The following is a 144179-nucleotide window of genomic DNA, read 5'->3' as shown; positions in this document are numbered from 1 at the left end:
TCCACTAATCCCTCCTAGATCCACAAATCCTTCATATGGTTACAACCAATATGAGACACACATTCTTCTATCCATGATTTTTCTCCATGAGATATGTTTGACCCCTATGCCAAATCTCCTTCAAATCTTCAAGAGAATTCGAATTTGAGTCTTGGAGGCCACATAAGAGTGTCTTGGAACCTTCCAAATCACCTACACATGTCACCAAACTCATTCCACCTTTAAGTATAAGCAAATACATGTTATTTTTCTAAATTTTAATCATAAATTCACTTTAAATACATAAAATAAATAACTTTGGAAAATGAAAGCAAGAACCCATATGGTAATGGAAATATAGGGCTATGTAATGATAATGTGATGAAATGAGGTGAAAAAATGATGATAAAGGTGAAAATGGAGTGAAAGTGTATGTTAATTTGGTGGCCCAACATTACAATATCACCCAACACTACACCAACACTTGGGGGATCAAGAAAACAAATTGGGAAGCATAAACATAGGTAACAATGGATTGAGAAGCAGATGTTGTAACAACATGTCAATGTTAAATATGCTAAAAGTTATGTAGTAGTTGATGCTGTAACACCCATTATTGTTGAAAATGTTGTAAAAGTTGATTGTATAACAACTGCTACTATTGAAACTACTGAAACAATGACCATTACAGTGGATGTTGTAACCACAGATGGTGTAACAACGGATGTTGTATCAACAGATGATGTAACAATTGAGTGGGTAGAAAGATATTTCATATTGCTTTTCAAAGCTTGAAAGTGAGCATTTAAAGATACGTTTATTCCACCCAACACTACACCAACACTTGGCATGTTGTAACATTTTCTCGAAACATTGAAAATTTCAAAAAAAAAAAAAAATATTGCACTTTGTAGTAGTTTGAAAACAAATGTATAATGGCGCAATATATTATTTTGTTTTATTTTAATAAGTAAAATGTCAAATCACCACACACTCACTATCGTACAGTTTTTATTGGTAGTGATTGATGCTTTGGTGATCGACGACTTTTGTTCCATTGTGTAGCCCCCTCGCTTGCTCGACATTTAACCAGAGGGGGGCGTAAAAAATTATTTTTTGAAAATAAATTTTGCAGTGTGGTAGTGACATATGAATTGCACAACCCCCCTCACTCTTTATCACTTACTGCCTACTCCTCGTGTAAAAAACAATTCCAAATTTTTGGTGATAAATATCTCCCACCACCATTTTATTGATCGTTATCCATTAAATTCTCAATACCATTTGCCATTTAATTCTAAACATGCACATTATCCAAATGTTCATTCCATTATGTTTTCACTCTCATTCATAATTTAATCGCTCCCGACATCTTTTGTCCCCTCTCACCTTTCCTTAAATTGCTAGACATAGAGAACCAAAGTGCATGATTATAGTAAGCCCTCAACAACAACTCAAAAATACAACCATGCATTTTACATTTAATTATGCTCCTTGCTACAAGTTGATAGTTCAAAATGAGTTCAACTAAAGGAAAAGAGTCTCAAGTTCAATCTAAAACCCTCCCAAAAATTGATGAATTGCCCTTAGTTGATAGGGAAAGCATAATAAAAGATACAAAATCAGGGTTTAACCTACATGAATTGCAAAATTTGGATTTCCAAAGGTTTCAAGATAATAGCGACAAGTTTTCTCTATGGGAGTATTTTTTACCCCAATTTATATTTCCTCAAACTCACCCTTTTCTAGAATTGGTACTATGGTTTGCAGACAAGTACTTACCCAATGAGAAAACCATAATTTCTCAAAATGGTGAAATCTTGTTTTCTATAACGTCTAAGCCCGTTTTAAAGGCCCTATGCATATCTTTTCACATCTCTTTTCACCCATTCTTTAGTGAAATTCTCTTGGAAATATATCAAAAGTTAACTTTTGAAAAAAGAGCAGCTATTTTTGAATTACTCATGCATGACAATACTAGTATTCCCATTCATAGTCCGCCTTACCCTTCATTAATGTTTCCATAAATTTCACGACAAATCATATCCATTTTATGTTATATTTTAGGGTATCAGAGTGATGAGAAAGTGGATGAAGTAGTTCTAGTTTTTCTATCAACTTTTTGTCCAGATGAGAAACCACAAATCTTATTCAATTTTAGCCAATTTTTATCTGAGGCCATTCATGACCAGTTTCTTAAGTTTGGAGTTGAAAAAGATTTAAAATATCAGTCAGTCCTAGTGTATTTATTTTTGTATTATTAGTAATACATGTTCCCAATACAATTGTAAAAGCATGATCATTAAGGGAATCACTGGTCTGTGATTCATTGGACTTCCTTGGTCCAAAGGAATTTTGAGGAATTTTCCTTCACTGGTTTTGTGAACAAATTTATTCACATATGCTATAATCTATCCTCCTTGAATTTCACCTAAAATCAAAAGGATTATGCATCTTAGTGAACACACAAGGGTTGGTGATTGGTATTTGTACCAACATTTTACATAAATTAGATTGTATGGGTGTGAACATCAAAACTCTCAGTTGCCAATTTTTTTTCCTATGTGTATTTTTGCACTTGAATTCATTAGACATGTCTCATCATAGATCAAGTGCATTTTTTTACCTAGAAGAAAACAAACCTTTTTTAAACTGAAGGCACAGGTAAGGCCATTTATAGTGAATTAGAGGTCAACAAACAAAGAGGTGGAACAACTATTGGTACAAATGAAGTTTAAATTGGGGGTTACTTTGCCATATCACTCCATTGGGAAAATTTCATCCATTAGAGTTCAACAAAAATACCCACCTTATTTTCATGTGTCTAAGCCTGAGATAGAGAAGCTTGCTAATAAGGACACCTAGGAGGAAAACACTTTACAGGAAGTGACAGAAGAACAACCTATGGAGGACTTAGTAGGACATAAAATTTTGGTTACACCTCAAATAAAAGAAAAATAATTTAAGAGGACAACTCATAGCTTATCAGAGTAAAAAATGGAACAATTCAAATTGTATAAGAGAAAGAAGATAAACAATATGGAGGGAGAGGTATCAGAAACCATCTCATCCAACATTTCTTCACCAACTACTATGGTTGTTTTAGGCGAGCATGTTTTCAGAATGTAAGAATTAGATCCTGGGACAAAATAATATTCTCCTCCTTCTTCTTCTAACCAAAACATATTTTCTTAGTTTTTGGAAATCAAGAAAAATAATGAGGCTTTAAAGGCAATAACTTACACCAAGTTCTGGAAGAAAACTTATTCCACTAAAAATATGTTGCTTTCATTTTTTGATATTGAAAAAGGTGACTTTAAGTTAGCATTTCTTGAACCTAAAGTTTTTTCTCTTAAATCTACTGGAGATTATAAGACTTTTATTTTATATTTCAATACTAAATGGATCCATCCTAGAGATCAAATTGATCTATATAGACAAACTGGTGAGATGATCTATTCCTCTCTCACTAGTTTTGCTTCAAAAGTATCAAAATTGAAAAATTCTTTGAATAATACTCATGTAGAACTTAAGATGGAAAAGACTTATTCTCTGGCAAAGGGTGTTAGGATCAAATCACTGGAAGACCTTGTAATTAAATTAAGATTGGATCCCCAAAATGTGGATGCATCTCAAGAGATTGTTAAGAATAAAAATGAAGATATTCAAGCACTTAGAATACAGTTGAAGCTACCCACAACAGAGCATCCCCAAACACAAGAAATTGGGGAATCGGAAAAGGAGAAGGAAATTCTATTATCCTTTATAATTGAAAAGAACCTGTAGATTCAAAAAATGCTAGAAAATATGGAAGAGTTGTTAAAAGAGAAGGCCCAAACTAAGAGTGTAGTAATTCCGCAACATAAATAGGTTCCATAGAATATATTACTACAGATGGCTATCTCAGGAATTATCTTCTCTTAACCTAAAGGATTTTGAGATTGGTAGATTAAGAGAAAAATTAGATAGAGATAAGATGAAAAAATATAAATCGGACAATGCCTTAGTCAAGGAACTAAAGGAAAATGCAAATTTACAAAAGTAATTAGAATAGTATTTGATAAGTTCTAATAGTATTCAATGTTTATCACATGCCAAAGAACAAATATGGATAGAAATTATGTCATTTGTGTCTGATATTTGACAGTCTATGGAGATTATTGTAGAATAGGAGGAGTTGATTGAAAGGGACAAAGAAGCTATTAATGACATCAAAATACAATTGGGAAATAAACCTGGACAAGCAAGTCAGATAATAAAAGCTATAAACACAAGGTCCAAAGAAGAAATTGAAGAACTAGGAATTTAAGAAAAAAGAAAATAAGATATTCATACTAGAAAATTTCTCATGAAGAAAACCCTAGTGCTAAACATAACAAAAGTGTGAAAATATTCAAGTGCAAATCAATACATTCTATATATATATATATATATATATATATATATATATATACATCTTTTTTTTTTTGCAAGAGAGAGGTCTTCCATCTTTTAAAAATTCATCTGGCCAGATGGTAATAGAAAAGCAACATGAAAGATTATTGAACAAAGAGGTATGGGACAGGACAAAGTTTGATGGAATCAAGGGAGAGACTAGTGATCATAATCTACTTCAAATGTTAATTGATGACCTTTTCATCTGCTACGAAATCAAGTTGTTGTTCATAGTAAAACCTTCTTTTGATAAGTATATTGATGTAGATGAATCATAAAAATAGATTATTAATCTCAGTTACCCGGCATATGAAGAATGGGAGCAGTTGGTCAAAGTTGTTCAATAAATTCAGCTTATCAATGTAGCATAATAGCAACAGATCACAACTATGGAGCATTTCGAGCAACAAGAATAGTTTCAAATACATTGAACCTAAATGTAGAAATCAAGAGTAATTGCATACATTTTTGGAGCAATTTTCTTTTTTTAGTTAAAAGTTGTTTAAACATTATCCAAAGCTTTGTGTAAAGAATAATTTGAATGTAAATCTTTTACAAGATGGGGTATTTTTTAAGCACTTTATATATACCTTATTTTTTAATAATAAAGGGTTGATATGTTAAGCAAGTTTTGGTAATATTGTTGTAATACTTTCAACTTGGATATAATCAAAGGCTATTGGTTTTCGTTCATGACAACAATTGTGCATTTGTGGGTTCTTCTTGTAATTTCATAGTCTTCCTTTTGCATATATTTCAGAATAATATAGGACATTGGGAAGGGCTAGATAGAGTATCGGTCTCCCTAATGTACCTCTGCAAAGTTATGTTCACAACTGAGTTAGAAATTGAATAGTTTTTTTAATTTACTTCCCAGAAATCTTTATATTGTTGCTTCTATGCTATACTTGGATATATTTGTGTTGACTATAGAGATTCATCTATACATCCATACTATTATTATATGATTAAATGTTCAGGTATAATTTTTAGCCTTATAAATTCCTCTCAATTCCTCTTTCAAGAAATTGATAAAAATCATATGTTCTTATAATGAAACATTGTCTAGTCTTAAGGGAAAAAGAATCATAGGCATAAATAAATTCTTATATCTTTGGGGTCCTCCACTCCATACAAATCCCTCACATTAATGCTTTGGCATAGTCCTTTAGCCGAGGACTATCTATAAAGATACAACATGGGGGATCAAAAAAAAATGGGAAGCACAAACATAGGTAACAACGGATTGAGAATCATATGTTGTAACAACAGATGTTGTAACAATAGATGACATAATAACATGTCAATGTTAAATTTGCTGAAAATTTTGTAACACTCATTACTATTGAAAATGCTGAAATTGTTGTAAAAGATGATGCTATAACAACTGCTACTATTGAACCTACTGAAACAATGACCATTACAACTGATGTTGTGACAATTGTGGGGGTAGAAATCCATTTAATATTGCTTGTCAAACCTTGAAAGTGGGCAACCAAAGAGGTGCTTCTACCACCCAACACTACTCTAACAGTTGGGGAATCAAGAAAACAAATTGAGAAGCCAAACATAGGTAACAACGGATTAAGAAGCATATGTTGTAACAATGGATGTTGTAAACCATATACTATAACGACAGATGCCATAACAACATGTTAATGTTAAATATGTGGAAAATGTTGTAACATCTAATGCTGTAACACCCATTATTATTGAAAATGTTGTAAAAACTAAAGCTATAACAACTGCTACTATTGAAACAGTTACCATTACAATAGATGTTGTGACAATAAATGTTGTCACAACAGATTTTGTAACAATGGAGGGGGTCGAAATCCATTTCATCTTTCTTGTCAAAGCTTGAAAGTGGGCAACCAAAGAGGTGTTTCTTCCACCCAACACTACACCAACACTTAGGTGATCGAGAAAAAAAATTGAGAAGCACAAACATAGGTAACAATGGATTGAGAAGCAGATGGTGTAACAATAGATGTTCTAAAGATAGATGCCATAATATATGCTATAACAATGGATGTTGTAACAACAAGCCATTTCATCTTGCTTGTAAAATCTTAAAAGTGGACAACCAAAGAGGTGTTTCTTAGTAACTTTGCATTTGTGTTATTCTTCTCCAAATACCTATGTAATGAAGTTGTTGGTTTCTTTCATTAACATATTTATCAATGATGTGTGAATAGTTAAGATACATGTGACTTTTATCTAATAAACCTTAATGAAGCACTTCATAGTCTCTACATCTTATTTTATTTCATTTCATGCTCTTTGCTTTATATCTAATGCATAGGATTTTGTTTATCCCTATGCTTTAAACCTCAAATTTATTTATGTTATTCTATCCATACTACAACATTAATTTTAAAGGTTATAATCACAAATAAGTGTGCCATTTGATTTTATTCAATACTTTCTCCAAAAACTAGCTCACATTAAATATAATGCTCTATCATCACCTGCCCCACTTATCTGAATGTTTTAGGATTAATAAGGGTCAGATAGAGCTGGAATAATGAGCAAACTTATGTTGTAGTCTAGAATGCAGGAATAACTTTGTTTTGAAAAATCACCAAGTTTTGTGGTAACCATACTCCCCATATGACTAGAAGGGGAAGTGTCCTATAGAGTTTTAGGTCCTTTCTTTCAAACCAGGCCTTCAAAGTTCAAACAGGATCCAACGCAGGACTATTACATCACAAACTCTGCATCTTCCTCTATTGCAATACACATGCACTAAGAACACTCCATTACAATTATGTAGATTGAATAATTATTATAGTGTAGAAAAAGATATTCTCTTCCCTCTATACATAGTAGGTGAGGGAGGAAATCATTGGTAAAGTGGACTAATTACACAAGAAATTTAATTTGATGCATAAGATAAGGTCTCGAAGTGAAGTGCTCTCTCTCTAAGGTATACACATCAAGAGACCAATCCTCAAGTGTTTCAGTCTCTAAGCATGGGTTGCAAGTGTTAAATGCTACTCATCACAAGGCTTCTTGCTTTCCAAGACAATCATCCCATACTCCTCAACACATGTATCTTCGGTCCATAACCAATCCCATGTAATGTGCTCTCAATCCAACCATCTATAATCAATCCCATGTACTCTAGTTTGTTGTCTATGGGTTATGTATTACATGGTCTTGCATTTCTCCTTTGGCCTAGGGTTTTTGGTTAAAGACTTGATAAATCCATGATTGGGTATTGATTTCTAAGGACTTGATCATAGTGAAAGGTTTGTGATTTATAATGGTGACATGACTAATGGGAGCACAAAAGAACTCAAGCTACAAAAAAAATAAAAAAGTAAATAGAGGAAATGAAAATTGACATATTAACATAACAACATTCAACTAAGTTATTGAAAGTCAACTTATGATACCTTATTCTCCATTGAGATAACAAAATTAGACCACTTTTTGTTTTGTATAATATCAAATTCCAATTGTGATGGATAATGGCCATATTGTTGCTCCTGTCAAAACATGGCATATGGACTAGTTAAAGTAATTAATATCCAATCATTTATTTTTTTGTACAAAAAAAACATAATTTCATATATTAAATATACTTACAAATTTTCATATTAAGGCATCTAAACTTGTTTTGCCACTGTGATGTGTGGCACGATATTTGGCAAGCCTAGCCTTCGAGGCCTTGTCCTAAAACATACACTAATTCAATTTAATTATGCACCAGTAAAATATAAAAATCATTTAATGAATTTGAAATAATGTTATGACCAAATTTAAATACCTGTGTGATCTCCTCGCCAGACTTCCTCCGTGCATCTCCTCTATCATATGCTTTCATGAGCTCTTTCCATACTTTCACGCTTATATAAATTGGCCTTCTTTTGGTCCTTAGCTTGGGAGGAATTTGTTTTATCTTTTTCATTTAGTTGCAACAAAATCTCTTGCAGTTTTGAGTCATTTGTTTTTTTACTTGATTTACTGACCAACCTGTCCCAAATTCAATCTGTGTGTCATGGATGACTTCATTTTGAAGGTGCATGGGTCTCTTCAACAATAAAATATGTATATTATCTTTGAAGCACTGAAAGCATGATTGTTTCAACCTATGATTGAACACTTTTCCAACATTTGTCATTCTGATATTCCCAAAGAAAACATCATATTCTATCTCGGTTTCATATGTACCAATGCAAGATGCATAACATGTATAGGTGGTGGAAGAAATCTGTGTCCCAGGAGTGGTTGGAACATTGGATGTCTTTGTTCCCTATTCCACATTCTTAGAGGTTAGTGTGATTGATTTTTTCCTAGATCTTTTGCTCGATCTAGGAGTTGATGGGGAATCAATTGATTCCCTTTGACATGGTTTCCTTGGTTGGACTGTTTCAATGCCTTTCATAGACCATTCTTCAGTGAATTTGGAAAGCATGGACAAGTCCATACCTTCCAGTTTTTTCACTACTTCTACCCCCAATATAGAAGCCATTTCCTATTTCATATTCTCACTCTCATGTTCCTATATATGTACGATAATTTTTCTAAGTTTAAATTTAGAAATAAAAAATAAACTCTAATTTCTTCTTTTATAATTTTGAAATTAAAAACTAAAAAATGCAATTCAAAAAGAAATTGAAACATGTACAAATATATAAATTGAGTACGATACCTCATTTTGGCAAGAATCATATCCCTTTTCTCATTTCCCTATGCTTCTTGACATTTTTTGGTGTCCTAGGGAAATTGTTTTTCCTCCAGACTGTGGAAAATCCATTCTCTTTGCTCCTGTGTTTTTCTCCCTTCCCTATAACTATTTTAAACAATATTAGTGCAAAATGGATGTATAGGGGTTTGATTTTCATCTTTGGTAGGGGGTAAATGAGATGCACAATTTGATTTCGTGACTACTAGAGGCTGAATCACACCCACAAATCAATTTTTTTTTATATTGAAATCCACAATAGGGGAGGAGAGGTTCGTCAATTTCTCTTCCCACCATAAAAGAAAGATCCAATCGATTAGTTATTTGCTTTCATAGCCTCAATTCATTGCTCCAACTCTGGTCTTCTCCAATTCCACGCAAAACTTCAAATCTCCCTCAATTTGCAATTGGTGAGTATGCGAATGGAAATATGATCAATGTATTAATTTTTTTTTGGTTAAATAGCCAGGATAAACAATAAGTTTATCCATTTCATGCATGAATTATAGATTGATGAGTTTTTTTTTTTTGTTTTTGTTTTTTGTTTTTGGTTTTGTTTTGTTTTGTTTTTTTGAATAGTCAGTGCTAAATTGGGTGCCATTAACATCGAATTTAGCGTCGATTATTGGCTTAAAAATGTATTCAGTTTGGGGTGCCAAATTGGGCACTAATTGCTCCTAATTTAGTGACTATAATATTTCATTTTTATCTCTGTCTAATTTGTATACATTATCATCTTTGAACTTTGCAATGTTGATGTGGGAGGATTCCATGTCATTGTCATTTTTTATGAGGTTTGAATACCAATATTGGATGTGAAATGTGTATAGGCACATGGGATAAGTTGAAATGTTGGTTGATGTAAAGCCCTATAAATGGTGTTTTATGTCATATATTCTTAGCACACTAATGAATTTGGTGTGATTTCAAACCTTCTAATTTTATTTTAATAGCCAATGACTCATAATGTAATAATCTGCTAGTTACAGTCACATATACAAGTTTTCACCTTTAAAGGTTGTTTCACTTAGTGATTATGTATACATGTGACACAAACATTTTCAATCCCACCACTCACTCTTTACTCCTTTATGGGGTGGATGGTGGCATTGAAAATATATCTCATCCACAAGTTAATTTATACTAATTATTATGTTATATATTGAGTTCATTTAGAAGGCTTAAAAATCAAAATTTGAAAATAGTATATTCTCTAACATATAGGGTCAAAGGATTTTTTTGAAATATACAAAAATACAAATATTTGGCAGTTTAAAATTATGGATGAAGGGTTTGAATTAAGTTAAATGAAAATATGAAAAAAAGAAAAAATTCGTGCATTGGTTTTCATAATCATCATCTAAGATTTATAAGAGTTGTGTCATGTAACCATATTCAGAGTGGAAATTAACAAAAAGGGTATATATTGAAAATAGGGGCATTTTAGTTAGAAAGCTTAAATCAATTGTGTGTTTAGCCAAATGGCTGGAGAAACAATGAAGTGCATAGATGTTATGTGACTAATGTCATTTTTGTGTATTATAGGATCTAGAGGAGGCCATGGATGAAGGACGTGGATGATGTAGACCTACTAGATCAACGAGAGGAAAGTGGGTGACCATAGAATCAGATACATAACTTGCAGATACAATAAAAGTATGAAGACAAAGCAGCCTCAACCAAAGTTGGATGGTGTTTATGAATTCATAAATGCTACAACATAGACGTGATAACTTTATATAAAATATCTTTTTTTTTTCAAATCCAAAACATGATATTGATATGTCAAATATATGAGTAAAGTGAGGTTTTGTATTGGATAGCATATTGGTTGAAATGATATAATTGGTGTACTAAACATCATTGACTATGTTATGGATTATAGGGGCAAGACGAGGCCATGGAAACAGGTCATGTCATATCAAATAAGGACACAACGAATGCCACAAGGCATTAGGTAATCAAATTTTGACTTAATGTATGAAGCATTTTGTGATACATCCATCCTTTTTCATAGTATTATTAGAATTTATAGTGTATTATCCAATATTGAAATAAATTAATGCATGTGGTTGATATTTCATATGGATATTAGAGAAAGTGCACAACCTAAGCATTCAACTAGCAAAAGAAAAAAAACATATGTACATGGGCGTGGACCTAAAACTGTTAAATCATGAAGAACACAATGGGTGGAAGAGGATGTAGAAATAAGTTGAATGAAGATGGACAGGTAACCAATAACAAGGAAAGATTGGTATGAAAAGGATATGCACAAGTTGAAAGCATATATTTTGAAGAAACATTTGCACCTATTGCGAGAATGGAAGCAATCACGATGTTCTTGGATTATGCTTGCTCAAGAAGGATCAAGGTGTATTATATGGATGAAAAACAATCTTTTCTAAATGGAGAGTTAGAAGAAGAAGACTACATAGAACAATCATACGGGTTTCCACTAACACAAAAGGAAGATTATGTCTACAAATTAAAGAAATATCTATATGGTCTCAAACAAGCACCTAGCGCCTGGTATGCAAGACTGGACAAATATTTACAACAACAAGGATTCAAAAAGGGAAGTGTAGATATAAATATATATAAAGGTTGATCAAAACAACCTGACTATCATTGAAGTATATGTGGATGACATCATCTTTCAAAGCAACGATGACAGGTTGAGTTATAAGTTTTCCAAAGATATGTAGAGTGAGTTTGAGATGTTTTTACTTAGAGAGTTGACCTTCTTTTTGGCACTCCAAATATTTTAGGAAGATGAAGGCATATTCATTTCCCAAACCAAGTACATCAAGGAATGTTGAGAAGGTTCCAAATGGAAGATTGTAAACCTGTAAGCACTCCCATGGTGACCAATTGCAAGTTAAGAAAGGACGATGAATCTAAAGAAAAATATCAAGACTCTACAAATCGATGATTGGCAGCCTACTATATATGACAACTTCAAGCCCATTGTGATGCAGGCATTTGGATAGGTTGCAAGATTTCGAGCAGCACCAAAAGAATCCCATGTTTTCACAGTAAAAATATTCTTTAGATATCTCAAAGGAACAACAAAGTTGGGTTATGGTATCCAAGAGGGAAAAAATTAACAATGAAAACCTATACAGATGTAGATTGGATAAGAAGTGTTGATGATAGAAAGAGCACAAGTGGAGCAACCTTCTACTTAGGTGATTGTCTAGTATCATGGTTGAGCAAGAAGCAATCTTGAGTATCGTTGTCTACAACAGAAGTACAACACATTGTTGTTGTAGCACGTTGCATTCAAGTCCTCTGGATCAAGCAAAATTTGCAAGATATAAAAGTGAAGTACGATGAGCCCATTTTGATATTTTGTGATAACAATAGCACCATAAGTCTCTGCAAGAATCCTGTGATGCTCTTCAAGACCAAGAATATTCATATCAAATACGAATTTCTTTGGGAACAAGTCACAAAAAAGAATATCAAGGTAGAGTACATTGGGACAAAGGAATAAATAATTGTCCTCTTCACCAAACCTCTTCCATGAGAAAGGTTTGAGTATCTTCAATAAGAAATTGGAGTACTTCTGCGTTCACATTGATATACATACTAATAAGCAAAAAAGAAAGGGGAAGAAAGGAAAATAGTAGGAAGACAGAGGGAGATACTTTGTCAGGGGGAGTCACCTTTGCCATTGATAGGAGAGACATATTAGAAGCATGAAGATAGGTTGAGTAGTAATCAAAGGTGAGTATAAGTGTTGCTATCAATGCCAAAGGGGGAGATTGTTGAAAATTGGTTGTCATTGATGTCAACTCCAGAAGAAGCCGCACTTTCCCTACTCCTATTATGGCAAATGAACGTGAAAATGCATACTATACCACCATCATTTGATAGTAATAATCATGCCATTTCCATCGATAGGTGGCACACCACGTAGCTTCTCATGGCTAAAGAGATATGCCACTTTGAAGAAACTAGACGCTATTGTCTCAGTCAAATCCCCACCGATTTCACTGATTTCCTTTGAAAATATTTTGTTTAAAAAGTGGTTATAACAAGCTTCCATTTGAAGGGACCTGTTAGTTGCTAAGTTGTTAAGTCTTAACCCATTCTCAACCAAATTAATTGAAGTTGACTCCATCAAACTTATCTTCTTTAATGGGATAAGTCGGCCTCATAAAATTCAATTTATAATTTATATTTTTTTAAAGATGAAGTCAGACCTAAATATGAGGGGTGTTTGTTAGGTCAGCCTCCCTTGCAAATGTAAACATAGGGCACATGTGATCCCTTGAGGATCATCATTCTTAACAAAGAAAACAATGTGAATATTGCTTTGAAATTTTTAAGGTTGTGGACATTATTGAAGATCTGAAGTAGGGCCAAGGAAATTGTTGTTTCTTGGTTTTTAACTTTGTCTTTTACTTCTGCAGTGACTAGCTTGGCTAGATTGATTTGCTGAGGGTTATCAAGGTCATGTTTTGAGATAATCTACTCCTGCTTAGGTCATAGTATGAGGGCAATTTTTGGCCACACTTAAGGGCAGAGGTAAATCTCGTTTAGGCCGCAATCAAGGGTTGAGGTAAAGCATGCTTTGACCGCAATCAAAGGGACGAGGTAAGGCATGTTTTAGGCCGCAATCAAAGGGTCGAGGTAAGGCCTCTTTTAGATTGTAGTTAAGGGGTATACTAAGGCCTATTTAGGTCGTAGCTAAAGGGGATATTAAGGCATGTTTGGGCCACAATATAAGGTCAAAAATCCAAGGGAAGATTTGAGGATTGAACTTGGCAAGATAGTATGCAAGGAGGCACATACACAATGACAACAAGACCATTTTTATCTTCTATTGTAGCATGACTAGACCCCTTCAAGAATTGATATGAAGATCTAAGGTATGAGCTAGAGCCTTTCTTTTGTTAAATTGTTTGGGCTATACATCATTAAGGATCAATATACATTAAAATGATTAGATACATATTTTGACAAGTTTTTGTACAAAGTGTTAATAATTTAAAAGTTAGATCTATGACAGCATTCAATTAGATCAAACATATCAAAATTTAAGGGTAAACTTGAAGTTGAAAGTGATTAAGTTGTGAACCCTAGATCTGAGAAAGTATTAACAGAGATAGAAGTGAAGTGACATTGACAGTGATGGAATGTTATTGTAAGTGGGTCACTATCCCTTGTACAGGAGCCCACATTTTTTTTTCTATATTCTATCTTTAGGGTGACAAGGTGGTGCTATGGTAGCAAATTGATGCCAACAGGGTGTTGGTGCATCCTTCCAGTTGGTGCTAGTAAAGGCAAGGTGTTTTTCCATCCTTTAAGCGAGTTGGTTCTTCCTGATAAACAATAATTCTTCTCTAATTAAGTACCAGGGAGTTGGTGCTTCCTGATAAACAATAATGCTTCTCTAATTAAGTACTAGGGAGTTGGTGCTTCCCTTTTGTTGGTGCTAATAAATTATTGTACTCATCAAATATATTAAAGACATTTCGTGGTCCCCCCCCTATTGGGTTTCCGCATAAAGTTTCTTATGCATTGTTCATGTGATGGATGTTGATGCTTTGTTTATGTGATTTGATTTGGTGCTAATGATATTTAATGCTATGTAAGTGCAAAACTAATTAAATGAAGTGAGATACTAATTCACCTCGTCTCATTATTTCCAACATTTCCAATTTAGCACTTACCATCCTACTTAATCTCTCTTCACCAATAAAATGATACAAAAATAAACTTTTAATATATGACAAAAAAAAGTTTGCTTAATATTTTACGTGTACAAATAGGTAAATATTTATAATCAAAACATTGCTAAAGCAAAGTCAAATCAACTTAAAAAGGGCAAAGGCTAATAAATATGAAAGTAATTAATTCATATGGTTGTCACCATTATCCTTAACAAGTCAATAACTGTCACCATTATCAATTGATACCACATATCCAAACTCTAGATCAATGAGGATCCGTGGGACCTCACCCCACCACACAAGATCTCAACAACAAATCCGTCTTAGATCCGTTCCTGGGAGATGAACCAGGTCCTCTAGACCTCAACAGTGCACGAACTCCCCTAAGCAACGATTTGTGGACAGTTCATACTTTCTATCGACTCTTCATTGGGCCAACAAACTTTGTTGAGTTTCTTCAGTGTTATTCAATCTCGAATGTTAGGAGAGATGGGTTTGATCATTAGGCCCATTAGCTCCTGGATCTTCTTCGCTAGGACATTTCATGCATTGTATATTTTATGTTCATGTATTGTATCCTTTATACTTCATGCATTGTATCTTTTATAGGAGACCGTTTGGTTCTCCCACATTGTATGGGCATCATTGTACTCAAGAGTCCCTTTGACCTACTTTGTAGTCAATAATTAGACATAAATATAATTATCTTATCTTATCTACAAATTCCATCATTTTTCACTTAAAACTCTTCACCAAATCAAATAAGACTTCTACGGTGAAGACTTTGACCGTGAAACTTTTTTCAAAAAACTTTAACCTATTTTTAAAAGATCTATTTGTTAATATTTGAAAAGAAATCATAAATCAAGCGTAAGGCTTTTATTGAGAAAAAACTAAACTCATAAAAGCCTAACCTTAATGGTATATTTTTTTTTTTGAATTTCATACCAATATATATCCAATTCAAAATTATTAATTTAATTATTAGGTCAAATAATATATTGTTCTTTTCGTTGTTTCAAATCTTTTTTGAATTTCAATACCTTGAAAAATTCGTACGAGTTCAGAAATCAAATTTTTAATTTCCACAAATTCCTACCAAAAATGCAACAGAAAATGGCACTCTGAACGCCATCAATGAATTGAAGCATGAAGCTGAATTGTGTTCCCTTATGGCTGCCTTGGCTAATGAGAATGACACGGGTTATAATTGACGGGAGCGATTTGCGAGGTTGGCATGGCCAGAACTCCGGCAGTAGCAAGCTTTAACCAGACTATCCCATGGCCATTTCGTTACAGAACCGATACCTCTGAATGGGTATTGACTTTGAAACCACAGCACAACACTAATAATGGGAATCGATTGAAAGAAACAAAGGAGGTTATAGGCATTATGGAGCAGAAAGGGATTCCTCTTTCTCGCAGTAGTTTTCTTACCGATAATAAAGACGTGGATATTGCGGAGGGGAAACAATTCCATGCAATACTCATTAAAATTGGCCTGAAAATGGGCGTTTATTACGCTACCAAACTTCTTGTTACCTATGCCAAGTACGGCAGGATGGAGGATGCACGCCAAGTGTTTGACAAAATGTGTGAGAGAAATGTGGTCTCATGGACTGCCATGATTGCAGGGTATGCACATAACAATCTTCGCCACGAGGCCCTCGACGTGTTTAAGCGAATGCAATATCACCTTGAGCCGAATCGCTTCACCTTCTCCAGCGTTCTCATTGCCTGCACGAATGAGGAAGAGGTCAAGCAAATCCATGGCCGTGTAATTATTGGCGGATTGGAGTCCGACCTTGTGTTGGGGAATGGATTGATGGGCATGTATGTTAAGTGCAGATGCATGGCGGATGCACGGAGAGTGTTTGACAAAATGTCTCAGAGGAATGTTGTTTCATGGACCACCATTGTTGCAGGGTACGCTAAATGTGGGCTCCTGGAGGAAGCGCACCTAATGTTTGATGAAACACCACAACGAAATGTCGTCTCGTGGAATGCCCTGATTGCGGGATATGCACAGCATGGTCATGGGGATCAGGCTCTGGTACTTTATTGGCAACTGCGGCAATCCGGCATGGCGCTCAGCTGCTCCACATTTGCCACCATTCTCAGTGTATGTTCCGGTATAGCAGCACTAGAACAGGGTAAGCTAGTACATGCCCACATGGTTAAATGCTGTTTATATGAGGAGGATGTGGTTTTAGGCAGCAGCCTTGTTGACATGTATGGTAAATGCGGGAGCGTAGACGATGCACAACGAATGTTTGATAAAATGCCGGAAAGGAATGTCGTTTCATGGACTGCGATGATCGATGGATTTGGCAAGCACGGCCAGGCAAAGGAGGCTCTGCAACTTTTTCAACAAATGGAAGAGGTAGGCATCCGACCAAATCATGTCACCTTCTTGAGTGTTCTCTGTGCATGTAGTCATGCAGGGTTAGTGGAAGAAGGCTTGCACTTGTTTGATTGCATGTATCAGCATTATCATATCACTCCAGGATTAGAGCACTATGCTTCTGTGGTTGATCTTCTGGGTCGGGCAGGGCGCTTGGAGGAGGCACATGCCATCATCAATAAACTGCCTGCAGAAGTAGAACCAGGCGCAGAGGTGTGGGGAGCCTTGCTCGGTGCTTGTAGAGTACACAACAACATTAAACTAGGAAATCTTGCTGCCCAACATCTGTGTCGGTTAAATCCCCAAAACGACGGAACATATGTCGCACTTTCTGGCGTGTATTCTGCAGCTGGCATGTGGGATAATGCAGCAAAGATAATAAAAATGATGAAAGAAAAAGGACTAAAAATACAGCCAGGATGCAGCTGGATTGAGATCAGGAAACAAGTGCATTTTTTCCGTGTTGGGGATAGATCTCATCCCCAAACAGAGCAGATTTATGTAACTTTGGAGAATTTAACTCGACAAATGAAACAATTTGGTTATGTGCCTGAATTAGACTTAGTGTTCCATGATATGGAAAAGGAACAAAAGGAGCATATTCTATCACTTCACAGTGAAAAGCTGGCCATTGCGTTTGGGCTTATTAGCACACCCCCTGGGGCACTCTTAAGAATTATCAAAAACCTTCGCGTGTGCATAGATTGTCATAATGCTATCAAGATTATCTCTAAGATTGTTGATCGAGAAATTATTGTGAGAGATGCCAACCGCTTCCATCATTTCAAAAATGGACTTTGTTCTTGTGGAGATTATTGGTAAAGGAGGAGACAAATGATTATTGGTGAAAGAGGAGACGAATGAGATGCCAAAAATCAGTGATAGTCCTACAGAGTCTAGGCATAACACTCCAGCGATACCTTACATTCACTAGCCAAGGGATAAAAGAGCATTTAATGTCCCTGTATCTAACAAAACATAGGACCCGAAACCACTCCCACGGGTAGTACATATGCATGAATGTTCTATGCATGCTTCCCGTTACGATGCTGTAGCATGGAATGTTTTAAAATTTGAACTCAGCCACCTCCCGTCCCATTTTAAAAGCTAAATCTCTCTCTTCTCAAAAGTCAATTCATCAAATTCAAAATTTAGCTGGCTGCACAATGTAGTTGGAAATCTCATATTCGATACCTGATAAAAAGCTCGTGATAATTTGAGAGATTTGAGGCCCTTGCTCCGGCGTGCACAGCTTGGGGATTCTTTTGGGCAATGCACTTTAGTGCAAGGAAAAGGGGATTCTTTTGGGCAATGCACTTTAGCGCAAGGAAAGTGATACTGATTGACGTTCTGGAAAACAGTTAATCAATCATGGTATTCGGGAATCTTTGATTATAAATGTATCTGATCAGTTCGTCTCCCTCTCCTGCGAGGAGGAAATGAAGTATGAATCCAAGGATGTGCTGAAACTTGTGAGATATGAGATATGGTACACCAGTTAATTTTAAATACGGATTTAATATGAGCAGACACTATCTAAATGTTTTATATGATTATTTTTTTTTAATTATTTATTTTAGCTGATATGAATAAAATTTCAAATTTGATGATGGATGGACAGGGTTACACATCATACTAGGCTGTATACACATCATACTAAGGCTGTAAAATAAGCCTCTCAGCCCAAAAATTCTAACTAATGCTGAAGTGGACTAGTTTCTACTTTTATTAATTTATTTATTGCAATTGCTTAGGACTTTTAAATCATTTTCTCTTATTTTGACTTTACCAGGCTGGATAATACCCCAAACCACATATATTTATTAGATTAATTTTTCCATTTCCTAGTTACGTACTGTTGTTAATCGTATGGTTGTAGGGAGGTCACATCCAAGATTGATTGAAGTAATATTTGCAAGCTTGGGACTGCTGCCAAATTATATAGAAATCATCTTCAATTGACTGTGTTAGACTTGTTTCCAGAATGTCTAGAACCAGGCCTTTCAATAGGCATACCACTCTATTCTGAGCAGGCGGTTTTACTATATTATTCCAAAATGATCTAGGAGGCCTGCAAGTCCACTAAATGACTTTCGGTAATTCTGCCAAATTACAGGGACATCATTTTCAAAAGTTTGGTAGACTTGTTTCCAGAATGTCCAAAACTAGGCCTTGTAAAAATTCCAAGCAGCAGGTGACTAATGTCTATGATCTCAATTAAACAACTAAAGTGCTTAATTTAATCAATGCTGAAATTAAATTCAAACGATAGCATCAATTTGTACGTGACTAATGTCTATGATCTCAATTAAACAACTAAAGTGCTTGCTTAATTTAATTAATGCTGAAATTAAATTCAAACGATAGCATCAATTACACAATAACTGAAAATTAAATAGCAGAACCATAAAATCAATTTTACACATATCTTGCTAATTACTCCCTCAAACTTAACTTCTCATTCTTTTGACAAAACTTGCAAGAAAACGTCCACAACCTACCAAAAAAACAACACTTCATGGTTACCGAAATCACCCTAAACTAAGCTTGTATACCCTGGTTGAGAGGTACAACCTACTGAGGAAACCAGAAAACAATAGAAAACTGTTCTACAGGCCGTTGGATAGCCTAAACTACCTGTCCATATGGAACTCTCTGCAAATGTAAGACGTCTGTACAATTGTATGGGTTTTTCTATATGACCACACAGACTTCTGTACAACTGTATGGAACTATTCCATATGCTTGTACGGAGTTGTACAACACCTGTATGGAATTGTTGCATAATAGAGATTTCTCACGATTGGTACAACTTGGTAAATTTTTGTTCATGATATTTCTCCATCAGGTGTTATAAGAGCAAGAACAATAGATATTCCCAATGGGAAGATCAACAATGTCTTCTATGTTGCCACTCATAACTAATTAATTTTATTTCTATTTTTCAAATCACTCATTTAGGAGATGATTTAAAACTATTAAATTTTTGCCTCCGATATTGTAAATAGAAATCTAAAGAATCCATATATTGTAACAGTTTCAAGACATGTTGATGGTTCTTCAAGCCTATACAAATTTGACATCTTTGAATCCCCCTTGCCTACCATCATATTCAATGATCACACTTGTGAAAAGTTTCATCATTTGACCGACCTCTACGTGTAGCAACTCTCAAAGCACCGAATGGTGCATGGCTTGCCTTTTATGTTGTGAAATGATAATGACTGTCATGGTTGTGCTTTGGGTAAGTATCACAAAGATCCATTTTCATCTAGTCAGTGATGGCTATAGTTTTAAAAACCAGAACAGGTGATCGGACCAATCCACCTAATAAACCGGGTTTCAAATTGGAACCAGTGAAACCGGCACTGGTTAGATCTCAATGAATCGGTTTTAAAAAAACATATGAAATAATTAATTTTTATTGAAAAAAACTATTTTTAAGATTTAAAACCATGATTCCAAACCAATAGACACAAAATATGCAAAGTTTGCTGATATGTATGGCACCAAGTGCAATACATATAAGCAACAAAATATATAATTAATGAGGTTCTAAATGACAGCTAGAGTTCAAAAACAAAGGCAAACTATGGGGCCACTAACCTATTACAAATCTACATATATGATATTAGTGATCAACATTATCACTTGAAACTTCTCATCATGATCAAACTCAGTTGGTTGAGTCTTGACTCCCAAACTTTGCAACTGCTTGAGTCACAAACTTCTCTATTGGTTTAGTGACTTGAGTCTCAAACTTTTGAAGATATTCTGCCCTAATATGCCCTATTATTTCATTTGGTGCTCCACGTGGCTTTACATGGCCTCCTATCCTAGCCAAGTGTTGCTTGAACCTGTTAATACCCCATCCTGCAATAGATTTTTGGCAATATTTGCAGATCATTTTGCCAACAATCATATCACAATAAGCCCAAGTAGTATCATTGGCTTTTGGAGGCATGATGACTACTACTTAGCTCAAACTCTCTGTTGTTTCACTACTCTAGCGAAAACTCAACACTCTCCAAGCTCCCAATCAAACTCACAAAAAATCCAAATGAGATGTGTGAGACAAATGAGAGGGGTAAGCTCCTTTTAAGGCTTGGAGAGGGTGTTTTTGGAGGGAAACAACCCTTATTTTCCCTCCAAAATACCCTAGAGCCTTCCTAAACCACATTGTGTGGGTCCGCCACAGGCTTAACAATGAATCGATCGGTTTAGGATGAAATCAACTGGTTTGACCATAAACCAGCCGGTTCCATCATAAACCAGCCGGTTCCATCCTAAACCAGCCAGTTTGACCATAAACTGGTCGGTTCCGTCCTAAACCGACCGATTAGGACCAATTTTTGTGAATTTCGGGCAAAGTGGAGGCATACCCCTGTATTTTGTACCGGGACCCAGTCGGCTAATGAACTGACCGATTTGACTGGTTTCCATGTGGGTCACCTCATTTATGGTAGCATATATTTTTCCTAGATTCCTCTTGTCGAGAGGTGTAGGATTGATCTAAAGATCATCCGATTTCGACAGGTATTTATGGAGATATGAATTTATTTATATTTACTTGACAAATTGTCAAGGTCGGCCAACAATGAAATTTGTGGCACACATGCCCAGTGAATCATATAAATATAAGAGAGGTGGATTCATTTTCTCATCATCTCATCTCACTCATTCTTCCCTAAGCTTTGGGTTATACAAGGAGCAACTCACACGTGGGAAGGAGGACACATTAGGGCAAGGAGGACGCTGAAAGGAGGATGCAAGAACTGCTGAAGGTCTCTTTGACCTGTGTTGACCAAGCATTGACTCATCAAGGGTGCGGTTTTTGTGTGGCTGCCTCTCCTAGGCAGGCCGCAGATTTTGGTACAAAAATTGAGACAATCCGTCCATAGGTTTGACCAGTGTTGACTGCGTTAGTTTTGGGTAGCAGGTTGACTTCAGTCAACAACAGTTTGACTGTGTTTTTGGGGCGATTCAAGGGTTGTTTCTTCAGGCTGTTCAAGGGCTAGTTGACCGGAAATTGACCAAGCATATTGGAGGTCAATTTCAAATCGTTTGACTAAGTTTGACTTTGCTGATCTAGGGTTTGTTGCTGCTAATATAAAATTACAAAATTATGATTTTGTACTATTTCTCTCTGCTTAACTATTGAAGATAAAAGAAGATTTGATCAAAGGGTTTCCCCGCATTAGGGTTTGCCCCTGGCTAGCCGCCACATCTTGTGTCTCGTCTTGGCTTGTTTTTTTGTTGATCGTTTAATGTTCTATCTGCACTTTACTTAATGTATATGTGATTGCTAATCTGTGGCTAATAAGAAGAAAAGAAGTAAACTTCTCTAAGCATAGAACATACCATTATTTTACATGGTATCAGAGGTGAGGTGAAGACAAAGCCCAAGCAAGAGCAAGAGCAATCACCAAAGATAAGGCTGGCAAGGCTATCCTAAAAAAAAAAAAAAAAAAAACTTCATGGGGTCCTCAACACTCTTCCCCGCCAAAGACAAGCTCCATGAGAAGTATGATTATCACGGATGGAAGATGTCTCTTGATTTGACTTTAGAGGATCAAGAAGTGTTGGACCATGTGAGAGGCAATGCTGTTGAACCTCCATCAAATGCATTCGCTGCTGCCAAAAGCAAGTGGTCCAAGGGAGAAGTCAAAGCAAGGAAGATCATTCGAGACTTTATCGACAAGCACCTAGTGGCCTATGTTTCCGAGCTGACAACCTCCAAGGAAATCTATGATAGTTTGGTGAGTTTACTTAAAGTTAATGATGCAAATCAAGTTCTGTTCCTTAGAAACAAGCTGAAGGAAATTAAGAAGGGCAAAGATGAGAGTATGCAAGCATATTTCTTAAGGATCACCGAGATCAAGAATGATCTTCAATCTATTGGGGAAGTAGTTCCTGACATGGAAATGACTATCACAACTCTTGGAGGACTGCCACTTGAATGGTATATATTCAAGACTACTTTCTCAACAATAATGTCATCCCAGGATTTGATGAATTGATTGCTAGATGTATTCAAGAAGAAACAAGGATGGAAGAGCAAGAAATGCTTGCACTTAAAGGCCATCCCTCTGCCTTTTCTTCTTATGCTAAAAGAAGAAACAATTCTGGTGCTAAATCCAAAGGAAAGGTTGGACCAAAGGGTGGAAGAAAAGGTCGATGTTACAATTGCAACAAAATGGGCCACTACGTGAGGGAGTGCCCTAATAAAAGGGACTCACACCATGACGATGACCAAAATCACTCTCAGGGCAATCAAAGGAAAGGCAGGGCCAATGGTAGAGGTAAAAGAAATGTTGGAAATCAAAGAAGAGGACAACCCTTCAAGAAGGCAAGAAACTCCATGTATGAATCTAATGTTTTTTTTTTTAACAATAACGGTTATGGGACGATTGTATTCATCTTGGCCTGAATGCCGAAAATCTTGTTACATAGGGGAACTCATTGCCCTGGAGCCACACTCTGAAGTGATTGAGTGTGCAGCTGGGGCATGCAGAATTCCTGAGTACCATTGGGTCCATATATTCCAAATCAGTGATTTCCCCCCCCTTGAAGATGCAAACGAATTTATTTAACAACCAGCAATAAAACATGACGATGGACTGGCTATGGAATGGGTTCCCATGTTTCTTTTCCGTCTTTCATCTTGATTCCAGCAGGGAGGAGGACAACTTTGTTGGCTTCTCTGTCCGCCTCTTTATTGTGATTTCTCAACACATGGTAGTATCTTAGGTTCTGGAAATGGCTTTCCAAGCCTATGATTCTGGTTATCAATCTTGCTAGATTAAGGTCCGAAGCTGAGGATTTGGTAGCCATTGCGCTGATGATGATCTGAGAGTCTCCTATGACGATTGCTTCTTTTATGTTTAGATCCTTGAGGGTCTGGAGACCTTGAAGGAGGGCTAAGGCCTCCGCTTGAACGCTGGAGGCATGTCCTAGACCCCAGGCATAGGAGTGAATTTTTTCTCCTATCTGATTTAGAACGACTCCTCCTGCCCCAGCTTTGCCCGGATTACCCTTTGCTGCCCCGTCAAAAAAGAGGGCATGCCTTACATGCATTTTGATCCAGCCTTGCATTTCTTCTTCAGTTTTCCTTATCTGCCAGTCTTTAATGTTTGGGGTGGAGTTGGCGGCTGGCTGGAATCGAAGGCCTAGAGTCGATCCCCAATCGATGTCATGCTGACTCAGATTTGAGTCATCTTTGATATCTGCCAAGCACTCCTTAATTTGACATTTAATTTTATTTTCTAAGATCCTGTGGCTATGATCAGTGTTCCTGAAAATTCTTCTGTTTCTTTCAAGCCATATCTGCCAGCTTAAGATCTTAGGGAGTATCGCCCACGCTGTTCTGATTACCTGATTTTTAGAAGCTGGGCCAGGGTAAATGAACGCCCAGGTTGCAAAGAGTTCCGCCATAGTGCCTGGAAGCTTGAAATTCGGCCTTGATATGAGGGAAGTCCAAATCTGCTTGGTAAAACTGCAATCCAGGAATAGATGAATAACTGTCTCAACATTATCTCTGCACAGCGCGCAGATGGAAGGGCCATAATAACCTTTTTTCTGGAGGGTATCGTAGGTAAGGATTTTGGCATGACAAAGTTGCCAGGCGAAGAAATCCACCTTCGGCAGTGATGGGATACGCCATACGCCTCTCCATGGAGCCGGATTGGGAGGAACGTATGGGCGTTCGATCAGCTTATTGTAACCCTGCACGACTGTGTATCCTTTTACACTTGTGCCCCAACCTTTCTGATCTTTGTGCCTCGTATGAGTGGGCGCCAAACCGTGCAGACAGTCCATGAGCGTGGCGCAGTCTTTTAGCAGGTGATCCGGCACGTTTAACTGCTTCCAACCTGCCCAGGAGCCATCGTTCCACTGCGAAATGTCATACAGCGTGCGCAGGCGTTCACTGTCCATCCAGCTGTGCAGTTCGATGAGGGAGACTCTGCTGTCTATCGGCTCCTGGTTCATGATTCGATCACTCCATATTCGGACCTTTTTACCGTTGCCTGGGATCCAATATGAATGCTCTGTTATTAACTGTGCGGCCTTAGCATGGAGTTTCAGAAATGTTGAATTGGGCCTGTGGATGACATTTGCAAGACACCTGGTGCGGGGGCCCCTGAAGTATTTCTTCCAGAGGGCGACTTGGGCCCAGCCCGGATTGGGGGAAGTGATTTTCCAGAGGTTCTTTGCTGCCAGTGCCACGTTCTGATGGCAGAGGTTCTTGATCTTTAAGCCCCCCTCCCACAGCGGCTTGGATATGGTTTCCCAGCTAATGAGAGGGATTTTTTTCTCATTGTTCTTTCCTCCCTTCCAGAAAAACCTCCGGATGTGCTCTTCCATTTTTTTAATGATGTTTGCTGGAGCAAGGAGGCCAGCAAATTGAAAAAGGGGGAGACTTTGCAGCACTGATTTGATCAATACAGATTTACCAGCAATATTTAGCCAAGAGTAACCCCAGGCTTGAGTTTTTGTTTTGAATTTATCCAGCAGAGGTAGCCAATCTTTACTTGTGAGTTTCTTGTGATGTACAGGCAGTCCCAAGTACTTAAATGAAGACCAGGTGGAGGAGGCTGCGTAACCCAGGCATCTTGAGATATCAGCAAGCACTCTTGGGGTAATGTTCCAGCTGTATATGTGGCATTTGCTCTTGTTGACAGCGCTGCCTGTGGCTTTGCTAAATTCATCCAGAACCACTTTGAATTTTGAAGCAGAGGAAATTGTGGCAGGTCCCAGCAACAGTGTGTCATCCGCAAACAAAGCATGATTTATGTTCTTTGCCCCTCTTGCGATGCACAATCCTATAATGTCCTGATCTTGCATTCTTTTGTTTAACAGGAAGCTGAGGACGGATGCTTGAATGACAAAAAGCAGAGGGGAGAGAGGGCACCCCTGCCTAAGACCTCTCGATGCTTTGAAGAAATCAGTGGCTCTTCCATTCACTAAAGGGGCGATCCACGGCTCCGAGATGCATGCCCGGATCCATTTAATGAACTTTTCTCCAAACCCAAATTTGCTCATAACATTCAACAGAAAACTATGATTTACTCTATCAAATGCATTGGCTAAATCAAGTTTAATGGCCATACCTTGCTCTTTTCGAAGAAGACTGGAGTGAATAGCCTCTTGGACGAGAAAGTAGTTATCCACGATCTGCCTTCCTTGGATGAAGCCTCCTTGATTCTCACGAATTATTTTGGGGAGGATTGGCTTCAATCTGTTAGCAATTATTCTGGTGATTATTTTGTATCCGGTGTTGCATAGGGAGATCGGGCAAAATCTGTTGAAGGTGTTGGCCCCTTTTTCCTTGGGGATGAGGGCTAAGAAGGCAGAATTTGTGCTACCTCCTATTTTCTGGGTATTCTGAGATTTTTGAATCATTCTGAGCAAGTCCTTTTCTATGATCGGCCAACATACTTGGAGAAATCTAGCTGAGAAGCCAGCCGGTCCCGGGGCCTTATCCGGATCCATGTCAAAGAGGGCTTTTTCCACTTCCTCTTTGGTGATTTTAGCCTCAAGCTTTTCCTTTGTTTGCTGATATATCACTGAGGGTACCACATCTAGCAGATTTGTATTTTGGTTCTAATCCTTGTCCTCACTATACAAACTTTGGAAGTGTGAAAAGGCAGATTTCTTTATGTGCTCAAAATCTTTATATATGTCATTCTCTTCTTTGATCTCTGAGATAATGTTGAAACATTTCCTCACCTGGGTCTGTTTGTGAAAAAAGGCAGTGTTCCTATCCCCAGCTTTGAGCCAGAGATTGCGGGATTTCAGCCTCCAGTATTCTTCTTCAGCAAGGCAAGCCTTGTGGTATCGCTGCTGCAGTTGAGATTCCTGATCCATCGCTTCCTTAGTGATTGCGTCCTTCCCCATGCTCTTTTGATGGGAGTCGAGCAAGGTTTTTAAAGATTTTCTTTCAGTGGCCGGATTGCACAGGGTCTTGGCCCATCCTTTAAGAGCTCCTTTTACCCTCCTGAGCTTTTCTTCCCATACATAGAAAGGCGAGCCTTTGACCGACTGGTTCCAACTATCTTTGACAATTTGCATAAAGCCTGGCTCCTTAATCCAAATCGGGCTAAAGCGAAACGGGATAGGGCCCAAATCCCGATGAGCTAAAAGCTCAAGCTTAATTGGCTTATGGTCTAAAGTGCTATTAGGCAGGATGTGCATTCTTGGTTCTAGTCCTAGCAGCAAGAAGGAACTTTGAATGAAAAATCTATCTAGCCTGGTAGCTATATGGCCAGGGCTTAATCTTTTGTTAGACCAAGAGTACTTACCGGAAGAGGGCTTGATATCCAGCATGTCCCAGTCCTGCAAGATGTCCTCCACCCATTCCCTAGCTGGATCTCGCACTATGCTGCCTCCCCTTTTTTCGGAGGAGTGAAGGGTGAGATTGAGGTCTCCGGCTATTATTATATTCTCCATGTTTGCCAGCTCTGCTTGCTGCCTTATGGAATCCCAACAGTTCTTTTTTTCCCCAATATTAATTGGAGAGTAAACATTGAATAGACAGAAGGTTTCCTTGGTGGCTAGATTCTGCATTTTCAGCAGTAACCAATGGGTGTTTCTAGCCTCAAATTGAACTGCAAATTTACTCATATTCCAGACAGTGCCAACTCCTCCCGAGGCCCCCCGGGCAGAGATGGCTCTTGCTTCACTTTTATACCAAATTTTCTTGCTTGACTGGAGGAAGACAGTGTCTTCCAGCTTTGTCTCCTGGACAAGAAGTATGTCTGGGCCTTCGGTTCTGATTAGGCTTCTGATAGCTTCTTCCTTAGCTTTGCTCCCCATACCTCTACAGTTCCAGGAGATGATCTTCATTATTTGTGTTTCTGGTGGGCTCCCTTGGAGCCTTGGGTTTGATTTTTCATCATCTTTGACTTTGGCGCCAACAGTTTTTCCAAGGTTGGTTGGCTGCCCTGTAGTTTTTCTTTGTAGGTCTCCTGCTCCCTTTTTTCTCTGTCCGTTTTCCGTCCTCTTGTAGATCTTCTTACTGAGGATTGGGATTCTCCTATTTCTCCTTCCTCTTCTGACTCTTCAGATTCATGCTCTTCTTCCGCCGCTTCTGGATTCTTTTCGTTGGGATCTACAGCTCCTTTAGAGGAGGTTGAGGGGGTACCTTTTTCTGGTGAGGCTGATTTGTGGACCTCGGTCTCCTGAACCATTTCTGTCTCTTTTTCGAGCTCGATCTCCTGGGTGCCCTCTGTTTGCGAACTCAGAGGGTCAAATTTATTTGCATGCACAGTCTTAATCGGTATCTGATGGGCAGTAGGTTGATGAGTCGCTTTGCCGGTAGGGCCTCCCGATTTCTGGTTTTTAGATTGAACTTTGGTTCTCTTGACCTGGTTCCATCCTTCCTCCCTCCCTTGCACCGTTTCTTTGTTGGTCGGGCAGTCTCTGGCGAAATGTCCATAGACATGACATTTCCGGCATTTGAAAGGTAGTTGTTCATAATCTAGTTTCTGGAGATGCGTCCAGCTTCCGACCTTTAGTGTGATGGCCTCTGGTAATCCCACTTCCAGGTCAACCTCAACGCAGATCCTGGCACAGTCATATTGATCCTTGTTGTTAGCTCGGTCTATGAATTTCCCCAGGGCGTTTCCGATGTGACTCAGTGAATCCCAATTCCAACAGTGAACCGGGAGGTTTGGGAGCCTGACCCATATCGGGACTGCTTTTGGTACATCAACTGTCGGATCAAAGTCTGGGGTCCAGTTGTTTAGGTATAAACCCTGAGGACCCATGAAGTAGGGTCCGTTTTGGAAGATCAGTTCCTTATCTTCCTTTGATGTAAATTCGAAGAGGAAAAATCCTCTCCCCAGAAAGTATGAGGTGACATTTTCTTTGATTAGCGGCGCCCAGTTCTTATTGACCCAGCTCTCAGTGGACTTTGGAGATGGCCATAGCCCTGTAAACTGGCCGATGAGGGCCCGTTCAGCTAACGACAGTGCAACTTGGATCGGGGTTTCTGGAGGAAGGGAAATCTCCGGGATTTCATCTAGTTTTTTGACGAACTTCGCTGCATCGGATGTTCTCTTCTTTGGCAGGCCAGCCAGGAGCTGGGAGAAGGCCTCAGCAGGCGATCTCGGTGGAGGAGGCGGGGGAGGCGGAGGAGATCCCAACCCCTCCATTGAATCAACCCCAGGGTCTGAAAGATCAGCACCCGGCAGGGTCCATATGGCGGCCTGTTCTCTGCATGCAAGACACAGGATCAGGAGGCTGAGGATCAGGGCCGATCCGCTGAAGCTGGTCTCGCAGGTCGAAGTCGCAGTCCCTCAGGTGCAAACGATCCTCCAGATGCTAGAATTCTAAGGAGATGATGAGTCGAGGGTTCAAAGATCGCCTATTCTCTGCATGCAGGATCAGTCCAGAGCCGATCCGCTGGAGCAAGCTCGAGCAGGTTTACAGGGCGCTCAGGCGCAGCTGCAGACCCTCAGGCGCAGGGCAATCTCTTCTTCACTTATTCCGAAATGCATGAATCTAATGTTGTTAACAATAAGCAAGATGAATATTATCTACCAGTGGTCCTCTCTACTACTGCTCCCCCAGACTCGCTGGGAAATTGGCTTATTGATAGTGGTGCCTCAAGGCACTTCACTGGCTACAAAGAAGCTCTCTCCAATCTGATAGAAAAGGAGACCAACTTGGAAATTGTTTTTGGGGGCAACGCAAAATATCCCGTGAAAGGCGTAGGGAATGTCACTCTTCAATTGAATCAGGGTAATACAATTCATTTGCAAGAAGTCCAAATATGTACCTAATCTCAAAAAGAACCTGGTGTCCATTTTAGCAATGGAGGACAAAGGCTACAAGTTAACCTTCATTGATGGCAAGGTACATGTATGGAAAAAGAATTTTAAGGAAGCTTTCACTATTGGGTTTCGAGTCGATTCATTATATCAGGTTGGAGGAAGTCTGCTGGGTGTCATATCTTGTGACACATCACTTCAGTCCGAACTATGGCATCGGAGGTTTTCTCACCTTCATTATAAAGCTCTACCCAATGCAAGACAAATGGTGGCAGGGATGCCCAAGTTCCAAGTAGAGGAAGATGCTGTATGTCTTGGATGTGCCAAAGGGAAGCTCAAAAGGGGACCATTCCCCTCAAGCCAAAGCAAGACCTCCGATATATTGCAGTTGGTTCACTCAGACATATCTGGTATGATGCCTCTGAATTCTTTGGGAGGATATTTATATTACCTCACTTTTACAGATGATTATTCTCGCAAGACCTGGATATACTTCTTGAAAAAGAAGGATGAAGTGTTCACTTGGTTTCGTCACTTCAAAGACTTGATCGAGAATCAAACAGAAAAGAAGATCAAGATCTTAAGGACTGATAATGGGATTGAGTATGAATCCAATGAGTTCCATGAATTTTGCAAAGAGGCTGGCATTAAGAGGGAGACTTCAACACCATATACTCCTGAGCAGAATGGTGTGGTGGAAAGGAAGAATCGTACGATTGTGGAAGCTGTCCGTGTTATGCTCCATGATCAGACTTACGAAGTTTCTATGGGCCAAAGCTGTGAATACCGCCGTATATGTGCAAAACCGATGCCCTCATCAAGCATTAGGTTCAAAGACTCCCAAAGAGATGTTCACTAGTAAAAAACCTGACGTATCTCATTTTAGAATTTTTGGAAGCCTGATATATTTTCATGTGCCGAAGGAGAAGAGAAATAAATTGGGTGCATCTGGAAAGAAAGGAATCTTCGTGGGCTATAGTGAAACTCTAAGGGCTATAGAATATATGTGGCTGGTCAAAGGGAAATCGAGATTAGCCATGATGTCACCTTTGACGAAGATATGGCTCTTAGCAAAGTTGACAATCTTCCTACTCAAAGGGGATCTAAAGAAGCTTACACCAGGGAACCAAAGGAAAAGGAAGATGAGACGATGCCCGATGTGGAAGAACCTATGGATCCTATTGACCCCCCTCCGCAAGAGCCTTCCTCTTCTAGGAAAGGGTCTTCATGGCTTAGGTGGACACTTGATGATGTTGAAGGGCACGTTGCACCCAGGGGAACTTTCTAGGAAAGTAAGAAGCTGACCAGGTATCAAGGATACTTGACCATCATGAGCACGGTCATCCAAAATGAGCCTTCGTCATTCGCAGAAGCTGTCTAGCATCAAGTGTGGAAGGATGCTATGACTGAGGAATATGAATCCATCATGAAAAACGATGTCTGGGATGTGGTCCCCAGACCCCAGGACAAAGAAGTTGTCATTTCGAAATGGCTTTACAAGATAAAGCATGCAGGTGATGGAAGTGCAGAAAATTATAAGGCTCGTTTTGTCGCTCGTGGCTTCTCTCAGAAGGAAGGTATAGACTGTGACAAGATATTTGCACTTGTTGTTCGATATACCACCATCCGCTCGATCATAGCCATTGCTGCTTCGCAAGGATGGAACTTACATCAGATGGATGTCAAGACCACGTTCTTGCATGGTTTGATCAAAGAGGAGGTCTATGTGGAGCAACCCGAAGGATTTGAAATTCATGATTGAGAATCTCATGTGTGTAGGTTGAAGAAGGCCCTCTATGGGCTAAAGCAAGCACCCCGAGCGTGGTATGAGAGGATCGATAGCTACTTGATGAAGCTGGGATTCACTAGGAGTGAAGTCGACCCTAACCTTTACTTTAAGGTTGAAGATGACAATCCTCTCATACTAGTGTTGTACGTTGACGACCTCTTTCTAACAAGTGCAGACCCTTTCATTCACAAATGTAAGAGGGAGTTGGCTTCTGAATTTGAGATGAAGGACCTAGGATTGATGCACTATTTCCTAGGACTAGAAGTCTGGCAGAAGCCAGGGGAGATTTTCCTATCTCAAGGAAAATATGTGGTGAAGATATTGGAGAGATTCGGTATGGTGGATTGCAAGCCCGTGACTACCCCGATGGAGCTTGACTTAAAGAAGTTAAGCAGTAGTGCTGCCGGACTCGTTTTACGAAATGCTACTGAGTATTGTCAACTCATCAGAGCATTGATGTTCTTAGTGAACTCTCGCCCAAATATATGTTTTGTAGTCAACACGTTGAGTCAACATATGGTTGAGCCTCACCACTCACATTGGATTGGTGCCAAAAATCTGTTGAAATATCTTCGTGGCGCAATCACTCATGGGTGGAGATACATTGCTGGAGATGTGAGACTACATGGATATACCGATGTTGATGGGTAGTTAGTGTGGTGGACTGAAAGAGTACTTCTGGGTGCTGTTTCTCTTTGGGATCTGCTTCAATATCTTGGATGAGCAGGAAGTAGAAGTTGGTGGCTTTGAGCACCGCTGAGGCAGAGTACATTGCTACTAGTATGGCCTCTTATGAGGCGGTCTGGTTGCGAAAGCTCTTCAGTGAGTTGTTTGGATTTACATTGGATACCACCGTGATCTTGTGTGACAACCAGAGCGGGATTCGTTTATCAGAGAATCCCATATTTTATGATCTCTCCAAGCATATCGATATCAGGTACCACTATATTCGGGATATGGTGCAGTAGGGAGCAATAAGGCTCTAACATATCGATACAGATGAATAGGTCACCGAAATTTTGACAAAGCCCTTGGGAAAGGTCAAATTATTGACTTTTTGAGAACGACTTGGTGTCGTTCAGAGACCTTCGTATGAGGGTCGAGTATGATGTATTGAGCTCTGGGAGCTCTAGGGGGGCGCAGGGTACTTTTTGGAGCGACATGCGACCACAGGGCGACTCACCATCCCCTAGTGGTGCACTATGTACAGGGTGAGAGGTTCAACCTTCCCCTATGACACCCCGTGGTGACTGTGGAACATGATGATTAGTTCCCCTGTGGGTTAGGATGATTAGTTTTCCGTGGCAATTGTGGAACAGGATGATTAGTTCTCCTGTGGGCCAGGGTGATTAGTTCTCCTATGGTGACTGTTGGATAGGATGATTCGTTCTCTTGTGGACATGATGATTAGTTCCCCTGTCGAGGCATCCCACCCATGCAGTTTGGGACTCATGGGAAGTACCCCTCATTTGATCAATGAGTAGGGAAATGGGGTTAGGGACCATTAGTAGTACTATCGATGGACTCATGGGAAGTACCTCTCATCTAATCAATGAGTAGGGAAATGGGGTTAGGGACCATTAGTAGTACTATTGATAGACGCATCATTGTATTTACCGTACTCCCTATGCTAGAATGACCTCCATTGATCTGGGATCAATGATACTGATCTGGGATCAGTGAGAGTGGTATGACACACTCTGAGACTGACTTCGGGTCAGTGGAGGATGGTATGATACATCCTCGATCATTTCTTCTTCTTCATAGTTCGAGCAGAGCAGAGCAGGGCCAAGCAGTGCAGGGTAGTGCATTTGATGGCTGGGATAGTAGCGATGGTTAGACGGATTGTAGATGGAGTTCTCCCTAGTTGAGAGGGAGTGTTAAAATTGGCAACTAGGGCCAAACTCCATGTGGGTCACCTCATTTATGGCAACTGATATTTTTCCTAGATTCCTCTTGTCGAGAGGTGTAGGATTGATCTAAAGATCATCTGATTCCAACAAGTATTTATGGAGATATGAATTTATTTGTATTTACTTGACAAATTGTCAAGGTTGGCCAGCAGTGAAATGTGTGGCACACATGCCCAATGAATCATATAAATACAAGAGAGGTTGATTCTTTTTCTCATCATCTCATCTCACTCATTCTTCCCTCTCTCTCCTTAGCTTTGGGTTATACAAGGAGCAGCTCACACGTGGGAAGGAGGACGCATTAGGGCAAGGAGGACGTAGAAGCTGCTGAAGGTCTCTTTGACCTGCGTTGACCAAGCATTGACTCATCAAGGTTGTGGTTTTGGTGTCGCAGATTTTGGCACAAAAATCGAGGCAATCCGTCCACATGTTTGACCAGCGTTGATTGCCCTAGTTTTGGGCAGCAGGTTGACTTCAGTGAACATTAGTTTGATTGTGTTTTTGGGGTTGTTCAAGGGATGTTTCTTCAGGTTGTTCGAGCGCTAGTTGACCGGAAATTGACCAAGCATATTGGAGGTCAATTTCAACTCGTTTGACCAAGTTTGACTTTGTTGATCTAGTGTTTGCTGCTACTGATATAAAACTACATAATTATGATTTTGTACTATTTCTCTCTACTGAACTATTGAAGATAAAAGAAGATTTGATCAAAGGGTTTCCCCGCATTGGGGTTTGTCCCCGGCTAGCCGCCACATCATGTGTCTCTTGTCTTGGCTTGTTTTCTGTTGATCGTTTAATGTTCTATCTGCACTTTACTTAATGTATATGTGATTACTAATCCGTGGCTAATAAGAAGAAAAGAAGTAAACTGCTCTAAGCATATAAAATACTATAATTTAACAATCGGTGTAGGATGAAATCAACCGGTTTGACCATAAACCAACCGGTTTCGCCCTAAACTAGTCGGTTCTGTCCTAAATCGGCCAGTTTGACCATAAACCGGCCGATTCCATCCTAAACCGGCTGATTGGGACCAATTTTTGTGAATTTCGGGCAAAGAGGAGGCATACACCCGTATTTTGTACCGAGACTTAGTCGGCTAATGAACCGACCGGTTTGACCGGTTTCCAGTTCAAGCCAACCGACTTTTGAAACACTGCTCATAGTAAGCACAATCACTACTTGAATGTGTTTACAATGACATAAGTGGGACATTTCCCACTCGTGTTGGAAAATGCAAAGTGGCAACTTATTAATTCAATTTTCCTTAACATTAATACTTGCTTGTGAACATTATTATTCTTCTTGTGTTTCTTTATTAGATTTTCTTCATCAAACAAATATCAAGAGCAAAATAAAGACAGTGGACACAAAAAATAGGCTCCAAACCAGGGTAAAACCCCTCTAAGGGGAAAACCCAGAAAATTATTCTCTTCTTATAGAATTTGCTTCAATTGAGACGCAAGACCCAAACTCTTGACCAAGTCTTTCTCCAAGTACCAAGTCATCCCTCCAACAACTCTTTCCTTGATTCTGCATCAACTAGCTTCAACCTACAACTTTGATCTCTTGCAATTATACGTGAATTCCTACAATTGTACCTGAATTCTTGTAATTGTGAATTATTGCAATTGTACACGAATTTATGTAATCACGAATTCCTACAATTGTACCCGAATTCTTGTAATCGTGAATTCCTGCAATCACACATGAATTCCTATAATTGTAAATTCTTGCAATCGCACCCGAATTCCTGTAATCATGAATTCCTTATTGAGATTGAGTGCTAAATGAGGTTGAACTACTTCTTTATATAGCCTTCTCATGGGATCAAATTCCCTCCTTTAGGGCGACTTGTAACTGTTAGGGCTGACTTGTACTTTTGAAGTTTTCAGGACTTTATAAACTAAAAATAATTATTTTTAAAATTACATTTTGCCTGGAAGGATCTTCTAATCATGATGTTGATTCCTTTGACTCAAGACAATAAATCCTATGACCTAACAAACCCTAGAAGCCCGAAGAACATGCTTTTACCTAGAAAACCATCAATAAGGATGTAATATCCCTAACTCGGAATATTCCCCAAACCCTAGCAAAAACTCCAACCAAATACGTGCAAATGATATAATGACCCAGGAGTGACAAAATAATAGTGGAACAGCATATAATAATGTAAACTGGAAATAAAAGCAGATACACAAGAAATGCAGCGAGAAATGCTAAGCCATTTTATTATACTGAGCAATAAGATGAGTATAAGAGGTGGTCAGACAGATGGCACCTCGACTTGCACCAGGCAAGTGAAGAAACACTCTCAAAATAACAAGGAATGGCCTCTCTGTGTGGATGCTGCTGGAGAACTGTCGTGCTGCTGCTGCTGCTAGAAAACAAATAATGATTTGGGGCTGCTCCCCTCCTCGTAAAATGCCGAAACTTTGGAATCGGGCTCTACTCAAAAAATCCAGAAAAACCTAGAAAGCCCTCCTGGAATAGCCGACCCCCGAAAATCACCCCCTTGGGGTTCTGCGTAGCTCCTCAATGCTCTGCGCTGCCACTGAGAAGACCCCTCTAGACTCTGCCTGAAACTCTGCCAAAAATCCTCCAATAGGTAAGGGCTGGTCCCCTGCTCAATCACCCAGCGTAAATCCTCCTGTAGAAACCCCAGTCCAACACTACTACCAAAAAGAACTGCGTCCCTCTCCCAGTGCTGCACAGTCCTCCAAAACGTTGCTGAAACTACTGCTGGAATGCCGATAAAACTACTACTCAAATGCCAAAGGAAATACCTTGCTCGATCAGACACTCGAAGTCCCTCGGGGCTAAGGGTGAGATCTTCGAATGGAGACACTCAATGCACTAAACATCGCTGCAGACTAGCTAAACAACGAGCGTGCTTAGAAGTCGAAACGACCAGCTCAAAATGCACATAACTCAATGATCCAAAATGAGGGGGCTCCTCTCTATTTTATAGCCTCTGCCTCTCACAATCCCTAGGCTCACCTCCTCTTGTGTGATTCCCTTCTTGCAATGTGTTCCTTCCCTCTTGCACAGTCCCTTCATGTGTCTGTGTGGGCCCCATTCCTGCGTCCTCTTTTGGACCCCTTGGCTCCCCTTTAAGTCACAACGTTGTGCTACTAGGAAGTGACTTTTTTTTTAATTCTAAAAGTGAGTTATGTTCCCCGTCCTCACTTTTTTATTTACAAATAACTATAGAAGGCAAAAATTGGACAAAATCGAATATTCCAATTAGCCATGGCTAATTAGGAATATTACAGTCTCCCCCGACAAAATGTTGCTTGTCCTCAAGCAACTGAAGTGATGGATGCTGCAAGATCTTCTCATTCTCCCAAGTGGCATCCTCATCTGGCAAATTCTTCCACCTCACCAAGAATTCCCGGACCGTCCTGCTCCGTCGTTGCTTTTCCCTGGTATCAATGATAGCCTTCAGCTGCAATACCAAATGCCCCTCGTCATCCATGTGTGGTAGCTCATCTGTCACTGTCACCTGCTGCCCCAATGCCTTTTGCAGGTATGATACATGAAAGACGTTATGAATCTTGTTGCCTTGGGGCAACTCCAACTCATATGCAACCTGTCCAACCCTGCGTATACGACCCATAAAAGCGGTGCTTGAGCTTCTCAGCCCCCTTTTGCTTTAGCGACGACTGTTGGTATGGCTGTAATTGTAGGTAGACCATGTCCCCTACCTCTAACTATCTCTCCACTCGACCCTTGTCGGCATACATCTTCTGTTGGTTCTGTGCTGTAGCCATGTTATCCTTGAGAGCTCGGAGGATATCCTGATTCTCTTGGATCCAAATCTTGGCTCTGGGAGCTTTGCTATCACCAAACATCACGTCAGCAAAAGATAAAGGATGATACATAAGGCATAGGATGGTGACATACCAATGGACATGTGATGTGAAGTATTGTAGCAGTACTCCCCTAGATGCAGCCACCTCAACCATGCTCGCTGCTGCCCACTAACATAGTTACGCAAGTAGCCCTCTAGCCACTTGTTAACTATCTCGGTCTGCCCATCTGTTTGTGGGTGATAACTGGTACTCGGTTCAACTCCATCCCCATCAATCGGAAAAACTCCTGCCAAATCCTGCCCATGAAACGGCTGTCCCTATCACTGACGATGGTCTTAGGAAGACCATGTAGCCTGAAGATCTCTCTAAAGAACAACTTGGCCACCTGTGCTGCTGTATAGTGTGCAGATATGGCAAAAAAGTGTGCGTACTTCTTCAGTGGGTCAACGACGACAAAGATGCAATCCTTGCCCTGTACCATGGGAAACCCTGTGATGAAGTCCATCGAAAAACTCTCCCATTTCCCCTCCGGAATGGGAAAAGGCTGCAATAATCCCGTGGGATGGCTCATCTCTCCCTTGTTCCTCTGGAAAACATCGCACTCCCGGATGTGCTGGAGTACGTCCTCCTTGAGGCCCTTCCATGAGAACCTCTCTGTAATGGCCCTGTAGGTTTTGGTAAACCCTTGATGTCCTGCCAATGGTGAATCATGCGATGCTTGGAGTATCTTATTCTCGAGCTGAGACCCCTCAGTGAAGAAGATCCGGTCCCTGTAATAGATGATCCCATCGACCACCTTGTACCTGTCATTTGCCACCTGCCCATCTAGAACCTCACATGCAAACCTGTCCTTGGAGTACTCTACTAAGAGTCGAGCCCTCTAGTCTGTATCCAAGCTCATAAGAGACAACGTGGCTGGTTTACGTGAAAGGGCATTTGCTACCACGTTGTTCTTACCCTTGACATACTCAATGTCAAAGTCATATGCTTGGATCTTACTGATCCACTTCTGCTGCCTCTCCTGTAGCTGCTTCTGCTCCAAAAAGAACTTGAGGCTGTTGTGATCAGTCCTCACCCTGAACTTGTTACCCACCAAATACTGCCGGTACTTAGCCAATGCATGCATGATGGCCAGCATCTCCTTGTCGTATATAGAGTACAACCTCTCGTGCGGAAGGAGCTTCCGGCTCTCAAAGGCTATAGGGTGACATCCCTGCATCAATACTGCATCGATCCCCTCTCCCGACGCATCACACTCCAAAACAAATGGCTACGTAAAGTCTGGCAACGCAAGCACTGGGCAGCTACTCATAACCTCCTTGAGCCTGTCAAAGGCTCACTGTGCCGTGTCTAACCAACTGAATGCCCCCTTCCTCGTCAAATCTGTCAGGGGTGCTGCAAGCTGTGAGAAACCTTTGACGAACTTCCGGTAGTAAGTACAAATGCCAATGAATCCTCGAAGTTCCGTCACATTTCTCGGCTCCGGCCATTCTCTAATGGCCCTGATCTTCTCCTCGTGGACTCTCACTCTGTCCACCCCTATGATGTGTCCCAGATACAACATCTCCGTCAACCCAAACTCGCACTTGGAGAGTTTGGCATAGAACTGCTGCTCCTGTAAGATATGCAATACCGTCTCAATGTGCTAGAGATGCTCCTCCCAAGTCCTGTTGTAAATGAGAATGTCATCAAAGAATACCAACACAAACTTCCTCAAGTGACTACGGAAGATGTGATTCATGCAGGACTGAAATGTAGCGGGGGTGTTGGTTAGCCCAAAAGGCATCACCAAGAACTCAAAGTGCCCATAGTGACACCTGAAGGCGGTCTTGGGAATGTCCTGCTCCCTCACGTGAATTTGATGGTACCCAGATCTTAAATCAATCTTTGAGAAGACTCATTCTCCCCTCAACTCGTCCATCAACTCATCGATCCTGGGTATGGGGTACCTGTTCTTCAGGGTCTTCTTGTTCAGGGCCTTGTAGTCAATGCACATCCTCAATGTGCCATCCTTCTTCTTCACCAACACCACAGAAGAAGCAAAAGGACTCGTGCTCGGCCGAATTTGCCCAAGAGCCAGCAACTCTTGGATAGCCCGCTCAATCTCATCCCGATAGGCCTTGGGGTGCCTATAGGGGGTAGTGATCACTGCCTATATGCCCTACTCAAGCTCGATGGTGTGCTCAAACCCCCGATCCGGTGGCTGTCCTGGTGGAATCTCCCAAAACACTATGGCATACCGATCAAGAATGGACTGTATCTCTGGATGTATCGTCTGCCTTATAGTCCCTGCCTCTGATGCACGCAGCTCTACTGCCCATTCTATGTCTCCCTTCCAGATGACTACCTCCATCCGATGAGCCGATACAGTCTGAGGCGGGTATGTGTGTTGCCCCCGTATCTTCTCATGCCTCCCTGTCTTCTCATCATCCCACTCCATCTCTAGGGTCTTCCAATCCGTCGTGACCTTCCCTAGAGTAATAAGCCACTGAACACCCAGTATCATGTTGGTGTCCGGGATATCGACCACGAAGAAGTGGTCAGTCAATGTGTAGGTGCCCATCGTCACTGAAAGCTCTGGAACATAACAAGCACACGTCATGCTCTGATCTCCTGGGACCAAGACTAAAAACCCATCGAAGCTCTCGGTCTAAATACCTCTCCGCTCAACCATCTGTGCATCGATGAAGTTGTGGGTCGCCCCACTATCAACCAAAACCGATACATGCTGGCCACGTATTGTCCCTCGTACGTGTAGCGTCAGATACTTAGGAACTCCTCGCAATGCTGGAAGGGCCCATCCAGTGGGTGCAAAAGATGCACCACCTGCGGCTGGCGGTGGAGGTGGAAAAGGTCCCTATATGGCATGGCTATCTCCTGCCTCCACATCCTCCTCGTCATCCTCTTCTCCATTGCTCTCGGAGAAGACCTCAATAAAATGTGCTTTGCTAACAGCACATCTATGTCCTGGTGCCCATGGCTCCTGGCATGTGAAGCACAACCGCTTCTTCTTCAGCTCCCTCTTGACATCGTCCTCAATCTATACTCGTCCTGGATTCCCCTTCGGAGGTGGAATCCTCACGTCCTTCCCCTTAGACTGAAAAGGTTATCTTTGGGGGTAAGGTTTTCGGGTCCTGGGTAAGACATCCTATAAGTCCCGGGTCCTGCTGATAGCGTCCTGGAGTGTAGCTGGTCTAGTGGATCAGACTAGACCTCGAAGTGGCTCTGCTAACCCCTCAACATACATATAGACCCTCCGTGCCGTGGAGAGGTCTGGTACCATCACGGAGACCCTCAAGAAATCTGCAATGTAGGTCTCTGGGCTCCCTCTCTATTTGAGCCTCGTCAGCTCAACAAAATGCTGCTCTGGATCCCTCCGATCAAACCGCTCCATCAATATCCTGGTAAATTCTGCATATGTTGTCACTATAGAGTACCGAGTGTAACCATCCCGTGAAACCACCAATCTTGGGCCTCGCCATCCAAATGCAATGTTGCCACCTTGATGGCCTCTGCCTCTGACATCTGGTTGAGCTGGAAATAAATGTCCAGCTTCTCCACCCAAGACTTCGACGAACTGTTTGATGAACCATCAAACGTAGGCAAGTGGAATCTACTCGCTGCACGGTGAGTGTCACCATCATAGTAATATCGGTTCCCTCTGTGATGATCGCGGGGCCTACTATCCCGCTGGAGTTGAACAAAGTCTCTGAATGAAAGGGCATCCCTGAACTCCTGCCCATATGCCTGGTACTCTGTAAAATAATCGCTCATATGGCCGGGCTCTGCCTCCTGCTGGGCTCCGACCCCCGTATCTGCTCCTAAGAATGTGGGCATGGTAGAGCATGTAGGGGCATGCGAGGCCACCTGTTGCACAGTATCACGCTGCTCCGGAAAATGATGGGATGCACCTGATCCCTCACCAATATGAAAAACTCATGGGCTCTCACGCTGTCTGGCCTCTACTGCCGTGAATCTCTGCCCCATCACCTCAATCTGCCTCGACAGATCTTGCACTGATTTGAGGAGCATATCTGAAAATCTCTTCCCGTCCTCATCTGCCATCCGCTCTATGTCCACTACAGGCTCTCTCTGTTCTGCATCTACCATAGGTTCCTCCTGTTCTATGTCTGCCACAGGAACACAATGTCCCTCTCCGTAGATATTCTCCAACCTACGTCCAGTGTCTATGTATCTCCTACCTTTGTAACAAATGTAGGGTTTTTCCCCCGGTGTCATAGATTGCTAACTCCACAAGCTGAGCCAGGTCTATGCTCTGATACCACTGTAATATCCCTAACCCGGAATATTCCCCAAACCCCAGCAAAAACTCCAACCAAATATGTGCAAATGATATAATGACCCAGGAGTGACAAAATAACAGTGGAACATCATATAATAATGTAAACCAGAAATAAAAGCAGATACACAAGAAATGTAGCGAGAAATGCTAAGCCATTTTATTATACTGAGCAATAAGATGAGTACAAGAGGTGATTAGACAGGTGGCACCTCGACTTGCACCAGGCAAGTGAAGAAACACTCTCAGAATAACAAGGAATGGCCTCTCTGCGTGGATGCTATTGGAGAACTGTCGTGCTGCTGCTGCTGCTAGAAAACAAATAATGATTTGGGGCTGCTCCCCTCCTTGGAAAATGCTGAAACTCTGGAATCGGGCTCTACTCCAAAAACCCAAAAAAACCTAGAAATCTCTCCTGGAATAGCCGACCCCCGAAAATCACCCCCTTGGGGTTCTGCGCAGCTCCTCAATGCTCTGCGCTGCCACTGAAGAAGACCCCTCTAAACTCTGCCTGAAACTTTGCCAAAACTCCTTCAATAGGTAAGGGCTGGTCCCTTGCTCAATCACCCAGCATAAATCCTCCTGCAGAAACCCCAGTCCAACACTACTACCAGAAAGAACTGCGTCCCTCTCCCAGTGCTGCGCAGTCCTCCAAAACGCTGCTGAAGCTACTGCTAGAATGCCGATAAAACTACTACTGAAATGACAAAGGAAATACCTTGCTTGAGCAGGCACTCGAAGTCCCTTGAGGCTAAGGGCGAGATCTCCGAATGGAGACACTTAATGCACTAAACAGTTTTGTAGACTAGCTAAACAGCCAGCGTGCTCAGAAGTTGAAACGACCAGCTTAAAATGCACATAACTCAATGATCCAAAATGAGGGGGTTCCTCTTTATTTTATAGCCTCTACCTCTCACAATCCCTAGGCTCACCTCCTCCTGCGTGATTCCTTTCTTGCCACGTGTTCCTTCCCTCCTGCACAGTCCCTCTATGTGTCTGCGTGGGCCCCATTCCTGCATCCCCTTTTTGCCCCCTTGGCTCCCCTTTAAGTCACAACATTGTGCTACTAGGAAGTGACTTTTTTATTTATTCTAAAAGTGAGTTATGTCCCCCGTCCTCACTTTTTTATTTACAAATAACTATAGAAGGCAAAAATTGGACAAAATCGAATATTCCAATTAGCCATGGCTAATTAGGAATATTACAAAGGAGCACGAAACCCATGGTTTAATAATAATAACTTTTTCTTTTCTTCTCTTGTTTGTTACATAGGATACATATTGAAATGAGTACAACAATATGAAGACTGAAACTAGTTACATCTTCAATACTTTGTGTTCGAGTGTATGATACATTCTCACTTTCATTGATGATCATTCTCTACACACATCGGTTTACTTCATAAAACTCAAGTGAAATTTTTATTCTCTTTTTTTGCTTTTCAAATCCTAAGAATTCATAGTGATAATGACAAAGTGTATGTTAAAAAAACACCTCATTGAATTTTACTTTAAAAATGGCATTCAAATGTAATATCCCCTATCTATGGAAATCATACATAGTGGATATATTTAAGAGTAAAAAGTTGTATCAAATCGCTTTTGGGTGATGTTGCACCATTGACCAATGAGAAACATGCAAATTAACTAAATAATAATGATAAAACATGAAGTCTTATTGGCATGTCAATCATTAAAGTAATAAAATGGCATATTGAGCCCCTTAACATACCATAAGAAGTATGATTGAAGTTTTAATAGTTCTTTAGAAAAAATAATTGATTCATTCTCACTAGCTATAAATTCAACTCATCAGTCTAGATCCAAAAACATTTCCTCAAATTGAAGATTACATGAAATTCAAGTTAATATTTGAACTTAGTGATTGTGGAATCACTAAACTAGATGATATGGGAATCATGGCTATTCTTTCTAAGCTCAAAGTTCATTTTGATATTTTTTGTCTCTACATTTTTCCATTAGAGATGCATTAGGTGCAATTAAGTTACAAAATGTCTATTTTCAAGATTTGTTTTGTGCAATTAACACACAAGCAAGACACTATTTTGTATATGGATGCACTTTATACAAGTTCCAAGGAGAAAGGGCTTAAAACCCTTCAAGGGCTTTAAAGGAGCTAAACAATCCATTACCTCCAAGTCATGTACACTTACACCTCCAAAGCCTCAAAAGAGAATCGAGTTAAAGGATAAGCCACTTAGGTCTTGTTCATTTGGTTATCTTCATACACATTGTTGGAAGAAGATGAAAGCATTGGATGTAGCCTTTAAGAAGCACAGCATTCCATTAGATTCTCCCTCCTCAATCTACTACTAAACATCATGTTCTTTTTACAATGGCATGCCTGTTTAATCATGAGTGGATTTTGGGCTCAAGACTGTTAAAATTAGCAAATAGGGCCAATTTCCATGTGGGTCATCTTATTTATGGAAGCTGATATTTTTCTTGGATCCCTCTCATCGACAGGTGTAGGATTGATCTAAAGGTCATCTGATTCCGATAAGTATTTATGAAGATATGAATTTATTTTGATTAAGGATAAATTGACAAGTTGACCAACAACTTATGTAGGCTTAGAAGCACAACAATCATGTCTATTCAACCTCTACATTTTTAGTATAAATAGAAGAGGACTTGAAGTCATTTGTCACACTTACTCTTCATGTGATCTCCTCCTCTCCACGTCTTTGGGTTTTTGGTGAAGGAGAGACACATAGAGTATATGTTGGCCTATGCAAGAATGATGCCCTAGATCTAAACGCAGAAGCCCTAGACGCTGTCATGGAGAAGTCTATACACAACAAGAAGAAGGCTTATTGTTCGGTCTACAATTGATGCAAAGGAGACTGTGTTTGGGGGAAAAGAAAAGGAGACAAAGGTAGCCGTAGAGAAGTCCATCCATAAATCTGTCCATAACCGTAGGAAGGATTGTCTCAAGGTTAGGGCATCACTTTGTCTGTCCTCAATATAAAAGAAAATGCCTGGTCTTGGTCCGGTTAAAAGGCCAATTCATGCGAAGAAGGTTGACCATTGAAACGAGGGTTTAGGAGGGCTAGAAGAGCACTAAACCCCTCTCACGTATGAAGTTGCAGATCTGGATTAGGGCTGAATTACAGTCCTAAGATATCTTGATGATAAAGGTTGGTTCTAGGCCTAAAGAACTCAGTGATTGGATAGCTCCCAACACAACGAGGAAGAGGAAGACCTTGAAGAGCAAAATGGTCATTCACAAATGGAAGAAAAGTATCATGTTCAGGTTTGCAACTAAAAATTCTGAGCAGTCCATTCCAGAAAGCAGATCTCATTGTCTCAACATAGTGTTGAGGAGATACACTAAGCAAGTGGATAATCTTGAGTAAGGGAAGCTTGAAGGACTACGAAGAAGGTCAGAAAGGACAGCATATAAATTCGGATTGCTATAGGTGACAACATGACAATAGACTTTAATTTACGTCTGCTAGAAGGTGGAACTATAGCTTAGCTGCTTTGCTAGGCTGCAAGCCATAGCAAGCAGCTAAGGCTGATATACCTATTGCTGCATGATGTAACAACAAGTGATAGGTGCAACTAATGATGAAATGCAGCATAGCAAGCATTGAGTGCAGATTAGCAATGAGTACAACACTGGGTGCAAATCCGTGATATAGAACAGCTCAATGATTGGAGCAGCTCAGTGACAGGAGTAGCAATATGAAGTGCATAGCATGGTCATGATTAGTGCAGCATGGTGCAGTATGTAGAGGTGCAACAAGTGGAAAAGATGCAACACTATGATAGGTGAAGGAGTCACCTTGGAGAATCAGTTGAAGCAACATGTCTTCAACTGATCTCATATAGATATAGAAAGTCAAAGTGTTGACTTTTGTTGTAAATGTACTATCTCTCTCTCTTTCTCTGCTGAACTATTGAAGAACATAAAAGAAGAATTGATCAAGGGTTTCCCCACATTGGGGTTTGTCCCTGGCTGGCGCCACATCTTGTGTCCTCTTGTCTTGGCTTGTCTTCTGCAATATATGTTTATGTTCTATCTGCAGTGTACTTTAATGCTGATGTGATTTCTAACTATGAAAATTAAAATAAATTGCTCTAAGCATAGAACATACCTAAAATTAACATGGTATCAGAGCTGAGGTGAAGACAATGCCCAAGAAAGAGTGAAAGAGCAATCACTGAAGACAGTTGGGAAAGGACAAAAGGATCAGCGGATTCCCCATCCCTCCTCAAATTCATTAGGTTGAAGTCGAAGCAGAGAATATTATCAGAATGGCGTAGCGGAATATAGCCTACCTAAATATCACTTCATTTGAAGATTGGATCTCAGGGTGGAAGGAAAGGTAGATAACTAGTTCGACCATTATGCGAAGGAGTGTCCGAATGGCAGGGACACATCACTTAATGATGATAACAATCATTCCAGGGACATCTTCAATGATCAAAGGAATGACAGGTAATGCAAGTCATGAAGGAAATGGCCAACTCTTCATAGAAAGCAAGGAACCCCAGGTATGAAGAATCAAATGTTGTTTCTGATAAGATAAAGATGCGTTATCTTGTATTGGCCCTCTCCTGCAGATTCTTTGGGAATATGGCTTATTGATTGTACTGCTTCAAGGCACTTCATCGGATAGACGGGTGCACTCTCTAATTTGGCAGAGATGGAAACAATCGTGGGATTATACTTGGAGTCGATGCCACCTATCCTGAAAAGGGTGTAGGGAATGTTACCCCTCAATTGAATGAAGGTAACTCGATTCATTTATAGAATCTCTTTTATGTACCTGATCACAAGAAGAACTTGGTGTCCATTTCAGCAATGGAAGTCAAAGGTTTCAGGGTGTCACTCATCGATGGAAAGGTACATGTTTGGAAATAGAATTTTCAAAGATGTTTTTGAGTTTAGGGTTGTATCAAGTTGCAGGAAGTCCATTGGGGACCATGTCCATTGACACATAGCACTGAAGGTCTGTGAATTAGATGGTGGCAGGGATGTCTGAATTCAAAAAGAGCATAAAAGTACATGTCTGAGATGTACCGAAGGAAAATCTTACAAGGGGACCATTCCCTTCATGTAGCAGGTCCACAGGTTTAGAACAACCCAAGGGGTTTGAGATTGATGATCAGGAATCTCATGTATGCAGGTGGAAGAAAGCCCTCTATGGCTTGAAGCAAAACTCCCCTGGCATAGTATGAGAGGATTGATAACTGTCAGATGAAGCTAAGATTCAATAGGAGTGAAACCAATCCAAACCATTACCCGAAGGTTGTGGATGATAGACCTCTCATACCAACACCTTATGAGGACGACCTGTTTTTGATAGGTGCAAATCCTCTCATTTACAGAAGTAAGAGGGAGTTGGATTCTGGATGTAGAATGATAAACTGCAAGCTTGTGACTACCTCAAGGATCTTAAATTTTAGAAGTCATATGGTAGTGATGTCGGACCAGATTTGGGAAATGCCTCTGAGTTTCATAAACTCATTCGCGTTGATGTTCTTGGTGAACTTTCGTCCGAACATATGTTTTTCAGTTAGCATGGTGAACTCATATTTGGTTGAGCCTCATTGGATTGGTGCCAAGAATCTTCTGAGATATCTTCAGAGCACAATCTCTCATGGATTGAGATACACTGCCAGAAATATGAAATTACATGATTAATTCGAATGCTGACTGGGCAGGTAGTGTGGAGGATCACTAGAGCACTTCTCAGTGCTGGTCTTCTTTGGATTCTGCTTCAATATCATGGATGGGTAAGAAGCAGAAGTCAGTTTCTATAAGCACCACCAAGACCGAATACATAGCTACGAGTATGATCTTGTGTGAAGTTGCATGGTTGCAGAAGCTCTTAAATGAGCTGCTTGTACACATGATGAATACCACTGTGATTCTTTGTGACGACCGAAGGTGGGATTTGATTATTGAGGAATCCTGTATTCGATGATTGCTCCAACAAGATAGACATCAGATACTACCTTATCGGGGATATGGTAAGTCTATAAGCGAGGAAGCTCCATCGCTGTGAGATGATGTACAGGTCGCTACACTTTCTCAAAGCCCCGAGGAAAGATCAAATCTATGATTTTCTTGAACGAATAGGAGTCGTCGAGAGACCCTTGTAAAAGGGTCCTGCATGTTGCATACATTGAGCTTTGGGAGCTCTGGGGGGGCTTGGTGTACTCATTGGAGCAACATACGACCACAGGGTGACTCACCCTCCCCTGGTGGTGCGCTATGAACACAATGATTAGTTCTCTTGTGGGCTAGGATGATTCGTTCTCCGTGGCAACTGTGGAACACGATGATTCATTCTCTGTGGCGACTGTGGAACATGATGATTCGTTCCCTTGTGGGCCAAGATGATTCGTTCTTCGTGGAAATTGTGGACATGATGATTAGTTCTCTGTGTCATCCAATGTACAGGATGATTCGTTCTCCCGTGGACAAGATGATTCATTCTCCTATCTAGGAATCCTACCCATGCAGTCTGGAACTCATGGGAAGTACCTCTTATCTGATCAATGAGTAGGGAAATGAGGATAGGGACCATATTAGTACCGATCTCCCTATGCTAGGATGACCTTCATTGATCTGGGATCAATGATACTGGTCTGGGACCAGTGAGAGTAGTACACCCTCTGAAACTGACTTCAGGTCAGTAGAGGACTGGTCTAGGATTAGTGAAAGTGGTACACAGTCTAGACTGACCTCGGGTTAGTGGAGGATGGCATGAGACATTCTCGATTTATTCTTCTTCTTCATGGTTAAGCAGAGCAGAGCTGAACAGATTTAAGCAAAGCAGAGCTAAGAAAAGCAGAGTTGAGCAGAGTTGAGCATCGCTGAGCAAAACAGAGCAGAGCAGTGCAGGGCACTAATGGTAGAGATAGTACAGTGGGACATATGGATCAGTGGATGGAGTTCTCCCTAGTTGAGAGGGAGTGTTAAAATTGGCAACTAGGGCCAAAATCCATGTGGGTCATCTTATTTATGGCAACTGATATTTTTCTTGGATCCCTCTCATCAAGAGGTGTAGGATTGATCTAGATATCATTCGATTCTGATAAGTATTTATGAAGATATGAATTTATTTTGATTATGGACAAATTGACAAGTCAACCAGCAACTTATGTAGGCTCAAAAGCCCAACAGTCATGTCTATTCAACCTCTATGTTTTTAATATAAATAGAAGAGGACTTGAAGTCATTTGTCACACTTACTCTTCATGTGATCTCCTCCTCTCCACGTCTTTGGGTTTTTGGTAAAGGAGAGACACATAGAGTATATGCTGGCCTATGTAAGAATGATGCCCTAGATCTAAATGCAGAAGCCCTAGAAGCTATCATGGAGAAGTCTATACGTAGCAAGAAGAAGGCTCATCATTCGGTCTACAATTGATGCAAAGGAGACTGTGCTTGGGGGCAAAGAAAAGGAGACAAAGGTAGCCGCAGAGAAGTCTATCCATAGCCACAAAAGTCTGTCCATAACCGCAGGAAGGATTGTCTCACATGCAAGGTTAGGGCATCACTTTGTCTGTCCTCAATATCAAAGAAAATGCCTGGTCTTGAGTCCGGTTGAAAGGCAGATTCATGCGAAGAAGGTTGACCATTGAAACGAGGGTTTAGGAGGGCTAGAAGAGCCCTAAACCCCTCTCACGTATGAAGGTGCAGATCTGGATTAGGGCTGAATTACAGTCCTAAGATCTCTTGATGATAAAGGTTGGTTCTAGGCCTAAAGAACTCAGTCATTGGATAGCTCCCAGCACAACGAGGAAGAGGAAGACCTTGAAGAGAAAAATGGTCATTCACACATGGAAGAAAAGTATCATCTTCAGGTTTGCAACTAAGAATTTTGAGCAGTCCATTCCAGGAAGCAGATCTCATTGTCTCAAGACAGCGTTGAGGAGATACACTAGGCAAGTGGATAATCTTGAGCAAGGGAAGCTTGAAGGACTACGAAGAAGGTCAGAAAGGACAGTGTATAAATTCAGATTGCTGTAGGTGACAACATGACAATAGAGTTTAATTTAGGTCTGCTAGAAGGTGGAACTATAGCCTAGCTGCTTTGCTAGGCTGCAAGCCATAGCAAGCAGCTAAGGCTGATATACTTATTGCTGCATGATGTAACAACAAGTGATAGGTGCAACTAATGATGAAATGCAACATAACAGGCATTGAGTGCAGATCAGCAATGAGTACAACACTGGGTGTAGATCTGTGATATATAACAGCTCAATGATTGGAGCAACGATATGAAGTTCATAGCATGGTTATGATTAGTGCAGCATGGTGCAATATGTAGAGGTGTAGCAAGTGGACAAGATGCAGCACTATGATAGGTGAAGGAGTCACCTTGGAGAATCAGTTGAAGCAACATGTCTTCCACTGATCTCATATAGATATAGAAAGTCAAAGTGTTGACTTCTGTTGTAAATGTATTATCTCTCTCTCTTTCTCTGCTGAATTATTGAAGAACATAAAAGAAGAATTGATCAAGGTTTTCCCCACATTGGGGTTTGTCCTTGGCTGGCGCCACATCTTGTGTCCTCTTGTCTTGGCTTGTCTTCTACGATATATGTTTATGTTCTATCTGCAGTTTACTTTAATGCTGATGTGATTGCTAACTATGAAAATTAAAATAAATTGCTCTAAGCATAGAACATACCTGAAATTAACAAAGACCCTCTTATCATATGGTCAATAACAAAGATTTCTCCTCTAGTATTGATGATTGGTAGAGGTTGGCAGTTTTTTATTCATGATATTTCTCCTTTAGATGTTGTATAGGAAAGCATAATAGATCTTCCTAATGGAAAAATCAATAATTTCTTCTATGTTTCGACTCTCTCAACTAATTTGCTTTCAATTTTTCAAATTATTTATTAAGTGCTCATGTAAAACTATTGAGTTTGTGCATCAGAACATTGTAAATAGAGATCTAAAGGGTCCATCCATTGTAATAGCTTCAAAGCATGTTGATGTTTCTTTAAAGCTATACAAATTTGACACCTTTGAATCCTCATTTCCTACCGCTGTCTTCATTACTCACACCAATGACCTAAGAAAATCTTTGGCATGAGAAGTTTGATCATTTGAACTACCAATTCCTATAGCAACTCCCAAAGCACCAAATGGTGTATGGGTTGCCTCCTCTATTGTGGAATGATGGTGATTTTCATGGTTGTGCCTTGGGTAAGCATAAAAAACATTCCAACCACCACTTGAATTGGTTCACAATGACATAAGTGGGACATTTCCCACTCCCTCATTTACAAGTGCATGATACGTTCTCACCTTCACTAACAATAACATTCTACACACATTGATTTACTTCATAAATCTCAAAAGTGAAGTTTTCAATCTCTTTGTTGCTTTTCCAAGATTACATTGAAAAATAGTTAAGACATAATCAAGAGAGTTCATATTTATAATGGCGGAGATATGTTAATAAAAACTTTATTGATTTTTCCTCTAAAGATGGCATTCATATGTTGTGTGCTCTATTCATGGAAATCATACATAGAGTTATTTAGGAGTAAAGGGTTGCACCAAATCACTTTTGGAATTGATGTCCCACCATTGGCCAATGAGAAGCATGCAAAATAGCTAAATCGAAATGATAAAGCATGAGGTCTTATTGGAATGTTAATATCTAAAGATCTAAATTCCATATTCAATTCCTTAATGCGTTGTAAAAAGCATGGTATGTTTGAATAGTTCTTTAGAAAATTGAATTTGATTCATACTCATTAGTTGGAAAATCAGCTCATTTCTCTTGATCCAACAAATTTTTCTTAAATTGAAGGCTACATCATGAAATTCAAGTTCTTAATACTTCAACTTAGTGATTGTGTAATCACCAAGCTAGATGATCAGGGAATCATAGCTATTCTTTCTAAGCTCAAAGCTCATTTTGATATTTTTGTCTCTACATTTACTCCACTAGATATGCATTAGGATCAACGTATAAAATGTGTATTTTTGAACTTTCCTACATATAATTAATATATGAACAAGACAATTTTTTGTATACAGGCACACTTGATACGATTTCTAAGAAAAAATCCTTGTTTTCCCACAACAAGGGTTCCAAATCCTTCAAGAAGAAATTCAAAGCAGCTAAACAACTCAGTAATTGTTAATTTTAGATAACAATGGTATCAGAGTTGAGGTGAAGACAAAGCCCAAGAAAGAGTGAAAAGAGCAATCAATGAGAACAGAAATCACTGAGAATTGTTGGACGAGGACAAGATTCAATGGCCTCCGCATCTTACTTCAAACCTAATGACTAGCTCAATGATAAGTATGATTATCATGCATGGAAGATGTCTCTTGATTTGACTTTGGAAGAGTACTAGGATGTTATGGACTATGTGTAAGGAAAGATTACTGAACCTCCTTCAAATGCACGGCTGCCACTAAGATAGAGTACAAGAAAGGTTAAATCAAAGCTAAGAAGATCATCAAGGACTCTATTAACAAGCATTTGGTTGCATACATCTCCGATTTGAACACATCTAAGGAGATGTATGACAAATTGGTTGGCATGTTCAAAGTTAGCAATGCAAACCAAGTCCTCTTTCTCAAAAACAAGTTGAAGGACATACAAAAGGGAAGAGGTGAAGATATCCAATCCTACTTCATGAGGATTACCAAGATCAAACATGATCTTCTTTCAATTGGAGAAGTTATTGCTAATAGGGAGCTCACTCTCATTGCTCTTGGAGGTCTCCCTCGTGAATGGCATATCTTCAACACTACTATCCTCAACAATGGCAGGATTCCAAGTTTTGATGAATTGTTGACTAGATGTACTCAAGAAGAGACAAGGATGATGGAGAGAGACATGCCTTCAAATAGGAATGATCCTACTGCGTTCTCTGCTTATGCTAAAAAGAAGAATAATACAAGTTCAAAGAAGCAATGTCAAGGAATACTAAGACTCAAATATGGAAGGAAGGGAAGATGCTTCATTTGTAATAGGTTTGGCCACTATGCTAGGGAGTGTCCTAATACAAGTGATACAACTCAGGATGATGACAACAACAACAACAACAATTTCAGGGGCAACAACAATCAAAGGAATGGAAGATTCAACAATAAAGGAAAAAGGAATGCTCCCGCTACTCAACATGGAAATGGTCGACCTCCAAAAAGATCAAGAAACTCCAGGTATGATGAATCTAATGTTGTATATAACGAGCAATAATTTTATCTTATATCTTCTCTCTCTACTGCCTCTCCTTCGGATACCTTGGGAAATTGGTTGATTGATAGTGGTGCCTCAAGGCACTTTACTAGGTATAATGAAGCTCTTTCAAATCTGATTGAAAACTATACAAATTTGGAAATCATTCTTGGGGACAATGTCACCTATCTCGTGAAGGGAGTTAAGAATTTTATTCTTCTATTGAATCAAGGTAACACCATTCATCTACAAGAAGTACTATATGTACCCGATCTAAAGAACCTAGTATCTATCTCAGCGATGGAAGACAAAGGATTCAAGGTGGCATTCATCGATGGAAAGGTACGTGTTTGGAAAAGAAATTTCAAAGAAGCATTTACGCTTGGATTCAGGGTTGATAGCCTATATCAAGTTGGAGGAAGCCCATTGGGAGCCATGTCTTGCGACACATCACTTCAATCTGAATTATGGCATCAGAGGTTTGCTCATCTACATTATAAGGCTCTACCTGATGCAAGGAAGATGGTGACAGGTATGCCCAAATTTAAAGTAGAACATGAAGGTGTTTGTCAGGGATGTGTCGAAGGAAAACATACAAGGGGACCATTCCCATCAAGTGATAGCAAGACTACTGACATTTTTCAATTGGTTCATTATGATCTATCTGGTGTGTTATCCGTGACATCTTTGGGAGGATATTTATATTATGCTATCTTTGTAGATGACTTCTCTCACAAAACTTGGATTTATTTCTTGAAGAAGAAGGACGAAGCATTCACATGGTTCTGTTCTTTGAAAGCCTTGGTCAAAAATCAAATAGGGAAGAAGATAAAAATATTGAGGACCGATAATGGAACCAAATATGAATCAAATGAGTTCAATGACTATTGTAGAGAAGCCGAAATTAAGATGGAGACTACTACTGCATATACTCCTGAGAAAAATGGTATTGCTGAAAGAAAGAATCGTTCTATTATAGAAGCCACTCGTGCCATGCTTCATGATCAAAGCCTTTCAAAGTTCTTATGGGCAGAAGCTGCCAACACTGCCATGTATGTTCAAAAGAGATGCCCTCATCAAGCTTTGGACTCCAAAACTCCTGAAGAAGTTTTCACTGGTAAGAAACCTAATGTTTCTCACTTTAGAATTTTTGGTAGCCTTGTATATTTTCATGTGCCGAAAGAAAAAAAAAGCAAATTGGATGCATCTAGGAAGAAATGAACATTTGTGGGGTACAGTGAAACTTCTAAGGCATATAGAATCTATGTGCCTGGTCAAAGAGAAGTGGAGATAAGTCATAATGTCACCTTCGATGAAGATGCTTCCCTTGGGAAGATTAGTAACCTTCCTATTCCAAGGAATGACAAAGAAGCAGATACAGAAAAGCAGGGAGAACCGCAAGATGAGCCAATGGCCGATGTTAAAGGACCAATGGATCCCATTGATCCACCTCCTCCTAAAAAAGGAGACCCTCATGGCTTAGGGAAATTCTTGAAGATACCGGGGACATATTGCACTAAGGGGACATTTCGTGAAAGTAAGAAGCTGAATAGGTACCAAGGGTACTTCGCTGCCATGAGCACCATTTTTCAAACTGAGCCTTGCACATTCGAAGAAGCTATGAAGCACCAAGTTTGGAAGGATGCTATGAATGAAGAGTATGAGTCGATTATTAAGAATGATGTCTGGGATGTGGTCCCTAGACCCAAGGATAAACCTGTTGTCATCTCGAAATGGCTCTACAAGATCAAGCATGGAGTTGATGGAAGTGCTTAAAATTTCAAGGCCATGTTTGTTGCTTGAGGCTTCTCTCAAAAGGAAGGTGTGGACTATGATGAGACATTTGCACCAGTTTCCCGATATACCACCATCCGTTCGATTATAGCCCTTGCTGCCTCGCAAGGATGGAACCTACACCAAATGGATATCAAAACTGCCTTTTTGCATGGTTCAATTAAGGAGGAAGCTTATGTAGAACAACCTGAGCTGTTCAAAGTTCAAGATCGTAAGACACATGTATGCAAGTTGAAGAAAGCCCTCTATGGGTTGAAGCAAGCTCCCCAGGCTTGGTATGAGAGGATAAAAAACTATCTGATGAAGCTGATCCGAACCTTTACTTTAAGGTTGAGAATGCCAAACCTCTTATCTTGGTACTTTATGTGGACAATCTCTTTCTAACAGGTGCAAACCCTCTCGTTCATCAATGAAAGAGGGATTTGGCTTCCGAGTTCGAGATGAAGGACCTAGGACTGATGCATTATTTCCTAGGGTTGGAGGTCTGGAAGAAGACAAGTGAGATTTTCCTTTCTCCAGGAAAATACATTGTGAAGTTACTGTTGATCAGTGGTTGTCATTGATGTCAACCAAAGCAGCACCAGGGGCTACCCCGATCTTTCATGGGAATTTTGACTTGACAACTTACTCTATTCTGAGTCAAGGATCTTATAGATGGATTCTGCTCGTCGAGATGTTTTCATTGATATATGGCATGCCAAGTAATTCTTCATGGTTTGAGAGATATTTGTGTTTGAAGTTGGTAATCCCAGTTAGTGGTCTAAAACCCTATGGGGTTGTGGCATGACACTCATAATTGGTTGTGGCCATTGAATAGTCAATAATTAATAAAAAAAAAATTCTCCTAAAATCCCTCCAATGTTCACTTGTTGAGGACCCTCTCAACTCAAGACATTCATATAAATATTGATCTTCATATCCTCCTCTAGTAGGTATTTTGTGGCTTCAAACAGGTCATCATGGAATTTTATCTATAAATTGTTTTCTGTGAAGCTTCAGAAGCTGAAATTAAAACCCATTTGAGCCAAAATCTTGATGAACCTCATGATCGAATTCCAGATCTTGGTTCGCTATATTTTCGCAGATATGATATGAGGAAGTTAGCGTTTTTACAAGCTCCTGAATTCCATGTCAAACAGGCGATGTTGGGAAAATCGTCATAACTTTCTCTCTAAGCATTGGATTCAAGTTTCATAAATATTCACAGAAATAGGACAACTGTAGTTTTTTGAGTAGAGTTTTCAGGGCCAAAGGTCGTAACAGTGACACGTGGAACTTCATACAAGTTCGCTTTACTGAACTAGTCTATAATCAGGTCATCAGGGGAGAATGGGTATAACTCTTTCTTGATGAATCTAATCTTGATTAGATCTGTGGGGTTGGAAAGAGGACTCATAGGGCTACCACAGTACGAAATTTCAGGCTATGGAGATCCGAAATTACATAGATGCAACATATTCAATATCGAGCTCCTAGAAGGCAAGAAAAATCATGCATTCAAGGATCACTGCAGAAAGGACCACACATCAACAGTCAAGCGTAAGTCTCCTAGAGCAAGGTATGTATGATTAGTGTTTACATTTGAAATATGTGTATCATCTCATACATATGTTTTTGCAGGAAAACCTAAGTATATACAGGGTGTCAATTATATCTCTATGTCTCTATATGTCACAGTTAGTTTTGATACCACATTTTGGATGTCCTATTATTGATACTACACATTTGATGCTACATATTCTTGATGCTACGCCAAGTCTGCTAAATCTATATGATGTTGTAGGTTCATGTTACTTGTCTTGTCATAGTTGATAGAATGGTCTTTTTGTTGTACTTAGAACTTGGTCCATCACAAGTCTATGGTCTATCATCAATTTTTATTGTATATATCTTTAGGTTGGTTTTGGATATAGTCTTGCATAGAGTCTAGGCCTATATCAAGAGTGAAAGTTTTTGTCTACTGCTGCAGCAAGTCAACACAAAAGTGACAAGCACACTTCAGGTACACATTGTAATTTTAATTTGTATTTATTCATTATTATGCACTTTCATGTGTTTTGCAGGCAGAGGTAAGTTGAAAGGTATTTTGTTTTGTTTTGGGATTGGTTTCACTGAGCAGATTTTGCATGTAGGTAGAAGAAGATTCAAGTACAACTTCAAGAAATAATTCAAGAGAAAAAGTATCAAATCAAAGGAAGCATTGCAGGGGACATCCTTTAAGGACATGAAAACCATCCATATATTGTGAAGAAGTGTCAAGGCTAAGAGTCATCATTATAAAGTTGAAAAGAGTCATTTGTAAAAGTGTCATCATTGGAAGGGTCATTATTGTAAAAGAGTCAATCTGCCTAGAGTCGAAAAGACATTATTGGGAGGTATAGGAGTCTCTATTGGGATGATGTCATGGTTGGGTTGTAGGTAATAGTGTGATTGGGTGTTCGGCCAAAATAATTGTAAATCATATTGTATCATGGATTGTTTTCTTTGGTACGAGAATCCACACTCTTGTCTCATTTTAGTCATTATATGGTGGTTTTTGACCCGAAGGGGGTTTTCCACCTAAAATTCTTGTGTCTACTGTGTTCTTTTATTTACTGTTATTACTGCATAAACATTATTAATAATTGAAGATTAACTAATGCTCTAAAAAGATTTAAAAGTGCTAATTGCTAAGGAACACTGATTCAACCCACCCCCCCATTCATTATTTCCAACAGTTACCTGAAATATTTGGGATGGTGGGTTGTAAGTCTGTGATTACTCTGATGGAACTTAACTTCAAAAAGTTATGTAAAAGTGTTGTTGGGCCCAATTTGGGAAATCCTTCTAAGTATCGTCGAATCGTGGGGACCCTGGTGTTCTTGGTGAACTCCCGTCTGGACATATGATTTGCAGTGAATACATTGAGTCAATTTATGGTCGAGCCTCATCACATGAATTGGGCTGCTGCCAAGAATCTTCTGAGATATATTTGGGGCAGAATCACCTATGGAATGAGATACACTACTGGGAATGTGAGGTTCCATGATTATGCTGATGTTGATTGCGCTGGCAGTGTGGTGGATCGTAAGAGCACATCAAGATGTTTCTTCTCACTAAGTTCTTCTTCGATATCCTAGATGAAAAAGAAGCAGCAATCAATTTCTTTGAGCATTGGTGAGGCCGAATATATTGCTGCTAGTATGGCCTCCTGTGAAGCTGTTTGGTTGAGGAAGCTCTTTAGTGAGATGTTTGGACATGTGCCACCGTGATATTTTGTGACGAACAAAGTGGGATTCATCTTTCTGAGAATCCCGTGTTTCATGACTACTCCAACCATATTGATATCAGGTACCACTTTATCCAGGATATGGTACAACGGGGAGAAATAAGGCTCCATCACATTGGGACTGATGATCAGGTCGTAGAAATTCTTACAAAGCCCCTGGGGAAAGTCAAATTCTTAACCTTCCATGAACAACTTGGAGTGATGGAGAGACCCTCTTATGAGGGTCCCATTTGAGTTGGATATTGAGCTCTGGGAGCTTCGAGGGGCTTGGGTTACTTCATGGAGTGATGAGTGACCATAGGGTGAGTGGTTCACCTTCCCCTGTGATACCCCATGATGGTTGAGATATGCATATGATGAGTGGTTCACCTTCTCTTGTCGATACATCCTACCCATGCAGTCTGAGACTCATGGGAAGTACCTCTCATCTGGCCAATGAGTAGGGAAATGAGGATAGGGACCATAGTACTACCAATGGACACATTGTGTACTACTATACTCCCTATGCTAGGATGTTTGATATTGATCTGGGATCAATGGAGACTGAATTTGGGTTAGTGGAGAGTGGAATGATACACTCTATATCATTTCTTCTTCATTATTTCTTCATAGTTCAACAAAGAAGTGGAGCAGAGCAGGAAGGGAAGACAAAGATGGTACATATTGACTAATTGTTTGGCAGGTGGAGTTCTCCCTAGTTGAGAGGGAGTGTTAAATTTGGAAACTAGGGCCAAACTCCACCTTGGACAACTCATATGATGGAGATGATATTTTTTTTGGATTCCTCTTTTCGAGAGGTGTAGGATTGATCTAGATATCATCTCATTCTGACAAGTATAAATGGAATTATGAATTTATTTCTTCTATGGATAAATTGTCGAGGTCGGCCAACAATCTAATGTAGGCTCAGAAGCCCAAAATTCACGTCTCTTCACCCTCAACATTGCATATATATAGAAGGAGCATCTACCTCATTTAGACATTCATTCATCTCACACATATCTCTCTCTCTTCATCTGACTGGGTCGTATGATTTCAAGATAGCCTTCTTCTCCTCCACATGTGTGTAGGGTTGACTGCAATTTCTGTTTTCCAGCATTGACCAAGTTGCAGCAAGTTTGATCAACATTGACCAGGCAACATTTGACCTTGTTTGACTATGATTTTTGTGGGAATATCTCTGTTTGGGCAAGTCATATATTTGGGCACAGAAACCGATATTTTCTGTGTTGTTTGACCAACGTTGACTGCAACAAGTTTGAATGTAGGTTTCACTGTGCATTGACCAAGTTTGATTGATTTTTTAAGGAATGTTTTGGGTGTATTTGGAGTTTGGATTGTTGTTGGAGGCCAATTTGACTGGGTTTGTTTGAGCTTATTGGAGGAGTAATTCTACTGATTTGATCAACGTTGACTTTCTGGTTAGGGCATCCTGTTGACTGCAGTTTGACTAGACATATTTGACTGTGTTTGGGCAAGTGAACTTTGTATATTGTACTCTCTCTCTATGCTGAACTTTTGAAGAATAATAAGAAGACTTGATTAAAGGGTTTCCCCACATTGGGGTTTTCCCATGGCATCTACCAAATATTGTGTCCTCTTTTCTTGGCTTATCTTTTGCTTATTATTTATGTTCTATCTGCATTTACTATCATGTTAATGTGATTGCTAATTTGGAAATTGAATAAGAAAAATTGAAGTAAATTTCTCTAAAGCATAGAACATACCATTGCTATATAAAATTTACAGTACTGCCAAGTCACCTATAATTATTTCTCCCCCTCCAAACTCTCAAAAGGGACTTGAGCTAAAGGAGAAGAATCTAATTAGGTCTCATTGTGGAAAAGATGAGTATCATGATAGACATTGTTGGAAGAAGATATTGTTAAATTGGAAACTAGGGCCAAACTCCATGTGGTTCAGCTTATTTATGGTAGCTGATATTTTTATTAGATCCCTCTCGTCGAGAGGTGTAGGATTGATCTACAGATCATCCGATTCCGATAAGTATTTATGGAGATATGAATTTATTTTGTTTATGTAATTATTATCAAGCCGACTAGCTCTTATGTAGGCTCAAGAAGCCCAAACGTCATGTCTATTCAACCTATACGTTCTAGTATAAATTGAAGAAGATTTGATGTCATTTTATCATACAATTCTTGAGTGATCTCCTCATCTCCACGTCTTGGGTTTTTGGAGAAGGAGTGAGACACCAAGAGAAACACATGCTAAAGATGATGCCCTAACTACTATAATGCCCTAACTGCTGTAATGCCCTAGCCACAGTAAGCCGCAAGCTTATGAGGATGCAAAACCTTGTACGCTGGACCCTATACGCTGTCATGGAATGCTAATCATGACATTTATATGCTGGAATAATTATCACGCAGTTCATATATATGTACACGCTGTTTCATATGACATATATCAACGCTGTCCAATGTTATATATATATATATATATATATATATATATATATATATATATATATATATATATATATATATATACACGTTGTTCACATGAAGCATAACTCGGGTATCCGCTTTGAGTTGAGTAGCCACAAAAATATGATGAAACCCTATTCGATGGTCATTACGTATACACCCAACATACACTTGGATCTGGCAGCGTAGATAACACGCAGCATGGCACGCACCCGCAGCTAGGATCTAGCAACATAGATGATATGAAGGGTCATCGCACCTTAATCTGCTGTACAAATACGCTGTTCTCAAACGCAGTCATGAAACCTCCACGGAGATCAATGCAAATATACCACGCTACACTGGGCAGTCAGATATACCACGCAGATCATGATATGCTGGGAAGTCAAGTCATTTATTAACATGCAGGTAGAACGTTGGGTCATGAAACCTCTATGCAGATCAATGCAGATATACCACGCAGTTGAAACACTGGACAATCATGATACGTTGGGCATTCTGATATATGGAACGCAACAATCATGGGACGCTACGCTGTATGGAACACAGTCAACTAGACTCAGTCATATATATATACGCTTCATGATATATGGAACACAGCATCATGGGATCCAGCATGGTTATGAAGAACGTTGGTCATATTGACAGTGATAAGAAAATAATGGGACTACGTGGAGGATATCCTAGCTGCTTTGCTAGGCTGCAAGCCATAGCAAGCAGCTAAGGCTAATAATTGTATGAACTCCATAATGAAGGAACATAAGGATAGCATGGGCAAAATTATGAGCAGCATGATGGGCAGCCTTATGAGCAGCATGTTGTATGATACATGGAGAATGGACAGTATCATGATAAATGTAATCACAAGTATGGGTAGTATGATGAAATCATGAAGTAGCACGACACATGGGCAGCATGAAGTATGAGGTCACGAACAACTTGATTTATGGGCAGCACAACAATCATGAACAACATGATGATGCATGATGCAGCATGATGGTGCTGCACGATAAGGTGCAGTAGATGAACGAAATGGATAGGTGAAGCTGTCACCTAGGAGAATTAGTTGAAGCAGAATGTCTTCAATTGATGTCATGTATCATCATTATAGGAGATGATCTATGCTTAGATCTAGATAAGTCAAAGTTTTGACTTATGATGTAAATGTACTATCTCTCACTTTCTCTGCTGAACTTTGAAGAACATAAAAGAAGAATTGATCAAGGGTTGCCCCACACATTGTGGGGTTTGTCCCTGGCTAGCGCCACATCTTGTGTCCTATTGTCTTGGAATGTCTTCTGCGATTTATATTTATGTTCTATTTGCAGTTTATCTTAATGTTGATGTGATTGCTAACTGTGAAAATTTAAATAAATTTCTCTAGCATAGAACATACCTAAAATTAACATGGTATCAGAGGTGAGGTGAAGACAATACCCAAGAAAGAGTGAAAGAGAAATCACCAAAGACAGTTGGGACAAGATGGAAGGGTCAATGGGTTCCTCATAATTCACATAGGATGAAGTTGAAGCTTAGCATATTATCAGAATGGCGCAACGGAACTTCTGATGGCCTACCTAAAGATCACATCATTGGGAAGTTCAGATCTAAGGGTGGAAAGAAAGGCATATGTCTTGGTTATAAGTTTGGCCCTTATGCGAAGGAGTGTCTGAATGGCAGAGATGCAGCTCATCAAGGACATGGCCGACTCTTCAAGGAAGCAAGAAACCCCTATAATGGAAGTTGAAAGTTTTAAGGTGGAATTCGTCAATGGAAAGGTACGTGTTTAAAAATAGAATTTTCAAAGATGCTTTTGAGTTTAGGGTTGGAAGTCCATTGACACATAGCACCGAAGTTCTATGAGTCAGATGGTGACAGGGAAGCCTGAATTCAAAAGGAGCATGAAGGTACATGTCTGAGATGTATTGAAGGAAAATCTTATAAGGGGACCATCCCCCTCATGCCACAGGTCCACAGGTTTGGAACAACCCGAGGAGTTTGATTCATGATCGAGAATCTCTTGCATGCAGAGCCCTCTATGGCTTGAAGCCAGACACCCCGGGCATACTATGAGAGGACTGATAGCTGTTTGATGAAGCTGAGATTCACTAAGGAGTGAAACTGATCCAAACCATTATCTGAAGGTTGTGGATGATAGACCTCTCATACTGGCACCTTATGCAGACGAACTATTTCTGATAGTTGCAGACCCTCTCATTTGCAGAAGTAAGAGGGAGTTGGATTCCAGACATATGTTTTGCAGTTAGCATGGGGAGCTCATATTTGGTTGAGCCTCACTGGATTGGTGCCAAGAATCTTCTGAGATGTCTTAAGGGCACAATCTCTCATGGATTGAGATACACTGCCGGAAATATGAAACTGCATGATTACTCGAATGTTGATTGGGCAGGCAATGTGGAGGATCACTGGAGCACTTCTTAGTGTTGTTCCTCTTTGGATTCTGCTTCTAAGCAAGAAGCAGAAGTTGGCTATTATAAGCACCATTGAGATCGGATACATATCTACGAGTATGATCTCATATAAAGCTGCCTGGTTGGGGAAGCTCTTCAGTGAGCTGTTTGTACACATGATGAATACCACTGAGATTCTCTGTAACAACCAAAGGTGGGATTCGATTATTGAGGAATCCCGCATTCGACGATTGCTCCAGTGGATAGATATCAGGTACTACCTTATTTTTGATATGGTAAGTTGATGAGCAAGGAGGCTCCATCGCATTGAGATGATGTACAGGTCGCTAAAGCCCTGGGGGAAAGATCAAATCTATGATTTTCCCGAACGAATTGGAGTCGTTAAGAGACCCTTGTACAAGGGTCCTTCATGTTGCATACATTGAGCTCTGGGAGCTATGAGGGCTTGTGGTTCTTACTGGGGCAACAAACGACCATAGGGTGACTCACCCTCCCCTGGTGGTGCGCACTGGGACAAGATGATTTGCTCTCTTGTGAGACAAGATGATTTGCTCTCTTGTGGAACAGGATGATTCACTTTCCTGTGTAGCAGGATGATTAGTCCTCCTGTGAGGCCTGGATTGATGTGTTCTCCATGGCGATTGTAGCAGGATTGATGTGTTCTCCTGTGAGGATGGGATTGACTAAGTTCTCCTGTCAAGGCATCCTACCCATGCAGTCTGGGACTCATGGGAAGTACCTCTCATTTGATCAATGAGCAGGGAAATGAAGTTAGGGACCATAGTAGTACCGATGGATGCATCACTATATCTATCGTACTCCATACGCTAGGATGACCTCCATTGATCTAGGATCAATGATACTAGTCTAGGACCAGTGGTAGGAGTTGTACTATACTATGACGCTTACTTCGGGTTGGTTGAGACTGGTCTGGGACCAATGGTACATGCTCTGAGACTGACTTCATGTCAATGCAGTACTGGTTTGGGACCAGTGACAGTGGTACATACTATGACACTAACTTTGGGTTGATTGAGACTGGTCTAGGGCCAGTGGTACACTTTCTGAGACTGCGATACTAGTCTGGGACCAGTGGTAGGAGTTGTACCATACTATGACGCTAACTTCGGGTCGGTTGAGACTGGTCTGGGACTAGTGGTACATACTCTGAGACTGACTTCATGTTAGTGCAGTACTGTTCTGGGACCAGTGAGAGTGGTACATACTATGACACTGACTTCAGGTTGATCGAGACTGGTTTGGGACCAATGGTACACTCTCTGAGACTGTGATACAGGTCTGGGACTAGTCGTAGGAGTGGTACACACTATGACGCTAACTTTGGGTCAGTTGAGACTGGTCTGGGACCAGTGGTATGCACTCTGAGATTGACTTCGGGTCAATGGAGAATGATATGAGACATTCTCGATCAATTCTTCTTCTTCATAGTTCAGCAGAGCAGAGCAGAGCCAACGGAGCAGAGTAGATCCAAGAGAGCTGAGCTGAGTAAGCAGAGACAACAGAGCTGAGCAGAGCTGAGCTGAGCATAGTAGAGTTGAGCAGAGCCAACAAAGCTGAACAGAGACAACAGAGCTGAGCAGAGCCAGTTGAGACAACAGAGCTGGGCAGAACAATGTAGGGCACTGATGGCAGAGATAGTACAGTTGGATTTATGGATCACCGAATGGAATTCTCCCTAGTTGAGAGGGAGTGTTAAATTGGAAACTAGGGCCAAAATCCATGTGGGTCAACTTATTTATGGTAGCTGATATTTTTATTGGATCCTTCTTGTCGAGAGGTGTAGGATTGATCTAAAGATCATCCGATTCCGATAAGTATTTATGGAGATATGAATTTATTTTGTTTATGTAATTATTATCAAGCCGACAAGCTCTTATGTAGGCTTAAGAAGCCCAAACGTCATGTATATTCAACCTATACGTTCTAGTATAAATTGAAGAAGATTTGATGTCATTTTATCATACAATTCTTGAGTGATCTCCTCATCTCCATGTCTTGGGTTTTTGGAGAAGGATTGAGACACCAAGAGAAATACACGCTAAAGATGATGCCCTAACCACTATAATGCCCTAGCCGTAGTAAGCCGCAATCTTATGAGGATGCAAAACCTTGTATGCTGGACCCTATATGCTGTCATGGAATGTTGATCATGACATTTATATGCTGGAATAATTATCACGCAGTTCATATATATGTACATGTTGTTTCATATGAAATATATCAACACTGTCCAATGTTATATATATAGACACGCTATTCACATGAATCATAACTCGGGTATCTGCTTTGAGTTGAGTAGCCGCAACAATATGATGAAACCCTATTCACTGCGTATACACCCAACATACACTTGGATTTGGCAGTGTAGATAACACACAGCATGGCACGCACCCACAACTAGGATCTAGTAGCGTAGATGATATGAAGGGTAACCGCGCCTTAATCTGTTGTACAAATACGCTGTTAGATATAAGTTGTTCTCAAACACAGTCACGAAACCTCCATGCAGATCAACGCAGATATACCATGCTACACTAGGCAGTCAGATATACCACGCAGATCATGATACGCTGGAAGTCAAGTGCATTTATTAACATGCAAGCAGAACGTTGGGTCATGAAACCTCTACGCAGATCAATGCAGATATACCACATAGTTGAAACACTGGACAATCATGAATAGAGTCAACTAGACTCAGTCATATATATATATATATATATACGCTTCATGATATATGGAACGCAACATCATGGGATCCAGCATGGTTATGAAGAACGCTGGTCATATTGACAGTGATAAGAAAATAATGGGACTACGTGGAGGATAGCCTAGCTGCTTTGCTAGGCTGCAAGCCATAGCAAGCAGCTAAGGCTGATAATTGTATGAACTCCATAATGAAGGAACAAAAGGATAGCATGGGAAACATTATGAGCAGCATGATGGGCAGCCTTATGAGCAACATGATGTGTGATACATGGAGCATGGATAGTATCATGATAAATGTAATCATAAGTATGGGTAGTATGATGAAATCATGAAGCAACATGACACATGGGCAACATGAAGTATGAAGTCATGGAAAACTTGATGTATGGGCAGCACAACAATTATGAACAACATGATGATGCATGATGCAGCATGATGGTGCTGCATGGTAAGGTGCAGCAGATGAACGAAATGGATAGGTGAAGCCGTCACCTAGGAGAATCAGTTGAAGCAGAATGTCTTCAATTGATCTCATGTATCATCGTTATAGGAGATGATCTATGCTTAGATCTAGATAAGTCAAAGTATTGACTTCTGATGTAAATGTACTATCTCTCTCACTTTCTCTGCTGAACTTTGAAGAACATAAAACAAGAATTGTTCAAGGGTTTCCCCACACATTGTGGGGTTTGTCCCTGGCTAGCGCCACATCTTGTGTCCTCTTGTATTGGCATGCCTTCTGTGATTTATATTTATGTTCTATTTGCAGTTTATCTTAATGTTGATGTGATTGCTAACTGTGAAAATTTAAATAAATTGCTCTAGCATAGAACATACCTAAAATTAACATGGTATCAGAGGTGAGGTGAAGACAATGCCCAAGAAAGAGTGAAAGAGCAATCACCAAAGATAGTTGGGACAAGACGGAAGGGTCAATGGGTTCCTCATAATTCACAGAGGATGAAGTCGAAGCTTAGCATATTATCAGAATGGCGCAACAGAACTTCTGATGGCCTACCTAAAGATCACATCATTGGGAAGTTCAAATCTAAGGGTGGAAAGAAAGGAATATGTCTTGGTTATAAGTTCGGCCCTGAAGCGAAGGAGTGTCCGAATGGCAGAGATGCAACTCATTAAGGACATGGCCGACTCTTCAAGGAAGCAAGAAACCCCTATAATGGAAGTTGAAAGTTTTAAGGTGGCATTCGTCGATGGAAAGGTACGTGTTTAAAAATAGAATTTTCAAAGATGCTTTTGAGTTCAGGGTTGGAAGTTGTAGAAATTTTGAATAATTTAACACATATTCAACAGAGATTATCCTGATCATGTACTATTGCGGAATACATACACAATACATAAGCTGCTCTACGTTGATCATCAATATAGCAGCATCAATAACAATAAAACATCAAGAGCATTCACACATTAACACAGTATGTAACCCGAGGAAAGCATCTCGCTAAAAACCCCACACTATCTGTATATTAATGATTGAGACCATGTAACATTACAAAGTACAATGCTTATCACAAGCAATCTAGTACCAGCTCCACCTGTTACACACAATACAGCTAAGATCTGATCTCCAAATCTATTCCACTGCTTGCCTGCCTCTACTGCTCAATACCTGCTCAAGAATCAATGAGAATGGTTTACCAAACTCGTATTTCACCTCCAAAGAATCATTCACACTGTGTAAGACGTGAGCAGAGGCTAATACTGGGCAAATACATGAGCAAACTCATTGGCATACTCAATCCCTTGATTGTGCAAATCCTCATGCACAACTATAGTCACAACTGATAGCAATATGATTCTCTAACACTTGTCCCTGTTGAACTGAACATGCACTGACATGCAACTGAGTTAACTGATGTATTCTATAGTTGTATTATGAGTTAATAATTAGTTTAACAACTCATCATTAGTCTATTTGCAGTTAGACTAACTACAACTAGTTTAACCAAGTCAAACTGAACACAACTCCATCAACTCCACAATCAACTCCACCAAACTCAACTGATTGAGTTCTAACTGAAGTCATGCATGCAACAAATCAATTGGCTCATAATAAAAGCGTACTTCCTTCTGAAATCTGCATGGGCCACATATGTAGCTCAAATTTAAGTGCTCCAAGAGAATAAGATCAAGTTTATAGTCCAAATATTATTATGAGACAATAATATTTAACTTTTCTATTTTGGACAACCAGTCTAAAAATAGACTTTGATCACTCCTGCTATGATCACTCCTGCTGTGGTCACTCCTACTGTGATCACTCCTGTTGTGGTCACTCCTGCTGTGATCATCCCTTCTGTGGTCACTCCTGCTGTGATCATCCCTGCTGGGATCCAAAAATAGAACTTGCGCCATAATTTGCCTGCGAGCCCACTTAGTGAAGGCGACTCTTTTCACTAAGCTCCATCATCTTGTTGCAATCTCAACACTCCCTCTCGAAAAGATATGGATTATCAGCAACCCCTATCCTACCTCGGTGGTACTTGAATTTGTTCCTGGTGAGAGCCTTCGTCAGAATATCAACATCCTGATCCTCCGTTGGAATGTATGAAAGCAACATGATCCTCCGCTGCACACAATCTCTGATATGATGGTACCTGATGTCAATATGCTTAGATCTATCATGAAATACAGGATTAGCTGAGAGTTTAATACAACTCTGGTTATCACAGTAAATCATAGTAGGATCCAAATGAGAATCGAACAAACCAACCAGGATCTTCCTCATCCATATAGCCTCGCATGCAGCCAAATACTCGGCCTCCGCTGAACTGAGTGCCACGGATCTCTGCTTCCTACTGTACCAAGAAACTGCTGTCGATCCAATACTGAAGACCCCTCCTGGTGTGCTCTTTCTGTCCATTGGGCTCCCTGCCCAATCTACATCCGTGAAGCCACATAGCTTCACCTCATCCTCCTGTCTATACCACAAACCATATCCCGATGTGCCTCTCAAATAACGCAATACATGCTTGCCCGCCTTCCAGAAGAGCTTGGTAGGCTTAACCATAGCTTGTGAAAGCTGGTTAACTGCATAGCATATATCAGGTCGTGTATTGACCAAATACATCAGTGACCCCACCAACTGTCGATAAACAGTGGCATCCACTTCTTCTCCCAAAGTGGCATCCTCCTTCCTCCAACCTCCAGGAAGAGGAGTATCAACAGGCTTGTAGCCATGCATGTTGAACTTCTCCAGTATCTCCCGAGCATACTTGCCCTGAGAAACAAATAGTCGGCCACTGCACTGCCATATTTCCAATCCTAGGAAATAGTGAAGGAGGCCCAAGTCCTTCATCTCAAACTCTGTAGCAAGATCCTTCTTGCATGACAGTATCAACAGCTCATCACTAGTTAGAATCAAATCATCAACATATAGTACAATGATAAGAAACATACCCTCCACCACAATCTGGTATAGGTTAGGATCTGCCTCGCTCTTGGAGAATCCAAGTCCTGTGAAATAGCTATCTATCCGTGTGTACCAAGCACGTGGTGCTTGCTTCAACCCATACAATGCTCTCTTGAGCCTACACACATGTGACTCGCTGCTGAAGACCTCAAAGCCTTCGGGTTGCTCAATGTACACCTCCTCCTCAATGACTCCGTTGAGGAACGCAGTCTTCACATCCATCTGATGAATGTGCCATCCCATCTGCGTTGAGAGAGCAAGAATTGTCCGTATGGAAGAATACCTTGCGATAGGTGCAAAGGTCTCTTCATAATCGATCCCCTCTATCTATGAAAAGCCTCGGGCAACAAATCTTGCCTTGTACTTCTCCACACTCCCGTCAGCTACCTGCTTAACTTTGTAGATCCATCTCGAACCCACCACTGATTTCCCTTCCGGTCTAGGAACAATCTCCCATGCACTGTTTCTGACAATAGAATCATACTCTTCCACCATGGCGTCTACCCATGCGGGATCCTCCACAGCTTCCTCGAAAGAGGATGGCTCACTCACAACACACTTGCTCATAAGAGCCATGTATCCAGTGTACTGATCAGGTGACTGTCTTTGCCTGCGTTGGGCTGTAGGTGGTCCTACAACTTTCTCTGCATCTTGAGCCAGTCGCTCAACTTCTGTCAAGCGCTTTTTCCCTCTGATGGTTGGCGCTGCATGAGTGGTCTCTTCCACTCCATGAACCTCGTCCTGTGGCTGATCCACATCCTGAAGCTCATCCTTAGGAACTAATATCTCCTCATCTACATGCAAATGTAGCCCCCTCTCAAGCGAACACTTCATGGATTTCTCCTCCTTAAATTTTATATCCCATTGCACAACAATTTTACCACTGTCTGACAAATACACACGATAGTTGTGGGGCGTATCAGTGTACCCCACAAATATCCCAACCTCTGCGATCAACTCCAACTTCTTCCTGGCATCCTTCGTCACATGCATGTAAATGTTAGCACCAAAAATCCTCAAATGAGAAAGATCAGGCTTCTTACCAGAATAAGCCTCCTCGGGTGTACTCATGCCAAGTATCCTATGAGGACAATGGTTCTGCACATACACTGCTGTATTGCATGCTTCCACCCACAAGTGAAGGGGTAGGCCCTGATCATGCAACATTGCCCATGCAACACCCACAATCGTTCTCTTCTTCCGCTCAGCTACCCCGTTCTGCTGTGGGTTATGGGGAGCTATGAGCTCTCTACGAATCCCTTCTGCCTTGCAGAAATCCTTGAACACGTCGGAGATGTATTCACCACCATTATCGCTCCTAAGAGCCTTCACCTTCTTCCCCGACTCCTTCTCGACCAGTGCTTTGAATTCACAGAACTTTGAATATGTCTCGCTCTTCTTCTGCATGAAGAAGATCTAGCACTTACGAGAGAAATCATCAACAAAAATCACATAATACCTGTGTTTTACTGTCGAAGCAACTGAGAAAGGTCCACACACGTCTATGTGAATTCTCTCAAGGATCGTTGTGGTGCGACTATCCTTCTCGTGAAAGGTGGCTTTCACAAACTTCCCCAAAGTACACCCCTTGCACTGATCTGACTGCGCAAGTGTGCCTTTAGGAAGCCCTGTAGTGATCTGCTGTAGTATCTTCAAGGCTCCATGGTGAAGGTGACCCAATCTCCTGTGCCACAACTCACCATCATCCCAGCTCACCAATCCTTCTGCCTTGCCTGCCATTGCTGCGCATCCATCTACATGCAACTGATAAAGTTTCCCCTCTTGAACCCCTATCTTCTGGGTCTCACCAGTTGTCTTGCTGCGCAGGAAGGCCTTTCCCTCGCTGAAAACAACATCATACCCCTTGTCTTCTAACATCGCCACTGAGATAAGATTCTTCTTCAATCCTGGAACATGTATGACTTCCTTCAATACGAAGGGTTTACCAGACTCCCTCTCAAAGGAAATGGTACCAATACCAGTCGCACTGTATCTACCATCATCGCCCATCTCGATGTGCACTCCAAGATCTTTGTCCTCCAGATCAGAAAACAAATCTCTATCTCCCGTCATGTGAAAAGACGCACCACTGTCCAAGAACCACACCGATCCCATCACACTTGAAACCAAGCATGCGATCAATGAAAAATCAAGCTCAAACTACAAGGCTAGAGCCTCTCCTACTGCTGATCCAGCAGCCTGCTTGTTCTTCTTCTTCTGCGGACAATTAGTGGCATAGTGTCCGTGCTGGTGACAGTGAAAACACTTCACCTTGGACATATCCTGCTTCTTGCCTTTCACACTAGACTGAGAAGCTTTCTTGCTCTTCCCTTTCTTTGCTTTGGTAGCCAAAGCGCAATTCTCTTCATCAGCTCCCTTTGACGAAGATCCGTCCCTGGTACTTTGCCTGATCTCCTCCTACACAAGATCTGACCATAGTATTTCCCATCCTGGCAATTTCTCCCGACCATTGATAGAGTCCTGATAGGAATGCCAACTCTTCGGAAGACAAAGGAGAGCCAAGCTCACCAAGTCCTCATCATCGACAGTAACCCCCACACTTCCTAGCTCATCTCGACACTGAGTGAACTTCATGAGATACTTGGGCATACTGTCACCCTTCTCGCATTTGATGTTTTTGAGTTTATCTTTGAGCGCCAGCTTCCTCTGATTGCTCTTGCTTTGGAATAGATCTATTAAATCCTTCCACATCATATATGGAGAAGTCTTTCCATGTAGGCTGGACACAATGTGATCCTTCATGCCCTCCAACAGAATCCTTCGACATTTTGCGGTCTTCTTTTGCCAAACTTCCGCTTCAGCAGCATCAGTGGGCTTTGGGACATCCGTCTCTATGAAATCCTTCAGCCCGTTATCATCCAATACTGCCTCCATCCTGTCCTTCCATGCAATGTAGTTTGAGCTGCCCTCAAGAGCATACTCCAATTGCAATCCGTTGAAAGACATTGCTGCGTTGCCACCAAGAAAACACTGCTGCAAATTCGAATTTCCACTAGCTCCAACTCAACCGCCTCAGATCTAAGATTCATGAGAACACAATATTTCTCGTACAGAGATTGACTGTATGGGCATTCATCGGATATCTCACCTTCCAAAGGAAGGATGAATCCAGAGGCTACCTGGCCCGATTACAGACTCTGCCTGAAGAAATAGAATGTAAGCACTTCCTGAATAGTAGATCTAATGATCAACAGCTCCAATACCATGTAGAAATTTTGAATAATTTAACACATATTCAACATAGATTATCCTGTTCATGTACTATTGCAGAATACATACACAATACATAAGCTCCTCTACATTGATCATCAATATAGCAGCATCAATAACAATAAAACATCAAGAGCATTCACACATTAACACAGTATGTAACCCGGGGAAAGCATCTCGCTAAAAACCCCACACTATCTGTATATTAATGATTGAGACCATGTAACATTACAAAGTACAATGCTTATCACAAGCAATCCAGTACCAGCTCCACCTGTTACACATAATACAGCTAAGATCTGATCTCCAAATCTATTCCACTGCTTGCCTGCCTCCACTGCTCAACACCTGCTCAAGAATCAATGAGAATGGTTTACCAAACTCGTATTTCACCTCCAAAGAATCACTCACACTGTGTAAGATGTGAGCAGAGGCTATAATACTGGGCAAATACATGAGCAAACTCATTGGCATACTCAATCCCTTGATTGTGCAAATCCTCATGCACAACTATAGTCACAACTGATAGCAATCTGATTCTCTAACACCTGTCCCTGTTGAATTGAACATGCACTGACATGCAACTGAGTTAACTGATGTATTCTATAGTTGTATTATGAGTTAATAATTAGTTTAACAACTCATCGTTAGTCTATTTGGAGTTAGACTAACTACAACTAGTTTAACCAAGTCAAATTGAACAAAACTCCATCAACTCCACAATCAACTCCACCAAACTCAACTGATTGAGTTCTAACTGAAGTCATGCATGCAACAACTCAACTGACTCATAAGAAAAGAATACTTCTTTCTGAAAGTTGCATGTGCCACATCTGTAGCTCAAACTGAAGTGCTCCAAGAGAATAAGATCAAGTTTATAGTCCAAATATTATTATGAGACGATAATATTTGACTTTTCTATTTTGGATAGCCAGTCTAAAAATAGACTTTGATCACTCTTGCTGTGATCACTCCTGCTGTGGTCACTCCTACTGTGATCACTCCTGCTGTGGTCACTCCTGCTGTGATCATACCTTCTATGGTCACTCCTGCTGTGATCATCCCTGCTGGGATCCAAAAATAGAACTTGCGCCATAATTTGCCTGCGGGCCCACTTAGTGAAGGCGACTCTTTTCACTAAGCTCCATCATGTTGTTGCAATCTCAACAGAAGTCCATTGACACATAGCACCGGAGTTCTGTGAGTCAGATGGTGACAGGGAAGCTTGAATTCAAAAGGAGCATGAAGGTACATGTCTGAGATGTACCGAAGGAAAATATTATAAGGGGACCATCCCCCTCATGCCACAGGTCCACAGGTTTGGAACAACCCGAGGAGTTTGATTCATGATCGAGAATCTCTTGCATGCAGAGCCCTCTATGGCTTGAAGCCAGACACCCCGGGCATACTATGAGAGGACTGATAGTTGTTTGATGAAGCTGAGATTCACTAAGGAGTGAAACCGATCCAAACCATTATCTGAAGGTTGTGGATGATAGACCTCTCATACTGGCACCTTATGCGGACGAATTATTTCTGACAGTTGCAGACCCTCTCATTTGCAGAAGTAAGAGGGAGTTGGATTCCAGACATATGTTTTGCAGTTAGCACAGGGAGCTCATATTTGGTTGAGCCTCACTGGATTGGTGCCAAGAATCTTCTGAGATGTCTTAAGGGCACAATCTCTCATGGATTGAGATACACTGTCGGAAATATGAAACTGCATGATTACTCGAATGCTGATTGGGCAAGAAACATGGAGGATCACTGGAGCACTTCTTAGTGTTGTTCCTCTTTGGATTCTGCTTCTAAGTAGGAAGCAGAAGTTGGCTATTATAAGCACCATCGAGATCAGATACATTTCTATGAGTATGATCTCATATAAAGCTGCCTGGTTGGGGAAGCTCTTTAGTGAGATGTTTGTACACATGATGAATACCACTGAGATTCTCTGTAACAACCAGAGGTGGGATTCGATTATTGAGGAATCCCGTATTCGACGATTGCTCCAGCGGATAGATATCAGGTACTACCTTATTTGTGATATGGTAAGTTGATGAGCAAGGAGGCTCCATCTCATTGAGATGATGTATAGGTTGCTAAAGCCCTGGGGGAAAGATCAAATCTATGATTTTCTCGAACGAATTGGAGCGTTAAGAGACCCTTGTACAAGGGTCCTTCATGTTGCATACATTGAGCTCTGGGAACTATGAGGGCTTGCGGTTCTTACTCGGGAAACAGACGACCACATGGTGACTCACCCTCCCCTGGTGGTGCGCACTGGGACAAGATGATTCACTCTCTTGTGAGACAAGATGATTCGCTCTCTTGTGGAACAGGATGATTCGCTTTCCTATGTAGCAGGATGATTAGTCCTCTTGTGAGGCCTGGATTGATGTGTTCTCCATGGCGATTGTAGCAGGATTGATGTGTTCTCTTGTGAGGACGTGATTGACTAAGTTCTCTTATCAAGGCATCCTACCCATGCAGTCTGGGACTCATGGGAAATACCTCTCATCTGATCAATGAGCAGGGAAATGAAATTAGGGACCATAGTAGTACCGATGGATGCATCACTATATCTATCATACTCCCTACGCTAGGATGACCTCCATTTATCTGGGATCAATGATACTGGTCTGGGACCAGTGGTAGGAGTTGTACCATACTATGACGCTGACTTCGGGTTGGTTGAGACTGGTCTGGGACCAGTGGTACATACTCTGAGACTGACTTCATGTCAGTGCAGTACTGGTTTGGGACCAGTGAGAGTGGTACATACTATGACGCTGACTTTGGGTCGATTGAGACTGGTCTGGGGCCAGTGGTACACTCTCTAAGACTGCGATACTAGTCTGGGACCGGTGGTAGGAGTTGTACCATACTATGACACTGACTTCGGGTTGGTTGAGACTGGTCTGGGACCAGTGGTACATACTCTGAGACTGACTTCGTGTGAGTGCAGTACTGTTCTGGGACCAGTGAGAGTGGTACATACTATGACACTGACTTCGGGTCGGCTGAGACTGGTCTGGGACCAATGGTACACTCTTTGAGACTGTGATACTAGTTTGGGACTAGTCGTAGGAGTGGTACACACTATGACATTGACTTTGGGTTAGTTGAGACTGGTCTGGGACCAGTGGTATGCCCTCTGAGACTGACTTCGGGTCAATGGAGAATGGTATGAGACATTCTCGATCAATTCTTCTTCTTCATAGTTCAGCAGAGCAGAGTAGATCCAAGAGAGCTGAGCTGATTTGAGCAGAGAAAGCAGAGACAACAGAGCTGAGCAGAGCAGAGTAGAGCTGAGCAGAGCCAATAAAGTTGAACAGAGACAACAGAGCTGAGCAGAGCCAGCTGAGACAGCAGAGATGGGCATAACAGTGTAGGGCACTGATGGCAGAGATAGTACAGTTGGACTTATGGATCACCGAGTGGAGTTCTCCTTAGTTGAGAGGGAGTGTTAAATTGGAAACTAGGGCCAAACTCCATGTGGGTCAACTTATTTATGGCAGCTGATATTTTTATTGGATCACTCTTGTCGAGAGGTGTAGGATTGATCTAAATATCATCTGATTCCGATAAGTATTTATGGAGATATGAATTTATTTTGTTTATGTAATTATTATCAAGCCGACAAGCTCTTATGTAGGCTCAAGAAGCCCAAACATCATGTCTATTCAACCTATACGTTCTAGTATAAATTGAAGAATATTTGATGTCATTTTATCATACAATTCTTGAGTGATCTCCTCATCTCCATGTCTTGGGTTTTTGGAGAAGGAGTGAGACACCAAGAGAAACACACGCTAAAGATGATGCCCTAACCACTATAATGCCCTAACTGCTGTAATGCCCTAGCCGTAGTAAGCCGCAATCTTATGAGGATGCAAAACCTTTTATGCTGGACCCTATATGCTGTCATGGAATGGTGATCATGACATTTATATGTTGGAATAATTATCACGCAGTTCATATATAGTACATGTTGTTTCATATGAAATATATCAATGCTGTCCAATGTTATATATATATACATGCTATTCACATGAATCATAACTCAGGTATCCGCTTTGAGTTGAGTAGTTGTAGCAATATGATGAAACCCTATTCGCTGGTCATTACGTATACACCCAACATACACTTGGATTTGGCAGCGTAGATAACACACAGCATGGCACGCACCCACAGCTAGGATCTAGTAGCGTATGATATGAAGGGTAATCGTGCCTTTATCTGTTGTACAAATACGCTGTTAGATATACGTTGTTCTCAAACGCAGTCATGAAACCTCCACGCAGATCAACGCAAATATACCATGCTACATTGGGCAGTCAGATATACCACGCAGATCATGATACGCTGGGAAGTCAAGTCATTTATTAACATGTAAGCAGAACATTGGGTCACGAAACCTCTACGCAGATCAATGCAGATATACCACGTAGTTGAAACACTGGACAGTCATGAACAGAGTCGACTAGACTTAGTCATATATATACGCTTCATGATATATGGAACGCAACATCATGGGATCCAGCATGGTTATGAAGAACGTTGGTCATATTGACAGTGATAAGAAAATAATGGGACTACTGGTTGAGGGGAAAGTACCCCTAGGGTCCTTTGGGTTAAGACTCTACCAGACTGAAAATTGCTTATTCAAAGAAACACACACACAACCATTATCTTTACTGTAAGCAAATTCTAATGTTGAGGGTACGTACCTAAGGTCCTACGTTCGAGAAGGCCTTTAGGGTCCAAACCCTTCTTGGAGTTCCCTTCTTCTCCTTTGACCTGTAAAACAAACAAATCAAAGAGCACAACAGTACATGGACAAATACTTATACATAAACCATCTTCATGCTATAAAGTTAGTTATAAAAATCTTTAAGTAACTACTTGCATAAGAATTCAAAACATGAATCTCATAAGCACAAAGAAAGATTGTTTCGGGAACCAAGACGTGTTTCTTTATATAAAGGCAAGTAAAGTACATATGACAGAAAGATTTCACCTAAAACACCTTCAGCAGGCTCCAAGCAAAGCTTCCTCCCGGATTCGTTCCAGCCTCAAGCCTCCAACAAGAGCTCCTTCCAAGTCTTACTCAATGGTGATATAAAGGATGAGTGATCACCAATACACATGGAAACAAGGGTTTCCTATGCAGAATGGGGGAAGTGCAGAATGCACCAAGGACTTCAGACCTGGTCTAAGGGAAAAATCTCAGCATAATAATCTTGCTCTCTTTTCTCTCCCCCTTAGGCCTTCCCTTTGATGTCTTTTTATACCATCTCCAAAGTAGTTTTTTAGTTAGGAGTTGGTTGGGAACAGTTGGGCCACGGGCACTAACAGGGGATCAGCAGGTAAAACCCGGGATCTCCGCCCGAAAATAAGGAATTATTTATTTTTTTAAGTGTTTTAATACATACACGCGGGTTGGGTATACACAGACCCGCATGTACACGCGTTTAACTCAGGGCAATGTCGCGTATAAGGGATAAAACACTGTTTTTTAAATTTTAGGACCAGGTCTGGAAGGAGGGGTTGCCCTAGGCCATGAGTGCAGCATCACAAACCATAAGAGTGAGATTTGGAGCTATAACAGATGCCCCCTAATATATGAGGTCAGAAGGGGAACATGATGGCCGAAATATATTATGTAAGTACATGGAAAGGAAGTCTGTCGAGAAACCTGAGGAGGACTTCACCAGAATTCAGCCTGCCAAGCCACCAAAAGGAGATCAGAAAGAAACACTGTCTGAGGCGGGCATACCCATGCTCAGAAAAAGTAAAGCATGTCTGCATATCAAGTACAAGTGGATCCACTAAGTATACAAGTATAAATGACTGGAAGATACATAATGGATCATCTGATCATAATGAGCAAGTACATGTCTGAATATCACATATAAGACTGTCAATGATGCTGAAAGGTGCAACGGATCATTGATATCAAAGACTGATCCCAAAAGGTACCAACTGAACATGATGGAATAGGATGGTACTACACTGCAAACTCAGGTGCCAGCATATAGAATGTCGCCATGACTGACTGCAACATATCAGGTGGAGTGGTATCAACTAGCAGCAACAGGAGAAACTGTCAAGTGAACCAATGAATGCTGATACAACCTGAGGTCTTCACCGACCGCCGTGGTACATTTCTACACCATGGGAATAAATGATCTGAAGTCGACCATGTGAGAAATCGTTTGATTACCGGTCATTGATGTATACCGTTAACAAACGCGAGACTACTCACCGATAATGATAATGAGCGTCAAGGTACACAGTACAATCTAACAAGTGTGAATAGATGAGCTGAAGTCGAACACCTGTAAGAATCTATCGATCAGGAGACAATGATGGTTTCCCACTGTCGATAGCGAAGGATCTGCCACTAATGACTGCAAACCCCAAGGTACTACCAAATGGACTCTAGATCTTTGCCCCAGAGCAATGAGTCGGAGTCAATAGGGAAAGATCCGCTAGAAGGAAGGCATTAAGGCATCCTCCATCAATCTAGCGCGAGTGTAACCCGTAGGCCAATAAGTGGAAGGAATCAGACGAAAAAGATGTAGTAACCCAACCGAAGTACGTTTCCGGCGTACACAAGATGTGGCTAGCGCACGGTAGAAACCCTCTGAACCAACCAATAATGAACGCTGACACAGAGGCGAGGTATCCACCAATAGGGTCAAATGGAAACCAAGGTACTGCACGAATCCCAATGTGTGATAATGTATGCTGATGTCGAACACAAGGGAAACCACTCAATCAAAGACCCATGATACTGATCGATGCTGAGCACAAGGTGACCTATCAATAATGAAAATAGGGCCAGGGTGCGGCTCTAGGCCTGTCCTCAGAGCAAGGTGTCGTCGTCGATAAGGACAAGACCCACCAGCAAGAAGTCAATGGGGACCTTCTCAAACCGGCACGAGCAAAGGACCAATATAGCTGATGTGATGATAGACATGATACTGACAACCAGGGATGGCCGACTGAAAAATGAGTCAAGAGACACCGCAGAGAGGCCGACTCAGGCTAACTTCCCTTGAACAAAAGCACGACTCAATGTGACTATGTGGCAGCATATGATGACTCTGTATAAGTTCGCCATGCAGGAGGCACAAACGAACCCTCCATATGATTGGAAGAGATAACCAATTGGGGGAGAACTGACTCAATAACAAGGTTATGGCATACCTAAGTCAAACTAAATCCCATCCATGCAGAGGAGACTTTGTTTTGAGTGCTTTGTTCAAGGGTGACACGACTGACTCTAGCTGCCAACAATAAATGGAAATAATGTCCCTGTTCCCGCTCTTTTTTGGAATATTTAATTTTTTTGTCTTTTTCTGTTAAGCCGGAAAAAGAATAAAAGAATGCTATGGTACAGTGGAAAGAACGAGTGTCGGTGAAACAGATGATCTAGTTCCTGGGAAAGGAACGTTCCTATGCTCAATGCAGGGAGGTGAAAACTGGTCAGTGACACTCAGAGGTATGTTCCTTCCACGGATCAGGGTATGTCAAGCTGCAGAAGTCAAAGGTATGCAAGGTTGATTTTGCAGACGTCATGGTCAAAAGTTGGCTTAAACACGAGTCCAAGTGAAGCCGGCTCTAGGCCAAAAGGTGCAAATGGTCAACATGCAATGCAGAAGTACAACTCGACACACATAGGAGCCTCTAGGGTATCAGGCCAGAACGAAACGAAGAAGCAAAGAGGAATGAGTCTTCAACGCATAAGTCATGGCGGGACTACAGAGGACTCCTGAGCCTAAGGACAAAAATCTGCATGAGTGCCAAGCGACAATAAGGTACTAACTAGGGCACCCATGATAAGGTAGGCTCTACCACACAAGTCATGATACTTCTAAGCAATGAGAAGGTTCCGCATCATAACTTGGTGGGGTCGATCCTAGGGCAAAATGGGAAAGGAAACTGATAAGTGCACAATGCAGGTGGAAAAACCTAACCTATATGCCAGTTTCGAGAACCAATACCTGTCAGAACGGACCAACCATAAACTTCCAAAGGAGAAATCTTCCAAGTTCTGTAAACATAAATAGGAACACTAGACACGAAGTTAATACATCCCACATATAAACTCCATATAAAATCTTTGTGTTATAGGATACAAAACTTGAAAATGCGTACCTCATATATACAATATGGTACAAGGGACCACGCAGCCTTGCGGCTTACGCATAATAGTTCTTCTGGTCAAACCCTTTGTAGGGATCGGACCAAGGACTCCTTTGGTAGTCATAACTCATGGCTTCAAAGAGTTCCTCCTGTGAAGGCAAAGCAAGATCTGAGAAATCATGAGAACTACAAGGATCAAAAGAGGGAATTAAAGGGTCCCATGTCCCTATAGGAAGAATCTCTCGGTCAACTGCCGGGACCAAGTCCCAAGAAGGAGAATAATAGGTCAAAGGATCCTTCTTAGAAGCGATTGAACATTGAGGATTCAATGCCACATAATTGACTCGTGGCGGGGTAGAGTCTACTTGAACACTTGGAACAAACCAAGGGTTATTCTGCAGTAAAGTCGAATTAGGGTGGTGATTATCAGATGCAAGTTGATCAATAGTGACAATATTCCCATTATGAGGAAAGCACATTACTCGAAAGAGTGAAGACACCACAGCGTTCATAGCATAGACATAATCACGCCCAAGTAGCATATTAAAGTCTAAAGGGCTATCAACCACCATCATATCGATTAAGACAGTCTTCCCACCTAAAGTGATAGGCACTTGAGGAAGAACCCCCATAGATTCACCAGGCCTTCTATCATAGGCTAACAACTGACTCTAAGCTGTCAACAACTTTGGGGAACCCAAAGCTTTCCAAGTCAAAGAGGATATAATACTTGTAGAGGATCCTTCATCCACCATACATCGATAGACATTTGTGGAATTAACTCTGACCTTTATTTGGAAAGGTGCAGCGGAAGGAAGACGAGGCTCAACAAGACTATCCCAATCAAAGGAAACACTCTTAGAACTTGGAGGGGGAACATTTGAAGAAACCAGAATGCCCCCTATACTAGAAGACTCTGTACTAGAGATCAAACAGACTCTTTTGTTAGGCACTTCACCCCCCAAAAGAGGAGTGTAATCGGCCAGCGATTGCACTGGCTCTACCACATTATCAACCAATGGTTGATGGGATTGATGAGAAACCATATCAAGTGTAGGAGTAGAAGTACTTTCAGACTCGGACCATATCCTTTGAACCTTTGGAATACCAGGGCATAAATGAGTAAGATGGTCTCCCTTGCATATCTTACAAGGGAACTTAGGTTTAAAACTTCTACATCCAGGTTTCTTATCAACCTCCATTCCGCCAACATGACTAGCAGTGGTTTGCGGAGAGTCCTGAACATGACTTGCAGAGGTCGGTGACTCTTTGCTAGTATGACTCGCAGTGACTAGACTCATGCCCCCAGCATGACGTGTAGCAGCTGAAGACTCATCTCCAACATGACTCACAGAGGTAGTGCTAGTGTGACTTGCAGTGACTAGACTTGTGCCCCCAGCATGACTTGCAATGGCTGAAGGCTCATCTCCAACATGACTGGCAGAGGTTGAAGATGAAGGGATAGAATTATTCTTCTTCTTTGACTTCCTCTTTCTCCTCTTTTTAGATTTCTTGTTACAAGAAGGAGGAGAAGAAGGAATCGCAGATTTCTCTTTGAAAGAAGATGAACAGTTAGCACCCATGTGATGCCCTTGAAATAAAGCATTCAATTGAGAAGCTTCAAGAGCATTTGGAATATTCGGAGTGGACCACAGCCAAACGAGTAGTCCAACATTCAACCCAGGAATATTCAAAGTGGCCATCAAGGGAATACCAACGTTTCCAAAGAAAGGAAAAGCACAAGGATCCCCTTTTGGAAGGGTACCTTGGTTGGTTTCCACAGGAATAGTAGCCATATCTAACTGATCTAAAGGCCCTTTCCCTTACGGGAATATAGAAATAACTTTTCAAAGAATACGGATAAGCAATCAAAACCTTTGCCCTTGAGAAGGCAACTCCACAACTTTCGAAAGAGTGACCAAAAGCCTTTCAAGATCGGTAGAGTGGTAAGCCAGTCACTCAGACCACAAAGTCCAAATGTGACTAGACAAAAATACCTAAAGCCAACTATATACAAGGAGCAAAGAGCACTCACTATAAAGTCCCTAAAGATACAGTCAGTCAAACAACTTCCAAGTATTTCCACTCCGGGTGATTAGGACCGGACACCAAAATACGAGAAAGTGAATCAAGGGGCCTTCCGAAGATAGTCTGGGATGATGAGGGCCCAGTCCTATCAGCGAAGGTATAAGAGGAAGTTACGCTGACTTCCTAACAACAGCCTGCACCGGTGCAAGCCCCCAAGCTTCGCAAGGGTGCCCTCCAGTAGTACTGTCGAGAGTGATACAACGTCAACCTCAGGTGCCATGGGATTCCCCTCCGCAGCCACCTGTGTAGATCCCTAGGAGAGGCAACTATGGGTACCAACTCGTCATAGAAGCCAGGCGGAACAGTCGTGAGGTAAGTTCGGACAAGTAGGAGAGGGGGTATCTCTCTTCCCTGTCTTCACAGACCCTCGTGCTTAACTCCCAGATCCGGAGCTTTCCTGGTCTTCCTAACGCTATTGGATTTTCTCTCATTATTCAGACTCTTATGTTTGACGTTTATATGGCCTTGGAGAGTTAACTCTCCACTCGCCTAATCCAAGGCCCTAAAATCCTAAACTTGTTGGTGTAACTGACTAAAACAAAAATTTCTAGTGGATTTTAATTAGCGCTTGATTTTATTAGGCTGTTCTTTAAGTCACAAGGTAATGGCGATGAAACTAGTGGTGTTTTTTTTTTTGACGCAAAATAAATTATCCTAACTACATGCACATGCACTTTTTCACTTTTCGATGAAGAGTAATTTCTATTGGGTTCAGAGGTACTTCAAATTAAACAAAGTTTTTTGCTTTCTTTTCAGACTCCACACTCACCAAAGCTAACAAAGCTATGTATGCATAAAAAGAGATGCAAATCTATCCTAATGCAAGAACTATATGTGGATGCAAGATTTAGAGACTACTCTACAAACAAAGAAGGAAAGTTGCTGCCTTATCAAATTTGTCTTGCCACTAAAATGCTTAGATAGAAGATGATGTGTTACCAATCATTTCGTCCAAACAATAAAAACAAGTTCTAAGATAAACACAAAGCACTTTCACTTCGCAAAAAAGGAAATCAAATGAAAAGCAAGTTTAAGAAAGCGAAACTCAAATCTTTCAAAAGATTTTCTTTCAATCAAGCCAAGAAGTCTTTTTCAAAGAATGCTCTTAAAAATACTGACACAAATGATTGAAGAATAGGCAACCAAACACTTTTGTGAATTGACACCTTTCAAGTGATGAAAACCCAACAAAAATAAATGTGTTTGAAATCGCTCTTGACAATCAAAAGCAGCAATGAAAGTCCAAAAGATCAAAAGACAAGTTTCAAGAAAATGGTAACAAACAACTTTCCCGAAACGAAGGAGCAAATGGTCACAAAAATGGTTTCGTTAAGCAAACAAAAGGGTCACCAAAACAAAAATGAACACAAAGATTGAATCCAATCTTCCTACTCTGCCAAAACAGAGCAGTCAAGATTCTTAACCAGAAATCTTGTGTGTCAAAAAACAATGACGCTTGCAATCAACAAAAACAAGACTAATACTCCTTATAACTAGAGAGAGTTCAGAACAAGATGCCCCCTGTTAAACAGAGGACTGTTACTAGAAAATGACTGCTTCAAACTGACCCAAACCACCAGACAAACATTCAGCAAAAAGAAAATTTATAAATCTTGAAAATTATATACTATACGCGCCTGCAGTGATGTGCAGAGTGCGTGTACACGCGACTGTAGCTGAGGAAACCTGCGTATACGCGGGTTCACTAAGTTAAACTTGCGTATATACGCTTCTCTAATCCAGCAAAACAGCGTATCTGAAAATTTTCAAAAAAAATAAAAAATACAGACTGAAAAAACTGGAAAAGCTTAGAGTTCAAGAACAGATCAGACAGTCAGAGCCAGCAAACAGAGGGGCTGAGCCTTGATTGGCTTGAAGACTACCCAAACTAGGAACAACAAGAGTGTTGTTCCCCAGCGGAGTCGCCAATTCTGGTTGAGGGGAAAGTACCCCTAGGGTCCTTTGGGTTAAGACTCTACCAGACTGAAAATTGCTTATTCAAAGAAACACACACACAGCCATTATCTTTACTGTAAGCAAATTCTAATGTTGAGGGTACGTACCTAATGTCCTACGTTCGAGAAGGCCTTTAGTGTCCAAACCCTTCTTGGAGTTCCCTTCTTCTCCTTTGACCTGTAAAACAAACAAATCAAAGAGCACAGCAGTACATGGACAAGTACTTATACATAAACCATCTTCATGCTATAAAGTTAGTTATAAAAATCTTTAAGTAACTACTTGCATAAGAATTCAAAACATGAATCTCATAAGCACAAAGAAAGATTGTTTCGGGAACCAAGACGTGTTTCTTTATATAAAGGCAAGTAAAGTACATATGACAGAAAGATTTCACCTAAAACACCTTCAGCAGGCTCCAAGCAAAGCTTCCTCTCGGATTCGTTCCAGCCTCAAGCCTCCAACAAGAGCTCCTTCCAAGTCTTACTCAATGGTGATATAAAGGATGAGTGATCACCAATACACATGGAAACAAGGGTTTCCTATGCAGAATGGGGGAAGTGCAGAATGCACCAAGGACTTCAGACCTGGTCTAAGGGAAAAATCTCAGCATAATAATCTTGCTCTCTTTTCTCTCCCCCTTAGGCCTTCCCTTTGATGTCTTTTTATACCATCTCCAAAGTAGTTTTTTAGTTAGGAGTTGGTTGGGAACAGTTGGGCCACGGGCACTAACAGGTGATCAACAGGTAAAACCCGCAATCTCCACCCGAAAATAAGGAATTATTTATTTTTTTAAGTGTTTTAATACATACACGCGGGTTGGGTATACACAGACCCGCGTGTACACACGTTTAACTCAGGGCAATGTCGCGTATAAGGGATAAAACACTGTTTTTTAAATTTTAGGACCAGGTCTGGAAGGAGGGGTTGCCCTAGGCCATGAGTGTAGCATCACAAACCATAAGAGTGAGATTTGGAGCTATAACAACTATGTGGAGGATAGCCTAGCTGCTTTGCTAGGCTACAAGCCATAACAAGCAGCTAAGGCTGATAATTGTATGAACTCCATAATGAAGGAACAGAAGGATAGCATGGGAAACATTATGAGTAGCATGATGGGCAGCTTTATGAGCAACATGATGTATGATACATGGAGCATGGACAGTATCATGATAAATGTAATCATAAGTATGGGTAGTATGATGAAATCATGAAGCAACACGACACATGGGCAGCATGAAGTATGAAGTCATGGACAACTTGATGTATGGGCAGCACAACAATCATGAACAACATGATGATGCATGATGCAACATGATGGTGCTGCACGGTAAGGTGTAGAAAATGAATGAAATGGATAGGTGAAGCCGTCACCTAGGAGAATCAGTTGAAGCAGAATGTCTTCAACTGATCTCATGTATCATCGTTATAGGAGATGATCTATGCTCAGATCTAGATAAGTCAAAGTATTGACTTCTGATGTAAATGTACTATCTCTCTCACTTTCTCTGCTGAACTTTGAAGAACATAAAAGAAGAATTGATCAAGGGTTTCCCCACACATTGTGGGGTTTGTCCCTGGCTAGCGCCACATCTTGTGTCCTCTTGTCTTGGCATGTCTTCTGCGATTTATATTTATGTTCTATCTGTAGTTTATCTTAATGTTGATGTGATTGCTAACTGTGAAAATTTAAATAAATTGCTCTAGCATAGAACATACCTAAGATTAACGAATATCAACATTGGACATAGCCACAAAGAAGCACAATATGTAATTAGATTCTTCCTCCTCTTCTACTTCTTCTAAACCTTGTGCTCTTTTTGCAATGGCATGCTATCCTAATCATGAATAATTTTAGACTGTGAGGCCCTCTCATCATATGGTCAACAACAAGGATTTTTCTCTAATATTGAGGATTGGTACACCTTGCCAACTTTTTATTCATGATATTTCTCCTTTAGATGTAGTAGAGATATATCCAATGGTAAAATCAATAATGTCTTCTATGTTCCCACTCTCTTGGTTAAGTTGCTTTTGATTTTTCAAGTTACACATTCAAATGAGCGTGTAAATTCATTGAGTTTTTGCCTCATGATGTTGTAATTAGAGATCTAAATGATACATCCATTGCAATAGCTTCAAGACATGTTGATGATTATTCAAGGTTATACACATTTGCCATCTTTGAATCCTCATTTTCTATCACTATATTGATTGCTCACATTGATAACTTAAGAGAACTTTGGCTTGAGAAGTTTGATCATTTTCAACTATGACTACCCGCAACAACTCTCAAAGCACCAAATTGTACATGGATTCCCTCTTTTGTTGTGGAATGAGGGTGTTTGTCATGGTTGTATTGTGGGTGAGCATCATAAAAATCCATTTGCATTTAATCAATTATGGCAAGCACAAACACCACTTGAATTGATTCATAATGACATTATTGAGGCATTTCCCACTCCCACCTTTCTAAGGGCATGATACATTCTTACTTTCATTGATGATCATACTCCACATACATTAGATTACTTCATAATACTCAAAAGTGAAGTTTTCAATCTATTTGTTGCTTTTCAAAGGCTTGGTTGAAAAATAGTTAGGACATCTAATCAAGAGAATTCATAGTGATAATCATAGAGAATGTGTTAATAAATATTTACTAAAAGTTTCTCTAAAAATAGCATTCAATCATAGTATCCTCTATTCATAGAAATCATACATAGACGATTCATTTAGGGGGTAAAGGGTTGTTACAAATCACCTTTGGGCTATATTTTACACAATTTGCAAATGTTGCACATTATGTTGTCATTGATGACAACAAAAGTCATTGATGTCAAAGGGGTGCCCAAGGAAGTAGAAATACCCTCTGTGAAACAATTTGACAGTTGAGTCTCTTGTAGGCTGTCATCAAGTTAAAGAAGCTCAAATTTATTTGAGTTTTTGATGCAATTATGGTACCCTAATAAACATATGGATAACATGGTTGGATTGTTCTCGTCAAGTCTTTTCCAATGGTATATTATACCTTGAAAAATTCCTCCCAGAAAAGAAGTTATGGTTGTTTGAAAAATACATCACTAGAGGACCCAAATATGGACAATAAACCCAAAACACCAAATTTATTGAAGAATGTGCATGATCAATGGTTATATGGTCGACCCTAAGGCACAATTATATGGACCTAGATCTTAATGGCTTGGTAACATTAGGGTTTCGTCAATGGTCATGGTCATTTTTAATATGAGCAAGTATCGGTAAAATCAATAAATAAATATTAAAAAAACACTTTGTTTGGGGGCACGATCTGAGTTGGGCACTCAATCACAACAGCTGGTACTCCAGGAAAGGTTATATGGTTGGCCAAAGAACCAAATGGTCAATATAAATATCGGGGCATGTCTCCATTCAAAATCACTCAAGCTTCCACAAACATAGATATGAAGCTCCTAGTTCCAAATCCATTATGGAGGACGCTTGAACAGAAAGATGTAATACAAGTTTTTTGGGTCATTATTTGTCCAAATTGAGATGCGGAAGATGCATAGTGATCAATGTCCATAGGTGGATGCATCTAAAGGAATTATAATCCTTACTAACATATATTTGATGACCATAATCTCTATTACATGTTTTTGAGGGGTTATGATCATGTTGAAGTGGTCTTAGATACATGATAACTGGTTCTGAAAAGAAGTTTGGGTGACCAAATTGATGAACTAGTTGAAGCAAAGTATGGACAATAGCATGATGGCCAATTATAGTGATTGATGTGGTAGTATTTGTAGGTTGTAGTGGAAGTGAATATAGTGACAATATTTGTATTGGTTAGAGTGGCAGTGATTGTAGAAACAGGGTGTGTGGGTTGTGACAACAATGATTGCAAGTTGTGGCTATAGATTATGATATTACTTATGATTTAGTGATTAATAGTTATAAATTATGAAAATGGATCCAATTTGAAAATGATATGAAATAGAGGTCCATATGGAGTTGAAGCAGGTGGGTCCCTCCACTAAGGTTAGATCCCAAAGCAGGTTGGATCTTTCTCATCATGTAGGTTGGTGCGTCAATCAAGTCGGAGACTAAAGTAGGTTGGAGCTTTTTCATCATCGAGGTTGGTGTCTGAATTAGATTGGAGCCTAGAGTAGGTAGAAGCTTTCTCATCATCAAGGTTGGTGTTTGAATTAGGTTGTAGCCTATAGTGAGTAGTTGCTTGCACATTTTTGAGGTTGGTGCCTCAATCAAGTTGTGGCCTACTGCAAGTAGAAAATTCCATAATTTGGGCTGGGTACCTCCAGTAGGTTAGTGCTGAATGGTGTTGAAATTGATGTCAACCCTGGAGTTCAACTTTGAATAAAAACCTATCATTGATTTCAAATTGTTAATGAACACTCTTAATATTTGTTTAAATTACATAAAATTGGAAGCTCCACTGTTGGATGGTTGAAAAATCTAGTTCTAAAGTTTGATTATCCTGGTGATTGGACATACCCTGCACTTGTTGAATTTTTTTGAAGAAGAAAATAATTGAGTTTTCATTGGATATCCTTGTCATTGGATTCTCCTCATTAATTTGTTTTTGGTGGTATGTGGCATTCCACGAGAGGCCTCCCAGTTTTAGAGATATTCACGTTTGAAGTTGAAACCCCCATCAACAAGTAAAAACCTCACAAGGTGTTGATGTGGCATGGTTTCATTGGTTGACCTAAGGCTCACTAAATATTAAAGAAAAGGTGAAATATTTAAATGTGGTCCAAGGCACATTAAATAAGGAAGTAAAAATTTGATGGTCTTACTAAACACTAATGGCACCATTAAAGTCAGCCTTGATTTAGGATTAAACATTAAAAATTAATTATTTCTCTCCAACAATTCCTCCAACCGCTCACATTTAGAAGTCCCTCCATAATCTATAAAAGGAGGCATAATACCTCTCTTAAAGTATCGATTTGAAAATGAATATCATATGAAGTTGAGTCCTGAAATACCTTCGGCCCTGCAATGATAGTACAAGATCAAAAGCAAGGAGTCTTTTGTTTTGGTGTTTGTAACTACTTGATTTTGGTTTCTGTTTTTTTTTGATTGGTTAAAGGGTTATGCTTTATTGCAAGATTCGATTAGATTGTCTTGGATCTCATTTATTAACCTTAAAATAATTGTGACCTTATTTCTATACACATCAGTCCCCCATTAGGGAATTTTTGACATTAGGGTTTTGTTTTGATTAAAGTTTAATTTTGGGACTAATTACTCATTGAAACCTTTGAGATTCATTGGTTTTCTTTTGTATCCTTTTGTATAGGTCATTGTACCTCATATAGGGCATCATTTATGAAGAATGATTTACATACCCTCATCCTAGGGTTTCCATAGGTGATCTCAACGTCTATGCAGAAAGAAAAGGATCATTGGTACCTAAGAGTTCTTGGTTTTATAAAGGAAGGTTTTGAGTTTTCCCTTTGGTTTGGTTTTCGTTGGGGATTTCTTAGACCTTGGACCTCATCAGGGCTCCTATTATAGGTCTGAATTATCAGTCTTGTGGCTAGTTTGGGCATAAGAAAAGAGCACAAAATCCTTGAAATGCTAATCTGAAAAAGCGATTTATTGATTAAAAATTGTGTTCAACATTTGATGTTAAGGCCAATAAAGCGATGGCCTGGTAGGGATTGAAAAAAACCTCAATTTAAACATTCGTTAACCCAGTGCTGAAAAAACAATTTTAATGAAGAGTTCACTTTACAATTGCGGTTGACAACCTGAACTTTGATTGTGACATATATATGTTTAACGTCAATCACCTTGTTGTATAAACAATTGTGTAACCTCGTGATCTTGCAAATAGCGGTAACCTTGAAATATAAAAATGTCTTTGTATAATGAATCTTGAGATAGTATGGTGGCAATATAATTGATAGTTTGAATACAAAAGTGATATGAATGTAGTCAGGATTGACATATAATGTACAACTTAAGATTGACCTTGACATATTGATGATAGTATGACAGTGTGACTTCATGAATACTTGTGTACAACAAGTGACATGATGATGATGTGACTTGTAACACTCGCCTTAGTGTAACTTTAGAACCAATTCATCAGATATGGTTTTGCATTTTTCTTGTTGTACAACCATTAATGACACCTTTGTGATTGATTTAAGGATGTGACAGTGCTTATACTCAAACCCTTAAGATTTGATTCCTGATGCAATAGTAACACTGGATGTGACAATAACAAGTGTAACCTATGATTTGTGACAGTGGGTTTATGACAGTTACAACTATAGTAATGATATGACAGTGAAAGTGCACTTGGTATTTGATAGTGTCTTTTGGTACTTGATAGTGTTCCTTGTACATGACAATTTCTTGATGATATGATAAGTACTTGACTAACGTAGCACAATACCTATATGGCAGTGAATGGTTATTGAACATTGATAATTGGTAGCTAGTGACCTTGATGATGATCTTCAGTTGTAGTAATGAGCAGTGATAGATTGTAGAGTGGTCAGAGATAGATGTGGTTTAATTTGGCTCTATGATTGAGTAGAGGCAGGATTGAGTTTGAGATATGATTGTGTAGTGGTTAGATTGAGTAGAGTTGAGCAATGAGGTTGCGAGGACTTGATAGTGATATACATACCAAGAAAAGAAGAAAAACCTTCATAACAATTTTTTATATTGATGTAGAGCATAGGGGGATCCACTTTGAAAATTGTGAAACATGGTCCACCGTTCGTTCAGGGTGGCAGGGTGGTGCAAGGCAAGAGAGTGGAGTCTCCTTCAAGTTGGAGCCTAAGAACACTTCCGGGCAGTGGGGTGGTACTAAAGCAGGTTGGAACCTATAGAGGTCGTTCGAGTGTATGTCCAATTGCAACGGGTACACGTGGTGTGGGAACATCTATCATATTGGAGCCTGAGATCAAGGGTATTGGAGCATCCTCCTAGTTGTAGTTGGTAAATAGGGTGTTGGAGCTTGTAAATTAGAGGGTTGGAGCCTCTTTCAATTGGAGATGAAAACTTTATGTAATTATTTTTGAAAGACAAATACTAATAAGTCTTTGATAGTTTTTGACCAGGAGGGGGTTTTCCATCTAAAAATATCTATGTCTACTGTCTTATTACTGTGCATTGTTGAATGGTGTTGTTTACTATTTATGTTGATGAAATGTTAAATATAATTAATGCTCTAAAAAATTGAAAATACTAATTGATAAGAAATATTGATTCACCCCACTCTCAGTGTTTCCAATAGTTTGTGCCTACAAATGTATGTAATGAATTGAAGAATACGAATAAGAATTTGTGGTTTTCTCTCGTATGGGTTTCCACACAAAAGCTTGCGTCTACTTGTGTTTATGTGATGGCTTCTTGATGTCTTACTTATGTGATGGTAGCTTCATGATTAATTTCTTTATTTATTAATATGTTTCAAATGGCTATGATGCATTGGTACATAGTTGTTTATTAATGAAAAGTTGTGAAATGGCTAAATCTCTCACATTGCTTCACCCCCCACCCACCCTCCAATGTGCTCTTGATTTTAGCAAAAACATGAAAAATAGATAAGTCATAATAAGCATGATGTATTATTGACATGTCATATTCTAAAGGTTTAAAATTCCATGTCATGTCCCCAATGCACCATAGGAAGCATGTTTGAAGTTTGAATACTATTTAGAAAAATGAATTCGATTCATGCCCTTTACTCTTCATCCAACAAAATTTCTTCAAATTGAAGACTACATCATGAGATTCAAGTTCTTTATACTTCAACCTGGTGATAGTGGAATCACTAAGCTAGGTGATCAAGGAATCATGGCTATTCTTTCTAAGCTTAAAGCTCTTTTTGATATTTTTTTTGTCCCTACATTTATTCCACTACAAAGGCATTTGCAACAAATTACAAAATATCTACGTTTGAGATTTTTTATCTATAATTAACACATCCGTAATACAATTATTTGTATATGGGCATGCTTGATACAAGTTCTATGCATTAAACCTTGTTTTCCCACAACAAGGGTTCCAAACCTTTCAAGAAGCAATTTAAAGGAGATAAACAAGTCAAGAAGTGTAGCAAGAAAGGCTCAATTTGATTTTGTCTTAATCAAATTGAGAAAATTTGAATTTACACATCAGCAGACAACTTGGAGGTAGTTAACTTATGTGACATGTCTCTTGTCACTCAATTAGCTCAATAAAATCGTGTTAGAGGGCTTGGAATTCAGTTAAACATGTGTGATTGCTAAATTTTAGTAATCCAGTTTAGTGATATCCAGTTATGTTCAGTTAATCTAGTTATAACTGTTGATAGAACTAGTGGAAGGTCAGTTGTGCAGTGGGACAATAATCTAACTTAGTGATCATTCAGTTAACTGATCAATCAACTCAAAATATCTAGTGCATGCAAGGAATTTGAGTTCCTCAGTTGTGGTGGAAATTCCAAGGCAGTGTGACAACAATTGTAGACTAGTTTGAGTGTACAGGTGTGGCATGAAGTTAGATGATCAATCCTTGGGAATTGCACAATCAATTGGAGGAAAATTCCTAAAAATAGAGGCTAATTCTTCAGGAATTGCTCAAGGAAATAGGGGCTCAAGTAGAGGAAAAAATTGACTAAGTGTGGGTCAAAGCTTCTCATTGAGCAAAGAGATAGGTTATTCACTTGCAGGTTGATCTCTGAGCAAGAAAGAAATTGTAATACATTATTTATTCATTTGATTAATGCAAAGAGGCTTGAGGGGTTTTTCCCAATAGGGGTTTTTCTTATTTCATGTTTGAGAATGTTGTTCTAAATTGTGATTGAAATTCTGCAGAGAAGTAGAATAGAATTGTGTCTCTTGATTTAGATTAAAATTTCTTGAGTAGTTGCAATTATATCACCATATTTCTACATGATATGAAAGCAGGATTCACATTAGAACATGAATTTCAAATTTGTTCCTCATGACGTTCGAATTTGCAGCTTCAGTGTAGAAGGATCTCTTCATAGTTGGTAGAATGACCTTCAACTGATTGAGATTAGAGTATGACTTGGAAGGTAGCTCAAATTTCATTGCATGGAAGGATCGCATGGAGGTGGTGCTTGATGAAAATGGATTGTTGGATTATGTCAAGATAAACATTCCAAAACTAGGATTAGCTGATGTCTAGAACCTAACCTAATGGAAGAAAGATGTAGCCAAGGGAAGGAGAACAATCTTGGAGGGAATGTGAGACCAAATTGTCTCAAATCTCCATGGGAAATAAAATCCTTTGACAATATGGAAGGCACTGACAAAGCTATTCCAGAATAGAAACGACCATATAAATTGGCCCTCAAAGACAAACCTCAAAATATTAAGATGCTGAAGAATGACACTATTCTCCAATATATCACCATATTTACACAAGTTTGGGAGGAGCTTGGAGGGGTTGGTGTGAATGTTGCAGAAGATGATCTAATGCAGCTAGAGAGGGAAATGGGTCACAACAGAAACATCGAAAACATAGTGGTGATGGTACTGGTTGGTTGGAGTGTTGGACATGTGGTGGGGAACACCTTAGGAGAGATTTTCCGTAGCATCAGGGTGGAAGGCTTAAGATATATAGTGCACAGGTGGCGCAGACTATTGGGGATGTTGGTTAGATTATTCCACATATCTATGCGACAGTGGACAAGAGGTAGGCACAACACCAGGAATCTATCATTGAGATGGATGATAAGATTTGTGATCAAGTTATTTCTATTTTGATTGACTCTAGATCTAATTATAGCTAATTTATTCCTCTCTTGGTGGATAAGTGTGGTTTGAGTAAGGAATTGCATGTAGAGTCTTGGTTAGTGCAGTTGGCTATAGGTACAAAGAAGCGAGTTCATAATTGGGTAAGAGCTTGCGCATTTGATTTGAATGGTATGCCTATCAAAACACATCTAAATGTGTTACCATTGGGATCATACAATATGTTGTTGGGCATGGATTGGTTATATCTTCATATAACCAAGATAGATTGCTATGATAAATCTATTGAGTGTGTTGATGAAAATGGGGAACCAAGAGTCTTGCAGGGTAAGAAAAAGCCACATCAGTTAGGATGGTGACAACTATGAAAGCAAAGCATAGCCATAGGAAGGGTGCAAGCTATTTGTAGTAAACATTTCTAGTGATAAGGGTAAGGAGGTTGAGGATGCAAATGTGTTGAATAGGTATCCAGTTTTACAATAGTTAAAAAATGTATTTGCTGAGGACATTATGGAGTTGTCACCTCACAGATATGTAGAATTTTCTATTGAGTTAGAGCTAGGGGCAGATCTAGCATCAAAAGGACCTTACATGATGAGCATACCTGAGTTGGTTGAGTTGAAGTTGTATTTAAAGGAAATGTTGGACAAGGGATAGATTAGGTCAAGTGTATCACCTTGGGGTGCAACGATCTTGTTTGTGAGAAAGAAAGATGGTACTCTCAGATTATGCATTGATTACAGGCAGTTGAACGAACTAACCATCAAGAACAAGTACCCTTTTCCAAGGATTAATGACTTGTTCGATCAGCTAAAGGGAGCACCAGTGTTCTCGAAGATTGATCTAAGAGTCGGATACCATCAGGTACGCATGAAAGGGGAGGACATTTACGAGACTGTATTTAGGACCAGGTATGGGCATTATGAGTTTGTTGTTGTTCCATTTGGCTTAACTAATGCTCCAACTACATTCATGTGTTTGATGAATAGTGTGTTGCGTCCATATTTGGATAAGTTTGTTATTGTGTTCATTAATGATATACTGGTATATTCTAAAAATGAGGAAGAGCATGTCGAGCATTTAGCAGTAGTGTTGAGGTTGTTAAGAGAGCATCAGTTGTATTCTAATCTCAACAAGTGTAGTTTATTTCAGACTAGGGTACACTACCTGGGGTATGTTATCTCAAAGGAGGGCATTGCAGTAGATCTAGAGAAGATAAGGGCCATCATGGAGTGGGTAGCTCCTAAGAGTGTGGATGAGGTGAGATCTTTCATGGGTTTGGTAGGCTATTATAGGAGGTTCATCAGGAACTTCTCGCAGATTTCTTATCCTATCACATCATTGCAAAGGAAAGGTAAGAAGTTTGAATGGACATAGGAGTGTGAGGCTAGATTTGAGCAACTTAAGTAGTTGTTGACACATGTACCAATGTTGTAGATTGCAAATCCAGACAAAGTTTGTGATATGTACAGATGCTTGCAAGAGAGGGCTTGGTGGAGTCCTTTTGCAAGATGGAAAAGTGGTATGCTATGAGTCCCGGAAACTAAAAGGGCAAGATCAGAACTCCCAACACATGATCTTGAGTTAGCAACGATCATACATGCATTGAAGATGTGGAGACACTATCTTCTTGGCAAGAGATTTGTATTGATGAGTGATCATATTGGATTGAGGTATTTATTTGACCAGCCAAAACTGAACACCAGATAGGATAGATTGTTGGCCACGATTTATGAGCTCCTATGGGATAGACTTACAAGATAGGATCTTGTTGGCAAGTTAGTAGGATGTTAGGTATATGGAGATTATGAACAGGTTACAGTAGGATGCTGGTACAGGTACAGGTATAGGTGCAGGTACATGTACAAGTACAGGTATAGGCACAGGTGCATAGGTTATGGATTATTGTCTTACAACAGATGAATTGGTCAGGTTTCGAGACAAGATATATGTACTAGATAGCAATGAGATCAAGAAGGTGACCTTGGGGGAGTTTCATGCGAAACCTTATTCAGGTCACCCAGGTTACCAAAAGGAACTAACAACAGTGAATAGATATTTTTATTGGCTAAATTAGAAGAGGGATGTAGCAGAGTTTGTGGCTAGATGTTTCGTCTGTCAGTGAGTGAAATCACAGTGTACACATCTAGGTGGACTGATACAATTGATTGGGATTCTCGAATGGAAATGGGAGGTCATTTCCATGGACTTCATTACAGGGTTGCTGAGGACAGTGAAACAACATGATTCCATTATGGTTATTGTGGACAGATTAACAAAGGTTGCACACTTCATCCCAGTGAAGTATATGTTCTTAGCTAGTAATGTGGCATAGGTATTCATCAGAGATGTGGTTATATTGCATGATGTTCCAAAGAATATTGTGTCGGACAGGGATGCAAAGTTCACTTCCAAGTTTTGGAAGGAGTAATTTGCAAATTTGGGCACAGAGTTGGCCTTCAACAAAACCTATCATCCGTAGAAAAATGGATAGACGGAGAGGGTCAATAGGATATTAGAGGACATGTTGAGGATGTATGTGATGCATCAAGAGAGGAAGTGGGAAGAGTATCTCCCTTTGGTAGAGTTCAAATACAAAAACGGTTATTAGGAGTTATTGAGGATGAGTCATTTTGAGGCATTGTATGGGTGGAGTTGTAACACTCTCACTAGTTGGAGTGATCTGGTTAGCAAGGTATTGATTGGACCAAATATGTTGGTAGACATGGAACAAGAGATGTAGGTGATCAAGAAGAATCTAAAAGCAACACAGGATATGTAGAAGAGTTATGTAGATAGGAATAGGTTGTTCAAGGAGTTCCAGGTTGGGGAACATTTGTACTTGAACATCAAACCGAAAAAGAGCTCCTTGCGGATTAGATCATAAACTCACACCACAGTTTTGTGGACCCTTCAGTATCATTGAGAGGATTGGACTAGTAGCCTATCAACTTGAACCACCTCCGATAGTGAAAGTCCATGATGTTTTCCATGTATCTTTTCTTAAGAAGTATGTTAAGGATGTTGATCATGTGATTGAATGGTCTGTATTGCAGGTGGAACCGGATGGAGAATTCCAACTGGAGCCTTAGTGTATATTGTAGAAAAAGGTGCTCATGCTCCAGAACCAAGAAATCGAGCAAGTTAAAGTGAAATGGAAGCACTTTGGGCCTTATGAAGCTACATGGAAGATGGTGGATCTAATGCGGGCTATGTATCCTTCCTTGTTTGCTGGTTGAGGCAAAGCAACTTCGATATGGTGGTTTGGTATATGATTTATGGTGGTTTGGTATATGCTTTATGGTGGTTGATATATGCTTTATGATGGTTTGGTACATGCTATATGATGTTTTGATATATGCTTAGATATGGTGTTTAGTATATGTTTCGATATATGCTTTGGTATATGACTTTGTATATGTTTTGGTATATCTTTTGATGATGTTTCTATATGTACATATGTATATGGATGTAAATACCACCATGAGTTATGTTATAAATCTCCACTATGCGGTATGGGTGTTATGTCATTATGATTATGTTGTCATGTTATTATGCTATCATGTGGTTATGTTATCATGATGTTATGATGTCATATGGATTGGCACTCAGCAAGATGATCATTGTAAATACCATAATAAGCTGTGTTATAAAGATCCACCATGTGATATGTTATCATGTTGTCATGATGTTTTGCTTTTGAGTAGGTCTTTCATTGTAAATGCTGCAACGAGCCGTGTTATAGAGCTCCATGAGAAGTATGTCTTCTTTTAGCAAGTTTCTGAGGTATATGTGTGATTGAACACCAAGTACTGTGTCCCCCAAGGGGGAGGGTTCTGTAATAGCCCTAGTGAAAATTCCATGTAATAAAAGTTGAAAACAATAACCATGGTTGATGGGTCACTTATTCCAAGATGAATGTTGGGTAGGACATCTTAGGGGGTGTTCATTTGGTTGTTTATTGCTAAGGAAATTCACAAAGGTAATGGCTAAGGATTTGGAAAGGAAAAATGGCATTTTTGGCACATTTATTTATGAAAATAATGGAAATTAGGAGAAAAAGGAGGTGAAAGGTCACAAGTTTCATGTGAGGAAGAAATTGAAGGAAAATAATGGAAAATGAAGAAAATAGAGGCCCCACTCAAAAAAAGGCTTATGCGGATCAATTGGTAACCTTTTTTCAGTTTAGTTTTGGAGCTCTCTCATTATTCTCTCTCTCTCTCTCATACTCTTGGACACTTAGAGTTCTTGGAGCACTTTGGCATTGGAGCAAGAAAGGAAAAGATGGAAAGAGGAAGAAAAGGTCAAGTAGGGAAAGGCAGGATCAAGTAGCTACAACATGCTTCATTGCAGATATCAACTTGCATGTGTATTTTCCTCCCTAGATTTGGCATGCATGGGATTGCATGTGGTTCTTTTCTACCATGGCATGGGTTTTGTCAGGTGTGACAATATTTTTAGCCTAGCCTTGCCATTTCATGATAGTTTTGATGAGATGGGTTCTCTCATTCGGTTTATGTGGGATGGCCGGATTGGATTCGAAGCTGAGTGGGGTGGCTCTCCGAATTGACAAACACATGATTTGAGTGGTCCCTGAATCAGACTGAGGATCATGAAGCCACTGGCCTAGTAACCCCTGAACTGGACTATGGGTTTCAATAAATCCAGATTGTGTGCCTTGGTGGACCTAGGAATCCTTGCCAATGAATGGCGAGATATATGGTAAAGTCAAGAGGTGGATTTTCTCTCCGTTGGGCCTATCGAGTATGTCTCGGTGTAGGACCTAGTGATCCCTGGATCAGACTGTGGATGCATAGTAAATCCTAAGAGGCTAGGAAGAACTCAAATTCCTCATGGTGTAGGAAGAGAACTCCGATGGCATTCATGTTGATTGGTGTTTTTTGGTGTGTTATATGAGTCCCACATTCATGCTTGGAATATGGCACAAGGGTGATTGACTGAAGAGAGACCTGGATCAACCAATCTATGGTTGGGTGAAACGTGGTAGTCCCATATTTGGTTGGTTTATTCCATTCATTAATGAGAAATTCATTCCCTTGATTTCCATGTGCAAATGTACTGTTGTATTTGTGGCTTTTGATGGCTGATATGTTTATCGTAATTTTGTTCCTATTATGATGGTTATATGTTTATTTTATGACAACAACTATGTATGTATCTCAACATGTTTTTACTTGTAAATGAATGGATAGTGTATCTATGGCCTAATAGATGATAGTGCAACAAATGACATGAGGGAGCAATGGTTCATAGCAGTTCTTAGATAATTATGAGATCCCTACACTTAATTTTGTTGTTTACACCTATAGGTTACATGTTGATGATATGTTTGACGAAATTCCTATCATGGCTAGTAGGGGTCTAGTTATGGTTTTGTTCATCTTATTGCTTTTTCATCATTGGTTCCATGTAATTTTAATGATCTCAAGCTATCACTCCATTCTGGGTAGTGGCCAGATCTTTGGGCCTGAATAAGTGGCTTAAATCCCAGGGTTTTTGACATAGAACTGACAATTTTGGTCTTTGGTCGCTGGTAAGCAAGCCTATGAGAGCGAATTTAGGTTGCTATTCGGTCCCTTTCCCATAGCATGAGAGTGACTATGGTCTAAGAGATCTAGAACAACAGTGGGACCCAAGCACAGGCTATCTGAGTGGCTGACTTATCTTGTGAGGGTTCTGTTGATGATATTGGATGACTGTGTGTGATGTTCTGTCGATTCCACTTCCTTAAGGTCACATAGGAGGTGGAATCTAATCATAGTAGCCTCTCATCTTATGTTTATCCTGGTTGGCATGGTTACTTGGGTGGATGTGGGAGGAGGTGTTACAACTATCACCCTTTCCTTCATAAATGCAGGTGACGTGTGATCATCTGGGAAATTATTTCTCTGTGACCGTACAATCTTCTGCTACAATTCATCAAATGACAGATTGTACACATCCATCACTAGATCATCATCAAGTAGAACAACCTCTCCTTGCTTGCTCGAGATTGGTACTGATACTAGAGGTGGTGGAGAATGTAGGGCGACCTTAGATGCTCGCAACATGAGGTTGGTATATTGGTCATGTGGCTCCTATCCCAACTCCATGTCTGTTGCTTCAACCATTTTCTCAATCTATTGAGCAAGCCCTAATCCTGCATCTGCTTGCCCTCTTCTTCATCTGCTGGCTGTTTTGACTCCTTAACCTGTATGGGTGCAATTTTCTCTGTCATTACGCCTTGCCATTATTCTTGTTCCTGTTTCTGTGTCTCTTCCCTCTCTCTCCTTCTTATCTCTTATTCTTCTTTCAACTTATTCTCTGTTTCCTGCAACTTCCTTTCTACTTCCTCTAACCTTTGCTTCTCTCTCTTCCTCTATTCTACTCTCTTTATGAGTTGTTGCCTCTTTGCCTCCACTACCAAAGATGATTTCTCAATGAGAGGATCTTCTTTGAACTTGTAGCTTTAGTCAGCCTCTGGGATCTCAGCAATCTTCCACTTACCCTTGTCCTGCACTGGTTTGCTACTTATTGGTGCTGTTGTTGTTTCTTCCTATGGTGCTGCTGCCTGCAAAGAAGCTTTCCATTTTGTGGCTATACTGACTAGTTCATTGAGATTGGAGTGGTTGTAACAATACCTCCAAGGTTTCTCCTGTGTCCAATGACATGCCCTGTGGATCCATGGATAATACACCCTCATAGAGTGGTACTTGCAAATATCGTGGGGATCATACAGATTGTAATCTATGGTGTTGAACTAAAACTTCACTATCTCCTTGGCTTCAACATACACATTATTGAAGCTCTTAATCTCATACAATCCAATCTGCAAAGGAAGACTAGGCCATGTGCCTTCTTTCTCCTATGCATCCTTACTGATAACCCTATGGAGATGTGATATGCGATCTCTTGCATGACCAAATTGTCTATGGCATACCTTGGTAGAACATGTGGAGGCTTCTCTCCACCAAATATTTTGATGAAGGTGCCACTGGGTGAGACATACCAATCTACAATGTTAAGTAATGCCTCCATCGCTTCTTGGGATATGCAAGGTGGATCCTGCTCAAAGATCAACTTATACACCGGGGTGATGAAATTTTCAGCTAGCTTCACCATAACTCCTCGATAGCTGCACTCGGAAATAAACTTGCAATAAATGTTGATGACATGCTCCTGTGGTGTCCATATCCAACCCATGCTAGGAAACTGATGTTAAGCACAAAATTCATCAAGTAAATACGTGAACATGAGAATCTTGATTACTCATCCTTGGGTGGATTTTAGGTGTTAGTCATATGGAATTTAAACTGATGAGCCAAGAGATCCAACTAGTTGAATGGTTTTCCATCATTCACCAACTAGTCCAACACAAACACCCAATTCTGTAGAAATCTCTCCATGCTCTCTTGACCGTACAATCTACATGCAAATATGATCAATAATTGGTAGGCCTTTCTGAGTGACTTCATATTGTAAACATGATTGGGTGTTGATATGAACTTTGTGTGCTCTTTCTCCCAACACTTTATAATATCTATGACATTTACATAGCTATGGGTGGCATAGAAAAGTGTATCCATGCGGTTCACTGACTGAGGTAAGTGATACATCTGATGATAAATCTCCATCCTAAAGGTAGCAAGTTGTGTTCCACAGGCACTGCTCAATGTCATAGTCTTGGGATCTATGTGTGAGACAATCTAGTGGATGATATGAGTACAAGGGAAGGTGGGGCACCTGCATGCAACCTTATGTAATCCTGACCGATGGATATTGACATACACTTGCCGATCTTCTAGATCTTCCTTGAAGTCCCTTGCAAAGATATCCTTGATATCCTGCCATGTTAACTTCATGCCCTTCTCAATGAACAACTAAGTTTCTGAATAAAATGGAAAATTCACTGACACCTACTCAACTACATCCCCAGTGCTACTTTCAACAATATCATTTGATGCAACTCTCTTGGAATCCATGTTACCTATCACTGTTGGAGAGTTTCTCAACAACTGTTGTACCTGGATACAGAGAGGACACTCATGGCATGAAAATATTAGTGTGAAACCAAAATCACTTCAAGAATAGACCAAACAACAAATTGGGAAATTGCTGGGAAGAATTGTGCAATACAGGCTCTCATAGTTGACTGACTGCTAGCTAGTTTTGCACATTGCGTAGTCCGAGCTGCCAGTGTGGAGGTGTTGTTGACTAGAACTACACAATGCACATTTTAGTCAGGCTTAGGCCAACTAGGACTGTGCCTTGCGCAATCCCAATGACCAAGGATTAGGACTGGCTCCTGGAACTGCATAGTGTGCAGTTGGAGCTAGGCCTTGGCAGCCTCTGCGCAATTCCTGGAGCCAAGGTAGAGCCTTGATATCTAGAAATGCGCTGTGCATGCCGGAGGAGCTAGATCCAGGCCAAGGAAGCCCAGATCTACCCAATGGCAACATGAAAATGAGAAAATATGAAAGTAGAAGTGAAGGTGGGTGCATATCTAAGTGAATGATGATGCATGCAAATAAAATAAGTGTAGGAATCAATCAAACTGAAGAACAATGAATCATGTGGAGAGAGTTGTCGCAATGACAATCGTTAGTGCAAAAACTGGGTTATGCATGCAACACTTGGGAAAGGCAATGAAAAACTTAAAACAACACTTCTACAAGCTAAAACAAATCAAAATTCTAGTGGTCATTCAATAAAATGGGTAAAACAACACTCTCACAAGCAAAGCAAACAAAGCGACAAAAAAAGCAACAAAAGACTAGAAAATCAAGACTTACCTGGAAAAGTTGTGATGACCATGCCGAAGGTTCCTAGATCTCCTTGGGAATGCCAGATCTCTAAGATCAAATGTGAAAATGAGATATGAGGGATTTCATTAAATAGATTTGGTTGATTTAGGGTTTATGACATGAATGCCAAAAATCTAGGAAAAAGTGACACTTGGCAGCAATTTCCAAAAAACTCAAGTGCAACTCTGACTGTTAAAAATCGATCCCTATTTTTTAGAGATTATTTTTTAGGAAAAAGTTGCCTTGCATGCTCGAAGAGATTGCATAATTATGGGGAGAACTGGACAACTCACTAGCTCATGCATTAGGCAGCTATTGAGGGAAAGATTCTACATAATTTCCGGCTTAGTGGCTCAGGCTGTCTCTCTTGCTCTACGCAGTTTCCTAGATGAAGCCTACCTGTCATCTAGCTCTGCGCAGTTTTGGAGCTGAAGGCTCACCATGGACTTGGATTGTGAAATTCACAAGAGAAAATCTGGTTTCCCTTAAGGATTGTGCAGTTCACTAAGGAAAACCTAGAACTGGGTTGAAACCAAGTGAAGAGATTGGCTTGTGGGCTAGACAGTAAAGAAAGTTAGAAAACACAAGCCGTAAACAAAATATAAAGCTTAATCAAAGCACAAGTACCTGGGTTAGTGTAAGATGACCTACTGGAGGGTTGTTGTAGCCACTAGAACATAAACTTAACACTTGTTAAACATAGGAAATATCCAACGAGGTTCGGGACTTCCACGTACCACCCGACCATAGATTGGTTGAACCAAATATTTCTTTCAGCCAATCACCCTCGTGCCATATTCCAAGCATGAATGTGGGATCTCATGGGATAAACCAATCCATAAACAACCAAGGGAATCTAGAGGTTAAACCACCTCCACCCTCACCATACCATGATCTCACCTAAACCGGTACCGAGATCACAAAACCAAAATGAGTTTGGATGCCTCAGAATTTCTTCTCCAATACCTTGAGGAATTTTCCTGTCTCCACCGTCAGGCTTTACTATGTATCCTGCCATTACCGGTAAAGGGATTCATAGGCCTTTGGGAAATTTCCTGAGACCACATCACCCAGATCCAAAATATTTTGGAAATCCAAAGCTCAAACTGAGAAAAGTCCCATCACACCATGGCTATTTGGAAATGGAAAGGCAAGGCTAAAATCCATTTTCAAAACCCAACAAAATCCATGCCAATGACAACAAAAGAATCAAATACCAACATGCACATACCATGCATGTCAAAACTAGCTAGGAAATCATACATGCAACCTGTTACTTGCAAGTATTCCTACTGAAGCTTCTTGATCCAACTTTTCCTTGCTTGATCCTTGCCTTCTTTTTATTTCTTTGTCCTTCCTTTGCTTTCCTTATCCTTCCTTTGCTTGCTTTCTTTCCTTCTCCTCTTGGTTCTCTACTCCTCTCTAAGACTAATTTCAAAACTAAAATGACAAAAAGCTACAAACTGATTCTCTGATGTATTTTTATTAATGATGCCTCTATTTTCTTGAATTTTCCATTATTTTCCTTCAATTTCCTCCTCATATGCAACCTGTGACCTTTCACCTCCCTTTTCTCCTAATTTCCTTTATTTTCATAAATAAATGTCAATTAATGCCTTTTTAAAGCCTTTGTCATTGCCTTTTCCAATTTCCCTTAGCCATAAACACATCAAGTGATTCCCACTAGGGTATTTTTTTCCAACATTCAGCTTGGAATAAGTGTCCCTTATTTTTCTAGTTTTAACTTTTATTACATGAACTTTTAACGTGAGGTTGTTACAAATCCCTCCTCCTCAGGGGAACATTGTCCTCGATGTTTTGTGACACGTACAACCAACAAAACTGCTAAAAATTCAAAAACATACTGCCTCTGGAGCTTTATAACCCAGCTCATTGTAGTATTTACAATAACAAACCGCTCAAAAGAAAAACCATCATGACAAACATGACAACATGACAACCATACTGCTTATTGGAGCTTTATAACACAACTCATGGTGGTATTTACAATAGAAACCATACATAAATATGTACAAATACCAAAAATTCATTTTCCTCCACCGGTAAACAATGAAGGATACATAGCCCACATCTAATCAACCATCTTCCATGTAGCTTCATTGGGCCCAAAGTGCTTCCAGTACACTTTAAATTTCTTGATTGCTTTGTTCTGGAGCATGAGATGTTTCTGTTGCAGTATGCACTAAGGTATCAACTGGAACTATCCTTCTTTCTCCACTTGCAATATAGACCAATCAATAACACGATAAACATCCTTTACATATATTTTTAGCAATGAAACATGAAAAACATCATGGAATTTCACTATCGAAGGTAGTGCAAGTCTGTAGGCCATTGGTCCAATCATCTCAAGGATCTCAAAAGGCCCATAATACTGTGGTGCGAACTTGGCACATGATCCAATCCTCAAGGAGCTCTTCTTGGGCTTCATGTGCAAATACACATCCTCCCCACCTTGAAAGTCCTTAAATGCCCTATGCTTATCTACATAACTCTTTTGCCTGTCCTGTGCTATCTTTAAATTCTTCTTTATAACTTGCATTTCCTATTCCATGTATTCCAACATGTTTGGTCCAATACGTACCCTATTCACTGGATCACTCCAATTGATGGGAGTATTACAACTCTGCCCATACAATGCCTCAAATAGACTCATCCTCAGTGACTCCTGATAACCATTGTTGTAAGAAAACTCAAGCAATGGAAGGTACTCCTCCCATATCCTCTTTTGATGCATCACATACATCCTCAACATATCCTCCAGTATCCTGTTGACCCTCTCTATCTATCCATCTATCCGTAAATGATAAGTTTTAATGAAGGCCAACTATGTCCCCAATCCTACAAACAACTCCTTCCAAAACTTGTAAGTGAACTTGGAATCCATGTTTGACACAATCTTCTTCGAAACACCATGAAATCTCATGATCTCCCTGATGAATACCTGTGTTACCTCACTAGCTGAATAAGTAGTCATTACTGGAATGAAGTGAGCTACCTTGCTCAACATGTCTACCACAACCATGATAGAATCATGTTGCCTCCATTTCCTCGAAAGACCTATAATGAAAACCATGGAAATGACTTCTCACTTCCACTCTAGAATCAGAATCAGCTGAAGCAACCCACCTGGGTGCTTATACTCTACCTCCACCTCTCGACAATCCAAACATCTAGCCATGAACTCTGCCACTCCCTTCTTTAGATTCATCTAATAGTAGAACTTCTTCACTGTTGTCAATGTCTTTTGATATCATGGGTAACATGAATATGAATTTACATGAAACTCCCTCAAGATAATCTTGTTGAGTTCACTGTCATCCAACACATAGATCATGTACATGAATTTGCTCAAACCATATGCCATGAGAAGATAGTCCACATCCCGATCACCTGTACCTTGTTGTAACCTATGCATAAGTTCCCTATAGCTATCAACCTGTATCCGATCCTATAAATCTGTCCCATATGAGCTCATTGTTGAAACATGGTTCAACTACACTTTACGAATGAGATCATCTGCAAACTTGTTATGCTTGACCTTGACGTATCTGATCTCGAAGTCGAACTCATTGATTGTGGCCAACCATCTGGCTTGCATGACATTGAGATTTGGTTGGTCAAATATATATCTCAACCCGCTGTGATCGCTCATCAACACAAACCTCCTACCAAGAAGATAATGTCTCCACATCTTCAAGGCATGAATAATACCTTCCAACTCAAGATCATGAGTCACATAGTTTTGCTCGTGCTCATTTAGTTTCCTGGACTCAAATCATATCACCAGTCCCTCCTACATAAGGACTCCACCAAGCCTCTCTTGCAAGAATCTATGCACACTACAAATTCTTTATCCAGATTTGCAATCTTTAAAACTGGAGCATTTGTCAACAACTGGTTTAACTGTTCAAAACTGGCTGCACACTCCTATGTCTATTCAAACTTCTTACCTTTCCTCTACAATTATGTAATAGGATAGGAATGCACAAGAATTTCCTGATGAACCTCCTATAGTAACCTCCTGACCCCATGAATGATCTGACTTCATCCACATTGCTAGGAGTTACCCACTCCATGAGAGTTCTTACCTTTTATGGATCTATTGTTATGCCTTCCTTGGACATAACATGTCCCAAGTAGCACACCTCTGTCTGAAAGAAACTGAACTTGCTAATCTTGGCATACAACAAATGCTCTCTTAGAAACCTCAACACTGCTACTACGTTATCAACATGCTCTTCCTTATTCTTAGAATATATCAAGATGTCATCAATGAATACAATAACAAACTTGTCCAGATAAGGACACCACACACTATTCATCAAGCACATAAAAGTAGTTGGAGCATTAGTCAAATCGAACGGAACTACAACAAACTCCTAATGCCCATGTTATAGCACCATTTACCACCCTTGGTAGATTTGATGCTCTATGATATGGCCTAGGGAAACCCTTCCCTTCCAGACTTGGTCCAAATTTAAAAAAACAATGTTTTAAATCCCATACACTATTTTTCCATATATAAAAAGTGTGTACACGCGGGTCAGTCTATACCAAACGCGTGTATATGTGTTAAATCATTAAAATTTATATAATCTCCTTAAATTCAGGTAGAGCTTATGGGTTTTACCTGTTACTCACCCACTATAGCCCGTGGCCCAACTGCTTCCCAACTAAAGAAACTAATTTGGAGAAGTATAAATAAACCTCCATGGGAAGGCCTAAGGGAGGAGAAAATATTAGATATTGATATTATAGTTGATTACATCCCTGATCAAGTCTGAAGAAATCCCTGTGCCTTATGCACACCCAAGTCATAGGAAACCTCTGTTTCCTTCTTGAGATGTTCATCATCCCTTCATGACATCCTTGTGTACACTTATGGAGGAGGATTGCTGAGGCGTGGGCAAGATGGATCTAGAGGACGTTTTCGCTTGGATCTGGTGGATGAATCAGGTTGTAGTTCTTCTGTATTTTCTTTAGCTTACACTAATAAAGAGGCGATGTCTTGTTCCTAATGTTTATGGTCTTTATGCATTAATCTATGTCATGATTTGCTTATAAAGACTTTTGTTAATGCTTATTTTCTTACATGCTTATACCTAACACTTATATCACGAACATGATTTCTATTATTGCTGTTGTATATGATTTGGTTAAATGAGTTGTAGGTTCTAAGGCATTGGAAGAAGCAGAGGGTTTGGACCCTACATGAACGAACTCAAACGTAGGACCTCTAGTTAATACCCCATTCTTCCTACTTCAGTAGTTTAAGTATTAGGACTACCTATTTGCATGTCCCTTTATGTTGTATGCCCTCTGCTCTGTTTGGGTTCTCAACCCAAGACCATAGGGTGATTCTATCTATAACAGAATTGATGACTCCGTTGGGGATGACATTCTTGTTTTTCCTAGATTGGGTTGTTTCTTCTTGATCATGGCTTGTTTGATTGATTTCTTTTTTTTTAGTGTCTATGACCTGTTTGCTTCTTGGCCATCGAGTTTGATCTTTTGTATTAGGCCTAGATTTTTGTTTTTCTTGATTGAGCTTCATATACGCATTTCTTAAAGGATACAATAGCGTATGCACGCTAGTTTCTTCAAATAGATTCGCGTATACATGAGTTTCCCCTGTTTTAGTTGTGTATACACGCTCATGTGTCTTTACACAATTGCGTATATCTTACTTTGAATTAATTTTTCAAAATATTTGGGCCAATTAGGATTGTTTCCTAGTGGTTTTTGCTATTTTATGGTCATTCACTGTCAGTGAAGCTCTGCTTTCTTGCAAGTTTTCAATTTCTAATCTTTCTTTTGTGTAAAAACCTAGTTAACCTAGGGATTGCTTTTTGAGTAAAGTTTCAGTTTGGGTTTTGGGTTCAAGGCTTCTTGTGGAAGTTCCTAGTTGTGCTGACTTTGAGAACAAGATACTGGTTATAGTATTTTTTATAACCCAATTTTCAGATTGCTTTTCTTTGCTTTCCTTTTGGTTGACCTATTTTGCTTTTCATGGTTTTTGAGTGCCTATTTGGCAATCTTGAAAGTATTTCTTGACGTTCTTTTGGTTTTTTGAAGTCCTTTATACTGCTTTTCAGATCAATCTATGCAAGTCTGTAGTCCTTTATCGTTTCAAGTTTCATTATATTAATTATGTGCATAACTTGTGAATTTTGGGACTCTTTATGCTTGTTTTTGGTCTTTGAAGTTTAGTAGTCTTTTGTGGTCTCAAAAATTTCTTTGGGTTCTTTTAAAAATACAAAAACATAGTTCTTGCCTTTATTTTTCTTTTCAGTTTTTGTTTTTGGTTTCTTCATTATTTTTGAGCAATTGTGAAATTTTTTGATTGGTTTTGCTTGGTTTCAAAGGAAGCTTTTCATTGAATTTATGCCCTCCTTGTAGTCAAGTTGGCCTATTGATCATGTGAAGAAAGACATTTTCTTATTATATGAGAATCCGTAGAATATTGCATCATCATTATAGTTTGCATTAAGTTAGTTTTCACAGTAAGCATTTTAGTTTTTAGATTTTGAGTGTGTGGAGCGTGTTTCTGAAAAAGGAAAAAAAAATTCTTTTATAAGTTTTTTCATAGAACCTTAAAGAAATCTCTTTTCATCGAAAAAAATAGCTGCATTTTCATATAGCTAAGTTTCTATTTATTTCTTTTGCATAAAAACACCATAAGTTTCACTCTCTTTTTACTCGTGACCTGAAAATCATCCCTTTAAAATCAAGCGCTTAATTAAAAATAACTAGAACATTTTTTGATTTGTCATTAATTACACTAACAAGTCTAGGTCTTTAGGGCCTTGGAATAGGTGAGTGGAGAGTTAACTCTCCAAGTCCACTCAAACTATTAAACATAGATGTTGAATAATGAGTGAAATCCAGTGTTGTTAGAAAGACTGGGAAAGCTCCGTGACTGGGAGTCAAGCACGAGGGAGAGTGAAGACAAGGAAGAGAGATACCCCCTCTCCTACTTGTTGGATCTTGCCCCGAGACTGTTCCGCCTAAATTTTGATACAAACTGGTTTCCATAGTTGCTATTCCTAGGGACCACATAGGTCGTTGCGGAGGGGAATCTTGTGGCACTTGAGGTAGACGTTGCATCACGTTCATTAGTACTTCTGGAGGGTACCCTTGTGAAGCTTGGGTGCTTGCACCGACAAAGGCTTTTGTCTGGAGGTCAGCATAACTGTTTCTATCACCTTTGCTGGTAGACCTGGGCTGTTATTATGCTAGACTGTCTTCGAAAGCTCCTTGATTTCACTTTCTTGTATTTTGGTGTCCGGTCCTCATCACCCGAAGTGGAAATACTTGGAATTTTCTTGATTGACTATATCTTCTAGGGACTTTGTTAGAGAGTGCTCTTTGCTCCTATTTGGCCTAGCTTCATAAATTTTTGAGTCTTTAATTAGTTCTCTTAAAATAATTAAAAGTGGCTAATTGAATAGTTCGTCGATCTAGGAGGCTTTGTGGGCTTTCATCTACGAGTGCTGAGCCTTCTTCCAGAGATTACATGACATGGTAGAAAAGAAAAAGGTGGAAGGATATGGTAAATCTGATGTGACCATGTACAACACAGTGTTGGGACAAATCAAAGTCCTAAGCTATTCAAAATTGGACAAGGCACATTAGAAAAACCACCAATGGATCTGCCTAAAAGTAAGTAGGTTCTCAACACGAACTTCATTAAGGACCTCTAATGCCATGGGACATCTTTTTGTATCATATTTCTAACCTTGTCCCTTGTCATTTTTGTTTAATCAGTTTTATTTCAAGAATAAATTGTCATTTATGCTCTTAGAATAAATTTCCATTTCATGGGAGCAATTCTGCTGGTGATTTCCAACCCATGGCTATTTATTCACATAATATACCTAGTGTAAGTCGAGATTTGGAGAGGAACACTCATGTCCTTTCTAGAGTCCTCTTCCAATCAGAAGATGTTATAGAGGTTGAAGAACTTCCTGAGTCTCCTTTGACTCCTTCTTCTTCTCCTTTGAGCCCTAGTCTATATCGGCCTTTTCCTTCGATAACCACCATTGGGAGCATGGTTTCAACTATGAGGTGCTACTAGTGTACAAACTCCTTTATCATTACAAGGAGGAGGTACAATTTCCATACCTTTAATCACTCCTAGTAATGAAAATTTTGGCTGTACCTCCATTCCATCTTCAAGTGGGGGCACCCAAGATTTTTCCCCCAACATTTGTTCTTTCCCCTTTGGAATGCCTACCAACACAATTCCTTCGGTTCCATTAAGTTTTCCATCCTCTGCTTCCACGTCTATGAATTCCATGGCGAGTGGGTCAACTTATTTTCATGGGTTCCCTTTTGGAAGTGGTAATATACCACATTCTAACCCGTCTCTAGGATCAATACCTTTTCCCTCCACGGGTCAAAGTTATAATCCTTTCCAAGCATGGACTAACCCAGTTGTTAGCGACTTGGGAGCCAGGAATCAATGCTCTTTTGGCCAATAGGGGAATATTTCATACTCCTTCGTGAGTTCATTTCAGAGTTTTTCTCCCTTTGCCAATGCATGGAACCCTTACCAAGGGCTATATTCTCCATTTAATACCTCTCTAGGGGGAAATTTAACTGGATATGGCAATTTTTCAGTAAGAGTTAGAAAAACTCCAAATTTTTCTAGGCCACAAGGTTTTCCTTATTGTTCATGCATTTCTATGAATTACTTCAGGCAATCTAGTTCCTTCACAAATCCAAGATATTCTTTTTATAACGTTGGAAATTCTGCCTAGATTGGGTGGAATCCTCAAGGTCCTCCACTCTTACCTTTCCTGGAAACTTTAAACTTGCCAGATCTATCAAAGTTCACTAATGATCCTATCCGATATAACCTGTATTAGCCTTTGTTTCCAACCAAACTCCCATAGCACATACCCAAATTCAAAGGGAAGATTGGTGAAGATCTGGGTGACCATATAACTAATTTCCATTTATGGTGTTTGTTGAACTCCCTGATAGATGATTCAATCAGGTTGAGACTATTTCAACACACCCTAACTGGGAATGCTGCTAAATGGTATATTGAACTCCCAGGGAGCACCTTCGGTTTGTTTGGTGACTTGGCTACCATATTTTAAAACCATTTTCAGTTGCTCGTTTGTTATGATGCTGGAACTGAGATCTTAGCTAATTTCCAACAAGACCAGGCAACCCACATTTCAGATCATATCCACGAATGGAGGAGAAGGAAGAGGCTTATTAAAGCAGATATTCTAGAAGAATTCCTTCTTGAATGGTTTCTCAAATCTTTGTAACATGAAATATCTAAGGATGTATCACTCTCTGGTATATTCACTAAAGAAAAAGTTATTTTTATAGCCCAGTAGCTAGAACTCATATATTCTCAATCTGGGATTCTTGAGAAATTTTTTCTTGATGCTCCTAGATCTAAGGTTGATCTAGCCAAGCCAAAGCTAGGTCCCCATGCTGATGGGTTAGTCAGATCGATTGATAATAGGACGGCTAACCTGCTAATCAATTGTAATAGTTGTCTTTGCAAACTGCTTCTTCTATTCAGGCATCGCCATCAATTCCCATGCCTTCTCAACCTTCATCTATCAATGTCGTTCAAACTTCTAAATCCAAAGGAAACCAACAATCCAATGGGAAGAAGAAAGGATGTGGTAGGAAAAAATAATCAGGATGGGAAGGGTAATGCTAATAAGCTCAACAGTGATGCTCGGGGGGCAGGGGGTAAAAAGGAGTCCAAGAAGAAAGTGAAGTTTTCATGCAAGTTATGCAATGGTGACCATTTGACTCATCTTTTCCTGAAGATTCAGGATGCTCAACGCTTGTTGGTTCAACAAGGGTCTTCTAGCTCCTAGGTTGTGCTAACTAACACTTTTCCCCAAGGGAAACAACTGTTTTCTAGCGTAAATGCTAGTACTAGTACCCCCACTAGGGGCAACCAGGAGGGGGAAAATCCATCAAAGTTTTATATGATGAGTTCACATATTGATGTTTATACACGGTCACATGATTATGGTGAACTGGAATCATCTAAGGCCAAATCTACTCCTGATGTTTCTGAGCCAATCCATATCGAGAGGCCCGTAGTTGAGTTTATACCTCGGATGCCAAAAGGCTCTGCAAAACGTTTGACAATTAACCCCAATGCCAAGGAAGCTCAGAACTACTCCCTTGTAGAAGATTTCACTTAGATTCCTTGTGCCATGTCAGCATTAGAGGTACTCTAGTCATTCCTAGCACAAAGGAGTGCATTACTTACTATGATTGGAGCGGTTGATCCAAATAATTCTCTTGTCCTTACATTTGACATGTCGAATATCAAGAAGAGACTCCCACATCATATGGATTTTCAAATCAAGTCTACATATCGAAAGACCAATATATTTTGAACCGTAGTTGATGAGGGAGCTTCCACATGTGTAATGTCCATATAATGATGGAAGGCTATTGGATCACCTCAGGCTGTTCTATCACCTAATCTCTTAACAACATTTGATGATCATTCTCATACGCCACATGGGATTATTCCAGCCTTTCCCGTCTGTGTTGGGGGAAAGGTTGTAAATACTGAAGTAGAAATAGTTGATGAAAATTTGATTACAATATCCTTTTTGGAAGAAACTGGATTTACGAGATGCATGCTATTATATCATCATTATTCTGCATCCACTGTTTTCCTCATGAAGGGAGAATTGTAACGATTGATTAGATGGAGTATTCTCCGAGTGAATCCAATGCATCTTATGAATCTATTATTCCATTAGAGAACAATCCTAAGCAATCTATTGAGAATATAGGAGTTTGGATGTACTCTTCCTTAATGGGTACCTTTGATTTTCCTGCTCCTATTGCTAGAATTAATGCTATTTCATCTTCCAAGGAACCTTCTCGAAGAGAGTTCTTTAGAACTCATTATTTTCCAGATCCTTGGCCCTTACCCTCTTATACCACCACATTAGATGAGGGGAAGGTGAGTGGAATGGAATTTCCTATGTCTACAGTTGAAATTGCTTATCAATCTATAGTTAACACTGCAGACTCTAATCCTACTCCTTTTTCACCAGAGGAGTTGGATGGGGATGTGGCTCCGGCTTGGACTCTAGATTCAACTTCTACTACAAATTTCCTAGATACTATTTTTCCATCCAAAGAATAAATTCTAGAAGAAATTAAGGTTGTTGAGAGACTATGGGATGATTTGCATAATCAGTCATATTTCCTCCCTAATTTGTGAGAAGTAGAATCAAGCTTGTCGAGTCCTTCATCTACTGGTGATGTTCATGCAGTTTTAAATTCTTTGGCTCCAACAAAGTTTTCGGTCGGAGGTAACATGTTTGTCATTTCACAAACTGTTCCAGTGAACATCTTTAGGAATACCAACATTATCGAAAATGTCTTCGTTGGAGCTGATTGTTCCCCTAAAGAAATTCAAACTTATACCAATCTATTTAAAGAGTTTTGAGACGTGTTTGCTTGGCATTATGAGGAAATTCCTATTACACATTATTTTGTCACACCTCTTGCACTTCCCTGTGACATACCCCGAAGTGCCCGAAACATGACCATTATGTAGTGTACTCATTCTTGTATACAACTCAGATCCCTCCTAAGAGATTGATTGGAAAATGCCTTGAGATTTCCTTGAAGAAATGGCTCTAAAACCCTAAATTGAGAATCATTGCTCTTATAAGGCTTAAAACAACGATGGTCATGTGTTGCACTATACTTGACTAACGATGACATTGTTCTGTTCCCTTGCATACCTGTGATGATCCCAAAGAGGTAATTTTCCCAAAGAGGATGAGAATCTTCGTGATCTAGAAGCTTCCAAGCAATGAGTTGGAGGTTTTCTGGCATAGATGAGGTCAAATCCTCCCAACTTGGCCTCTTGGTCTTATCCCTATTAGCTACCTCCTTGAGATGAGGGCCTAATCCTATCTTTGGAGAGGTCCTAACTCCCTTTCCTAGCCTACAAATGCATCCTCTCACATTCCCAAATGGTTGGTCTATGTCTATTTGCACCCTTATGCTAATATTGTGCCTAAAGGCTATTCATTTGAGTTGGAGGAGTGCTTGGGGAGTTCTTGTCTTAGACTTGGATTATCACTCAAGGAGAGCCTATAAACATCAAGGCTTTGGTTGTAAGATTCCCTTTATTTTCTAATAATACACAACTACTGATTCATCTTGCCAAAATGCATATGTTCATGTATCATTTAGCTTGACATTCCTTGACCAGTTAAGTAAATTTCTATTGGATTTTCTATTTGTTTTGGTATGCCTTGTTGTGTCTTGATCACTTGTGCAGGTGCATAAAAACTGAGAGAAGTAGGAACAAGCCCGTGATACAAGTGGTTCAAGGTCCTCAACAAAGGAGATTAGAATAGAATCAGAAAGAGGTAGGCCATCTCCTTCATTATTATTTTTAATTGTAACCTAGGAAGATGTCTAGTTGATTGTGACTTCAGTTGCTATACCCACTCATTGGGCTATAGATATCATCTCTATCTGTAGAGAGGGTTAACCTTGACAACAAAATGGCAACTCCACTGGGGAGCCTATGATCCTTTCCTTTCAATTCTTCACCTTGTCTTTTGACGAGTTTGATCAACCATCCATTCCCAGACTTCATTGCTTGTCTGTAGCCAGTCTCACTTTCTGGTAAATGCTTGAAGGTTGTTGATTTGAGTTGTTCTTGAAGATTTTGTGTTTTTTCTTTGTTTTTCTCGCCCATCACATTTTTGGCCCTAATAGTGGTGATGATATCGGAGATGTGTTGATTACAATAGCGATGATCATTTCTTTTCTCTTAACAAGTGTGATGATAACAAAAGTTAAAGAAATTTAGGGTTTGTCTTCTTGTTTTCAGTTCTTTTTACCTTCTCCCAGTGATTTACTAGTGTGATTTTAGTTGACTCTTTTCTTTTCTGGTTGCAATCACCTCTTAACTTGGTTTAAGTATGTTTGAAGTTTGATTAGCCTTTTAGGGTTTCTAGGTCTTCTAGGTCATCCTTCATCCACTCGTTGGTCTTCTCATTGGAGATCAATTACCTGTGTTAAAGAGTCTTTTGTGTGTTTGGGCATCCTTTGCAAATCACTTTTGGTTCTTGAGTCTTAAGTTGTTTTCATTAATGTCGGATTGAGTAGATACTATGAAAGTCACTTAAGTTCCATTTGAAAAACAATATATTAGAAATTGATTGTCTCATTTGAATCAAAAGAACTATTTTCTTTGAGTTTGTGTTTTGAAAAGCGAAAGCGAAAGTGTTTATCTTTTAATTAGTTTTCGAAGAATTTTTTGTTGCATTCAAATCATTAATGTGAAAGAAATTTTCATGTTTCTTGGCTTGTTTTCATTCTCCTTTACTTTTTGCACTAGATTACATTGATTCCACTAAAGTATCTATATATATATATATATATATATCATTGCATCTTAAGATAGATTACTTTAAGATCAATTTTTTGGCATTGCATTTGTTGTGAAATGAAAGATTATATTTCATTTTTTGTATTTAGCATTGGAAACTATCGTTGATGCATTGATCATTGGTTCGATGCATGATTTGGGTAATTTTCTTCCTTACATAGATAAGTTTCATTGAATTGAAGGATTTCAATTGCATCATCTAGTTTCATTTTAGGAACAGGTAACATCATTAAGGCCTTGAAATCAAAACATAATTTCAAGATCAACTTTAAAATCTATCAATTAATCTAAGGAGAATTTGAAAAATTAACATTCATACTTAGTGTTTTAGGCTAGAGACATGTTCCATCGTCTATAAAACATAGCAGTTGTCGTTCGCTTTTGCATTAGACAACGCTAGCAGAAACTTATGTTCCCCATACCATCGAGTATATAAAGTGATACCCCCATAGGTTGCAAATATTTATCCATAGGAAAGCCGAGTCTACCACCCTCTAAACATGATACACCGAACACAACATTCAGGGAGATTTCCTGCACGTACGTCAAGTCCTTGGTAAATTTATTTGCTAGGGTGTATATTGTAGTTCACGATTACTTGGTACTCCTTTTGCCTAGAGTTACGTGAGTGGTCATTTCAATTTTTTTTGACTCTTTAAATTTGAAAAGATCATCGAGAACTTGTCCTTTCAAGCTCGCTAAACCATCGAAAGTGACTAGAGTCACCTTTTCGTCCTTTTCTCAACTCTTAAAAGATGAAAAGGTAAAGTTTTTGTTTCTAAAAATAAATGCCCATGATAAACATGCCGAACCCAAGCAACTGCTTCTTGGACCAATATTGAGGAATTCCCTGTTAATTTCAAGATTGTTAATAAAGCCCTTAATGAATATCCTTTCCTTTTTGATCTTGAGAGGAAGTCATCATGGCTGAACCATTGATTTCATCTCACATTTCCCCTTCATTGTTTGATACTGAAGGGTCCTCCCAAGGAGTTCATTTAGAGCTTCCTCAGTCACTTGAAGATAAAGGCTTTGAACTTGGGATTATTTTAAGTATCTAACTCTTGTCTTCTTGTCCACCTCCATCGGATTCCTGGTCACCTCAAGAATCTGATCCTGAGACCCTAGACAATCCTATTCAGACCCCTATGAGTCCGCAAAGGCTAGTTATTCATCCATCGAATCCATTATTCAATTCTGTTGTGATATCTCCTTAACGCCCTTACAATCCTTATGATCAGCTTGGTATTCCTTTTGAGTTATCTCCTCGCACATCTCGAGTTCCTCGTCACCAGTTGTTTCCATTTGTGGAGTCAGAGGGTGAAATCCCAACCTCTTCTTCAGCTCATTCGAAATTTTCCACTACCCATACTCCTCATATCGATGATGAACAAGGACATGAATTCCCTCCAGAAGGCTTTCCTTTTACACGAAGAGTCCCATCTCTCACCCTTCTTGAAACTAGTGGACCCATGTTTCCACCTTGTTATACAACCTTAGCTCAATTAGTTCCAGGTACTCCTAGTGCTTCATCATTGTATCAAAATCCCATTTGGTCTTCAAATTCTAAGCCTACATCCAGTCTGTTCATTCCAAATGTGAGCTCTCGAATTTCTGTACAAACTATTGTCACGTCAGTTCCTGTTCAACCTACGATTACATCACGACCTGTATCGTCATTTCAACCAACCCTTCTGGTACAACTGACTATTTTAGGTTAGGTTTCTATTAGTTCTTCTCCCCCTCCATTAAATGGATAGAATGTGCCACTGCCTAGGGGGAAAAATCTGAATATTCCTCTTGTGTCATGTGAAACCAATTTGAGTGGATTACAAACTCACATGGTTGGAGTTAATCAACTTTGTTTCGGTAGTATTCCTAACCCGATTGGTCCATCCGGGTCAGGTAACATCTAGTATCAACAACCTTATATGGCTCAGTTTCCAATCCAATAGGCTTATGTCCCATATGGTTCGCAAGCCTCAGTCAATCCGCCTTACACTCTGCAAGTAGGAGCTTATGTCCATCCTGGTCAATCCATTATTCCTAGTGGATATGGTCAGATTCAATTCAGAAATTACCAATACTCACAGGGTATATCCCAAGGAACTGTCTAACAACCTTGCAATAGCAAGGGAAACCTTTGCAACAACAAGGGAAACCATTGCAACAACATATGAAACCATTGCAGTAGCAAGGGAAAACATTGCAGCAATAGGGGCAACATTTGCAGCAGTCTCAACAACCTTTGCAGCAACAAACTCAATTTGTTCAACAACCTACTCAACCTTTGTCTTCACAAGGCCAACCTTTGTAGTAACAAGGTCAACCTTTACAACAACAAAGTCAGCCTTTGCAACTACAAGATCAACCTTTGCAGCAGTAAGCTTCATATGCCTATCAACAAGGTCAGCTCTTGCAAGCACAAGGTCATCCCCTAGAGCAGCAAGGCCAAACTCTTCAGGTCCAGGATCAACAGGTTCAACAACCTTACAACTCGTATGCCACATATAATGCTTACCAACAACCTATGGTAGGTAAATATCAAACCTACCCTCGATAAAATCCACCTTATGGTCAAGGTAACCCTCAGTGGGGGCAAAATCAAGTCCCGTATGGACAAAATCCTTCGCTATGGGGCTAAAATCCTTACCAACAAGGTTGGAACCCACTGTTTGGGCCTCCTCAAAGGCCCTACATGTTGTTGAATATTAAATTTCCTTTCTTGGCTATGTTGGAGCTGCCTAATGTCTCACGGGTCACAAATGATCCTATTTTCCATTTGTCTTACTGGCCTCTAGTTCCAACTAAAACTCCAAGCGATTTCCCCAAATTCGAGGGAAAGTCTAAAGAGGATCTGCAAGCCCATGTGATAAAATATCACTTATGGTGCTCTTCAAATTCATATGTTGACAATTCTATCCATCTTCACCTCTTTCAGAGAACCTTAATGAGTGCTACCACAAAATGGTATATCGATTTGCCTCGAGCTACCTATGTTGACTTCAACTCTCTAGTTATGGCCTTCCTCACCCACTTCCAATTGCCAGTTTGGCATGAAACTAGCACTCATTTGCTTACACCTCTTACCAAAGATACCATGACCCACATTTCCGATCATATCCATGAATGGAGACGTCCGTGTTGCCTCATCAAATTCGAGATTGCTGATGAGTTGTTGACTGAATGGTTCACAAAATCATTCGTTAACAAGATTGCTAAGGATATAGCTAGATGTGTTACTAAGAGTAAGCTATTTCCCGTGCTCAGTATCTAGAATTAGTTTATTCGCAATCTGGCACGTTGTATGAGATGTTTCCTGATGCTCTGCGACCATATTTGGATTTGACAGCATCAAAGTCTCTTGGTGTACCACCTGTTGATGGTGTAATTGGTTCCGTGTCTTAGACTTCCACGAAAGCTTCCTCGAAGAAAAAATTTGTTTCAAACATCGGTTCCAATAACCCTTCAAAAAATTCATCAAGTCTTGGTAAAACCTCTGAGGTACATGGTGTTCAGTCTATCACAACAAATAAGGCCTCTAAAGGTAAGAAAAAGGGAAAAGGTAAAGCCAAAGCTGATGCCCCAAAATAGGATCCACCCAAATCATCTGTTGATGATGCTTCTAAAAGGAAGCCGAAATATCCTTGCCTCATCTATGAGGAAGATCATTACACCAAGGATTGTCCTTGACGTTCTGAAGTTAACCACTTATTGAAGGGGACTCCAACTATTTTAAAAGAACCTTTTCCATCTCAACAGATGTAGTTGGTAGACCAACTATAATCCTCTACCTCCTCTGGTTCCCAAGTTTTCATGATGCAAGGTTCATCACCTATTTCGATTGCTACTCGAACAAAAGACTGTCAAACCCCGCATAAACAAATGGCGGAGAAAGAAGTCATCGATATACCTTCTACTTCCACTCCATCCAGTTCTAGTCTGCTCCATATTGAGCATCCTAATAGTGAGTCTATAATCCGACCACCTCCCAAGGGTGTACTTCGGAAATCATCTTATAATATGAATGCTAGAGCTGCACAACACTACAATATTGTTGAGGATTTAGCTCAAGCACCTTCGACAATGTCTGCCTTGGAGGTTCTCCAAACCTGTCCAACGCAATGGAAATCATTTTTGTTTCTATAAGTGCCATTGATCGTGCTAATTCGAGTCTGATTACCTTTGATCTTGAAAACCATGTTCCTCGTCTTCCTCATTAGATTGCTTTTCTGATACAGGTTCTCATTAAAGGAAAGACGATCCATCAGATTGTTATTGATGAAGGTGATTCCACCTGCATCATGTCTGTTTCGTGTTGGAAGGCCATTGCCTCTCCTTCTCTTAACCAGTCCCTGAACAATTTGGAAGCCTTTGATGATAGAGGCTCTCGTCCATATGGTATTCTCATGAACTTTCCAATTACATTGGAAGGAAAGACCGTTGAACTAGAAGTGGAAGTTGTAAATGCGAATCTCAACTACAACCTTCTTCTCGGGTGAGGCTGGACCCAAGCTATGTTTTTTGTGGTTTCTTATTTGTTCCGGGTGCTTCATTTTCCTCATGATGGAAAGATTGTCACTGTCGACCAACTGTATTTTTTTTCTTCCGATTCATCAAACATAAATGTCCCTTACGTGGGAAATACTGAAATTCCTTATGAGAATTTGGGGGCAGGCCTCTTCAAAGACTCTACTTTAATGGGTACTTTTACTCTCCCACCTCCGAATGTTACTTCAATAAATATGATCTTAGTTTCTACGGATCCTTGGACTATTCCTACTCCAGATTTAATTGATTCATTTAGCGATTCTATGCCTTTAAGTCCATTGGAGAAAAATTATCAAGAAATTGTCTTGGCTTCGATGGCCGCTTCAGAAATTCATGCTGTTTTTAGTATGAACCCGAATACTTATGTGCCATATCCTTAGCTTGGTTATTGGGATTCTCAGGATCCTTTGAACAAACATTCCTCATTGAAGAGAGTATCATTGAGGTTATGTGTCTGGATGAAACTCCTTGGAACGGTCTCCATCATTGTTCTTCCTTTCTTCACAGCCTTAATGAGATGCCTCTGTGGCTTGAAGCATTTGTTTCTCATTGCCCAATGTCTCAACTTCAGACACCTATCCTGGTGCATGAAGTCTTGTCGGAGAGTAACATGGAAAACATCATTGCTAGTATGCCTCTTGACATTTCCATTAAACTAGAATTTTTGAGAACCTGCTATTAAAGTAGAAGTGGAAAAGCTTTTAAAAGCTGGTTTTATTTATTCCATTCCATTGACAAATTGGGTGTCCAACATTGTCCCTGTTGCTAAAAAGTAGGGTACAATCCGTGTCTGTGTTTATTACCACAATATAAATCACGCATGTCCAAAAGACAATTATCCCACTCCATTTATCGATCAAATCATCGACGAATGCATTGGGAGTGAGATTTTCGAGTTCATGGATGGTTTTTTTGGCTACAACCAGATCAACATTTCATCCGCTAATCAACATAAAATGACCTTTATTTGTCCCCAGGGCACTTTTTCTTATAAAAATCTTCCTTTCGGTTTAAAAAATGATGGCGCTACCTTCCAAAGATAAATGTCTTATGCATTTCATGATATTCAACACATTGTTTAGCCTTACCTTGACGGCTTACTAACCCATTCTACTAAGCATCATGACCATCCAGATCACTTAAGATCCATCTTTCTGCGATCTCAGGATTATAACATCTGTCTCAATCCATACAAGTGTGTTTTTTACATTGAATTTGGTCGACTCTTGGGTTTTGTAGTGTCTTGCGAAGGTTGTTGGATTTTTGGTGCCTGACCCAGGTTCAACGTTAGTTAGCCAAGCAAATCCATACACTATTGGCCCTTTTGGCATCAACCCGCGGATTGCGGACTAAAGTCTCACCCGGAGTAGTATGGGGGGATGTTGGAACCAAGTTTCCACACCCTGAGATGGTCGTGATGTCAGTTTATACCCTGTGCCCCTACTTTCGCACAGGTCACTAAGCCTTAGGGCTTTGTTAGTCTACCCTTTATTTCATCCTTCAGTACCTCCGCGAAGGTGTATGATTAACCTTTGTGTAGCCTTAACCTGTGGTCGAGTACTTTTGTGCAGGTATGAAAATGTATGGTATAGGGTCCCAAGTTATCTCAAGTGTTTTAATTATATTATTAATCAATCACAGTTAGCGTTGTGTAAACTGATATCCTTACTTGCATTCAATTAACCAATACAATCACATATATTCGCGCATCACATGAACATTGTAAATTAAACCCAAAACGCAATATAATCAGATGCATTAACAATTACTAAATACACAAAATTTACACAATAATTCTCTTTATTGATATCTTCCAGTTTAATACAGACTCTATCCACCCTGCGCACATAGTTGCAAGGGTTCGCGCACTCAGTTGCGGACTTCCACCCTAGGCCTCTGTGCGCTAAGTTGTAGAGCCTCTACCTAGGCGAAGACCTGAAACACTTAGACTTCTCTACCAAAACTCCAATGCTTTTCTCTTCAATACTCACTACTTAGAGCTTACTTACTTAGCTCCTTTTTATACAATCCCATGGTCCGTGGACCATGGGTAGATATTTACAGTCGACTTGACATTTTACAAAATAAGGGCAGACAACCCTTTATTAATCTTGATACCTTCGTGCTCTGTAGCCACAAAATGTAGAGACTTTACAACTTTATTACAAAATTATCTCAAAACATGGGCTTTTAGCCCCAAAATTGCTCTTGGGGGAACTCGTTCCCAACAGGCCCCCAACAAAAACATGGTGACTCACCCTCGAGTCACTCTGTGGGTGCGGAGATCTTGGCGTGAAGACCTCCCAGCTCAACCTGTATGATGGAAACCTTGGCGGTGCACTTTGTGGCTGCTTGCTTCACTTCATCAACCAACTGCTCTATCACTGGTCCTAAATTGTCAGCCTAAAGTTTCTGCTGAGTCGTTTTCAAATTAGCAAGCTTGGCTTCAATCGAGGCCATGACTGAATAAGCTTCGTCCAACTAGGGCTTCAAGCACACCTTCATCATTGCCTCTTTATGCTGTGCTGCATCTACGTGTTCCTTCAATGTTTTGGCCTCCTGCAGCTTTGCCAGTCTTTGTGTGAGAGCGATGGTGCGCAATGTACCTTTTACTTCGTCATAGTGCTTCTACAATTCTTGCACCTCTATCTCTAGACGCTGTACATTAGGATCCTCCTGTAGGCTCGTCAAGACCTCGAATGACTATTCAAAAAGCTATGTGCAGTCTACTACTACACTGTCTACCGCTGCTATCACCTATGTGACAACGATTGTGCACTGCTTCTTTACTTCCGATGTAGTTGAAGGTTGGGCCTTCAACTATAAATTTGTAATCTGTAGGTTCAGCTATAGCTGAATCTTAGCCAACTCTGTGCGAGCCTTGCGCACCCCTGTAGCAAGCTTGTAGACCTATTCATCTGCCTCTGCATACTTAGGAATGGCCAATTCGGGGACCATTCGGGAGGCTTCCCTCACGACCTTAATCATACGCATATTTTTGTTAGTAAGTTCCACCATGGAAGTGAAGGCGGTGTTGTGATGTAGGAAATGTTCCCTCTGTGGACAGAGGCAACCCTTCTAGCCCTAGAGTGAGTCTAGTCACAACAAGACAAAACAATAGCTAATTTCCTTAAACGGTCATTGTTGAAAGAACCTACCTCAAACCAGTGTTTGATGGAGGTTTCATTGTGCTGCTTTAGCTATCGTTTCATTCTCTTCAATGAGCGATTCACTTGAAACAACACAAGAGAACAAAAGAACACGTAACAGAGTACAACAATTATCTATTTACTTACAGAGTCAAGGAACCATAAGCTATCAAGTATATATCACACATGACATAGGAAATCACCATTGATTGTATTAAAATGAATAAAGGCAAAGCTTACAACCAAGCCTTGACATCGCAAGCTTTCTCAGAGGGTTTAGCCGGTAAGTTTCTTCAAGCATTCACTCTCAAGATGGTCTCCCAAGTAGATGATAATTCTCTCTCTCACTCACAAACACTAATACAAGCCTAAGGCAATCCACAACCAATTGCTAAACTATCAGCAATTCACACTGCAAACTATCAAACTCACGCCAAAGCTAACTAATTTGCTCAATCCCAAAAACTAGCTGATCATAGCAATGGGGAGTGCTCTAATAAGAGGAGGATCCTCCATAAAATGAGGGAGAGGGAGCTTATCCTCAAGGGAGGTTTCTCAAAAGGTGGAACCACCATCCCAGAGGAGGAAAGGCGAACTCCCTTGATCCAACAACCAGTTCTAGAACCACCCAGAAGCATTCTGTTCAAACTAATTTGCCATATCTAGATCATCACAATTCATACACTAGGGCTCAGCGATGACGTCGCAAGGAAGCAATGTATTCAGAGCCATCGTCACAAGAAAGATCTTGAAGACTTGTGCTGAATGCTAAAATTCGACCGTCACAGGAAACAGATGTACCCCTGCAACGACATTGCGACATTATAGTTCATTACAAAGAATCATCACAGGCAGAATGAGGTTTACTTGCGACGATGCATAAACATGGGTGAAAGGGTCAATCTTCAGGATTAGGGAACACTTGTTTAATCTTCTTGGATGAGTAGGAAGATGTGGACACATTTATTTGATGTTTGACATGGCGGAGATGTCGCTCAAAGACTAACTTTATTCGATATCCGAGGATATGAGGCCAGTGACAAATTACTGTGTAACAGAGGCCCCCTAAAGCATGAAGGCTGAGAGAGTGGGAGGGGTGAAATGCTTTACGAAATCATAACCAAACCAGAACACCATCATTGAGAGCTTGTAGGTGCAAGTACAACTTATATCTCTGACAGTGAAACACATGTAGTCTAGGCATGGGCGCAGCCACCCAAAAGACAGATAAAACTTGGTCTATGGTATGGACACAGCCACCTAGTCGATAAGACCATATAAAGATAGAGGTATGGTCGCAGCCATCTAGAAAAACTCAGGTATGGTCGCAACCATCCAATCAAAGAGTCATGTATGCAATCACAAAGCAATCCACGCAACCCAAAATTATGTGATCTTAGTTTGGGGTCTTGAATCTCGACCGATCATAGTATAATTTCGAATATGCGAATAGATGTGCTGAAGTCAAGCATACTAGAAAGTTGCTTGATTACCGGCCAATGATGTAAACCATTAACAAGCATGAGAGAGACCACCAATAATGTCAATGGTTCTCAAGGTACTGCCAGTAAAATCCACAAAGTGTGAAGAATGATTTGGAGTCGAACACTCATGGAATCACCCGATCGATGACTAATAATGGAAGCCTGTCGTCGAGTGTGAAGAAATTTCCATTGAGGCATGCAAGCTCCAAGGTACTGAAAGAAATCTCTAGATCTACTTCCTGGTTACTGAGTTGGTGTCGACAAGAAGCGACCCGTTGCAGGAGGGCCATAATGTTTTCCTCATCAATGACATGAGACAAGGAACAAGATGAAGATGGATGAAATAGAGAAACAGAGGAGGAGGTAAGGGTGCAAACTGCACAAGGATTAAACTCTTGAACATATTGGCGACACGACTTGTTGAGATTTTGTATATATTAATTTCGATAAAATCTCATGGATAATGCCAACAATAGGATTTGTTCCTAAACTGTTTGCATCAAATCCTGATGAGGAGATATTCTATCCTATTTTGTTGTGATAGAATTTATTATTCAGTTTCTTCTCTACATCTATAAATTGTAAGCCTATAGAGGAAAAAAAAAAAAAATGTAAGGTGTGAGGAAGAGGAAATCTGCTGTTGTAATCTACTGTAATCTCTTGTTGAATAATTGATAAGCCAATACCTCTGTATGGTGGACGTAGCCTAGATTGGTTGGGTGAACCACGTTAAATGTCGGAGCATTATAATCATTATAATGCTCAAAGCATTATACTAATTAGTTAAGTGTCGGAGCATTTAAATCACTATAAGTTTGAAGTCGAACTCTCCTGTGTATTGAATGTCAAAAGTTGCAGAACGTGGCACGATTGGCGGTTCTAGGCGGGCCGAGCATGGCTTCTAGCACCGCAAAGCCAGTGGAATGATAAACGCAAACGATTATAGCCTTAGAAGGAAGATAAAGCAGCTGGGAGTTGGAAGATAAAGCAGTCCTGAGCTGGAGGATAAAGTGCCGGGAGCCGGAGGAATGAAATGGTGCAGTAGTTTGGAGTGGAGCAAGAATAAAGGATTGAAAACCGGCGTTGCGTGAAAACGTCTGTAAATCCATTCCGAATGTGCTGAGATTCATCTCGGCACCTTGATTTTCTGTCCACGCCTATTTTCTGAGCTAATAAACGTGGAGCCTGGTCTCTGCTTGTGGGCTTCGTCTGGAGGAATGAAATGCTGTGGTCGATTGCGCTGCGTTTTGTAAGGGCTGGAACAAGACCGTTCTCTTGATTGCTTCCGTGGAGCGGGAGAAGGAGCGAAGAGAGCCAGAGTGTTGAAGGAGATGTCGTAGATCGAGTTTGTTTGACATCACTACTGATACGGTATGGATTGCATATTCATTGTGCTATGCTAGTTTGCTACTTGTGATTTGAAGGGCTGGAGCATGATACATTTGTTGTAATATTTTTGCTTTTGATAATTGCATGTTTGAAAAGGGGAATTTTATCAAAATGTTAATTTGATTAAAAAGGCAATTAAGGTTCCATAGAAAAGAAGTTAAATTCACTATGTCAAAAACTCAAAGTGCTCGGTTTGAGATCGAGAAGTTTAATGGGAGAAATAACTTCGAAATCTGGAAAGTCAAGATGCACGATTTACTCGTGCAACAAGGCGTGGCGAAGGCACTTTTGGGAAAATCCAAACAACCTTTGGCCATGACAGATGACGAATGGAGTGACATCGATGATAGAGCACTAAGCGGCATACGATTGTGTTTGGCAGATGATGTTTTATTTAACATCGTGTCAGAGAAAACTGCCGTTGGTCTATGGACAAAGCTAGAAAAGCTGTACATGACTAAATCCTTAACAAATAGGATTCTTCTGAAGAGACAGTTGTACAACTTGCGCATGAAGGAAGGTACGACAATAACTGATCATTTGAATACCTTTAATACTCTCTTGGTGCAGTTAGATAGCATAGAAGTAAAATTTGATTCAAAAGATAAAGTTGTGACTTTATTATGCTCGTTGCCTGAGTCATGGGATCATTTTGTTACTTCTATAAGTCTTAATTAGAAACCATTGAATTTGATGATGTTGTTAGAGTTATGCTGTCTGAAGAAACTAGAAAAAGGTCAAATCAAGAAACCTCTATATCAGAAGCAATGATGGTTAGAGGTCAATCTAAAGAAAGATGGTTTAGTAAGCAGAACAACTCTCAGTCAAAATCGAAAGGGAAGAAGTGTAAGCTAAAATGCTGGTTTTGCGGCAAATCGGGACATTTGAAGAAGGACTATTGGAAGAGACAACAAACATCCAAAGGAGACTCTTCAATAGAAAATAAAGAAGCAAACATGACAGATACAGGTTCACCATCCGGTTCAGGTATAAGTGATGAAGTTTTATCAGTTAATTTGTTAAATCATGATCAACATTGGTTGTTAGATTCTGGTGCATCCAATCACATGTGCATTCATAAAGAGTGGTTTAAAACTTATAAATCAATCAATGATGGAGTAGTTTACATGGGAAATGATGTCTCATGTAATGTTGTGGGAATTGGAAGCATCCCGATTAAAATGTTTGATGAGACAATTAAAATCTTAACTGATGTAAGACATGTACCTGAACTTAGAAAAAATATTATTTCTCTAGGAATGCTAGACACAAATGGATATAAAACTTTTATTCAAGGTGGAGTAATGAAAATTTATAAAGGAATCCTACTAGTAATGAAAGCAAAGAAGGTTGAAAATCTTTTTCAGTTAGAAGGAAGAACATAGTCAGATCATGCTTTAACTGTATCTGAAAACAACAATGATTCTATTCGATTATGGCATCAATGGTTGGGCCATATGAGCGAAAGAGGATTAATTTTTTTATCTGATCGTAAGTTACTTCCTAGTTTAAAGTCTTTTAAGTTAGATTTATGCAAACATTGTATATATGGGAAACAAAGCAAGCAAAAATTTAAAATTGGAAAACATACTAGTAAGGGAATCCTTGATTATATCCATTCTGATGTTTGGGGTCCATCTCCTACAACCTCATATGGAGGATCATCATATTTTGTATCTTTTATAGATGATTTCTCTAGGAAAGTATGGGTCTACATGTTGAAAAGAAAGTCTAATGTATTCATAGTTTTCAAGCAGTTTAGAGCATTAGTAGAAAATATCACTGGAAGAACCATTAAATGTTTAAGAATTGACAATGGTGGTAAGTTTACTTTAAAGGAATTTGATAATTATTGCAAGGAAGTTGGGATAAAAAGACATAGAACTACTGCTTATACTCCTCAGCAAAACGGAGTTGCTGAACACATGAACAGGACTCTCTTAGAAAGAGCAAGAAGTATGCTAAGTAACGCCAATTTGCGGAAGGAATTATGGACAGAAGCAGTATCTACGACTTGTTATTTGATAAATCGATCACCATCAACTGCAATAGGATGCAAAATTCCTCAAGAGGTATGGAAAGGTCATCCTTGTGATTATTATAAACTGAAAGTTTTTGGTTGTGATGCATATGCTCTAATTCTGAAACATCAACGTTCTAAATTAGATCCTAAATCAAAAAGATATATCTTTGTTGGATATGGTGTTGGGATTAAGGGATACAGGTTGTGGGATCCTACTACTCACAAGATCATCATTAACAAAGATGTTAAATTCAATGAATCTTCACTCGATAATCCAGATGTAGATATTAAATTGAAACAAGAAAATGTACCTAAGTTTCAACATATTCAGTTTGAAACCAGTTCAAACACTGATGATAGTAAAGAAGAACGAGTTTTAGATGAAGATCATGAAGAAGTTCCTACAGATAATAATCAACAAATTGTGGAAGAACCAGAAACATCTTTAAGAAGGTCCATGAGAATTAGATATCGTCCTAAAAGGTATGATGATTATGTTACTTCAGTTGCTTTAACCGCTAATGATGATGAACCTTTATGCTATCAGGAAGCTGTAGAAGGTTCTAACAGTGATAAGTGGAAAGAAGCTATGAAGGAAGAAATGAAGGCATTAGACAAGAATGCCACATGGGACCTCGTAGAACTTCCCAATGATAGAAAAACTGTAGGATGTAAATGGGTTTACAAATTGAAAAGGGGTGTTGATGATAAAGAAGACAGGTACAAAGCGAGGTTGGTTGCGAAAGGTTTTTCTCAGAAAGCAGGAATTGGATTTCATGAGATATTTTCATCAGTTGTAAAAATTGTTTCAATTCGGATTGTCTTAGCATTAGTTGCTTTACTTGATTTAGAATTACAACAACTAGATGTTAAGACTGCATTCTTACATGGAGATTTAGATGAAGAGATTTATATGGAACAACCTGAAGGGTTTGTTCAAAATCGCAACAAGAAATTTGTCTGCAGGCTCAAGAAATCATTGTATGGTCTGAAGCAGTAACTGAGACAATGGTACAAGAAATTTGATTCTTTCATGATGAGCCAAAATTATATAAGAATTGAATATGATCATTATGTTTACTTTAAGAAATTAAGTATTGACATGTTCATTATCTTAGTATTATATGTTGACGACATTCTTTTAGCAAGCAAAAGCATAAGTGAGATCAAAAGGTTAAAGGCTCAGTTGGCTGGGACATTTGATATGAAAGATCTAGGAGCAGAAAGATAGATTTTGGGAATGGAGATTTTCAAAGACAGGAGCAATGGTAAGCTATGGTTATCACAAAAGAAGTATATTGAGAAAATACTCTTAAGGTTTGGTATGAACAATGTGAAGCCAGTTTCAGTCCCTTTAGCTTCCCATTTTAAGCTTTCTTCAAGTTTATGTCCTAACACAAATGAAGAAAAGGAATATATGTCTCGAATTCCATATGCCAATGTAGTAGGTTGTTTGATGTATGCGATGGTTTGTACACAACCAGATATTTCACATGCAGTTGGGGTTGTCAGTAGGTATATGGAAAATCCAGGGAAAGAACACTGGTCAACAGTGAAATGGGTGCTTCGGTATTTGAGAGGCACAAGTGATTATTGTATCACTTATAACAGAAGTAGTGAATTTGTTTGCGGATATGTTGATTCCGATTTTGCAGGTGATTTGGATAAGAGAAGGTCAACGTCAGGATATGTCTTTACTCTTACAGGTGGAGCTATTAGCTAGATGTCAAAGCTACAAAACATTGTTGCTTTATCCACTACAAAAGTAGGATACATAGCTGCTTCACATGCTTGCAAAGAAGTGGTTTGGTTGAAAGGTTTGTTTGGTGAGTTTGGTAGGTTACAAGACAACATTAAGTTATTTTTTGATAGTCAAAGTGCAATTCACTTGGCTAAAAATACAGCCTATCATAGTAAATCAAAGCATATACCTATAAAGTACCATTTTGTAAGATAGGTGTTATATAAATTTTTGGGCACTGCAACCCCAAGCATAAATGTCCATAAACTAAGGGCTCCCAAGTTCCTAGAAGTGTTGTTCCAACCCCTAAAAGAACAAGGTCAACTGATTATAGCTTCTCCCAGAAGTTCTCCATGAAAAACTGCTCAGAACTGGTTAAAACTGGACCATTTCACCTTCTCCATAGGCAAAGTGCGTTGCATCTCACCTAAATACACACAGTAGGTGCGTTGCATTTCAAAAATCCCTTCTATGGGGTGTGATGGGCGAGAAGGGACAAATGGCAGTGTCAATCCGTGAGGTGGAGAAGCATGGAATCTTCGAGAAACTTCTCCTGTGACACTTGCCTCTCTGAATTCGACCAGGGATGAGTAAGAGATCATCAATCTCCAAGTGGAAGCAAGAACTATCAGAGGGAAGACACTAATCAAATCTCAAAAGCTGACTCACCTCCCTTACAGACATCTATATATGGATCCCTCATCCCAGAGATCCAGAGGCTAGAATTTTGCATCTTGTAAGGAATTGCTATTGGTTTCTTGAGGCAACATCATAATGTTGGGTGATCTAAGCTTTTAATGAGGTGAAGAAGGGCTCACTTGCTGAGAGGATGATGCTGGGTCAGAACGATTGGTTGTAACTCTCTTGGCTCTTTCTTGATTATCAATAAAGCTATTCAAGTTTTCCTCCATACTCTTGTGTGATTTATGTTTTTTGCATTTGTATGGTAAATTTACATCTGATACTAGATTGTTTATGATAATAGATCCATGTTCTCGTATAGTGTTATGCTGCTTTGATTCTATAGGTACTCTGTGAAGCTGGGTATACAAGAAAGGAAAACAGAAAGGACTATCAGAAGAGAGAGGAATCGAGCAAGGAACCAAGCGCAAGACAGAGGTTGGTCTCCTTTATTCTTCTCTCATCTATCTTTCATAAAGGAAAACGAAAGTAGTTTTACTTTGTTTGTTTCTAAGGTAGCTACCAGCCTTAGTGGGATTAGCAGTTCTGCATAGACACTTTTCCTTGTAACAATAGGTTATCACTGAATGAGGAGTCTCTCTTGAAAAAGAGCATACAAAGGAAAACTGTGCAGACATGTTCACAAAACCGGTTTTATTAGAGAAGCTACAATAGTGTCTGGCTTCTCTTGGTTTGCAAAGAAAATGAAAAGAATAAATAGGAACGAGGTATCAGGCTAATTGTTGTCAAGGTGGAGATTGTTGAGATTTTGTATATATTAATTTGGATAAAATCTCATGGATAATGCCAACAATAGGATTTGTTCTTAAACTGATTACATCAAATCCTGATGAGGAGATATTCTATCCTATTTTGTTGTGATAGAATTTATTATTCAGTTTCTTCTCTACATCTATAAATTGTAAGCCTGTAGAGGCAAATAAAAAAAAAGTAAGGTCTGAGGAAGAGGAAATCTGTTGTAATCTCTTGTTGAATAATTGATAAGCCGATACCTCTGTTTGGTGGATGTAGCCTAGATTGGTTGGGTGAACCACGTTAAATGCTGTCTCATATTTTATGCTGTGTGAGATTTATTTATTTAGCTGTCTGTTGTGTATACTCTAACACGACTCCGGAATGTGGTTGCATTTTGGTACCAAGGCATCGAAGGTTTGATGGAGACAACAAGGATCAAATGGAAAGAGGCAAAATGACAAACCCAAATCCTGGAAGGCTAATGACGATGTGAGGATATCCCAAACCCGACGAGAAGCAAAAGTGTCGATGTTCAAGAGTGACTAGCTGCCGTAGGTAACTAATAGAAGATTTCCAAATTTTCCCCTGCCATTGTTGGCAAGTACCCCAATTATTTTTGAAAAACAAGCTTGAAGAGGATAGCATATGCTTGCGATATAAGTTCGTCCTTCAGACAAATCCAACCTAGTGAAACTTTAATGAGCCCTAGGGAGGAGAAGCTCGGGTCTCATCATGATGATGAGTCCAATGTCATCAGGGTTTAATGAGTCCGACATAGGTAAAACTGGGAGTCTCTTTCATGTTTAGAGAGTTTGAAAAAGAAACAGAAAAGAAAACTCCAGGGGGGCCCCTTTTTCATAAGTTTGTGTCTCTCAAGCCCGAAAAGGTAGAAAACAATACTCAAGAGAACCGCTTGACCATTTCGGTTAAGGAGTACTTTTCGTGAATAGTGTTTCCAATCCAAAAAAGTAGAAAAATTACTGGAGACATGATGTTTCGTAACCAAAATGAGCTTGAAACGACAAAAGCTCAGCCATCTTTTCATTTTTAAACGATCGGAAAAGAGCTGAAAGCAGACCGCCATTTTTATTATCTTTAATGAGTCAAAAAGGGAAAAATTCTCGACAATATTTTCATATTTTACGAGTCAAAAAAGAGCTTAAAGAAGACTCGTGGGAAAATTTCGCGGTATGTACCAAGCATGCATCGACCAGAACTTATATCCGTCACACCTGTTCCTGCACAGAGAAACCTAAGCATAAGATCCATTCGACAAAGATACATGTTTAATGTTAGAAAAAACCTAAGTCAAAAACCCTAAAACCATAAGGAAAAACCCAAAAACTATAGTAAAACCCAAAAGCCTATAGTTAAAAACCCTAAATTAAAAAAAATAAGGTTATATAAGACTTATGGTTAAAAACATATTTACATTGTTTTAGTTTTTAACCTTGGTAATTTTCAAAACAACACGCACCTTTGCAAATTTGGGGGTCAAATTCCATAGCTGTGGTGATCAATTCCGCGCCAATATTTCACCAAGTAAGTATCTCGTCCTTGCCTTTGTGTTTTAAGTGTTTTGAGCTCTAATTTCATGCATTTTGGCTGAGTTTGGAAGGATTTTTCATTCCAAAAAATCGCCTCGGTCGTTGCAGAAAATCCCCGCGGGGTTGCGACGACTGTGAATTTTAAACATGCCAAAATCAACATCATCGCAGGAAACACATGTACCCATGTGACGATTATGAGAAATGGTGAACTGAAAAATCTGACCGTCACAGCTGTTTTAGAAATAACTTCGATGAACGCAACACACATACAAATTTAATTTTTACACCATTTTAGAAAATGAAAATGACTCAAACAAGTTCTAATCATATGATATTGGCATATGCAGGGTGCAAAATGGTATTTGCATGGAAATAACGCATGCACGATGCTGATGACGAAAGAGGGGCAACTGACCCGCAATGCATGCAGGTTCTTCGGAACTGTGGATTACTTAAATTCTTCCTCACGCCCCTATTACAAGCACAATTGGACTTGCTAGAGTTCTTAATTCGCTCATGGAACCCAACAGAGGGTAAGTTCATAATCCGGGGGCAGGAGGTCGAGTTTGATGCGATAGACATATATTTTCTCACTGGATTATCTCAACAAGGAGAGAGACCCTGCATGGGTGGTGTGTGGATCATTGGAGAGTCGCTAGGCATGTTGATTGCAAGAGCATGCCCGGGGGCATGAAAATCACCCATTAGCAGGAAGCTATAGATCCCAATAGTGGATGACCTGTCACTATGCGTTTTATTGTTTACGATCATGAGGGCAGCAGGCTCTCAGGCTCAACACGAGGCAACTAAAACCCAACTGTGGTTGGATTTACATTGCCTTAATCCTACCATGTTAGACTAGGTAGAGGCAGTGTCTTTGAATATGAAGAGGCAGCTGACTAAATGCCAACGAGAAGAGATAAAGTAGTTTGGATATGGGTCTATTCTGGTACCACTCATGCTGGAGCGGGTAGCCTTACTTCAGTTGCAGGATATGGAAGTGCCGTTGCCGGGACCACTACACACCCGAATCACTAGGTGGGCCCTGGTGATGCCATGAGGAGGTGGCGGCTAGCTAGTATCATGGGGTCTTGCCTTCATGGAGTGGTTGCATCGTCAACAGGTATTTGTTGAGGACTGGCCCTATGCAAGTACAGATTTCAAGGGAGATCCCAATATGCTACTTTCACCCAGAGTGTAGCGGGATGAGAGAGGTAACATACTTGGGTTAACCGCCACACTTTTTATAGTTCATTTGTTTATTTTATGTTGTTTTTGTATTTTAAACGTATATGCCCTAATAATTATGTTCAATTTTACAGACATTGGACCTGAGAGACTGGTGGGTATCTCTCCTATGGTGCGGAGGAAGAATAGAGAGCTTGCCCTACCACCTCCAGGTGGTGATGCAGAGGAGGATATAGCCTAAAACTTGGAGGACTTGACCAAGGGGATCCCAGACTATAGAGGATTCGATGAGATCCCACGATAGTACTAGCAACACACCGCAGGTGTGTCGAACCGGATTCATAGACTGCTCAGACGAGTAGTTCGGGCAGCGGTCAACTACAGAGAGCAGAACCCATGACATTAGTCGCCTAGGTTTCTTTTTCTGATGTTTTGAGAGACATGTGTCTCAAATTGTACTTGAACATATACATTATTTTTTGGACATATACATTATTTTTTGAGCGCCTTGGTGTGCCACACGATATATAGCTATCTATGTTTTATTATTGTGTCTGAGTACTTGCATATAATGTTTTGTTTTTTATTATAAATTGCATAAATGTCTGTCTAATACATGAGTTTCCAATGCATCAGTTAACATGTTTAGCCTTCTAGGAATGCGTTGACATGTGATAAAATCAAAATTTCTTTCCAGTAAGTGAAAATGCAAATACAATTTTAAAATTTGAGGGTTTCTGATGGAATAACGCCCGTTAAGTTGAAGAACAACAAGTTGAGAGTCCAGATTCACAATCAATGCACGAATATTGAGGTTAACAACCTCAGTCAATAATTCAATGACGACGCTATATTCATCAACATTGTTCATGGTACAACCTAGACAAATACCTTGAAGGTCTACTAACTCACCGTGAGGATCGTAGATCACCTATGCCGTGGAGGAAAGATTCCATGTACTGTCACAGGCACCATCAGTGAAACCGATATAAGGTGCACTAGACATCTACACAAGAAGTAAAAAGACACAATAAGCGACAATAACGCCTACACACCAAGCCAAAAATGCACACACTAAAAACACACGTATGTACATAGCAGATGCACGAAAAACTCATGCATAATATTTTTTAAGATAAAGCCCATTCTGAGGCTTATCTAAAGGGTTTCCTTCATAGTCAATTGGCTCATAGGCTACTTTCTGCAAAACATGTTTCACAATATAAGGCCCATGCCACATAGGTTCAAATTTTCCTGCCCCTAGCTTATCATTCGCTTGATTGTACAATAGGACTAAATCTCCCTCAATGAAAGAATGAGGAGTAATAGTTTGATAGATGTGAGTTTTCATTCTCTTTTTTTGTGCTTAGATGACTAAAGATGCAAGTCGACGGGTCTCGTCTAGCCGCTATAGATAAAGAAGACGTTCTTCCACAGGAGTAGTATTTGGGAGCAATTCGACAGCTAGCTTGAGAGAAGGAATCTCACACTCAATCAGAAGGGTAGCCTACAGACCATAAACGAGTTGAAATGGTGTGAATCTAGTGGCATATTTCACTGAGGTATGGTAGGCCCATAAGGCAGAAAACAAAATCAAATGCCAATTAGACTTGTGCATTCCAATGGTACGTTGAAGCATCATAACCAACACCTTGTTGACGGCTTCAACTTGGCCATTGGCCTGAGGGTAATAAGGTGTCAAACTATCGTGATGCAGGCCTAACTGGGTCGTTAATTCAGTCATCATATGACCACGAAAATGAGAACCGTGATCAGTGACAATAGCTTGAGGGACTCCGAATCGAGTAATCACATGATTGAATAAGAATTGCACCGCTGTCTTACCGTCATTGGATAATGTGGGCATCGCTTCGGCCCATTTTGTAAAATAATCGACGACAATGATAATATACCCATGCCCCCCGGCCGAGCGAGGGTTACATGTCATAAAATCTATGCCCCATTTAGCAAAAGGGCCAACGATAATGATAGGATGCAAAGGGGATGGTGGCACATGCATCTTCCATTGGTAAATTTGGCACGCGTGATAAGGATGGACAACGAGAATGTAATCCTTAAAAATAGAGGGCCAAAAATAACTAGCGCGGAGGACTTTTTGGGTAGTAGCATAACTAGACATAGGACCACCACAGGTGTCAGAGTGGTAGTCATTCAACACTCGTTCAACTTCGTTGAACGTCAAACAATGGTGGAGAACTAAATCAACGCTTAGACGGTACAAGGTGTCCCCAAAAATGCTATAAGGCTGAGAATGATGACGAATACATCGCCGAGCATCCTTAGACAAATCAAGACGGAAGGAAGACATCTAGAGGTAGACAATAATGTCACTGTACCAGGGATCGAGGGTATTGATCAAGAAAAGGGTATCGTCTGGAATGCAATCCTGTATCCGAGAGGGAGTAGTAGTGGATGGTAACGAACCAACACCATGCAAATAGTGCTGTCAGTAGCAGCGAGATAAAGAGTATAGTCATGATGGTAATCAGGTGGATGCAATAAGGGAGCAGAAATAAGGAGTGCCTTGAGTTGCTCGAATGACTCTTGGGCAGTGGCATCCCAAACAAAGGGAGTGTCACGCTTTAAGAGTCACATATAGCCTTTAGCAATTTCGGCGTAGTTAGGAATAAAACGACGTAGGAAATTGGCTTTTCCCTGCAAACTCTGCAATTGCTGCAAAGAAGCAGGAGGAGGGAGATTCAATATAGCTTCAACTTTGAGGGGATCTAGACGAATGCCCTCTTTAGAGACGACAAACCCAAGAAGTCTGCTAGATTCGACGCAAAAGACACACTTATGTGGATTAAGACGAATACGGTAATGTCGACAGCGAAGAAAAAGCTCGCGGAGGTGGGTTGGATGGTCAGATCGTTTAGATGACTAAGCTGGGAGGTCATCTAGATATGGCTGAACAATGTGACAAATGTCATGAAATGCGTAAGACACTGCTCGTTGGAAGGTAGCACTCGCATTTTTAAGGCCGAAAGGAAGCTTCTTGTAAGCAAAGGTACCCCACGGGTAGATGAAGGCAATTTTGTGTTGATTTTAAGGCGAAATATTAATCTAGTTGTAACCAGAAAAGCAATCCATAAATGAGTAGATCTCACTCCTAGCACAATTGTGGATGAGCTGGTCGATAAAGGGTGTAGGATAATTATCCTTTGGACATGCACAATTGATGTCACGGTAATCAACAAAAACCCTAATAGTGCCTTAATTTTTGGTCATAGGGACAATATGACCAAGCGAACACGTCGCGAAATTTTCTGAAAAGATCGGTATAAAGCTGAATCTCCTCTGGAGTACAGGTAACTCCAATGTGAATATTCTCAACAATCCCTAGTTTGACAGAGATGTCGATGGGCATAGTTTGCATAATATTCCCCATATTGCCTTCAGAGAAAACTTCATGAATTTGAATAGGCATCTGAAGTGGCTATGAGGGGATACAGGAAGCAAACTTCTCTAGACAGGTAGTCATGGCCCCATGGCTTGGGAGAAATAAGGAGCGATGGTGATGATCGAACCAGGGAGGCTCCTCAAAAGACATAGTCTCTAAAATCGCTTCATCAGAAGGAAAGATCTCCTTTAACAGATCTGAAGAAATGCTATCTTCGAGCCAAGGGGATTGTACATACATGTCGAGAGGCCTACTCGATGGAGCAGGATCGGAGGATGAAGCTGATGCGGAAACAATTTCTACATAGTTGAGCTCGATAGGACTCAACGACATGATGTCACCCCAGGAGTCTACCTGATCGATGGAGGGAGTACCCAAGGATCAAAATGGATAGAAATCATGTTAATGGGGGTGATGTTAGGAGGTGGGAGTGAAAAGACACCCATAAGGGAAGGATCTTTGAAAAGGTCAGCGCCCACACTTTCATAGGGAACGGAGGTATGCTCCAAAAATTGCACGTTTCCACCCAAAGAAGAAGAGGCGAAGAAGAACAGTTGATCAATCGTAAAAATTTTCCCTTGATGGGGAAAGCAAAGGACATGGAATAGAGATGAAGCCACAACTCACATGGAATATGTCCAAATTCGACCTAATAGAAGGTTGTAAGTCAAATTTACGTCAATAACTTCGACTTCAACCTCAACTGTCTTTCCCTCTAGAGTGATGGGCAAACGTGGGAGGATATTGAAAGGATGGGAATATCTTCCATTGAAGGCTTCTAAAGTATTAGGAGATTGACTCAACATCAGGGAACCGATGGCCTTCCAACAAGCAACAGACATGATGCAAGTGGAGGCGCCCTCATCAATAACAGTACGATGAATATTTTTCGAGTTAATGATGACTTGAATGAGGAAAGAAATCTGATGAGGCAATCACGGTACATGATTGTCAAGATCGAAAGTGATTAAATCCGAATCGGCCGGGTCAATGCCACCAATGGCTGATAACAGAGACTTCCTTTGGGAGGGACAACTCTGGAGGACTTCCAAAGCGGACATAGCCGAAGGGGCTTGGGCTAAGTCCTCAACAATGCTATAGTGCTGCGCGGCACGAGCATTAGGGTTGTAAGAAGATTTCCAGAGCACTCCCTTGGTAGGAGGTCGAATGACTGACTCAGTGCTAGGTCGTTCAATATGGAGAGGGCTAGTACTGGATGAAGGAACACTTGAAGGGACTTCAGGTTCCTTTCCGGTGGGTGGAGGATATTCTTTCGATCGAGTACTTATATGAATGGGAATAGTCCCAGCCATGAAAACTTGAGAGCCAAAAGTGGAAGAGGACTGAGGTTGATCGACCACCATTTGGGTTTGTTGAGAGGGAAAAGGATCCTTAAGCACAACAAGAGTTCTAGGGGTCCCTTTAAGAAAACGACTAATCTCAGACCATCTGGGATAGTCTTTAGTATAGTGATCCTTGTCACAGATGAGACAAGGGTACTTGGGTTTGTGTTTGGTACCATCATCGGCCGGAGGCTTAGGAGGGTCTTGCTTCGGTGGATTAGCTTTATTTTTTCCTTTTCCCTTTTTCTTACCTTTCAAAGCTTTATCTGCCATGGTGGACTGGATGGCATTGACTTCGGAAGTTTTACCAATATTAGATGGGGCCTAAGAAGCATTTTCACTTGGAGTAGTAGATTTTTGCTTCGCAGGGGTCGTGGAAGACTTTCGGGAGGATGAAGTAACAGAACCAATGACACCGTCAATAGATGGCATTGACGGAGCCTTAATAGTTCCGGGTCGCGAAGCATCAGGAAAATAATCATACAACATACCGGGTTGGGAATAAACCAAGTCGAGATACTAGGCACGTCTGATAGCTTGCTCTTCAGTAACACATGCCCCCATGGCAATATCGGGGGCTATCGGACCAACAAACGAGGTAGTAAAACAGTTAATCAGAAGTTGATAAGGGATCCAGAACTTAATCAAACAACGTCGCCTTCTCCATTCATGAGTGTGATTGGAGATGGGTGTCGCCGTGTCCTATTTCAAAGATGTAAGGAGGTGTGTTCCCATTTCATAACGAATCGGTAACTGAAAGTGAGTAAGAAATTCCATAGCAAGAGAATTGAAATCCTAGAAAGTTCCACGAGCAAGCTCAATATACCATTTCGCAGCTGAACTAGTGAGAGTCCGTTGGAAAAGACGGAGGCAGATAGAATCGTCAAGCCATGAGTTAGATGAGCACCAGAGGTGATAAGTCATGACATGTGCTTGAGGTCCTCTCTAGATTTACCGTCAAATTTAGGACAATCACCAGGAATTTTGGTCGGAACTAGTGGCCAATATGGATTATGAAGGATCAGATTGTTCATTAGCTTGGACACATCAGGAAGTTCCAAGGTTACCAGGAAGGGTAATTGAGGACTAAAGGACATCATAGGCTTTTGATAAGAGCAAGCAGTAGGGTTCCATCCAGCCCCTTATTGGCCCCATGGGTTTTGGCCAAAAGGATTTTGCCCATAAGGGTTTTGTCCGTAAGGGTTTTGTCCATAGGGATTATAAGTATAATCGGACGGTTGACCCTGGTTTTGACCACTAGCAACCCATTGGTTACCAACCTAACTGACAGGAGCAACATAAGGCTGCTGAAAATTTTGATAAGGATTGACCTGTGGTTGCTGATAATTTTCATACAGAGCAGCCTGAGGTTGCCCTTGGGGTTGTTGAAGTGCTTGGAGACCGTATTGCGGCTGAGCTCCAAACCGCGCCTGAGGGCTACATTTGATAAACAGGCTGCGCTTGAAATCTAACTTGAGTTTGGAGACCAGGTTGGGTCTGGAGATGAGCTTGAGTCTGAAAACCAGGTGGGGCTTGAGAAACAATGAGTGCTTGAACGTTCAGTTGACTAGGAGATGGATTGATTTGACTAGATGGTTGTCCTTGAGGTTGACCCAACTGGCTAGAAGGCTGGCCTTGTTGGTATTGAGGTTGACCTATTTTCCCAAAAGGCTAAACTTGCTGGATAATAGATTGACCTTGTTGAAGTTGAGGCCAGCCTGTTTGACCAGAGGGTTGAGCTGGCTGAACAGTAGGTTGGCCTTGCTAAATCTGAGGCTGGCCTACTAGTCTAGAAGGTGGACCTGGATGGACAGTAGGTTGGCCTTATTGGATTTGAGGTTGACCTACTTGTTCAGAGGGTGGACCTTGCTAAGCAATGGGTTGGCTTGGCTGGAATTGAGGCTGACCGGGTTGACCAGAAGGGTTCCCTAAGTAGACAAAAGAGGAATCTGTGAGGGTCGAAGGTTGACCTGTAAGGGTTGTCCTTGTAGGCCTACATGTTGCCCTTGGTAAGGTTTCCCTTGATAAGGTTTCCCTTGATACGGTTGCCCTTGATATGGCTGCCCTTGGTACAACGGTCCTTGGAAAGCAGAAGGTTGCCCTTGGCCACCATGGTAAGTAGTACGAGCCCAGGCAATGGATAACGAAACGGAAACCTCAATTGTGGGCTGAGGGGGTAGGGACCCAGTATGGTAAATATGAGTACCTTGAGGATCATAATAATGCAACGGATTATGTAGATCTAGGTTTTGAAGAGAAAACATGTACTGCTCATATGACCACCCTACCAGAATGGAATCGAAAGAGAGCAGAATACTACCCGTGGGATTTACGACTCCGGATGCCGAGGCTGAAGGACCACCACTAGTGGGTTCAATTGAAGGCCTATTAACAGTGGTAACCACTGAGGACATAGTAATGGTAGTAACAGAATGAGCTATAGAGGCCACACAGACAATAGGTATGGTCGGAATAGACGTGACCGATACATTATGAATCTTAGGGATGAAAGGCTCTGAGGTTAGGGCTATAGTACGAGACCACACAGAACTCCGATTAAGAGACATGGAACTCATAATGTCAGATAAGGTGCGATAGCATAGGGGTAATTTCAGGCCAAGACCTGAGTGAAAGGGGAACCCTCCGTGGGAAGAGGAATTTCTCCACTTGACACAAGGTTCTCTTCACCGGTAACTAGGGTCGTCTCATCCATGTTGCAAGAGGACATTGCAACCGAAACACCAGAAGGAGTAAATGAGAAGTCATCTTCTGAAGGCTCCCAAATAGGATTCCAATTGATATTGTAAGGTTCCCCTCTCGGAGCTCGAGAATCAAGAGGTTGAATACTCGAGATAATAGGAAGGGTATCACTGACAGCCGATACCTCAGAAGCGACAGGGGATACAGAGTCTTGGTCGCTTGGTATAGGGGATGCGATTGGTGATTCCTCCAGGATGACTTAACTCAAGATCCCATAAAAATAGATAATCAAGTAGGGTCACAACTCGACGCGAACCAAAAGCATAGTCAAGATTAACAGGAAGAATGTAAGCATGGTCAAATAAATTTTATGACATAGGAATAAAACTTGACCTTTTCATATTTAAAGAGTTGATAAAAAGGAAAAAAGATGACTCTAGTTGCCTTAGAATGTTTAATGAGCTTGAAAGGACAAGTGCTCAGATGATCCTTTTCTTTTAAGGAGTCAAAAAGGAATGAAAGTGGCTACTCTGGAGTACTAGAATAGAGTTTTACCAGACAAACCACAAAACTGCATATACACTTTGGTGATCAAATGAAAGAGAAATGACCAAGGACTTTCCATATGGCAGTTAATCTTCCTGAATGCTGTGTTTGGTGCATTACGGTTCATAAGGCAGTAGACTTAGCTTCCTATGGATGACACGATGATAACCTAGTGGGGTCTCCCGATATATACTCGATGGTACGGGGAGCAAAAGTCCACATTAGCAGCTATTGAATCACAGAAGGAGAAATCAACCAACCTTAGCGAAAACAATAGTGACTAGGTTTAACGACACCGGAGCACGTCTCTAGCCTAGACCTCTAGATAAATGTGTGTTAAGTTCCAATGTGTTGTTAGGTTCATTCAATTGATTTTAAGAGTTAATCTTGGATTAAGTTTCGGTTTTCAGGCCCTACCGAATGTATTTCAACAATTCCTAGGATGCAGCTACAATGAGTAAAAAATCATTCATTTCGATGAACAACTACCTAAAGGAGGGTAAAGAGTTCATTTCCAAGCGAACGCAAACCAAGACAAGAAAATGCAAGCACTAAGAAACACAATGCATCAATACACTTATCTCACAACTACTAATGAAAGATTTGAACTTTGCTTCCTAATTTCTCAATCATGAAAATTCAGTAATGCAAATGCGCTTTCACTTTCGTATGTTGTATGAATGCAATATTTTGATTTTTGGAATTTTAATGACAAACAAGCAAGTGTAAACCTGACTGATCCAAACAAATGTGATCTATGTTTGATAGTGTGGAAATCAAATCAATATGAGGAACTGGTTCAATAACCAAACACTAAAGACCAATCAGAAAGAAAACAAGCAGTAAAATAGCCTCAAACAAATCAATCAGATGGTTGTGGGCAAATCTTGGACAGACAGGTAACCCAACAAACAACTTCTTGACAAAACCTTGAAAAGAGCTAGGTCACATAGTTTGAAAATACAAGACTCACTAAATGAACCCAAGGAGAAAGTGCCTTAACCAAATACAACCAAAATAAGTTGACAAGAGATAAGAGACAGCAGGGGACAAGCAACACTGGTTGATTCAGGAGTTAAAGTTGTAAAAAACAAATTTTACGGGAATCCTCGCAAGGTTCTAACTAGCAACCTGAGACGAAAGGCAAAT

At 40.1% G+C, this 144179-nt stretch overlaps 1 protein-coding gene and 1 pseudogene across 1 annotated transcript; one reads left to right on the top strand and one right to left on the bottom strand.

Moving 5' to 3' along the window:
- Nucleotides 1-15834: 15834 nt before the first annotated feature.
- Nucleotides 15835-18711, top strand: LOC149192474 (putative pentatricopeptide repeat-containing protein At3g13770, mitochondrial pseudogene; annotated as a pseudogene).
- An 8086-nt stretch (nt 18712-26797) lies between these two features.
- Nucleotides 26798-118694, bottom strand: LOC149192473 (uncharacterized). The gene is made up of 3 exons (XM_089406937.1): nt 118600-118694; nt 28253-29410; nt 26798-28013 (listed from the first exon to the last, which is right to left on the bottom strand). Exons 1-3 carry the CDS (start codon nt 118692-118694, stop codon nt 26798-26800), a joined length of 2469 nt encoding a protein of 822 aa, XP_089263063.1.
- Between the last annotated feature and the right edge of the window lie 25485 nt (nt 118695-144179).

The sequence above is a fragment of the Pinus tabuliformis genome, chromosome 2_2 (genome assembly GCF_031772625.1).
Source record: "Pinus tabuliformis cultivar Carrire ecotype Pingquan chromosome 2_2, CPIR1, whole genome shotgun sequence".
In the NCBI taxonomy this organism is placed as follows: domain Eukaryota; kingdom Viridiplantae; phylum Streptophyta; class Pinopsida; order Pinales; family Pinaceae; genus Pinus; species Pinus tabuliformis.
Note: the sequence above shows the minus strand (reverse complement) of the source record. Positions and strands in the feature narration are given on the sequence as shown.

Coding starts and splice junctions, on each gene's coding strand:
- LOC149192473 (XM_089406937.1), bottom strand. CDS start 118,694: ATGGTTTCATATGTTGTTGCAATGGTTTCCCTTGTTGTTGCAAAGGTT. Junction 29,411..118,599: donor AGTTCCTTGGGATATACCCT/GTGAGTATTGGT, acceptor TCTTGCATGCAG/AGAACAGGCCGCCATATGGA. Junction 28,014..28,252: donor GAAGAGCATGAATCTGAAGA/GTCAGAAGAGGA, acceptor CTGGAACTGTAG/AGGTATGGGGAGCAAAGCTA.